Source organism: Phocoena phocoena, chromosome 7 (genome assembly GCF_963924675.1).
Source record: "Phocoena phocoena chromosome 7, mPhoPho1.1, whole genome shotgun sequence".
NCBI classification, from domain to species: domain Eukaryota; kingdom Metazoa; phylum Chordata; class Mammalia; order Artiodactyla; family Phocoenidae; genus Phocoena; species Phocoena phocoena.
In genome coordinates this window covers 93,814,863-93,936,758 of record NC_089225.1, presented here as the reverse complement: position 1 = coordinate 93,936,758, position 121,896 = coordinate 93,814,863, and the positions used below count along the sequence as shown (strand labels likewise).

The following is a 121,896-nucleotide window of genomic DNA, read 5'->3' as shown; positions in this document are numbered from 1 at the left end:
CCAATTTGCGCCCGGGGAATTAAAGCGAGAGAAGAAAAGTCCCAACAAAACCCGCGCCCTAAACAAAACCCAAGTGGAGGAAAGCGCGCGGCCCTGCAGCCCCGGGGCCGTGAAGGCGCCTCCCGCCTTGCCCGCGTCCCCGGCCGCAGCGTGATGCGCACGGACCGGCCCGCGACGCCCCGGCCGCCACTGTCCCCGCACCTGGACGCCGGTCCGGTGGCCGCGCCGCAGCCGCGCTCGCTCGCCGCCGCCGCCGCGGCTTCCTCGGAGTCGTCCGGCGCCAGCGGGGCACCTCGCTCTCCATGGGGCTGAGGGCCTGGCTGAGGACCGTGTGCCGCTGCTGCTGCCCGTGCGGGTGCCTGGAGGAGCCCGCCGTGCCCGAGAAGGAGCCCCTGGTCAGGTGGGTGCGCGCCCCGGCCGCGATCTGGAGCTCCCTGGCCGTTGCCGGGCGCCGCGGAGTGCGGATACTCGTGTGCTCGTCAGAGCTGGGGACGTGCGCTTGCTTTAAGGTCACACTGAGGCGCAGACTAAGCCCCTGGGTTCCTTACAGGAGATCCTGTTCCTTGGGTTTGTTTCTCGGGTAAAATATTTGCCTGAAAGCACAGATCCTCGGAGGCACCTGAGACCCAAGTTGGAAGCCTGTGGAAAACGGCAAGAATTCGGGTGCAGTGACCCCGCAGAGAAGTAGGGGAGAGAAGTTTGCATAGGCGTCCGATTGAATACAACTGTGACTGCCTATTTCTGTTTCAGTGAAATGGGCAACTGTGAATTTCTGTTTCACCCAGGAAAAAAGTTGGATACGTTGTCATTCAATTTTATTACTGAAAGAAGACGATCGCAGTGACTGAGTGCAAGGAAATACTTTTCACATTAAAAAAAAGTACATATTTTTCTCAAGGGACAGCTTATTCACTGGGACGTTGATTCATTACAGATTAAGCTATGAAGTGTGAGAACATTTAATGCACATTAGCGATGTGCTAAGTGGCTTTGTGAAGGCACCATCCAACACAGCTTTGTTCAGGGCGGTGATTGTAAGCAATTATTTTATATCCTGACTCTGATGAAATTAAGGTTTCACTAGGGCATGACTTGGAGGTAGATATGACAGAAACAAAATATTTAAAATGAAATTAGGAAATAGTAGATGAGGCAGAACTCCAGAGTTGGGTAAGCAAACGTGGAAGCCAGTGTTTGTTATGAAGTATGTAGCTAATATGATAAAGCTTTCACAACTTTTTATTGGCTGTGTTGGGTCTTCAGGGCTTTCTTTAGTTGCCACAAGGCTGCTCTTCATTGCGGTGCACAGGCTTCTCATTGCGGTGGCCTCTCTTGTTGCAGAGCACGGGCTCCAGGCACACGGGCTCAGTAGTTGTGGCACACAGGCTTAGTTGCTCCTCGGCATGTGGGATCTTCCTGGACCAGGGCTTGAACCCGTGTCCCCTGCATTGGCAGGTGGATTCTTAATCACTGCGCCACCAGGGAAGTCCCTCACAACTTTTTTAAAAGCATGATTTACCTTTTCTTACTCTATCGAGTCCAAACATTTTACCTTGATTTTTGAGATCTTACATAACCCCTTCCCTCCTGTCCACTATTATTTTCTGGTACATTACACACTGTACACTCCTTGATTTAATCAGACAGGCATCCTTACTGCTCTAGGAACAATCCAACCTTCTTATTCCCTCCAAGCTTGCTTCAAGTAGTGACCTTTATTCTTTCTGCCCCTTCCTAAATGCTAGTTCTCAAGGTCTCCTCAAGCAGTCTTCTTTGATTTTTTTTACCCTTATTCATCTTCCTCTCCAATAACATAGGGTTTAGAACTTGCCATCTGCCCCTCACTGTTTAGTGAGCACACATGTATGTAAACATGTCCTGTTTGTATTCTATGTGTAAAGTCATACACACAATACCCAATGGTTTTGTTTGCTCTTGCAGTGGTGTTCCCACTTAGATTGTTGCGGGCAGGGAGAAACCCAGTAATCTACCATGAGTCTTAAAAGTAGTGGGTAACAATCTGGAATTTCATGCTTGGGTTTTACAGTCAACTTATCAATATTCATAGTAACGTGAAATACAGCTCTCAGCTTGGTCTCATTCTCAGAGCCTTGGGTCTTTCCAATATTCTTTCCAGAATTGCTATTTAAGATGATACTTTTGGTTGTTTTATTTTTAAAAATATTTTTATTTTTATTTTTTTGCGGTATGCGGGCCTCTCACTGTTGTGGCCTCTCCCGTTGCGGAGCACAGGCTCAGGATGCGCAGGCTCAGCGGCCATGGCTCACGGGCCCAGCCGCTCCGCGGCATGTGGGATCTTCCCCGACCGGGGCACGAACCCGTGTCCTCTGCATCGGCAGGCGGAGTCTCAACCACTGCGCCACCAGGGAAACCCAGTTTTGGTTGTATTAAAACCTCAACCCTCCCCTGCCTTGGTCTGCACTGTAAGTCAGTGAATTTTGCAAGTGATTTAAGAAGACAGAGTCAGTTGGGGCAGAATAACATAGTGCTCGTGGATCAGATTGCCTGGGGTTAATTTCCAACTGGGTGACCTGGCACAAGTTATGAAACTTTTTTTGTGCCTTAATTTCCTCATCTGTAAAATGGGCATGGTAATACCTCAAAGGGATGAAGTGAGAAACAAAATGAGCTAATCCATGTGAAGTGCTCAGTATACTGCCTGACACATAGTAAACAGCCAATGAATTTTAGTCATTATTAAGTATCATTGCTATTCTTCTGAGCATGTGCATATGGGTGGACTGGTCTTTTGCAGTTTAGTGTCATTCTGGCATCATTTCAGTATAATATTTGGGAAGAGCAGCCTATTAATGGGTGTGTGGAGCAGTGACGTGTGTGTGTGTGTGTGTGTGTGTGTGTGTACCGGCATGTTCTTTCCTGCCCAAGTCATTGGAAGGTCTAGTTTGAAATTTTTTTTAAGTGTGAAGTTCAGTGCTTTTTAATACATTCACAAAGCTGGGCAGTCGTAACCACTATCTAACTCAGAACGTTTTCATCAGTTCAAAGAGAAGCGCTATATCCATTGGCAGTCACTTGTTGCCCTCCCCCCCCGCCACTCACCCCCACCCCCCAACTCCCCACAGTCAACCACTAACCTACCTTCTGTTTTTAGAGATTTGACTATTCTGGACATTTTGTACAAATGGAATCATTCATTATGTGGCCTTTTGCATCTGACTTCTTTCACTTCGCGTAAGGTTTTCAAGTTTCATCCATGTTGTAGGGTGTATCCGCATTTCATTCTTTTTTTGTCATTGGGTAATATTCCATTGTATGGATATATTACATTGTATTTATCAATTGACGGACATTTGGGTGGTTTCCACTTTTTGGCTTTTATAAATAATGCTGCTACAAACAGTGGTGTACAAGTTTTTGTGTGGATGTATGTTTTCTGTTCTCTTGGGTATATACCTAGAAGTGGAATTGCTGGGTCATATAGTAAATTCTACATTTAACTTTTTTTTTTTTAAATAAATTTATTTATTTATTTTTGGCTGTGTTGGGTCATTGTTTCTGTGCGAGGGCTTTCTCTAGTTGCGGCGAGCGGGGGCCACTCTTCATTGCGGTGCACGGGCCTCTCACTATTGCGGCCTCTCTTGTTGCGGAGCACAGGCTCCAGACGTGCAGACTCGGTAGTTGGGGCTCACGGGCGCAGTTGCTCTGCGGCATGTGGGATCTTCCCAGACCAGGGCTCGAACCCGTGTCCCCTGCATTGGCAGGCGGACTCTCAGCCACTGCACCACCAGGGAAGCCCCTACATTTAACATTTTGAGGAGCTGCCAGGCTATTTTCCATAGTGGCTGGTTTGGAATCTTGATGTGGTGAAATGATATGGTCAGATGGTCTTAACTTTATTTTTTATTAAGAACTTCATTCTTCATGTCATTTTGTTTTTATTTATAAAAAAGGTTTTGTACAGATATCTACTCCCCCCAGCTAAATCCTTTATTCTATGGTAAAACAGTGGTTTTCAAGTTTTATTTCATACCCCAAGGTAATAGTGCCTGGAAGGGGTGTGGTCAGAGGGAAAACGTTTGTCATTTGTGTGCCTCATCACCTGTAGTCCTTTTCCAAAATGGACCAGGGACTCTTCGTTAGTTCAAGAAAACCAATTTTTAATCTCAGCTCATTTGCCAATCTGACATTGCCACTTGTGTTTTTGACCTTTTTCCTTTTGCTTTTTCTGGAACCTTGTATGTGAAAGAGAATGGCGGTCGCTTGTCTGGTTTGCATCTGTATATTTCGATGTCCCACTAGTTCTTTCTTTGCCCTTTCTCTGGAAGTATGCTGGGGCCTCCCTTGACTAAAAATTCATCCTGATATTGCCATTTTCTTTAGCTGCCGTCCTTTGCAGCAGGTGCAAATGTCTCTAAAGCATAGTCAGCTGTACCCCTACCTCCTTCTTCACCTCCCACTCATCCTGAGATTTCGCTCCTTCCCCTGCATGATTACATGAAAACTGTTCTTTTGAAAGTTTCAAGAGAAAGAAATCTGCTCTTGTTTTCTCGCTGTACACGAGTACCCCTGTGCTGACCATCCTGGCCTTATTTCTCATTTCCTCTTTCCCTGGCCTCTGATTTCACATTCTCTAGTCTCTGTGCCCGTGATCTGTGTAATCATTCTGGTTTCCCTTCTGGTGCCTCTGTTAATGGCATAATTGTTAGCTATACATCTTTTTGTTTTCTCTACTGCTGAAGATTCTACTCGGGTTTTAAGGCACATTTCAGTTGCCCCCTGTATGATGAAGTCTTAGAAGGTCTCTCGGGCTTCCCTGGTGGCGCAGTGGTTGAGAGTCCGCCTGCCAATGCAGGGGACACGGGTTCGTGCCCCGGTCCGGGAGGATCCCACATGCCGCGGAGCGGCTGGGCTCGTGAGCCACGGCTGCTGAGCCTGCGCGTCTGGAGCCTGTGCTCCGCAATGGGAGAGGCCACAACAGTGAGAGGCCCGCATACCGCAAAAAAAAAAAAAAAAAAAAAAAAAAAAAATAAATAAATAGAAGGTCTCCCCAAGCAGTTATCGTGTCTCTTTTCTTTCTTTTTACCCCTCAAGTCACTTACTGCATTCTGCCTGGTACTATTACACTTATAAGGTGGGTGCTGCAACCCCTGCCAGACTGGAGGTTCTAATCTAGATTGGGGGGTCATGAATCTTTCCTTAGCATTCGCTATTGTGTTGCACGGTCCCCCACATGGAGTAAGAACTGAATAAATACTTTTGGGTTAATAGAAATTATAATAGCCGTTAATTTATTAATTTCTTCCTATGTGTAAATTTTAAGAAATGTATTTAAAACAAAATGTTATGAAGAATAACAGCATAAGCACCCACATACCCAGCACCACACACCTTAAGAAAACATTGGGCTTCCCTGGTGGCGCAGTGGTTAAGAATCCGCCTGCCAATGCAGGGGACATGGGTTCGAGCCCCGGTCTGGGAAGATCCCACATGCCGCGGAGCAGCTGGGCCCATGAGCCATGGCCGCTGAGCCTGCGTGTCCGGAACCTGTGCTCCGCAAGGGGAGAGGCCACAACAGTGAGAGGCCTGCACACCGCGATGAAGAGTGGCCCCTGCTCGCTGCAACTAGAGAAAGCCCTCGCACAGAAACGAAGACCCAACCCAGCTAAAAATAAATAAATAAATAAATATTTTTAAAAAAAACATTAACAGTAGAGTGGAAGCCCCCCATGTATCCCTTCATGACTGCACGCTCCCCCCACCCCGTCCCCCGCATAGGTGAGCTCTAAATTGAATCTGTGTTTGGCCTTCTTAACTTTATATAAATGGTGCGTACTGTATGTAGTTTTTTTTTTTTTTTACATACAAGCTGTCATTTAATTGTCGTTATGACCAAATGAGATAGGTGTTATTTGTCCCCATTTTATAGATAAGGAACTCAGGGCTTGGTATTCAGATAATTAATTCAGAGTCACAACTGATAAGTCAGAGAGCCAGAATTTGAATCCATGTCTCTGTGACTTTAGAGTCCATGCCTTGCATTGCAGAAAATTCAGAAAACTACCAGTGTCCAACATTAACTGATAATATCTATATATTAGACACTGGTGGATATCACTAGCCTTAGCTCCTGCCCATTGTGGCCCCTTTCTCCTGCCCTTCTTCCATGTCCTTCATTAGTATAATTCTTCTACCTAGTTGTAGGAGCAACCTGGCCCTGAGAGCCAAGCCCAGGGGGAGTTTGGAGACCTGAGTCCTCGTCCCACCTATTAACGGGCTGTGGGATTTTGGGGAGCTCTCTTAACTTCCTGAACTTTAATTTCTTCTTCTGTCCAATGAAGAGATCCAACTTTAAGATACAACCTTGAAGGGCCGTTCCAGGCTTGATGCAGACTCTCATCTTTCTGTGGACTTGTGTCAGCTGAAATTCTATTTGACATGGAATACAGGGGCAGTGAGGCTGTCTGTAGACGTAGGAAGCAGCCTGAAGGCCCAGGACGTGTGAATCGTAACTGTTTGTCAAACTCTTTAGCTGCCGAGGTTTGCTTCACCAGCAAATAGGTGAATAGTCATTTCTAATGCCAGGAAGCTTAGAACAAGTCTGGGCCTGGAGAAATGACCCATGGCCTGACATGGGCTTGATACCATGCTTTGGCCACAAAGAAAGCCAAAGGTTTCATTCAATCTCACCTTCACCCCAGTTTTAGGACTGAGTCCTATAACATTCATCTTGTCCATCATCTATGTAAGGTTTGAGGTTCTGAACGCCATTCTTCCCTGCACTGACTATATTCCTAAAGTAGAGTAAATAGTGATCAAAATGACAACAAAATATCATTATGCTCTGAGGACAGGCTAATAATGCATATGTATTGTTTTGGAATGTCTAGATTATTGTTTATTTGCTTGTAAAATAGTGAATGACCTTTTGGCTCAAGGTTTCATGTTACTAATTAAAAGAAACATTGGGGTATGTGTTATTAAGTTCTAGGGCTGCTGCAACAAATCACCACAAATTTGGTAGCTTAAAAACAACAGAAGTGTATTCTTTCAGTTCTGGAAGCAAGAAATCTGAAATCAAGGGATTGGCAGGGCCATGTTCCCTCCGAAGACTCTCGGGAGAATCCTTTCTTACTGATTCTAGCTTTGGGTGGCTCCTGGTGTCCTTGGCTTGTGGCAGCACAACTCCAGTCCTTACCTCCGTCGTCCTCCATGTTTCTGTCCTCCTCTTGGTCTCAAATCTCCTTTTCTTTTCTCTTGTAAGGATACCAGCCGTTGGATTTAGAGTCCACCCTAAACCCAGGATGATCTTGTATCAAGATGCTTAACTAACTATTGATACATCTGTAAAGCCTCTATTTCCAAATAAGGTCACATTCATAGGAACTGGGGATTAGGACTGAAAGATGTCTTTTGGGGGGACACTAGTCAACCACTGCAGGGTACTTTTGGGAAAATGTTTGAGCTCAAAGCATTGGTTTTTATTTCACTTTTATAGCAGAGCTTTCTTCCATCAGTGATGAAAGCATTCTCTTGCCTTGTAAAAATCCACACCTAAGAATGAGTTGTGCCCCTTGAATTTATGTGATTCTGGAGGCGCAGCTGCAGTCACCTTTAAGCAGAGAGATGCCCAAATCCTCTGTCCACTAGAAAGTCTATCACCAGATGCCATCCAATATGGACATCAGAGGCCTGGAGAAGTCTAAAATGGAAAGAAGTGCAGTGTCAATGTCACTCGCTAAAGCATCTTCCACGAGGCTTACTTGGAACTTTTCAGGGAAGTATAATTCTTGCTCTCTGACTTATTGGCTATTAATAATTGATAAGCATCACGTGTCCAGTTGTTCAAAAGCAGAAGAAGAAAGGGAAAGAATGAGCAAACCATGGTTGAGTTTTTATTCGTGGCTCTCTCTTCAGCTGCCTAAGTGAACCTAGCAATCTTCCAAATCCGTTTTGATCCGTGCTCTTCTCAATGCCCACCTGCAGCTTCCATTCCTAATAACGGAATTTATGCACACATTTGTGGGCAGTGAACGGAGAACAGATGTCAGTGTTTTATTTTTCTACAGTGCCTGGAATTCCCATTAGGGGAAAAGAAAATAAAACCTCAGTTTGCTTTTGATGGTTGTTTTATGCCCATAAAGAGGGGCTGTTCAGAGGAGGAACTGATCGGGGCCTGTGAGTGTCGGCAACAGAATTGAATTTTCTTGATGATAAAGAAATGGTTCAGTCGAGACTTCCCTGGCGGTCCACTGGTTAAGACTCCGCGCTTCCACTGCAGGGGGAGCGGGTTCCATCCCTAGACCCCTGGTCTGGAAACTAAGATCCCACATGCCGTGCCGTGCAGCCAGAAAAAAAAAAAAGAAATGGTTCCGCGTGAGTCATACTGCGCCAGCATGTCGAAGAGGGCGAGAGATTGAAGTTGTGATGTGCGCCTTCCCATCAAGCTCTGCTGATCCTTTTATTTTTTTAACATCTTTATTGGAGTATAATTGCTTTACATTGTTGTGTTAGTTGCTGCTGTATAACAAAGTGAATCAGCTATTCGTATACATATATCTCCATATCCCCTCCCTCTTGCGTCTCCCTCCCACCCTCCCTATCCCACCCCTCTAGGTGGTCACAAAACACCAAGCAGATCTCCTTGTGCTATGCGGCTGCTTCCCATTATCTATTTTACATTTAGTAGTGTATATAAGTCCATGCCACTCTCTCACCTCGTCCCAGCTTACCCTTCCCCCTCCCTGTGCCCTCAAGTCCATTCTCTATGTCTGCATCTTTATTCCTGTCCTGCCCCTAGGTTCTTCAGAAACTTTTTTTTTTTTTAGATTCTATATATATGTGTTAGCATACGGTATTTGTTTTTCTCTTTCTGACTTACTTCACTCTGTATGACAGACTCTAGGTTCATCCACCTCACTACAAATAACTCAATTTCGTTTCTTTTTATGGCTGAGTAATATTCCATTGTATATATGTGCCACATCACCTTTATCCATTCATCTGTCAGTGGACACTTAGGTTGCTTCCATGTCCTGGCTATTGTAAATAGTGCTGCAATGAATATTGTGGTACATGACTCTTTTTGAATTATGGTTTTCTCAGGGTATATGCCCAGTAGCGGGATTGCTGGGTCGTATGGTAGTTCTATTTTTAGTTTTTTAAGGAACCTCCATACTGTTCTCCACAGTGGCTGTATCAATTTACATTCCCACCAACAGTGCAGGAGGGTTCCCTTTTTTCCACACCATGTGTGTGTGTTTATCTCTGGGATTTCTATCCTGTTCCATTCATCTATATTTCTGTTTTTGTGCCAGTACCATACTGTCTTGATTACTGTAGCTTTGTATTATAGTCTGAAGTCAGGGAGCCTGATTCCTCAGGGTCTGTTTTTCTTTCTCAAGATTGCTTTGGCTATTTGGGGTCTTTTGTGTTTCCATACAAATTGTGAAATTTTTTGTTCTAGTTCTGTGAAAAATGCCATTAGTACTTTGATAGGGATTGCATTGAATCTGTATATTGCTTTGTGTAGTGTAGTCATTTTCACAATGTTAATTCTTCCTATCCAAGAACATGGTATTTCTTTCCATCTGTTTCTGTATCATCTTTAATTTCTTTCATCAGTGTCTCATAGTTGTCTGCATACAGGTCTTTTGTCTCCTTAGGTAGGTTTATTCCTAGGTATTTTATACTTTTTGTTACAAAAATGGTAAATGGGAGTGTTTGCTTAATTTCTCTTTCAGATTTTTCATCATTAGTGTATAGGAATGCAAGAGATTTCCGTGCATTAATTTTGTATCCTACTACTTTACCAGATTCATTGATTAACTCTAGTAGTTTTCTGGTAGCATCTTTAGGATTCTTTATGTATAGTATCATGTCATCTGCAAACAATGACAGTTTTACTTTTCCGACTTGGATTCCTTTTATTTCTTTTTCGTCTCTGATTGCTGTGGCTAAAACTACCAAAACTATGTTGAATATTAGTGGTGAGAGTGGGCAACCTTTTCTTGTTCCTGATCTTAGTGGAAATGGTTTCAGTTTTTCACCATTGAGAATGATGTTGGCTGTGGGTTTGTCATATATGGCCTTTATTATGTTGAGGTAAGCTCCCTCTATGCCTACTTTCTGGAGAGTTTTTTATCATAAATCGGTGTTGAATTTTGTCAAAAGCTTTTTCTGCATCTGTTGAGATGATCATATGGTTTTTCTCCTTCAATTTGTTAATATGGTGTATCACATTGATTGCTTTGCATATACTGAAGAATCCTTGCATTCCTGGGATAAACCCCACCTGATCATGGTATATGATCCTTTTAATGGGCTGTTGGATTCTGTTTGCTAGTATTTTGTTGAGGATTTTTGCATCTTCGTTCATCAGTGATATTGGTCTGTAGTTTTCTTTTTTGTGACATCTTTGTCTGGTTTTGGTATCAGGGTGATGGTGGCCTCGTAGAATGAGTTTGGGAGTGTTCCTCCCTCTGCTATATTTTGGAAGAGTTTGAGAAGGATAGGTGTTAGCTCTTCTCTAAATGTTTGATAGAATTCGCCTGTGAAGCCATTGGTCCTGGGCTTTTGTTTGTTGGAAGATTTTTAATCACAGTTTCAATTGCAGTGCTTGTGGTTGGTCTGTTTATATTTTCTATTTCTTCCTAGTTCAGTCTTGGAAGGTTGTGCTTTTCTAAGAATTTGTCCATTTCTTCCAGGTTGTCCATTTTATTGGCATATAGTTGCTTGTAGTAATCTCTCATGATCCCTTGTATTTCTGCAGTGTCAGTTGTTACTTCTCCTTTTTCATTTCTAATTCTATTGATTTGAGTCTTCTCCCTTTTTTTCTTGATGAGTCTGGCTAATGGTTTATCAATTTTGTTTATCTTCTCTAAGAACCAGCTTTTAGTTTTATTGATCTTTGCTATCATTTCCTTCATTTTTTTTCATTTATTTCTGATCTGATCTTTATGATTTCTTTCCTTCTGCTTACTTTGGGGTTTTTTTGTTCTTCTTTCTCTCAGTGCCTTAGGTGTAAGGTTAGGTTGTTTATTTGAGATGTTTCTTGTTTCTTGAGGTAGGATTGTATTGCTGTAAACTTCCCTCTTAGACCTGCTTTTGCTGCATCCCATAGGTTTTGGACCATCATGTTTTCATTGCCATTTGTTTCTAGGTATTTTTTGATTTCCTCTTTGATTTCTTCAGTGATCTCCTGGTTATTTAGTAGTGTATTGTTTAGCCTCCATGTGTTTGTATTTTTTACAGTTTGTTTCCTGTAATTAATATCTAGTCTCATAGCATTGTGGTCAGAAAAGATACTTGATCTGATTTCAATTTTCTTAAATTTCCTTATTTATTTTCATTTTGGTTGATCTGTCCATTGGTGAAAGTGGGGTTTTAAAGTCCCCTAATATTATTGCGTTACTATTGATTTCCCCTTTTATGGCTATTAGCATTTGCCTTATGTATTGAGGTGCTCCTATGTTGGGTACATAAATATTTACAATTGTTATATCTTCCTCTTGGATTGATCCCTTGATCATTATGTAGTGTCCTTCTTTGTCTCTTGTAATAGTCTTTATTTTAAAGTCTATTTGTCTGATATGAGATTTGCTACTTCAGCTTTCTTTTGATTTCCATTTCCATAGAATATCTTTTTCCATTCCCTCACTTTCAGTCTTTATGTGTCCCTAGGTCTGAAGTGGGTCTCTTGTAGACAGCATATATACAGGTCTTCTTTTTGTATCCATTCAGCCAGTCTGTCTCTTTTGGTTGGAGCATTTAATCCATTTACATTTAAGGTAATTATCAATATGTATGTTTCTATTACCATTTTCTTAATTGTTTTGGGGTTTTTTTGGTAGGTTTTTTCCTTTTCTTGTGTTTCCTGCCTAGAGAAGTTCCTTTAGCATTTGTTTTAAAGCTGGTTTGGTTATGATGAATTCTCTTAGCTTTTGCTTGTCTGTAAAGGTTTTAATTTCTATGTCAAATCTGAATGAGATCCTTGCTGGGTAGAGTAATATTGGTTGTAGGTTTTTCCCTTTCATCACTTTAAATAGGTCCTGCCACTCCCTTCTGACTTGCAGAGTTTCTGCTGAAAGATCAGCTTTTAACCTTATCGGGATTCCCTTGTATGTTATTTGTCACTTTTCCTTTGCTGCTTTTAATATTTTTTCTTTGTATTTAATTTTTGATAATTTGATTAACGTGTGTCTTGGTATGTTTCTTCTTGGATTTATCCTGTATGGGACTCTCTGCTCTTCCTGGACTTGATTGACTATTTCCTTTCCTATATTAGGGAAGTTTACAACTATAATCTCTTCAAATATTTTGTCAGAGCCTTTCTATTTCTCTTCTTCTTCTGGGACCCCTATAATTTGAATGTTGGTGCGTTTAATGTTGTCCCAGAGGTCTCTGAGACTGTCCTCAATTCTTTTCATTTCTTTTTCTTTATTCTGCTCTGCAGTAGTTATTTCCACTACTTTATCTTCCAGGTCACTTATCCGTTCTTCTGCCTCAGTTATTCTGCATTGATTCCTTCTAGAGAATTTTTAATTTCATTTATTATGTTGCTCATCATTGTTTGTTTGCTCTTTAGTTTTTCTAGGTCCTTGTTAAATATTTCTTGTATTTTCTCCATTCTGTTTCCAAGATTTGGGATATCTTTACTATCATTACTCTGAATTCTTTTTCAAGTAGACTGCCTATTTCCTCTTCATTTGTTTGGTCTGGTGGGTTTTTACCTTGCTCCTTCATCTGATGTGTATTTCTCTGTCTTCTCATTTTGCTCAACTTACTGTGTTTGGGGTCTCCTTTTAACAGGCTGCAGGTTCGTAGTTCCCGTTGTTTTTGGTGTCTATCCTCAGTGGGTAAGGTTGGTTTAGTGGGTTGTGTAGGCTTCCTGGTGGAGGGGACTGGTGCCTGTGTTCTGGTGGATGAGGCTGGATCTTCTCTTTGTGGTGGGCAGGACCGTGTCTGGTGGTGTGTTTTGGGGTGTCTGTAAACTTGGTATGATTTTCGGCAGCCTCTCTACTAATGGGTGAAGTTGTGTTCCTGTCTTGCTAGTTGTTTGGCTTGGGGTGTCCAGCACTGGACCTTGCTGGTCGTTGAGTGGAGCTGGGTCTTAGCATTGAGATGGAGATTCCTGGGAGAACTCTCGCCGATTGATATTATGTTGGGCCAGTAGGTCTCTGGTCCAATGTCCTGAACTCAGCTCTCCCACTCAGAGGCTCAGTCCTTACACCTGGCCAGAGCACCAAGACCCTTATTAGCTGAAATGTCAAACAGAATGTCTTTATGGAAAAGTCTCTGCCGATCCTTTATAGGTTGTCTGTAGCACCTACACCATACCAGTCATTGTCATAAGTGCTTTATATCTATTAATTAAATCCTCGCCATAACCCTATGAGGTATGGTCAGTTCTTGTGAGTCATAGTAGTTACATTCTATGGTCACTGCGAATGCTGAAATAAAGAATCATGGCTCCAAGGGGAAAATCCAGGGTTAGGTCCCTGAGAGCCAGTTCATCAACTGGTCAGTATATAACCTTGTTTTATGTGTGTTTCCGCTTAAAGACACCTTATTAAATATATATTGTTGATTCATTAACATTGAACTGACAGCCAATAGCTCTATAATTCATGCCTCAATGAAGCTTATCTAACACATGTTGTTTTAGCACTTCAGCACTATGCTTGGGAGCTAAACAGCGAAATCACCAACAAAAAGCACAAAAATGCAAAAAACATGGCACTAATAGACCACAAAAAGGACACTTGTTCCCAGTACAAGAGTGGAAACATGAGAACTTGTGCCTCGGATACTGCAAAAGCACCATGAGTATTGATTTGGGGATCACAGATACATTTTAGTGAGTGGGCCAGTTTGCAAATATGGTATCTGGGAATAGTGAGGCTGGATTGTAATTACATCTGTAATCCCTACTTGACAGCAGAAGAAACTGAGGCCCAAGAACTTCAGTAGCTTGCTCAGGGGCACTCACGGCCGAGTTGGAATTCAAGTCCTATTCTACTTCAGTTCCATAGAAAGAGTAGAGCCCTCCTAGGGTGCAGGGAGGTGTGTATCTAGCTGCTTATGTGGTGTGTTCTAGACATGGTGTTCGAAGTCTGAGACCTGCCCTGAATTGTTATAGTTTGGGGTACAGAGACACTGGCTTATTTTTCTGTCTTAAGGCTGTGAAGCCAGGGGCCAGTGGGAAAGAAGGGTGGTGGCTTGAAGACATTTAAGAGGTGATCAGAATCAACTCCAGGACAATAATCTTTCACATGTCTAGAATCTTTCATTTCACCATGTGGACTCATATGACCTCCAAGCTGATCAAATTGTCTTCTACCTTTGGAAGGCTTTAAAAAATGTTGACTAATGTGCTAGTGTCAGTGGGATCTCTCAGACTGGGGCCCAGATGGCCTGATTCTTTTCCCGTAATCTGCTGTTGGGGTACCTGAGCTGATGCAACTAGCTCACCCAGGTCCTTCTGCACTGCCCGCAGTTCCAAGGCCCGTAGCCCTGGGCCAGGCAGTGACTCTTAGGAAGTGACTGCAGAGGAACCAAGGATTCCTGTTGCAGGAAGGTGCTCCTGGCTAGAAGAATCCACTCCAAGAGTTGTACTTTAACTTTCTTGAAAGACAGAGGAGAGAGGGGGGAGGGTCCTGCATGCTGTTCCCAGAAACTGGGCCTCAGGTCAAGAAGTAGGAGGTACACGCTTTACCAAGCAGTCAGCCGCTCAGAATTCATCTGAGGATGATTTTTTTTTTTTTTTTCTTTTTGGTGCGCGAGCCTCTCACTGTTGTGACCTCTCCCATTGTGGAGCACAGGCTCCGGACGCGCAGGCTCAGTGGCCATGGCTCACAGGCCCAGCCGCTCCGCGGCATGTGGGATCTTCCCGGACTGGGGCATGAACCCGTGTCCCCTGCATCGGCAGGCGGACTCTCAACCACTGCGCTACCAGGAAAGCCCTGAGGATGACTTTTAAAGATTTGCTTCCCAGGCAACCCCCAGCATCCTTCTTCCCTTTTTGTGAGTTGTGTTGTGTTAGTCAGTCTTGGTGACATTGGAAGTTCCTGAGAAGATATTTCTTTCTCGTACATATCCTTTGATCTAGGTTTCCTGGAACTTTTTATTCTCTAGATATCTTGAAGTGATCTTGCCACTACACCTTTGTTTAAAAAGTGAATTCTGCTTAAATGTTGGGTAAAATAGCTTGTTATGTTGGCAGTGGAAGTCCTTTTCAGTCTGGTTAATACATGTTTGTTTTGTACCAATAATATGCTGTACACTCTATTCTTTGGTGTCTTTTTTAGGAAATAATTTTGGTGAGACAGTATGTATCTAAAGAACCCCTGTACTCCCTGGAAAGGAACAAGAGTTTACTGAATTGTCTCTCACTTATTTTTTTCCTTAACTTTTAAAGTTTTGTGTTTGTATATCAGAGACTGAAAACATACAAACATATGTACAGTGTAAAGAACAACTAGCAAGTGGATATTCCTGTAACCACCGCCCAAGGCAAGAGATAGCTATTGGCGGCCCCACGTCTCTCACCCCTGATTGTATCTAGACTTTTGTGATAGTCATCTCCTTGCTTTTCTTGATAGCTTTACCACCTATGTATACACCTTAAAAATGTTCTTTAGTTTTGCCTGCTTTTAAACTTTACATACATAGGATCAAACTGTGTATGTTCTCGCCATCCAAGTTGGCGCATGTCGTTGGTGGTTCTCACTGCTTTATAGTATGTTTCCTTTGGTTCACCCATTCTTCTGTTGGTGGACTTTTGGGTGGTTTCCAGTTTGGGGCTATTATGCATGGTTTCGATTTTAAAGTCAGCACATAAGGGGAAATTGTTCATCCTTTAGCCATACTGGCCTTCTCCTGGGTCTTCAAATACACCAAGCACGCGCTGTCTCAGAGTCCTCCCTGCCGAGAATGTTCTTTCTCCACTTACCTGTCTGGGAAACTCCCTCACTTGATTCAGGTCTCTGCTCAAAGTCATTTTATCAGAAAATTCTTCCCTGACCATCCTCTTTAAAACGGTACTCTTCGCCCTCGCTCTGTCCCTTAGTCACTGTGTATTCCTTCAGAGCCCAGATCACCACCAGACGTAAACATAGGTGCTTACTGTCTGCTTCCTCTGGAAGATTCTTAAGCCCCACCTTCATGAATTTAAGCAGCTCAAACATGTTAAGAACTTGTCTGGAGAGTCGATTCCAGCCTCATTTCTACCATTCAGAGCCCTGTGAAGTTGGGAAATTGCAGTTCATTCATTCAGCAAATTGAGCATCTACTAAGCGCCAGGTCCTATTCTAAGTACTCCAGATGCATCACTGAGCAAAAGAGATACAGATCCTGTCTTCAGGGGGCTTTTATTGTAGTGTGTGTGTGTGTGTGTGTGTGTGTGTGTGTGTGCGCGCGTGGTGGGGGGTGGGGGTGGCACAGTAAGCAGTAAACATAATAAGTAAATTAGAGGATAAATAAGTCCAGTTGTCCCTCAGTATCTGCAGGGGATTCATCCCCCCCACCTCCCCCAACCCAGGGATACAGAACTCATGGAAGTGGAGTTAGAGCAGGGGCAGGGGAGCATGCTTGCTATTTTAAATAGGTTGGTCTGTGTAGGCCTCATCGAGGAGGGGATGTTTAAAAAGCGATTTGAAGGAGGGGAGGGAGTGAGGCATATGGACTTCTGGGGGAAAATATTACAGGTAGAAGAAGCAGCCAGTGCAGGGGTCCCGAAACGGCAGTGTGACTGGTGGGTTCAGGGAACAGCGAAGAGGCCAGAGTGGCTGGTGTGTCATGAGGGGATTACAGACCATTGTATGACCTTGGCTTATATTCTAAGTCAAATGGGAGTCACTGGAGGGTTTTGAGGAAGGGGGTGACGTGATCTGATTTACATATTAAAAGGATCCCTTTGATTGTGTTAAGAACTGCGAATTGGTGGAGGCAATGGTAGAAAGAGGTAGATCAGTGAAAAAAAATTGCAGGAATTCTTTTGCAAGACACAGGTGCCTTGGCTTGGGAAGGGTAGTGGTAGAGGTGGGTATTTGTTTCATGTATTGTTAATAGGATTTTCTGTTGGATCAGATGTTGGGGATGAGAGAACCAAGGATGACTTGAAGGATTTTGGCCTGAGCTATCAGAAGGGTGGATTTCCCATCATCTGGGTGGGGAGGCTGCTGGTGGGGAGGTTTGGAGGGAAGGTCAGGGGCTTGGTCCTTCATGTTGAGCTTGAGCTGTCTACTAGCCATCCATATGGAGACGGGAAGAAGCCAGGAAGATGCAGGAGTCTGGGACTTGGGGGCGAGGTCTGAACTGGGGCTACAGGTATGGGTTTGAGAATCTTCCTCGAGAGGATGGTATTTAAAACCATGAGACTGGTGTGACATGACCGGGAGTGAATATAAACAGGGAAGAGACCGAGGGCTGAGTCTAATCTTCCTGAGCCCCCGGCATTTCCTCAGCTGGGAGACATAAAAATCATGTTTCCGCTTCCTACTTCACAGACTTCTTGTCGGGACCATCTTCAAGGCTTTAAAGCACTTAAAGCAATGAATGAAAGGCGTGATCACACGGTGCTCTGTTTCAGCCTTGGGCTGAGAAGGCGTGAAGGGTGGGAACATGTCAGGGAGAGGGGCCAGAAAAGTACCCAGAGTTTTTCTTCCTGTACTTTGAGAAGGTTGATGCCCCTGGTGTTGAAGGAAGTCATGATGAGCCTTGGTAGTTAAACAATGAGAAAAGCTCCAGAATCTATGGACCGATGTTTAGACTTGGAATTAAATAGTTTAGACATTGAATTAACTTGGTCAGAGTATCTGTCCTGGAAGCAGTGAAGGAAGGAAGGAAAGAACAAGGGAGGGAGGGAGGGAGGAAGGAAGGGAGGAGAAGAAGGAAGGGAGGAAAGGAGGGAGAGAGGAGGCAGAGAATAGAGGAGGGAGGGAGGGAGTAAAAGAAGGAGAGGGTAGGGCTTCCCTGGTGGCGCAGTGGTTGAGAGTCCACCTGCCGATGCAGGGGACACGGGTTCGTGCCCCGGTCCGGGAAGATCCCACATGCCGCGGAGCAGCTGGGCCCATGAGCCATGGCCGCTGAGCCTGTGTGTCCAGAGCCTGTGCTCCGCAACGGGAGAGGCCGCAACAGTGAGAGGCCCGTGTACCGCAAAAAAAAAAAAAAAAAAAGGAGAGGGTAAGGACCTTCGCTTCTCCTGCCCCTTCACCAGGAAGTCACCACAGAAGGAGGAAGGGAAAAGTCTGGAAGCCAGGGGCAAAGAGGCAGGCCAGTTCCTAGTAGGGAATCAGACAGGAGGCCTTAGGTAGTCAAGGGGGTCGCACTAAACAGCCTTTTGGGGTCTGTTTCTTGAGACCTTTGTTTGCTGTTTACTGGAGATGTTCTCTTTTCACTATCAGAGCTTCAGTCTTGGACCAGTGAGGGCTGACGCCCAGCCTGTCTGTGGGGAGAGCAGTAAAGTCACTGGAACCACTGGCCTCAGCAGCCGGCCTGTGAGTGCGTGTTTTGTGGGGCTTTCCAGAAGCTCTCATACACGGTCCTTTGCTGGTAGTGAGGACTCACGGGAAACCCTTGTGAGCAGCTGTAATGCTGAGTGGCACTTAGCATGCAGTCCCCGGGCACGGAGTCCAGTGTTTGTAAGCCTGGAGTCTCCTTTTAGCCCTCGATGGTATTGAAAGAAAAGATTCCCAAGTGATTTGGTCCAGCGCCCTAGGTGGGATTGGGAGTGGAACCTGAGACTTTGCTTATCCCACCTTTTGGGAGTAAAAGCAGCCTCTGCTTTGCTTGTGTGTAACTTCAGAGCCACTTCTCAAATGCCCGAGGTTAATAAAATATTTATCATCAGCAGATGGTGGCCGGGGGCAAAACGGCCACTCTCGCTTTGCTCAGAACCTTTTAGAGGTCATTATATGGGGGAGGGAGGGAAAGTGATGCTCCGATACAGTGCCCTCTTCCCCCGCCTCTGTCCTCCCGGGGCTTCGGGCTCAGACCCCAGGGCCTTTGCATGGAGCTTTCTTTACACAGGTCCCACAGTCCTTCACAGTTTCAGGAGCACAGAGGTTCCCAAGCTGCTTCGTTAGTTGTTTACTTTAGGCCTTTCTTTGCTCTTGTCTCTTCTTCATCCTAAAGGTTCAAAATAGAGACACACATGTAGAGAACAAACGTATGGACACCAAGGGGGGAAAGCGGGGTGGGGGGGGCAGTGGTGGTAGTGGGATGAATTGGGAGATTGGGATTGACATATATACACCAATATGTATAAAATAGGTAACTAGTAAGAACCTGCTGTATAAAAATAAATAAATAAAATCAAATTAAAAAAAAAAGAAAAAAAAACCCAACAAAGTGGATGCTGCCTTGACTGGATGGTGGAGCAGGACGAAAGGAATGGGGACCAGGGATCCCAGGAGCCAGGCTGGTCTGACAGGTCCTTCCCTCATTCACTTTCACCTTGACCAGTGTTTTGGTGAAATTATTAATGATTTATTTAGCAGTGAACCCCACCATGTCTGTGCCCCCAAAGAAACCTGACTTGTTACTCTAACGGATGAGAAGAAGGTGGTGGGAGCGAGGTCCAGGTGAGGTAGGCAGCCAAGCGGAGTCGGGGCTGCACTGCAGAGGACAGCAGCCTAGACCCCAAGCTTGAGAGCATCACCCTGGGTGAGAGTCATTGCTCACCCAGGGGCAGAAGCCCTTGGTTCTCTTCCCTGTTTTATATCGTCCCTGGGGGTGGGCGGATTAGTGACTAGGCAGAGTCTGAGGCTCACGGGACTTCAGGGGAGCACTGCCCCTAATTAGGGGGAGCTGGGGAGGCACTACCTGTCTGGAGACATCCACACAGGCCCGACGCTGACCTGCCTACAGCAATTGTAAGTTAAGGATGAGAGGCTACTGTTTGACACTGGCTGGAGTCACACGTGTATGGGAGTGGTGGGGGGAGAAGAGAGAAAAAGAGAAGACAGAGAGATTGATTGATTGATTGATTGGTTGGTTTGTTGTGAGACGGTAGGAGCAACTGACTAGGGAGGCGGCTGTCTTCTCAAAGCATGAAAAGAAACTGTGGGTTATCAAGCAGATAGGGACCAAGATAGCTTATTCTTGGTCAAATGTTGTCTATGGCTGATTATTCAGGTGGGTACCGGCCAACGTCTAAACCTCCTGGTCTAGGGAAGTTTTACTGAGCTATGTCTGGGGTTTCCTTTAGCACGTTGGGATCACAGCTCAGTTTGTTCCATTTAAGTATTGGATACTTAATACTTTTAAAGCAGCTACTCTGTGCCCACCCCCGCCAGGTGATGTGAGATGTGAAAGAAATACTGGGTGCAATCCTTGCCCTAGAGGAACGTATCAACTTGATGAAGAGACAAGACTCATACAAATGAAACAAACTTAGGGAAAAATAAAATACCGGTTTGGGAACGCACTCGAGGTTTAGGACCCAGGAGGGATGTGTGCTGTGGTCTCAGAGCCAGTGGCTGCAGCTCCTGGTGAAAGCTGTGTCCCCGGGGTCTGGATGCCTTGAGGAGAAGCCCCAGGGGAATTCACCGAGCCCATGCGTTTGTGGGTGTGTCCCCGTCACAGCACTTGGATTCAGTCTCATGACCGTGGCTGCTTGGAGACGCCCCATCGAAGACCTCGTGCTGCGGGGGCGGGGGCTGTCCACTGGCTGCCTGCCTCGGGAGAAGTCAAACGACTCGTTAGGCTTGTCCCTGCCTGCAAAGCGGGGTAGCATTATCCATCCGTCTGACCTCAGATGGTTGTACAACAGGAGGGATGGAGCGTGGAGGCCCGTGGGTAGCGCACCATGTGGTTTATCACTGGCTGCAAAATCTATTTAGGCAAAAAGAAGTTGGAGTTAATACTCTTCACGCTCTGACACTGCAGTGCTGCCTGCTCTTGGGAATTCCTCTTTGTCCCAGTGTTCTCTCTCTCTCTGGGCTCCCCTGGTCTCTCCAGTCTGCTTTCCACCCCTGCTCCTTTCGTCACTCCCTGCTTGTTCCCAGACGCTTCCTCTGATCCCCTGGCTTCTGCAGTGATGGAGATGCACAAGCATTTCTCCCAAGTCTCCATCCTGATCGCGGTCTGCGCGTCCTGCAGGCGTGCAGGTCGGCCTTGGCTTCCTCCGAGCCGTCTCAGGTAAAGGCATCGCCCTCACACGGTCAGCAGTGACTCCTCTCCTTCCACCTCTGTGCCGCCCGTCACCAGTCACCAGGGCGGCCACGTCTGAGAGTCTCTGATGCTGCTGGAACCCATCCTCTCACAGCTATTCCCCCCTCTCGTTCTCGAGCCCACACCCTCCTTCACTCTCACCCCAACCAGTATTTCGAAACGTTTAGAATTAAACCTGTACTTATTTATCAATAGAACTCCACCTTTCCTATGCCCCAAATAAATCTTCCTTGTAACTCTAACAAATGAGGTTTAAACAGAGCGGCTTCCTTCTCTCTCTGCCCGGGCAGCCCTGCCCATCTCCTGTCCCACTCCTCCCCAGCAGTGGTCCTGAGGCCCCCTGACACTAGGAACTCAAAGAACATGGCAGGAAAGCCACACCTACCCTCTTGTGACAGTTGATTGTGATAGCCTCCTAAGCTATCTCTCTGTTCCTTCTCTGTCCAGGGTTGTTTCTGTAAAACCCAGACCCGACAAGGCCCAAAACCACCTTGATAACTGGTCACCATTCACAGAACAAAGGCTGAACTCCAGCAGATCCTCAGTCTGACCCCAAATCACCTTTTCTTCCCTCCCTCTGGGCCTGTGTGGTTGGGCCTGCGTGAACACTTGGAATTCCCCAGCCCTGCAGGCACCTTAGGCCTCCATACACTGCTGGTGGTGTTCCCTCTGCCAGGAACACCTTTCCCCATGCTTCTCTTCCTGAGGAAAGACTGTGTACTCCTTAGGTCTGGGTTAGATGTCGTTGCCTCCACGAAACCTTTCTCGAACTTCCTTCTCATCAAACCTAATGTGTCACTCCTTCCCTGTTCCTACAATTTCCTGTTTGCACTTAAAAAGAAAAAAATACTTACCTCCTTGCATTATAGTCACACCAGCAGCAGGGACAATGTGCTCTTTATTTTCGAGTCCGCAGAGCACCCAGCCCGGCACCAGTATACACTTGTTGAATAAACAAACAACTGAATGAATGAGTTTGACAAGCTCGTTAAAGCCCATGTGGGCACCAAGGCCTCATTCACCTCCTCTTTCACTGGCTTAACATTCTTAAGAGGAGCAGGTCTCTCTGTACTTCAGCCTTTGTGGTGCCAGGTGGCTAAGGGAAAAGCCGGCAGTTCTGAGAACACGGTGGCTGAGCTGTGTCTGGTTCCCTGTAAGTCACTCTTTCTCCATAACTCTGATCACTGCCCAGTCTCAGACCCTCCACTTCTGAACCTCAGCTAGAGGGATTTAAAAAGCGCTTTCCAGCATCCATTTAGGTAGCTGGCCTCCTGCCGGCCTTGGTTCCAAGATCCCATCCCCTCTTTTCCCCAGTTTTCACAAGTGGGCCGTGGTTGGCTCTCTCAAGCCTGACCTGTACCCCATCACTCAAGCGCTGGAGCCCTTCCCTTGATGGGAGGGTTCCTGTGCTGAGCCCCAATTTCGTGACCAGGACTTTGCTTTCCGTGGCAAGATCTCCTTAGTGCCAACTTCTGAGTATTTCATGTTTGTTTAAACCTCAACATTTACCTTCAGTCCAGCTGTCAGTTACTCTCATCTCTCCTTCCCAGGTGCTGTCTGCTTATCTGGTGTCCACTGTCTGTCCTCATTTGCTCTTCACTCATGTCACACCTGCAGATGTGTTTGCCACCCCTTGGCCGTGGGGCATCCTAGCTCTGCCTCAGACGAGGGCATCACTCACCACACAGGTGAAAAGCCAGAGGGTTTCTACCCTCTCCTGCTCCCAGATAATGCACTTTTCTGCAGCTGGATGCTGTCATTCTGATCTTGATACCGATCCTATCTCACCCGAGTTACCTCAGCTGCATCTTAATGAATCCCCCAAGTCCACTCTTCACCCCTCTGTAGCATTCTCCACACTTAAGCCAGAAAGATCTTTCAAGATGTAATACTGTTCATGTCACATCACAGTCCTGCTTAAAACCCTTCCGCATCTTACCTCGTTCTTAGGAATAGAGACCACATTTCTGAAGAACGTTAGAAAACACGGCCTACAAAGCCAGGGCTATCTGGCCCCAATGGCCTCCTCAGCTTCTTTTTCACTCACTAGCCAACATCCTCCTTCTCATGCATACATCCTGCTTCCTCCCACCCCAGGGCCTTTGAACATGCCATTTCCTTTGTTTGGAACTCTGTTCTTGTCTTTCAGCTTAAAGCTCAAGCACCCCTTTTCCACAATGCCTACCTGTTGCTACCCTCGCTAGCTCTCACAGCTCCCTGAACTCCTCCTTTATAGAACTTATCACAGTTTTTAATTATATAGTCACGTGATCATTCATTACTGTGTTTCCCTCTAGTGAGGTCCAAGGATAGGGACCATGTCCGTGTTGCTCACAATTTTATTGAGCCCTGTGATTAACATGGGGTCAGTGCCTCATGCATATTATTAGATGACGGGGATAACACCTGCATGATCCTACCTGACCAGTCCCACGAAGTTTACCAGGTCTGCGTATAAGCATGTCCTAGCGATGATATTCTGCCACTCAGCTCCTCATAAGCCCGAGCATGGATACTGCCTCATAGAGGGTAAACCGTGAGACAAATATACAACATGGGGCTCCTGAAATCCTTACGCAACATCCCATATTGTTTATTGAAAGTATTTGGATGTGCATATTTATTACTTAGTTTTCTTGTTGTAGGGAATTTGACAGATACTCCATACCATTGCACTCTACATTAACTGCATTTCCTTGAATTCAGAGCCAGTAAAAAGTTCATCTCTTCATGTTAATTGTTTTCTTCTTTTAATCATGAGAATTCTATTCCCCATTGGATTTCTTTTTTTTTTTTTTTTTTTTCTTAGCTGCTGGGGTACTCTGTGCTAAATTTCATGCTTAACATAGTAAAATTACCTCTGCCCAGGTATCCTGTTGTATCTGTCCTCTGTTGTTTTTATTATTTATTTATTTATTTTTGGCTGCTTTGGGTCTTCATTGCTGTGCGTGGGCTTTCTCTAGTTGCGGCGAGCGGGGGCTACTCTTCATTGCGGTACATGGGCTTCTCACTGCGGTGGCTTCTCTTGTTGCGGAGCACGAGCTCTAGGCGCGTAGGCTTCAGGAGTTGTGGCGCACGGGCTTAGTTACTCCACGGCATGTGGGATCTTCCTGGACCAGGGCTTGAACCTGTGTCCCCTGCATTGGCAGGCGGATTCTCAACCACTACGCCACCAGGGAAGTCCCTCTGTTGTTTTTAAAGTGATTTCTTTGTTGTTCTATTGTGTTATACTTAATTATTAAAGACAATTCAGATTCTTTTGTTAGGAATATATATATGTTATGTTATATACATTTTTATTTATATTATATATTAGCTACATATGATGTATATATCATATTTAATATATATTACAAAGCCCTTATACCCCCTCTTTTATCCCATAGCGATAATCCATATTCTTCCTTTGGAGCCACGCTGGCGAGAGATGATGAAAAGAATCTGTGGAGTGTGCCTCACGATGTGTCCCACACAGAGGCAGACGATGACAGGATCCTCTACAATTTGATCGTTGTTCGTAATCAACAGGCCAAAGATTCAGAGGTAAGCACCTTTTGAGATCTTGCTGTGTACAGGTGATAATGTCCAGTGAAAAACAGCAGTAACGGAGAAGACCAGCTTAGAATAGAGAAAAGAATGAAGGATGAGATGTGTGAAATGTAGGGCAGGTCTTTTAGCAGCATCTAGTTGCTAATTTTAGCTGGTCTTGGTACACCTGTTTAATACACAGATAAGACTGATTTCTAATTGTTACTTTAATGATACAAATTACAGCAGTAGGGAAACAGCAAGGCAGTGCTGTTCAGATCATGAAAATACTTTATGGTCTTAATGGATTAACCAGTCCATCTCTAATCTTTCCAACTGTTTAGCAAGCCACCATTAAAGATTCAGACTGAAGGTTGAGAGGTACTTTGCATCATCACTACTTCTGAATTAATGGGGCCTGAATTGTTTTTTTTTCTGTTTGTATCTTCTTAAATTGTGCTTATGGATCAAACAGTGTATCTGCCATATTTCAGGTGATTTTTGTGATAAGGCTTGAAACCACTCTCAATGGACTTTTAATCAGTCATTGATATGAGAACACCAGAATACTGAAAAGGAGACAACTTCATAAATGAAGAGAAAACAGCAAAAGGGATGATATGTTATTTCCTGCTTTATTCCAAACGTAGTATTATAGTACTGTCATAATACAATATAATATTATGTGTATCGTTTTCCAAGTAATACAACCTAAGTTTTCTAACTTCTGTGTTCATCTGTTAGTTCTGAGTAGATGCCTATATTAGATATGACTTTATGTTTTCCTTTGTATCATATAGTAATTGAAAAGAACAGAGACATTTAAAATCTCAGGCTTAGGCTATGAAGAAAAGCACCAGAGTGTGTATGTATGGGAGCAGGGTTATTGCGGGGGAATTGTTAACTGTTTTTCCCCCGAAAACATGCGTTAGCAGGAGCTGATAACTTTAGAAGAGTCATGTGTCCCGGTCCTTTTATTCTGGTGTGACTTGGGATGCCTTTGGGGGGTTGGAGGTGGGCTGAGAGGCGGGAATGACAGTTGCCTCTGATTTTTGAGGCCTGTGGGAAGAGTAGGCTGGAGAGTCCCACAGTGGCTTTGATGAGCATCCTTTCTTGGGTGTGGAGTGCTAGTAGGGACAACTCCTGCTAGATATCCATCACAGCGCTTAACTCAGAAGCATAGCATATTAGTGGCCATGCACTGCGCTACCCCTGGCTTCCCCCCTGCTATCCCCTCCTCCACTGGTAACATTTAAAGGACATCATAAAGGCTGCTCAAGCCAGGAATAGCCATCCTGGCTGCCCTTCCTGAGCATATGGACAGGAATTCTTGCATGACCTTGTTTTCCCTTTAATGGGAAGCGCTAATCCTTACCCTGCTGTATTGGGCTGACCAGTTAGGGTTTCTGCTGGTGAGAATGGAACTAGTTCTTCTCTTTTCTTCCTTTTCTTTCTCCACTCTGTGCAAAGCTGTGACAGCAATAGGGAAGTGATATACATATATATAGCACACGTTTCTCTGTCTCCGCAGGGCCTCAGGCCAGATGTGAAAGGGGCTTGAAGGGTGTTTGCCCTGAGCCTGGCAGCTGTCTCTGGAGGAGCTCCTGTCTCTCTGCCCTGTTTGGCTTTACTTTTGAAAACGCAGTAGAGGAGGAGGCAACGTGAGCTGCAAAGCGCTCTAAATAAGCATGGCTTCCAAAGCAGCCACCGTGTCATTTCTGTGCTCCTCTTGGACCTGTGTGAAGGGCCTTCCAGAAGGTTTTTTCTTTTTCTTTTTTTTTTCTTATTAGCTGAAATTCAATCCTCTATTATTCTGGTACAGAAGAAATGTCTTTTCTCCTATATTTTCCTCAATATGTTGGAAAAAAACCTCTCCTTGATTTGAATACAAGTACACCACTACTTTGTCATCTAGGCCATTTAATGTTGTGTAACATGTATATATACAGCACCTCACATTCATATTTAATGGAGTAGTGTACAATGAGTGAGATCCAGATGTAGAAATGTTCTGTACGTAGTTTGACTGGCAAACTTCTCAGCGGCACGGATCATGTCTCTGTCTTACACTTTACCTCTACTTTAAATGGCTACAGGTCCCATTTTGGGGAACTTTTTATAACAGTGATTCTCAAACTTGAGCGTATATAAGAATTACTTTGAAAATAAGTTTCCTGGACCCCATCCCCAGAGATTTTTTTTTTGGAATTTTATTTTATTTTTTTGTACAGCAGGTTCTTATTAGCTATCTATTTTATACATATTAGTGTATATATGTCAATCCCAATCTCCCAATTCATCCCGCCCCGAAGGCTTTTTCTTCTCCTTGCCTAAGAAATGAAGTCAAGTTGAACTCTAGAGGAACTCTGCAACCAGGACAGGCCGTCAGGTCAATAACATGAAGATGTGATGATGATGATATTACATGAAGTGATGTGAAATGTCACTGTTCATGGTGCTTCCTTTTTTTTTCAGGTGTAAAAAAAAAAAACATATACATACACAAGGTATATATAAAATATATTTTTTAAGGTATGTTTGTATACATACATACATAATATATATACATGGTTAAAAAATGTTTCTTATATTTTCTTCCAAAAATTTGAAATGCATATAAAAGCATATATTAATATATCTATTCATTTTCCCACAGATTGGATCATACATTACATATCATTCTGTACCCTGCTCTTTTTCCACTTAATAATATATTTTGGACATATTTTCACTTCAACATGTGTAGATTTACCTTAGTGGTTTTGGGGGCTCTGTTGTATTCTCTTGCATGAATTCACTATCATTTATTCAGCCAGTCCCTATTCATATTTAGGTTGATTCAGGTTTTTTGCTAGGAGCAGAAGCAATGCTACAGTGGGTATCCATATATACTTGTATGCCCTGCCATTATTTTTTCAGGAGTAGAATTGCTGGATCAAAGAGTATGTGTGGGGCTTCTCTGGTGGCGCAGTGGTTGGGGGTCCTTCTGCCGATGCAGGGGACGCGGGTTCGTGCCCCAGTCTGGGAGGATCCCACATGCCGCAGAGCGGCTGGGCCCGTGAGCCATGGCCGCTGAGCCTGCGCGTCCGGAGCCTGTGCCCCGCAACGGGAGAGGCCACAACAGTGAGAGGACCGCGTACTGGAAAAAAAAAAAAAAAAAAAGAGTATGTGTGTATTTAAAATGTTGGAATTGTCACAGTGCTTCGTTCTTGGGGGAACCTAGGAAAAACACTTCAGGGTGCAAAACTCACTAGCATTGGGAGTTCATCCAGTGTTTAAGAGAAGCAGCTGCTAAGCTCCAGATAGCTGTTTGCCACGCTGAGGATGGAATTGCCAGAACTTTGGATTTTTAAGAGAAGCTAAAAATCCAAACTTACATATAAAATGTCCAGATTTTTAAATGATAGCTCACATTAAAAAAGTGTGTCAGCTGAACAAAATACGTTTATGGGCTACTGATATATAAGGAACATTTACAGTAAGGACTACTACTACTTAATATTATTGTTATTTTGTTCAGTATGATTGAAAAATGAACTCATCATTGATTTAAAAGGTAGAAGGGGGAAGCTGGGGTTGTTTTAAGTTTGAACATTCATATTGCTTATTTTCTTTTTCATGCAGGGTAAAATTGGTACAAATTTTAATAAAACGGAGGAATTTAGTTTTGAGGGAAAAACAAATTCCACCTACTAAGGAACAAGAAACCCTAGATATTTTTGCATGATACAATTTAGAAGCTCAAGCAAGGCGTTAAGGAAAACTGAACATTATGTTTTTTCTTGAGTAGCAATAGCATGAAAGACCCAGGAACGTCCATATTTGGAATTCTATGAAAAATGAAGAGTAATTTCAAAACGGTGTGTGCACCGCCTACATTCCCTTTCTGAATCTGGAGCTGGTGGAGGAAGGGCTGCAAATATAGTTAAAGCTACATTCGCTGTGTTGTCCCAAATTGGAAAAAAAATCAGAAAAGAAGACATATAGGAGAGCAAATAATGAAGCAAAGGCATGAACTTAAAATTACTTGCAGTGTCAGAAAATAAAACAATAACATTATTTAATTCTAATATAATCCACTTTTATTTACACAAGCCTTCAAAAGCTTGAAGACTGTCAGCAGAATAACTGATGCATTTACAGATCTCCAAGTAGTGAAAAAATTTTGCTCTCGTCTTTGACTTTGTAAAATACTTTATGTTTAAGAAATAGTAAACATTGGGCTTCCCTGGTGGCGCAGTGGTTGAGAGTCCGTCCGCCTGCCGATGCAGGGGACGCGGGTATGTGCCCCGGTCCGGGAAGATCCCACATGCCGCGGAGCGGCTGGGCCCGTGAGCCATGGCCGCTGAGCCTGCGTGTCCGGAGCCTGTGCTCCGCAACGGGAGAGGCCACAACAGTGAGAGGCCTGCGTACCGAAGAAATAGTAAACAACCTCAAAATCATGTCACTACATCATTATCCTTATGTTCATTTTCATCAATGTAGCTGTACTTCATATAACACTCTGTTCTAGGGAGCTTAATAATGGTTAATGAAATATCACTGTACCTTATTTACTTATTTTGTATAAATAATTCTAATCACACTGAACGATCTTGTCCTCCAAGATAATAGTGAAAACAGTGACAAGCACTGTTCAACCACTTGACATAGATTAATTAAGTCCTCTACAGAACAACTGTGAGGTGGGTGCCGTTATTATTTCTATTTGAAGCAACTTGTCCAAGGCCACACAGTTGAAGGTATGGAGTCAGGATTTGAATCTGGACTTTATGAATCCAGAGACAAAATATATAATAAGCACCACGATTGAAATTGTTAGAGGGGACTAGATATTGTCTGTGATCCCATGTAGCTTTCAAAATGCACGAACAGAATCTGTCCAAAGCCTATTTCTGTGACTTTTTGAAACCAATGATATGAAAGGAACTCTCACATCAGTGGAATAAGAACTATGTTTGGTTTGGGGATCGTGATTGCAGTTCAGGAAGTGGTCCCAGTCATAATACACTTTTCCCAAATTATGCATTTACACAGTGAGTACAGCTGGTTAAGACTGCAACCCAGGGTTTCAGTTTTTTTTTTTTTTTAGCTGTACGTGGGCCTCTCACTGTTGTGGCCTCTCCCGTTGTGGAGCACAGGCTCTGGACGCGCAGGCTCAGCGGCCATGGCTCACGGGCCCAGCCGCTCCGCGGCATGTGGGATCTTCCCGGACCAGGGCACGAACCCACGTCCCCTGCATCGATAGGCGGACTCCCAACCACTGCGCCACCAGGGAAGCCCCATCCCTTCGTCTCTTTGTTCAGTGTTCTCTGACGTGTTATTTGGTGCCCCTTCTGAAGGTTCAGTAATAGTTCTTTTGGGAGTTCGTGCATGGCTTCAAGATTTTTACTCTGTTAAAGAAGGCTTTTACATTTTTGATTAAGAATGTAAGTACTGGGCTTCCCTGGTGGCACAGTGGTGAAGAATCCACCTGCCAATGCAGGGGACACGGGTTCGAGCCCTGGTCCAGGGCGATCCCACTTGCCGCGGAGCAACTAAGCCTGTGAGCCACAACTACTGAACCAGTGCTCTAGAGCCCACGAGCCACAAATCCTGAAGCCCGCGTGCCTAGAGCCCGTGCTCTGCAACAGGAGAGGCCACAGCGATGAGAAGCCTGCGCACCACAGCGAAGAGTAGCCCCCCGCTGGCTGCAACTAGAGAAAGCCCGCCCGCAGAAACGAAGACCCAACGCAGCCAAAAGTAAAAAGTAAATAAAATTAAGAATGTAAGCGCTGAAAATCAAATCGTTTTCATAAACACTTTTAAGGATCATGCTGGTTCAAAATAGGTGATGTTTGTCTGACATAATCGGTGATAGAAATTCTAGGCTTATTTTTAAAGCTATTAAGTAATTGCGTGCTCGGAAATGTTTGTCATTCTGATGATGAGTGCCTGTCACTGAGCAAAGCAGTATTTATACACTGGCAGGAACCACGTGAACACCAGATGCTTGTGTGGCTCAAGCCATCCTGTGAAAACCTGAAAACCTCCCTCTGCTGGACCCCTGGGAACAGCTACATGTTATTATTTTTTAAAACTATAGAGGCAAAAACATAAAATGTCCCTGGTTTACAATTTGTTTGCTCTTCCTGTGTGTCAGGACTCCCTGCTGGCGTAGTGTTGCCAGGCATTGTAAACAGTTCCTATACAATGTTTAAGATAGCAGCCGAAGTTCCCAGGGGTTTGTTTGCAATGTCTGGATTATAGGCTTAGCCTGTCATATCCCTGGTACTAAAAGAAAGGGTAAAACAGAGTTAACTGGAATGTTTGCTTGGAGGATGTGAGGCGGCGGGAGAGAGGGTGAGTACCAGCCACATCGCTCTGCAGCGCTTGGAGGTGGGATGTTCCGGTTGGGCTCTGCACGGCTCCGTCTTAGCAAGTCTCCACTCGCTGGACAAGGCTCACTCTGGTCAGGCCATCTGACTTCTCTGTAAGTGGGTGAACGCTGGCCATAGTTGGCGATAGAACTGCAAGTTTTACGCCAAGCGTGAAGGAGCAAAATAACAGTGGAAAATTGAAGCAATTCTCTAGATCATTCTGGGCTTCTCAGAAGGCCTTTTTGTTTGGGGTCCAGATGATCCGGATTGTTGAATGCAACCATTCTTTATTTGACTTCGCTAGTGACTGTTTGGGTTAGAGGGGGAGAGAATGAAAACACTCATTAGGATCTGAGAGTCAAGCCGTCTTACCCTCTGTTCTAGGTAATAATACTTATAGAGGATTATGTTGGGTTCTAAGCAGTAACCTGCTGCTTAGTGCGTGTGTTCCAGGCAAGAACTGAAACCTCACAGTACCCCTGTGAAAGAGGGAGTTTGACACATAAGATCAGAGGCTTTTGGTCATCTGTCCAGGGTGTTGGAGTGGGGGAATTGGGATCGTAGTTCAGTCTGTATGACCTGGAAGCCTGTATGATGGGAAACGCTGCCCCCGTGTCTCTATTGAGCTTAGAAAGAGTTTCAGTGGAATCTTTTTGGTCAAAGACAAAGTTACCAAATGGGTGTTAACTTCCTGCCGAGCAGCCGATCTGGTCTGTGTATCTGTCAACCATTACTCACCCTGCACCAACTGAATCACCGAGTGGACGACTTTAGTATCTATTTAGTATCAACCTGTATTGGGCAGTGCATGTAACATCCTCCAGGTGACGCTGCTTGGGAATTTTTAACGCCTTGGGCACCATTCTGGGTACAAAAATCTATTGGACTCCACCGGAAGACATTGTTTGTCTGTCTGTGAAGTTCTTTTCTATTCTTTGCCCACCCCCAACTTTAAAAAAATATCTGAGTATTTTTGGATATTAACATTAAGGTAATCCACGTTTCTTACCGAGTAGGTAGCACATCAAAGCTCTGTGTAAGCCAACAGAGTTGAGACAACAAATACTAGAAAATGATGCAGGCAAGGGGAAAATCATTAGATATTCAGTAGCATGTGAGGTGCTGAAAAACATGCCTTTTGGAATTAGACAGTTGGAGGTGAGAGTCATACCTCTGCCGTGTCCTAAGATGACACTGAATAGTCATTTAAACTCGGGGAGATCATACTATTTATTGTCCAGTTTGGGACACAGTCACAAGGTCTTAACTAAGAAGAAAGGGGGGTGCTAATATGGAGTATGCCAGACCAAAGATATAAATTGGGGCTGCCCTAGACAAGCTGGGATATATGATCACCTTTTTTAAAAATCGTGGTAAAATATAAATAACAAAATTTGGCATTTTAACCATGTTGTGGTGTCAGTTCAGTGGCATTAAGTACATTCACGTTGTCGGGCAGTCATCACCACCATCCATCTCCAGGACTTTTCATCTTCCCAAACTAAAACTCCATACCCATTAAACAGTAACTCCCTATAACCCCTTCCCCCAGTCCCTGGAAACCACCCTTCTACTTTCTGTCTGTGAATTAGACTACTTTAGGTACTGCATATTAATGGAATCACACGATATTTGTCTTTTTTTTTTTTTTTTTTTTGCGGTATGCGGGCCTCCCACTGCTGCGGCCTCTCCCGTTGCGGAGCACAGGCTCCGGACGCGCAGCCTCAGCGGCCATGGCTCACGGGCCCAGCCGCTCCGTGTCATGTGGGATCTTCCCGGACCGGGGCACGAACCCGCGTCCCCTGCGTCGGCAGGCGGACTCTCAACCACTGCGCCACCAGGGAAGCCCGATATTTGTCTTTTTGTGACTGGCTCACTTCACTTAGCAAAATGTCCTCAAGCTTCATCCATGTTGTAGCATGTGTTAGAATTTCCTTCCTTTTTAAAGCTGAATGATATTCTATTGTATGTGTAAACCACATTTTGTTTATTCATTCTTCTGTCACCAGGCACTTGGGTTGCTTCCAACTTTTGGCCTGTGTGAGCCATGCTGCTATGAACGTGGGTGTACAGATATTTGTTTGAGTCCCTGATTTAAATTCTTTCGGGTATATATCCAGAAGTGGCATTGCTGGATCATATGGTAATTCTATGTTTAATTTTTTGAGGAACCACCATACTGTTTCCCACAGTGTCTGCACTATTTTACATTCCCAGCATCAAGGCATGAGAGTTCTAATTTATCCACATCCTCACCAGCACTTGTTATTAAGATCACCTTTCTTAACCTCTAAACTGATCAATAAAACAGCTGATGACTTCATATCGATCAGTTCTCACATCTACGTAGAGTAGAGACAGTTGAAATTGTGGGCTAGTCACCACCACTGAATATCAGCATTAGGGATTGAAACCCGGAAGAGGCTGATATCTCGACAGAGCCTCCCTCTGAGCTGCCTGTCCATGGAAGGGAAATAGGTCAGAAGACTGGGGGAGCTCTTTGTACCTGAATTCTATTCTGTTTTTTCCAAGCATCCATATACTAAAATGTAATGGCCAAGCCCTGGTTCTTTCACTGCTTTTTAGGTTCTGTCCTCATTGGCCCTCTTCCCCTGGAGCCCCAGAAAGATGGTAGATAGTACACCTTGGGAGTACTGACAGGTCAGTGACAGAGAGGGTGTACAACGCATTGGGGACCTCCAGGAAGCTGCCGTGCCTGTAGGAGAAGGGCAGGGAGCTGGCCATCTCTTTCCATTACTAGAACTTCACTGTTGCAGTAACAGGTTGCTGAACCTCTGGGTTTTCTGAGTTATTGTGCTTGTGATGGTGGATTTCCGGAAGGCAGACCACGTGTTTATTGGCGCGCATATGCAGGATAATTCACTGATAAGGAATTCTATCTCTCCATTAGTTTTTTTTTTGCAACTTGCATAAACCATTTGGGCCTGAGAAGAAGCAGAAACCATAAAGCTGCCTCAAGAGTTGTATTTTTTTTAAGTTACGGTTGACTAGTTGTAAATTTGAAACACAGGGATTAATACCAAGTTAAGCCTCCAGTGACCTACCTCAGTGATGGCTTTGGCTTTTTCTAGAACAAGTGAGATCATCAGAAATGCCTGCCTGTCATAGAGTCAGGGTGCCTCCTCCATGCATTGCCTGGATTTCCACAGCAGTCTTTTGATGTCGATGAGTTATTTATTAAAAAGACAGTGAGAGAGAGACCCGAAGAGGTTTCTTCTTCTTGATAGTGTCCAGAAATGGGCTTCTGATTCAGGGTTCAATGCCTTGCCTTTGGGGTGGAGAAGGAAAGCTAGAAGGATCTGAGGATTTAGGGCAGATAGCTGAATGATTTTCTTTGTCCTTTATTTTAAATGTGAGCAGGAATAATCATGTGGTAAAAGAACTCTATAGGAAAAAAAAAGGCACTTTCCAACTTATTTCCTTCTTTAGAAAACAACAGTGTGTGATTGATTTTTCAAATGTGTCTGTGCTATTTTATATACAGGATTTGTTTCAACAAAAGTTCAGATTCTGCCTGATGTGTCTATTTATTGGTTAATTTTATTAAAAACAATGTGTCTAATGTTCAATTAGGCAGGCTTGGTTTGAAATGAGTGTTTTCAGTTCTCTGTATCCCTGAGAGTCTAATATTTTTTAGTCTTGATGTTAATTTAGGGTCAACAATGTAGAAAACTCTTTTCTGTTCTTCCTACATCCCCTGCCTCTCAACTCAATAGGAGGACGAACTGATTTCTATTGCCATTAAGTTAGAATTTCTGGTTTCATCAAAGTAAGGACCCACTTTCAGTTTCACAACTATCTTAGGTCAACACAATGGGCATGTGCGTGAGGGAGCCTGGTTGGTTGTTCATGCAAAGCTCACAGGCTTGTGATACTATGGGTGTGTCACTTCTGTCCCAGATCTAGTAATCGGCTTTACAGGTCTCTGAACTTGATTTTCTCAGGGCACATAGAGCTACTTGAACTTAGGGAGTGTATTAGAGAAACAGATCCAACAGGCTGGGCTGTGTGTGTGTATCTATCTCTATAGCTCTTTATCTCTATACTTATACCTATATCTATCTCTCTCTATTTCTCTATCTTATCTATCTCTATCATTCTGCCATCCCTATCTATCTATCTGTCATCTGTCTATTTACATTTTTTTAAAGGAATTGGCTTACACAATTGTGGAGGCTTGGTGAATTCAGAATCTGATGGGGGAGGCCAGCAGGGTGGAGACTTAGGGAATAGTTGCAATTCAAGTCCAAAGGCAGAATTCCTTCCTGCAGAGAGGAGGCCAATCTTTGTTTTATTAGAGCCTTCGAGTGATTAGGTAGGGCCCACCCGCATTATAGAGAGTAATCTGCTTTACTTGGAGTGTACTCATTTAAATATTAATCTCATCCACAAAACACCTTCACAGAAACATCCAGAATAATGACTGACCAAATATCTGGGCACTGTGGCCCAGCCAAGTTGGAACATAAAATGAACCATCATAGTGGATTTTACTAATGCTAATCAAATTTGCAAGAGACTGCCGTATAAACCCAAATGCACATAACCATTTGATGGGCCATAAACTTGACCGGTCCGTCCAGCCTCTCCCCTATAATGAAATATGTAAAGGAAACTAGTGACCACACTAGAAGGTGACTGGGAAAGAGGGATCAGAGATCAATGGCGACTGCCATCTATGGAACACTTACTGTGTACCCAGTGCTGCTCCAAGTATGTTACATATACAGTGTTAACTGCTATTGGCCTCCAGATGTGATAACCTGGTGCTTTCATCTCCAGTGTAAAGCTATTCCTGTGATTTGGTTAGGACACCCTGCCCCTTGATGGTGGTAGATAGAGGTTTCTGAACATCACCCCCAGGTGAACTGTAGCTTCAGGAACTGGACACAGGCAGGGATTCGGGAGGGCAGGCAGCAGAATTATGGAATCAAGGGAAATCCAGAACCGTGTAATATTAGAGGAATCTGCGACTGAGACCAAGGGAGATATTTCGAATAAAGGCTCAAATGGAAGGGGCTAGGCAGTTACCCGCACAGAGCCAGCAGATTAGCAGTGGAAGATAGGGATCTCTAGACATTTCAGTCCGAGTGAAATAATCTGTGTAGATTACTGCAGTAGAATTTAATGCATTGCCAAGGCCCGGCAAGTCCTACTATCCCATTTTCTCCCTTGGAATCTCTTGACTATTTCCCCAGTCCAATAATGACATCATCTCTGTTGCCCATGGACAGCTACACCTCTCCAGTTGAAGGCACATTCATTTTCTTGATTTAGTATTTAATATATAAAGCTGGACTGAAGGCATAGAAGCTGACGAGGCTATTGAGCTTTGAGGAATCTCTGCCCAGACTGTGGCAGCATTCACTACAGTTCTGCATTTTCCTCTTGGCTGAGACCCAAGAGAGCCCAGGGGAAGTGGTGGCCTCAGAGTGGTATCCCTTGTGATCAAAATAGCTCCTTTGCTTTCGCAACAGTTGTTTTGGCCCCATTCACTGGTTTGAAATTCTTTGAAGGTTGAGCAGCCCAACTATATATATTTAAAATATTTATTTATTTGGCTGTGCCGCGTGTTAGTTGTGGCATGTGGCCTCTAGTTCCCTGATCAGGGATCAAACCCGGGCTCCCTGCATTGGGAGCGCGGAGTCTTAGCCACTGGACCACCAGGGAAGTCCCTGGAGTAGCTTAAATATTGAGTCTAAGTTATATCAACTCATCCGGCAGTTCCAGTGTTTGCAGTCCATCCTATGGATATTCTCACACAGTTAAGCAAAGATATGCCTTCTCTGCAGTAGTGTTTTGAAAAGTAAAAATCTGGAAATAAAAATATTTGATGAAGGTACTGGTTAAAAAGTAACAGGGTAGGATTTATAGATGCTGGCTTGGAAAGATAGTTATGATCTATTGCTAAGTGGGCATGTATAATATTATCCCATTTGTGTAGAAAGAGATCCCATTTGTATAAAAGCATAGGTATGCTAATATACAGCAATAAGATTTCTTCATAGGAAGGTTACCTATGAACTTTTTTTAGCCTTGGTGACCACTGGGGAGTAGAAGTGGATGGAGAAAGGGATACTTTCACTTTCTTTTAACTTTATGGTCTTCTGTACTGTTTGAAAGCAATTTTAGACTATATGTGTGCATTGCTTCTGTATACATATACTTCGTATAAAATAATTATTTCATAGCACACTTTGTGGTGGCAGTTTCCTTAGGTCTTTCTAATCTGTCTTGTTTTAGTGTGGGTATGTTGGAGAAAGGGGAAGGGCTGGGAAGAAGGAGGGAGGGAGGAAGAGAGAGAAAAAGAGATTAAGAGAGAGAAAATGAGAGTTAGTTTAGGAGGACTGGAGCACACTTTGAGGAATCCTGCCAAATGGACTGAACGGCAGAATGTGCATGAAGCAGTCAGTTGGTGTTTATCTTTTGAGCATTATAAGATTCATCTAGTAGATCAGGCTCTTTCTCTGAAGCTCGCCTTCCCTCCAGCTGCCTGTGAATTCACATGGTAATTAACAGAGACGTATTTGTTCGATTCTTCCCCACCCTCCCCACCACCCTGCCCCCGCCTCTTCCTTTGATTGGTCTTTTGCTCATCTTAGAATAACTGAAAATGGCTCTTAATTATACAGAGCCCGCTAGAGCCCTGGATACTGGAGCGCTGGGTCTCCACGGTGTGCATGTGCTCGGCTGGGGAATCTCTGAAGGCTTACGAGGAGTCCTCCATAAGTACAGCTTTTTGGTTTTGAGTGGATGCTGAGGGGGAATGGCAGCACCTGCCCGGTTCTGATGGGAGCCCAGATCTGTGGCTTTTCAGTCCTTAAATCGCCGAAGTGTTCTGGAAGGAGACCGTATTTTTCTTGATATGAAACCACCCTTCCATTTAGGTACCCAGTTCCTGGGTACCTGTTGTCACATGCTGTTTACTGCCCTGGAAGGAGATGCGCCCTTCGATGGTTTTGCAGTAGGAGAGACAGGTCAGGTGGCTTATGAATACAAACTGAGTCTACCCTCTTGATATAATCGTCCTGTTTAATTAGAAAAGAGGTGAGGTAAAGTCACATCCAAGCTTGTTTACCACGTTGCTGTTGTCATTGTTATTATTAAGTAATTTGGAGCCTGGACCCAGCGATTATCATACTAAGTGAAGTAAGTCAGGCAGAGAAAGACAAGTTATCTTATGATATCACTCATGTGTGGAATCTAATTTAAAAAAAGATACAAATGAACTTATTTATAAAGCAGAAGCAGACTTATGGATATCGAAAACAAACTTATGGGTACCAAAGGGGAAATGTGGGGTGCGGGGAATAAATCAGGAGCTCGGGAGGAACACACACACACTGCTATATATAAGATAGATGACTGACGGGGACCTGTGTATAGCACAGGGAACTCTACCCAATATTCTGTGATAACCTATACGCGAAAAGAATCTAAAAACGAATGAATATATGTATATGTATAACTGAATCACTTTGATGTACACCTGAAACTAACACAACATTGTAAATCAATTATACTCCAATAAAATTAAAATATTAATAAAAGCAAAGTAAGCACAGACAAAGCTTAAAAACATAAACAACTTGGAGCCAGGTTCAGTGGACCTGAGTCACCGTTCACCTCATTCCTTCTACACGGATGCAGTTTGCGCTAGGAGGCCACACACAGGCGGGCAGTGTGTGTTTGCACCCCATGTTGTCACTCCTGGCTGTGGCTCCAAGAACCGGAAGATCCACGAGCTCGTGCTGCTTCCCCAGGCCCAGGGAGGGGCAAGCAGGAGGAAGTCCTCAGAGATACGTTTTGTTTCATTATGCAGCCGAGTGTACTTGTCTCTTGGCGCTGATTTTTTTTTTTTTTTTTTTTTTTGCGGTACACGGGCCTCTCACTGTTGTGGCCTCTCCCGTTGCGGAGCACAGGCTCCGGACGCGCAGGCCCAGCGGCCATGGCTCACGGGCCCAGCCACTCCGCGGCATGTGGGATCTTCCCGGACCGGGGCATGAACCCGTGTCCCCTGCATCGGCAGGCGGACTCTCAACCACTGCGCCACCAGGGAAGCCCCTTGGCACTGATTTTTATTCTTACTTTTTTTGCCAGCCTTGGCGAATTTACCAGGAAGCTTTGAAACCAGGTACAAGGGGTGGAGATAAACCCCCCCTGCCGTTGAGTTTGTTGTTAAACACAGGACATGCTCAGGGACGTGAGCTTTTACCCGTTGGTCCCTGTCTCTTCGCCAGCACAGAAGGACTCCGAGGAAAGCTATGAGCGGGAATGGCAACAGCTCGTAAGAAGAGAGACCTTCTGACCAAGGACTGGTCAGGGTGCCTGCTCTTCCAGCCTGGCTTTGACAATCGGCGAAAATACTTTTAAAAATGCCCTCTGTCGTCTTGTACTGCGTAGACTGTCATCTGTCTATCTGAAGTCAGCGAGGTTTCCGTATCTTTTTTACTGGGAAATGACTGTAGGCCATGCTTTTAAGCCATCATCCATTTGCTTCTCTAGACAGACGTCTGGAGGGAAGGGGTGATGTGTCAGGATGCGGTGGACTGTCTGGTGTAGGACTGAGCTACCCAAGGATGTACTGTCACCCGCAAGATGGGCAGAAGGCTGCAGAACCCTCTCCCTGCCTTTCTGGGGCCCCCATTGACTTCTGGAGGGCCCCCCTCCCAGGGTTCTTCTCATGTTACCCTACGGCTGTGTCCCCTTTGTTGGCGGCTCATCAGCCTGCCCCAGCCCTCTCCAAGTATCCCATCACTAACACTTTCTCTCCCATCTTTCCACCCAATTCAATGTCCATTTACTCTGTGTAGGCTCAGCTTAACTGGAACTTAGAAAGAAGCAGGTGTTAGTTCAAAACCAGAGGAATTCGGTGAAGAGTATGAATGATTTAAGGAGGCACTTGGGACCCCAAACTCATCATCATTGGTGAAATCTGAGGAAGCGGAGAGGTTTTCTGAGCAGAGAGGGCAGCTCAGCTCAGTGGTTTCCTGTGGGGCTTCCAGATGTATTCATGCCTGTCGTCACTGTGATTTTCGGTCTTTCCTGAATTGGGATTGGAGCAGCCTCATCACATTGCAAACACTGCCAGAAACTTGCCGTGTGAGATTTCCTGGGATAGGGACAGGGTCCTGCATGAGGGCCCTGAGGGTGGAGGCCAAGGCACTGGATGAGCCAGACTGCTTCTGGTCCCAAAGGATTTTGCGGGGCCCAAGGCCTGAATTGTTGAAAGGGGTGGACCTTGACATGAGCTGGCAGTCAGCATCAAGCACAAGAAGAACACCCTTGAGTTGCACACGAATGTGGACAACTAGCCGGGGGTGCCTGGATGGCTTAGCAATCTGAGGGCGGGTAAGGGGTGGCATTTGAGAAACAATCCCCCTTCGAGCTGGCAGAGCCTCTGCTGATGTTGAAACACTGGCTGCCGTTCTTACCACTCACTCTGCCTGTTCCTCTGCCCTAGTTTGGAAAGGTCTTTTCTTCCTCTCCTGTTTTGCCTGCTCCTGACTCGTCTTCCGGCCGAGGGCCGGGCTTTGTAAAGCACCCAGGTGGGGAAACAAGCCGAACCTGCTTTTTCATCCATCCTTTTCTCCACTTTGCTTGCTCTTATTTTCACCTCTGTCTGTGCTTGTCTTTATTTTTTTATTTTTATTTTTTGACATAAATCGTAGCAATTATTTTTTTAACATCTTTATCGGAGTATAATTGCTTTACAATGGTGTGTTAGTTTCTGCTTTATAACAAAGTGAATCAGTTATACATAGACATATGTTCCCGTATCTCTTCCCTCTTGCGTCTCCCTCCCTCCCACTCTCCCTATCCCACCCCTCTAGGTGGTCACAAAGCACCGAGCTAGCTAGTGCTTGTCTTTAAAGGGAACGTCTCAGCCAATGCTGGGTAAGATTTAGTCATTGAGAGGAACTCACTCAGGTCCAAACGTATCTAGGCTTTTGATTGCTGAATGTTCAAAAACACAGCGTTTCATTGATGCTTCAGTCCTCACCTTCATATTTTAATCCATGACATGGTATGTATCTTTTGCCTGCTTTAAAGTGATGTTTGGGGGATAGAAAGCACCTTTGACTATATAGCAAAAGGCACGTACTGAAATGTTTCAGAGTGATGGTTTTCTATTGTGTGGACTGCAGTTGGCACTATTGCTTTTTTAACCAATCATGGCAGCTGACACTGTGCTTCTGGCAAACATCCTCTTCTTAAAAGGTCACCAGTCATATTGGATTAGGGCTCACCCTAGTGATCATTACTAATGATTTTGGTTACTTCTTTAAAGACGCTGTCTCCCAATAAGGTCCCATCCTGACGCACGGGACATCAGCATATACACTTTGGGGGGACACAAGTCAACCCGTTAATTGTAGGCACGCCATTGATAGGATTAAAAATACTTACTTGGTTTGGTGGTCAGATGTAGACCCTGTGGGTGTAGAGTGTTGAAAGAGTCTCCCCTCAGGGAGCTTACATTCTATTGAAGGGAGACGGACAACAAATAACTATAATGTAGGTCGTGTAGGGGCAGAAAAATTTTCCCTTCCTTCTAGGTTCTTTGGCTGGTCTAATAATTAAATTGATATAAGACAGATTAACAGGAGAAAAACAAACTTAATTATGTATATACAGGATTCCCATAAAGATGTGAAGACATAATTGAGGCTTCTGTAACGTCCTGAGCTAAGAAGAGGGGTAGGCGTCCAGGGGTACCAAGGGGAGGAAAGCCATTCATGGGAAGGCAGAGGAGATGTTTGAAAAACAAAAGTTTCCCTGTTATGCAGATAAGTTTCCCAGATAAAAAATGGTTATGGATACAGGCCCCCTTTCCAATATAAATTTAGGCTGGGTTTTGATTGCCTTTAGCTCAAAATAGTCCTTATGCTGAAGATACGTATTTTGGGGTAACAAAACCTGCTCCCTTTTGGCTGTGATAAGCACTTTGAAGAAAAATAAGATAATATGAAGGGACAGAAAGTGACTTTGGGCTGGGGAGCAGAGACCTGAATGAGGTGGGAAATAAGCCTTATGAAGGGCATCCCAAGCAGAGGAAACAGCAAGTGTGGAGGCTCTGAGGCAGGAATGAGCGTGGTATGTGCCAGGGGCAGCAAGGAGGCCAGCATGGCTGCCTCAGAGAGAGCAACGGAAGGAGCTGTGCTGTGTGACCCTGAGCAAACTGGCAAGGACCAGACCACGAAGGCCCGGTAGGCACAGTGAGGGTTTTGGAGTTTGTTCTAAGAGGGGTGGGGAGTTCTTTTGAACTAATCAAGTAGAAAATGCTTATTTGTCCCTTTGCAAGATCTGTTCTTCTCCTCTGGCCCGGTTACTTCTAATCTGGGCAGCTCACATTCCCTGGGAGTCCTGAGCAGGCCTGGCCTTATACCATGCCTCCCCCTCCCTGCTGGGAGATCCATCTCCAGGGGTCTCTTGATCTCTGCATACATTGTGAGCAGAGGCACTGTCTGCCCTTTGTCTGGACTGTCTTTTCAAGGGTGTTTTTATAGTGAGCAGCCTTGGGACGAGTAGCTAGTTCTCCCTCTGGAGCAAAGGGCGGGCAGGCCTATCCCATTTTAAAAGGTCAGGTCCCCTGAGTTTAGGGTTCCACGTGCAAACGATGCATGTGCAGGCATCATTTGGCCCTCTTCCCGTTCCCGTGTGGGATCTGGCATGAAGAATGCTGATCTGGGGACTTCCCTGGTGGCACAGTGGTTAAGAGTCCGTCTGCCAATGCAAGGGACACGGGTTCGAGCCCTGGTCTGGGAAGATCCCACATGCCGTGGAGCAACTAAGTCCATGCATCACAACTACCGAGTCTGTGCCCTAGAGCCCAGAGCCACAACTACTGAGCCTGTGCGCCACAACTAGTGAAGCCTGCGCGCCTAGAGCCCGTGCTCCGGAACAAGAGAAGCCACTGCAATGAGAAGCCTGCACACCACAACGAAGAGTAGCCCCTGCTTGCCACAGCTAGAGAAAGCCTGCACGCAGCAACGAAGACCCAACGCAGTCAAAATGTAAATTAAAAAAAAAAAAAAAAAAAAGAATGCTGATCTGCTATTGCCGAGTCCTTTGTCTCTGACCCTGGAGTCTCATGTCTTTTGCCAGCACCCATGAAACTGTGACAGGAGACCAGACCGTATTAGCTTGTTAGTCAAATCTTGTATGCTTCACAATTCTTGACACCCTTAAAATAGCTTTCATGTTGGCATCATGACTGAGAGCTTGACCTGGGTCCGTGCTTTGGTGTATGTGTGTGCTTTTTAAACTTTTTTCTGTTATTTTTGGAACTCTGACCCCACCCCGAATGAAATCTACCAGAAAACTGATCAAATTAAAGCTGCTTTCCTCTAAGTAAAGGCAAGAGCCTAGATTCCCCATCTCAGGACGTCCCCCAGGCATCTTTGGAAAAGCCACCCAACATAATTTCAAAAACACTGTGTTGACCTACTAAAGGCCCCTTTGAAACTCAAATTTGATATCTGGTAGCAATAATACATTAATTCTTATCAGAGACAGATCAGTTATGTCTTAGCAAAAAATTAATTTCCCAAAAATTAATTTCCCAGTCATAAATAGGTCAGCACAAATTCGTTTTTTTGAGGAATGAGTTCCAGGTATAATACGTTTCAGTTACAGGCTATGGAGGGGGAGGTTGGGAGAGGGGGGCACTGCAGTGGTGGGCCCTGGGCGTTTGGGCAGGGCTGTAAGGGAGAACGCTATAAACCAGAGGTGCTGAGAAGTTGGTAGATGTTAAATCACATCACATTTGAACTACTTGGTTTCCTTGATCCTTATCCCTTCGAGTTGCCTCAGAAGCTTTGAGTGGGGTCTGGCAGAGAGAGAGGGGCACCGTTCCTTTTCACATATCTTTTATGGTGGGATTCTGTGTGAGGTATCATTTGGAAAAATGACTCTCCCACAGAAACAAGTTTGAAAGCTCATCTTTACTCTTGTTACCTGGAGCTGTGGCAGTGGGTATTCAACACGAAAGCAGATACTTATTTCATAGAGTCCAAGGAGGAATGGGGCACAGCAGAAAGGATTCCTGGGGTTCAGGCCCAGCTCTACTACTGTCTCCTAACTTTCCCGCTAATGTGCTGTGTGACCTTCGGCAGACCACACAACTTCTCTGGGCCTGTTTTCTCATCTGACAGAGGGAGATGTGGAGGACATGGTCTTAAAAGTCTCTGTGCTTAAAGGCTTGTGAACTATGGAGCAGTAATGTGGTTTTTAACCCAAGAAACATTGTGCTGTAGTCCTGGGTGTCTGCATTTTAAGGATCCAGACCTCATTCACGCCCTTTGAGTGAGATGCACTCAATATGGGAATGGGGATGGGGACATTTCTGAGAGTAAATCAGGTGGCTTTGATTCCTCCACACCACATTTTCCTCCACAGTGTAGACAAGCTGTGGCCCAGGGGCCAAATCCAGGTTTATTGGAACACAGACACGCCCCCCTTGTTTATGTGTATTTTCTGGATGCTTTGGTACTACAAGTGACAAAGTTGAGTAGTTGTGACAGAGACCTTATGTCTTGTAAACCCTAAAATATTTAGTATCTGGCTTGAGGCCATGCTTTGCCTTTGGTTTGGCACGCAGTAGACTTGGCTCAAATGCTTGTGTGAATTTAATTTTTCATACAACAAGGACACACAACCAACCCCCTTAAGGGGGGCATCCCATAGCCACTGCTTTGTGATACTCTGGAAGAAGACATCCTCTTTGGAAACTGAGAGACTCTTCTAGCCTTTTCATTTACGGGTGCAAAACATCTTTCAATTACTGATGATTTTTTTCTTTTGGAAAATGCCTATACAATTGTGTATCATGTGAGATTAGTCAGAATTTTAAAAAATAGCTGCAGTTTCTAAGCTTATTAACTGTGGACTGGTGCCACAGCACTGTTTTCCCTTCACGTTCGGGGATTTTAAATGCAGAGGACTTGTTTTAGGGCCTTTGTTTGAATTAATTAAAGCCTGCCATGTTGATAAGGATAAAGGCAGATGACTGACAGGGTAACGGTCTTGAAAACTGGAAATGGCTGCTGAATTTAGGATTCATGAGGCAGCTTCCTAATTGGCTTGGCAAAGGGTCATCCGTGTGTCTATAATAGCCAGTAAAGACTGGGGTAATTATAACCCATGTGTTAACCGGTGAGTTTCCAGGCAATTACAGGACTGCTTCCACTTAAGCAATTATTTTGCCTTGAGGCCACGGCATTACATCATGCTTGAGGCTTTGTCAGCGTAACCTCCAAACACTTGAGTGGGGGAGGCGGAATCTGGGGGCTCCACTGAAGATTGTAGGGGATTAAAACGTGGACAGCAAATGAGATGCTGAAATTGTAAGGAAAATGTTTTACAAGGCTTGAATCTAAATAATAACTTCCAACTATTACAGGAACCCTATTGTCATTGACAGGTGACAGAAAGAGTAAGCATTTTGTGCCTTTTAATTTTTGGCTGTGCTGGGTCTTTGTTGCTGCTCACAGGCTTTCTTTAGTTGTGGCGAGCGGGGGCTACCCTTTGTTGTGGAGCACGGGCTCTAGGCGCGCGGGCTTCAGGAGTTGCAGCACGTGGGCTCAGTAGTTGTGGCTCGCGGGCTCTAGAGCGCAGGCTCAGTAGTTGTGGCACACAGGCTTAGTTGCTCCGTGGCATGTGGGATCTTCTCGGACCAGAGCTCAAACCTGTGTCCCCTGCAGTGGCAGGCGGATTCTTAACCACTGCGCCACCAGGGAAGTCCCTTGTGCCTCTTTTGAAAGGGTCAGTGTGACTCTGGGTTGTGTTCGCAGGGGTATAATATGCTGGAGATGTGCTTGGAGTGATTAGGGAAGTGGTTTAGTTTCCAGGTACATGTCTTAAAAAGGATAGAGATAGTTTAGAGAAGGTCTGGAGTAGACAATGAAAATATCGAAAAATTAGAAAGTAGGAATCAAGTGATGGGGGAGAGGTGGAGTGAGCAGAACACAGACTGTCAAATCGGATGCACATGGGTCACAGATTATACCCAGTATCAAGCTTTACTAATACTTTCAAAGGCACAGATGACCAAGAGGCTCAGGAGAAGCAGAGAGAGGTCTGGGACCTGAGAATGTCTCCCTAGGGCCCCTGTCCCCACAGGGCCTGCACCTCTGACTCAGAACACTAGATGAGTCTCAATCAGGTCCGCTGGGTTACCTCACACAGTGCAAAGCATTCAAATTATGAAAGAGCTCTGTTGTATACTTCTCATTGTTTTGTCGAATATGTGGCATTCTCCAGGGGCCCTGCCCCAAAGATGCTGGGTGTCTTGAGTCCCAAAGTCTCCTTTGGGCAGAGACATCCTGCTAAGGGCATTCTGTAGTCAAGACTTCTTCCTAACAAATATCGTTAGTCTAGTTACCTGGAGGTTCACTTGATACAGAAATTAGATAGGGTCACCTGCCTTCTTTCCTTTTTTTTTTGGTGGGGGGGCTTATCTACCCCTACCAAACACACACACACCCCCGCACAGAGTCAGTAAATGGACCACAGGCCAGCTGTTTAAGTCCTTCCTACTAGGGGGGTGAAGGTGAAAAGGACCGGTCGGGGTCAGGCAGAAATAAACAGCTTGACAGCTTTCGAATAAAGGAAGAACAACTATAATTTGTTTCCCTGGTGATAAAGTAGGGAGGAAGGGTAATTACAAAAAGCGTTATCGCTATAATGAGAAGCATTTTGGTTAAAAAATTAGGAAACTTTCAGATTTGGGGGGTTGTTAGTTTTAAAAGCAAATGATAACTTCCTACTTTCTTTCCTTCCTTCCTCTCTCCTGTGTCTCTGCTGAATATCGAGGGCATCGCACCCCCTTCCTGGTCATCGTCTTGTCCTTGCTCTGTCTCCCGGGTCCTCCTCCTCTTTGAAGCTGGCAGAGCTCCTGAATACAGAGTAAATGCCTCACAGAAGCAACAGTGTTTGCAGCTAAATATTGCGACATACACAGGAACTTGGCAGATTTATTGACAGCCTTTTCAGTTTAACAGAATTCATTGAAATCAGATGAGCTAAGGTCTGTGCATTGCCATCCAGAACACAGTAAATACTTTTAAAAATAAATTCAATTTACAGTAATAGCCATAACTAGAGTTTTCTGTTATTGAGGTAATTAGATAGTCAGGTTAACAAAGGAAGCCCTTAAAAATAATCCTTCTTGGAGATTTTAAAGTTTCTATTCTGATGAAAGAAGTATATGACCATTGTGGAAAATTTGGAAAGTATAGGAGAAAAAAAAACACTATTATACTGGTTTTTTTTTTTTTTCTTTTTTTTTTTTGGCGGTATGTGAGGCTCTCACTGCTGTGGCCTCTCCCATTGTGGAGCACAGGCTCCGGACGCGCAGGCTCAGCGGCCATGGCTCACGGGCCCAGCCGCTCCGCGGCATGTGGGATCTTCCCGGACCGGGGCACGAACCTGCGCCCCCTGCATCGGCAGGCAGACTCTCAACCACTGCGCCACCAGGGAAGCCCTTATTATACTGTTTCATTGAATTTTTCTTCTGCTTTTTTTGAGATGAAATATATATACATATGTATACTATACATATATTATGTATATACACTATTATATATATTATGTGTATGTATATGTGTATATTATGTATATATATATCATTGTGAATATACACACTATTTCAAAAAAATATGCTGTAATAAATATATATAGTCTGCTTTAATACTGATCACTAATATATCATTTAAGTCTTTTTTCATCACCTTTTTGTGTTTATAATCAATGCTTTAAAGCACGTTATTTGCATTCACTGTTTTGCACTTGAGATTATTTCCTTAGGATAGATTCTTAGAACTGGAATTCATGGATTAAAGATTTTACCCATTTTTATATATTCTGATACATACCGCCAAATAGTTTTCACTATCTTTGAGGAAAAAAAGTAACACCAATTTTGTAACTCTCAGTCTTAATACAAAAGAGCCCCTTTCACCACACCCTTCCCAGCACTGGACGTTCTCATTTTCTTTTATTTTTAATAGATAATTTGGCTGGACAACAAGAAAATATTCATTGTTTCACTGAGAATTTTTTTTTTAACATCTTTATTGGAGTATAATTGCTTTACAATGGTGTGTTAGTTTCTGCTTTATAACAAAGTGAATCAGTTATACATATACATATGTCCCCATATCTCTTCCCTCTTGCATCTCCCTCCCTCCCACCCTCCCTATCCCACCCCTCTAGGTGGTCACAGAGCACTGAGCTGATCTCCCTGTGCTAGGCGGCTGCTTCCCACTAGCTATCTACCTTACGTTTGGTAGTATATATATGTCCATGCCACTCTCTCACTTTGTCCCAGCTTACCCTTCCCCCTCCCTGTATCCTCAAGTCCATTCTCTAGTAGGTCTGCGTCTTTATTCCCGTCTTGCCCCTAGGTTCTATATGACTTTTTTTTTTTTTTTTAGATTCCATATATATGTGATAGTGTACGGTATTTGTTTTTCTCTTTCTGACTTCACTCTGTATGACAGTCTCTAGGTCCATCCACCTCACTACAGATAACTCAGTTTTGTTCCTTTTTATGGCTGAGTGATATTCACTGAGAATTCTTGAAGGGTGGGTATTATTTCTTAACTGATCCTTTTGTGAATTATCTCTTGATGGGTTCTGTTCTTTAATATGATTTTTCTTTCTGTATTCACCCCTTGCTGTATTTGTATCAAATATTTTTTCCAGTATTTTGCTTGCCTTTTTATTATTATTTTTTCTTCATGACTAAAAGTTTCAGGTTTTTATTTTGTCAAATTATATATTTTTCTGTTGTCTTGGAGGTCTTTTAAAAGTAATACATTTATCTTGGTGTAGCTATCAGTTCAACGAGATTATGAGTACGAAAGCATTTTAGACAGTGAAAGACACACTACCCATAATAAGAGCAGTGACTCCTCCCTGCTCCACTGTCGCCTGGAAAGAACCTGTAGTCCTTAAGGACACACGCAAGAGTGTTTTCTGGTAGGTCTGGGTAAAGAGGCATCCGTTTGCAAACTTTGCCACAGTGTGTATTGACATTTGTACAGCACTTTTCGGTTTGGACGAGCCACACTTGAGCTGCTGACTTGCCACGTGTGGCCAGCGGCTGCCGTTTGGCACAGCCCAGGGCTGGATGCTGAGAGGTGGACAGACCTTTGAGATGTCCTCTAGACTCTGCATTCAGACAGTCCATTGTTACGTCCAAACTTGCCCTCTGTACTTTGAAGAAGCAGCCTTCCTTGACGGTACACGCTTAAAATAATTGGCTGTTTCTATCTTGCCAGAAATTCAAGTCCCCCTTTCCTCTCCATGAACAGGAATTTAATCTTATTATCCTTTGCCTTTGGTGACAGCAACTAATTGTCTCTCTTGCCTGCAGTGGCCTGAGCAGCAGAACCGGGAATGGGTTCCAGCGAGTTGATTAGGAATAACGATATCACAGGAAAACATCAAGGCCCAGTTCTTCCCACTGGCGGCGTTAGCCAAATCACATCCTGAGTTTGGCCCTTCTCCCATCGCTAAAGCCGTATGTGGGCTGGAACCCCCCAAATTCAGCAAAACTGACTTGAAATCTCTTTGCTTAACAGCCCCATTCCGTGGCTTTGCTGGCACAGTTCCCCAGCCGGAGCTGCGAGCTATCCCTTGGCTTTAATCTGGTTAAAACCAGATAAGAATTAGGTCAGGGGCCTCTGGCTGCAAAACAGGCTGTTTCCAGAACTCCAGCGGAGCTGTGGAATAAAAATAAGCAGGGAGAGTCGGAAAAGCATTACTTGGTATTTACATTTGAGTTGTTCTAGGTCAGACTTCTAGCTCTGGTTCTAGGTCATAACACAGGAGCTCACAAAAAGCAGTGGGACTGCAGTAGCAACCAGGGGAGGATGTGCCTTTCCAAGGTGCCTCAAGCAGGAACTGCAGGATGATATTTGGGGTTTGAGGCTCTGCATGGTATGTTGAGTCAAACTGCCCAAACCGCTAGACTTCAGTCAAGTTTCACTTTATTATCTTTTAAGTATTAGAGCATCTGGGGTGGGGTTCTCAGAGCCTAGTGGTCAGTGAAGCAGGCTCACCCCACTAAGGCCCAGCTTTCCCTGGGATTCAGAGAAAAGGCAAGTAAATAGCTCTGGAAGGTCAGTAAGGAGGAGACCCAGATGCAAACATGTAAGGCAGAGGCTTGTTCTTCTCTCACTGGATTGGTGGGTCTGAGAAGGCTGGGAGAGAGAACCACAGCAGAGTTTGACCTTCCCAACTGAAAATGCTGCTTTCCGTAGGCCCTAGTTACCAACAGACGGGCCTTGGTCTGTGCGAGTGTTCCAGAGTAGTGAGATGTTCAGGCAGAAGCAATAATGAAACTACACACCTCAGACTGGGACTCGAGCCCAATTACATCTCAGTTGGGACTCAAACCCACAATCTTCTAACCGCACTCCTTTGTATGGGACTTGAACCCACAATCTCTGGTTTAGGCGGGGACTCGAACCCACAATCTCCCAGCTGAAACCACACACCTGATCACAGGACTTAATGGGGCTCAGGCTGTTTATGTCTCAGCAGAGAAGGAATTCAGCAAGAGGCAGAGTGACAGGCAAGAAGTAGATTTATTGATAGAGGACGCTCGTGATAGAGGACGCTCGTGAAGGATACACGCGGGCAGGCAAGAGAGCTCTGCCCCGAGAACTAAGTGGGAAAGCAGATTTATTTAGGGAGATACACTCTCCATAGACAGAGTGTGAGCCGTCTCAGAAGGCTAGAGGCCCCGGGGTGTCGGGGGGTGGTTAGTTTTTATGGGCTGGGTGATTTCACAGGCTAACAAGTGGGTGGATTATTCCAACTATTTTGGAAAAGAGGTGGAGATTTCCAGGAATTGGGCCACCACCCGCTCTTTGGCCTTTTATGGTCCACCTCAGAACTATCATGGCGCCGGTGGGTGTGTCACTTAGCATATGCCGACGTATTACAATGAGCACGTGATGAGGCTCCAGGTCTACTGGAAGTGGAATCTTCCACCATCTTGGGCCTAGTAGGTGCTAACCAGTTTGTGTTGTCTCCTCAACAGCTATGTCATTCTTTTAAAGGTCGTGCCCTGTCCCCTAACCTCCTGTCTCAATAGGGCCAAGCCATGTTGAGAGCAGTTGGAGGGTCCTCCAAATTCTGAAGCCCCCGAGGACCAAGTTGCAGACCCCCGGGCACTGGCTTCTCCTTGGCCTCCAGTCCCTACCACTTCCTCCTGCAAGGTTCATCTGGTCTGTGATTTATCCTCTAATATGCCGAGTTTCTCTTTCTGTCATCTGATCTGTGCCATTTGGGCCGAGGTGAGAGCAGAAGGCGAATGAGTGGGGGCGGCTGGGTAGGAACAGTGAGATACCATCCCACCTTCCCTGCTCATACACCATGCGTGGAGGGTGGAGAGAATGGGCTTTTCTAGTCCAGACAGAGGATGCCTCTCCGGGGTGGGTGGCCTTGACACAGTCCAGACCAGCTCTGAGCTTCCTCTGCACGATCTCCTCTCTCCTCCCTTCCCCGCCGGCCCCTCGCACTGGGATCTGGTTGCTGGGCAGTGACTGGTGTGTGGCCAGGGGCAGCTGGAGAGCAGGGCGGGCCTGTCCGTCCTTTGGACCCAAGTGGCTGTGCCAGAGCTGCTTTTGGAATGAAAGTCCCTGCACGTTGTGTTCCATTTCTTTCTTTGTGTCCCAGTTTCCACGTTGGTGACAGGGAAGGACAATGGAATGGGCTAAATTTGGGCCTAATTGGTGCAGCTTGGGGTGCTGGGAGGAGCACAGGTTATGGAGTCAGACAGACTTGAGTTTAAATTTTAGGTTCCCCACTTAATAGCTGTGAGGTTGCAGCTGAGTTGTTTAGCCTCCTGGGGTCTCACTTAACACGTCTCTAGAAAGGGATCCATAAACCCATCTCGTCGGATTTTCTAATGAAAGGAAGGACACGTGTAGAGGGCCCGGGATGGTGCCTGCCTCACAGCGCAGCCTCCATATCTATTATTATTTAAAGAGACCTGTGAAAAGTACTTTTCAAATACCAGATGCTTGACCAGCACAGAGCAGGAGAGGTGAATGGATGATTTTGTTTTATTTCATCGTTCTTGAATTTATTCTGTTTCCCAAAAATATGGGGATCAAAATATCTTGATTATATAAACCTGCCTTGTTCAGAATACACATGGATTAGAAGCCACGTGGCTTTTCCTGATAAAATTTAGTGCTGCTTTCTAGATTCAAAGCAGGCACTCAGTCACCAGCAGAAGGTGGCCTTTCTGTGAATTGTCATATTCATTTGCATTTCAGCCAACCCATTGGGACGCCGGCTGTGTACAGAGGACTGTATACGACATGGAGGAATCCAGGTTCTTGTATCCATGGAGCCCACAGTCTAGCAGTAAAAGAGACATTACAATGCCTATATAACTATCTCAACAGTAAATAACTCCACAGCAGTTCCCATAAAGGGGCCGAGGAATTTCAAAAGAAGCGACAGTTATTTTCAACTGGTAAGAAAGGCGAAGGCTTCTCAAGGTGGTGGCATTTGAGCTGAGCCTGGAAGAGTGAGTAAGAGACGGCAGTGAAACGCGGGCGGGAGTGAACGTGGTCAGAGGCACACAGGGTCAAGATGGAGGGGCCTGTCCAGGATTGAAATTTTCAGTAAGTGGTGGGGCACCACTGGAGTTCTCTGGGAGGGAAATGACCCAGTCTGACCTTTGGGAAGATAGCTGGTTGGGAGGAGACTGGAGGAGTTAGCTTCTGGAAGCAGAGGGACCTTTATTGGAGCCGTTCAGTCCAATGAAGGCTGCGGCAGTGGGGAGAGAAAAGACGGGAATCTTGTGACAGAGGCCGAAGCAGCAGGATGCAGTGACTGATTTGCATGTGGAAGGTGGGATGGAAGGGGAGTGAGTAGCAGATGACCACGTCGGGAGTGTCAGAGGGCGGGGACTGGCTTGGTGGAGGCCAGTGGGGAGTCAGATTGGGCTCTGTCGAGTGGCCTGGTCAGCCTCCCATCCACATGTGGGGGTGTCCGGCAGAAGGGGTGCATTGGAGACCTGGAGCTGAGGCTTGGGGTCAGGGCAACAGAAGGAGACTTGGGAGTCACCGGCAGGGAAGTAGTGACAACAGAAGCTAGGGAGTTAGGGGAAATTATCCAGGCAGGTGGAGATGAGAAGGTCCAAGACAGAGCCTTGGGAAAGGACTGCATGAAAAGAAGAGGCAGAGGAAGAAGAGGATCCTGCAAAGGGTAGAAGAAGGGTGAGGGAGATAAGCTGAAAGAGGCGTCTTAGAGGCAACGGTCCGAATCTCAGACCTCCTGCTGGCTGACTCCAGGGAAGCACCAGACCTTTCCTCCCAAGTATGGTGGGATTAACGTCCACCCCACTAAGTGTCCTGAGGGGTACTTAGTAGACGCTCATTCCTTTTCACCTCTCCCGCAGAAACCTGGGGAGGCACGGGAAGAAGGGGAGGCCATCAGCATTCAGTGCTTTAGGAAAGGGCGTCCCTGTTCAGTCACTACTGAGCTGAGAAGGTGGGGACAGTACTTTGGCACTTGCCATGGGTTGCAGATCTGAAAGGCCGATTGCCAGGGACTGGTGAGTAAGGAGCTGAGGAGGAAGTGAGAACAGCTATGGAAGCTCCCTTCAAAGCCACGTGGCAAAGAAGGGAGGGTGGAGAACGACGTGGCATTTGAGGAAGCCTCGGGGTAAAGGGAAGGGCATCCTGGCTAGTGCGTCAGTGAAACCAGCTGTCCTCTCAGGAAGAGGGAGCTAGTTTCTTGCAGAATTCTTTTTCTTGGCTTCGGCATCTGAGGTTCGAGCTTTCGGGTGTTTGTTCAAAGGTGCCAGCTGCTTACCTCTGGAAGGTGGAAGCCCGTCACGTGAGCCAGGGAAACTGCAGCTGGTCGCCTGAGCCCATCGGCCGTCGGGACCTTGGCTGGGTTTCTGAATTAGGCGTCTTGTGACCCTGTCATCTTGTAAGCCTGGGAGGAGAGGGCCGCCAGCTCTCCGGGGACTTTTCCAGGGGTCTCCTTCTGAAATGAGCGATGGGGCATCAAGGGAGGGAGCAGAGGAAACACCCAGTAGGTAGGTGAGTCTAAGAAGCCCAGGGTTTTCCCCAGTCCTGAAACCTGAAGCTTAGTTTCAGAAAAGCATGAGCAGTCTCACAGCTCCCTGTGTTGCAGACAAGCACAGCCTGGTTCCAAACATTCACCTTTTCAACTTTGTCTTCATAATCTCAGACCTTGGCAGTGAGCTGCCCACCCTGTCCGCATCTCGAAGGGAGTGGTTTTGCCTTTGTCTCACTCGGAGATGACTTGGAGCCAGGTGGACGGGAGGGCCTGTGGAGGGGGGGTGGGGAAAGTGGGAGGTGGCTGAGGTCCTTCCACCCGTTCCGAGGAGGGGAAGCAGAACCGAAGTCCCCAAAGGAAGGACCGGAGCACAACGTCCCAGGGAGTCAGCCGTGGGGAAGGACGTTCCTGGACCTGGCTGCAGTCTTGGCTAGAGCCTGGGAATACTTTGCTTCTAGAAAAGTTTGTTTTGCTTCAAGGATTTCAATGGTGTTTTCTTAGTTCCTCCTTCAGGTCGGTCTCTGTTCTAAGTATCTGCTCTTTCGTCCTTCCCTCGCTTCCTACCTTGCGCACACACCCCCTCCCTTCCAGTTTGAAGGGACAGTGTGGACAGTGTTGGCCCTACAACCAGACTGCCTGGGTCTGAAATCCCAGCTCCTCACTTACTGGAGTGCACACCTGAGCAAGCACTTCACCTCCCCGAGCCTCAGTTCCCTTGTTCTTCAGATGTTATAATCATATTCATCTCATGGAGTAACGTCATATTATGAGAATTAACTAAGTAAATACATATAAAGAGCTTAGAGCAGTATCTGGGAAGTAGTAAGTCCTCTGTAAATATCATCTATCTGTCTGTCTGTCTGCTGTGCTCTCTGTCTCTCTCTCTCTCTCTCTTTTGTTGTAAATTCCTTCAGATGCTTTTTAGATTTTTCCAGGTGACACAGAAAGAATACATTATGTTGAAAGAGCCTATAGAAATTATATTTCTAGAAGTTATAAGTTATATAGTATAAAATACAAATTTCTAGAAGTTATGAAATATAAATTATACATTTCTACCAAAGTATAGAAATTATAGATTACAGCCCCAGTGATGGAGAGCTCATCATCTTGCAAAACCTTCATTCTGGATAGAGCGTTCCTTCCAACATCGATCTTCTTTCTGTGGCTCTACTAACACTAAGAAGGCTTAGCAGAGTAAGGAATAAGTAAGGTTATTAGTTCTTGTTATTAGGAGCAAATAAAATACATCCGATTCTTAGGTTGAAAAATGTCAACATAGCCAAAGGACCAGATGTAAAGGATGTGTCTTCCACATGAGCTGCTGCTAATATATTTCGACCTACAGTTTTTAATGTCCTAGGCCTTATTTGTTATATGTTTCACACCTTGATTCTCACATTCCGTGTTAGTTATCTCTGCTACTTTTGTGACCTTTGACCTCATGAAGTCAGTGATAAAAATGACTAGGCCCTGAAACGGAAACCGAGCCCTTTCCTGCATTATTAAAAACCTTCCTCCAGGCTGACATCAACAGTTTTGAGTACTCTTCAGTAGCTGCAAAACTACCCGAGCCTGCGTTATCCATTTCACATTTCTCTGTGAAAAGCAAACATGAGAGAACCTGTTAGGGGCCTGTTAAAATCCAGATATACCTCCCACCCCCCCATGTAGTACATGTCTTTCTCTTACTTATCTGAAATTTCCCACTACCTACAAAATGAAAGAAAGCTGTAGGCAGAATGAAAAGCAGAAAGCAAAATGGGAGAAGAAGTCAATATGATTTTTCTACCTTTTGGAGACTCTCTCTTCATTTTAAATAGAAAGTAGCATAAGACGATACGAATTAGTGAAAGTTGAAAGGGAAGAGATAACAGTTACAATGTTCAAAGAATTCATTTTACCAAAAAGCTATCACTTTCAAGTAAAAGTATTTGGTTACTCTTCATTTTGCAGTTCCCTGATTTCGATGTTTAATTTTTGCAATACAGTGTTATTATAGCCACAATTGTATGGAGTCTTCTTTTAATGTCAGTGTTGAGTTGAAGTGGGACTTCCCAAAGGGATGTATACAGTGTATGATACATGTGGGTACTTGGTACTTTTTTTTTTTTTTGGCTGTGCCACATGGCATGCAGGATCTTAGTTCCCCAACCAGGGATCGAACGCGTGCCCCCTGCAGTGGAAGTACAGAGTCTTAACCACCGGGCTGCCAAGGAAGTCCCTACTTGGTACTTTTTGATAGTGATGTTAGAAAGAATCACTAGGAAGTAAAATGTCTTAAGGCATTTTCTACTTTTGAGGCACATTTAGGAAAATATTGTAATTTTTTTAGGAGACCATTTTCTATAAAACAAGTATATATGTTTATTGTAATTTTGTTTCTGTCTATACCAGATGGTCAAAAAGTCAAGTTAAAGAAGTATCTGGAACCTTATATTCTGGTACAGAATGATTGCTAAAATATATTATTAAGTGAAAAGTACAGGGTATAGTTTGCTACCATTTATGAGAAAAAATGGAAGGGTACCGGAGAAATTGGTAACATTTATTACTTGTGGAGAGGACACTGGTGGCTGAGGGACAGTCTGTAGTGCATTTTGAATTGTGAATCATATGACTGTATTACCTAACTTAAATAAACAAACAATAAATGCATAAGGAAAAAGAAGCTGGGTCAGGGAAGCAACAATAAGTAGTTACTCTTTTATTTCCTTTTATTAAGGGTGTATGGGTCTTGGAATTAGATGTACTTAGATTTGAATTCTGACTTGGCTGCTACTGGCAGTTGAACGTAGGGAAAGTTACCTCACTTCATGTAAAATCTGGGAAGGACCTTCTTGGCTGGGTTTTTATGCAGATCAAATATAATAAGGACCATTCCTTAAACTTAAGTTTGTGATGATCTGATTTGAGGGTATGAAATAAAGGAGATGAAGCAGATTTAAGCCTGGATATGAGCATCTTCCTCTGAAGATGGCTTTTCACTATCCAAGCAAGACAAAAGACATGATCATCTTAATGCTTGGGTTCCAGGTGGTGGATAGATTTTGGCTGAAAGTTATTATGAATCAAAAGTTAACTTTGAATAGATCATTATATCCAGCCAAAAGTGTTCAACATATCTTTGCAATTAAGGAAATTGAGTGGTTAAGCAAATGATAATTAGACCCTTCTCCTCCAGATTTTTGGAAGAAATTAGCCAATGAGGTATAAGCCATCTCCTTTCCCCTGTTATAGCAACAGTCTTGTGAGAGTTGAGAAGCTCTGCTCTGGCGGACAGAATTCAGGGGAGGGACCATAAAGCAATCCCTGGATGCAGAAAAGGACTGCTGTTATATCTGTGTCATTGCCTAAGTCACTCCTGGGACGGAATGGTTGAACCCTAGGTAGAGCCATTAATACTGCATTCTCTGTAAGCCATATCCATTCCCAGCTAAACAGCTCGATATGCTGAACATTTTTCCCCAGGGGTTAGAGGTGGGAAAATGTGAGATTAATATTTTATGCTATATTTATAATTACCTTTTTGTGTATGTACTCAATGAGTGGGCTTTATAACGTGAATCTTTCAGATGTAAGGACCAGAAAGAGAACTCCAGTTGTCTAAACCAGAATGGCATTAGCTTAGGTAACAGAGTTCCAGAAACAGGACTGACTTCAGATGAAGTTTGATCCTGAGGCCCAGGATGGCCTTAGGCTCTACCTCTATGTGATACTTTCGTCTTTGTCCTCTTCCGAATGTTGATTTTTCTTTAAGCTGGCTCTTCTCAGTGTAGTAAAAGTGATGGGACCATTTCTCGGTCCCCATCCTCCAGGGGAAGAGAGAACACCACTCCCAATCATCCCAGAAGCCCCATGGATTTTGTTGCATCTCCTTGGCTTGAATTGGGTGCTGTGCCCATACCTGAGCCAATGGGATATGCTGATTGCCTTAAGTTATTGGATTTCAAGCCTGGCACCCCTTCAAAGGATTCTGATTTCATTGCTCTGGGAGGTGGATCCCATGCATTGGTATTTTAAAATATTTCCTGTTGGTTCTAATATGTTGCAGGGTTGAGTTGATTAGCTTAAGCCAATCAGTGTCCAGTCTTAGAGCTGAGAATATAACTGCTCTCTAAAGGAAAATTGGGGTAAACTTGACAGACTGATGAGAGAAGGGGAAAATATATCTTGGAGAAGCAAACGTCAAATGTCTGCTCATGGCAGACAGATCAGTTGCCCCAGTGTCTGTATCACATCTTTCCTTTTTGCTACTAGAACCCAGATTTTGTTTGGGGCCACAGTGTGCCAGCCCCAGGGGATAGATCGTGATTTGTCCAAATACTAATGAGAATCTGTGTCCCCACTTGTCCTGTCTCCCTTGCAATGAGAGAGAGAGAGAGAGAGAGAGAGAGAGAGAGAGAGAGAGAGGGAAGAGCTAAATAGCGCTCTTTGTCCATAGCAGAGAGCACAAAGAAATTTTAAAGTCAATGCATATGAGATTGGAAGTGTAAACCTAATATTTGGAGGAGTTATGGAAGTAGCTATCAGAGAAGAAGAAAAAGAGAAAGGAGAAGGAGGAAGAAGAGAGAGGGAGGGGAGGAGGAAGAAAAAAAAGGTTCAGAAGTAGCTACTTCTGAGGAATAAGGCAAAAAAAGAGAGTGAGAAAGTAAACTTTTAGTTTTCATTTTGTACCCTCTGTTCTCTTTGAATTTTTATTTCTATGTGATTATTTTATTTTATTTTATTTTATTTATTTTTGCGGTACGCGGGCCTCTCACTGTTGTGGCCTCTCCCGTTGTGGAGCACACGCTCCGGATGCGCAGGCTCAGCGGCCATGGCTCACGGGCCCAGCCGCTCCGCGGCATGTGGGATCTTCCGGGACCGGGTCACGAACCCATATCCCCTGCATCGGCAGGCGGACTCTCAACCACTGCGCCACCAGGGAAGCCCTATATTATTTTTATAATTAAAAATAAATTAATCTCTTTTGAAGTTGTTCCTAAGAGTATAAGATGATTTTAAAATATATGTCACCTATTGTTACACATCATTGCTAGGAAAACTAAGTACTGTCTATATGACTCCATGGGAGAGACAACTGGAAGCCTGTGCCTGGGTCTCTCCTGGACTCCACTCTATGTGCCTTTTGGCTTTACTGAATTTAATCTGTATGCTTTCACTGTAATAAACCATAAATATGAATATAACAAAATATATATATATGTCACCTATTGTTAGCATACATTTCTTTAAATGTATAAATCACCTTTTTAACCAGAAGTAAGAGTACTTTTTGATTGTGCTATGTTTCCACAACCTCACACTAACACAGTGTAGGTATGAATAAAATGTTTTAATTTTATGCGTGAGAAAATGATCCCAACTCAAGGTCAAGGCAAGCTCATGGGATGGAAAGCTGCAGGAGACCGAGCTCCTGATGGTGGCAGGAGGTTGAGCTTTGTTCTCCTTTCATGTTTGGCCTCATCCTTCTTATCTAGCAACCCTGATCTGATTTGGCCAACAACTAGGGAGGAGAAAAACCTCAAAAATTAAGCTAAGCGTCTTCAGTTACTTGTTTTCAATCACATTTTTTCAGTTTGACTTGGTTCTCAGGTACCTTATGAAATTAAATCTGCATGATTTCTTTTATTACACCTCTGCTAATGTAGTCATTGTTAAAAGTTTCGGGCCACAGCATCACAAAGACCATAATGTATTACTTCAGAAATAATGAGCAAACAAAGATTTTTTTAAAATAAGAGTTTAACTCTTGATGTATAATAGATTTGAGCATCAAGTCACTTGTGAAGAATATTTAACTTGTTATTTTCAAATTGTTTGTCTAAAGAAAATTGGTACAATTTTTAAAATGTAGAAGGACATCATAAGACTTGCTTTTCTCTAATACCAGGGAATAAATGAGTTTCTTTAGTTGTGGGTAAGATTTTGTTCATCACCGTTTCTCATTTGCTACATTTAGATTCTGTCCTTTGGGATCGTATGTTAAAGAGGAGTTCAAATCCCCCTCTTATTTCTTTTTTCAAAAGCCAGTACTTAGTTAAAACTCTGCCCAAGCTTCTTCTGGTTTTAGAGCTTTAAATTTTGCACAGAACTTTCAAATACTTTCATATATGATTATCCATGACTATTCTGTCAAAAGAAGACAGTTATAATATGGATTTATGAAATGCAGTGTTTCATTCTGTTAATCCTAACAGGTACTTATCACGTGCATCGTGTGTGGCTCCATCCTTAGCGGATTTTAAAATGTTCCATCGTTGCTTCACCATCTAACAGTTTATCCGAGGAACAGACACTGAAACGGAATGGATTTGTATAACATTCCGTGTTAGTGTTTAGGAATAGCAAAATAACTGATAGATGGACAGCAAGAAAAGAAAGATTAAAAAAAAAAGTCTGAAGCCTGGATTACCCAGTGATGAATGGGTCTCTGAAAAATAGAGATTTGGCTACACTTCCTTCAGGACAGAAGTTCTGAGGCATCAGCCTAAGGAGCTAGAAGAAAAATTAGCAGAGACCTTTAATCGCAAGTTAATGAAGCCACCTAGTGGTTTGTTACATCATTTAAGGTTGTGTGAATATGTAAAGCATCTCATCTGTGGATTGACTGTGTGGGTCTCTAATCAAGTGTGAGTCGAAGCCTGGTCACTTTTCATTTAGTCCAGCCAGGAGGGTCAATTTCATTGAGAATAAGCACAGTGCTGCTCTGTGTAATCATTTGTTTATTTATAGTCTTTTTTTTTTTTTTTTTTTTCTGCGGTACGCGGGCCTCTCTCACTGTTGTGGCCTCTCCCATTGCGGAACACAGGCTGCGGACGCACAGGCTCAGCGGCCATGGCTCACGGGCCCAGCCGCTCCGCGGCATGCGGGATCTTCCCGGATCGGGGCACGAACCCGCATCCCCTGCATCGGCAGGTGGACTCTCAACCACTGCGCCACCAGGGAAGCCCTATAGTCTTTTTTTTTTAATCAAAAAGGACTTAAGGTAACATACATGAAAATACAATGAGGGCACAAACTAGAAGAAGATGAGAAAAGAGAAAAAACATAAAGATATAAAAAGTAGTAAAAATTTTGATAATTCAAAAATGCTTTCAAAATCCTATATGTTTTCCATGAAAGGACTCGACATTTTCAGGTAAGCGTGGAAAACTGATCAGTTATAAAATTCACAATGTTCAGAACAGGGAAACATTTTTTAGGAAAAGTGAAATCCTACCTAATGTCAAGAGCAGAGAAAATTTTCTTCTGGAGGTCCTCACAAATGAGGTACTGCCTAATGTCATGTATAGTGTCCTCAATCCTCATAATAGAAATCATCCTGAGTCTTGGAAGACTGTTTCTTAACTGTGCCTACACTGCTTTGGAGGAGAATGTGCGCCAAACTCCATTTTCAGGGCTTGCATTAAAGCATTTGGTCCTCACGATAAGCCTGAGAGGTAGGTAGTATTACTATCTCCATATTACAGATGAGGCCACTGACACACAGTGAGGTTATGAACTTGCCCGAAGTTAGGCTGTTAATAAATAATGGAGCTGGGATTCAAACCTGGGAAGTCTGGCTCTAACACCCGTGCTCTTTTCCAAAATGCTGTATATACTGAACGACCCATCCAATGAAAATGGCAATACTGTATTGAATACTTACACAGTCTGTGGGGCATTAGGTAGGAGTGCTTTAACATGGTGCTGAAGATGAGGTCAGGATTGCATTATTTCCGAGATGACGCAGTCAGCGTTGCCTTCCAGTGTCACAGGCTTCATCCCTGACCCCAGCCACTGCACACTTATGCAAACACATGTGTATACACACCTTTGGTCAAAAACAGGACCAGGAGAGAGTACTCAGATTCACCACTTCCTGATTTCTAGAAAATTGCTGAAATCCATGACCTTTTTATAAAAAATTCATTTTATTGAGGTATAGTTGATTTACAATGTTGTGTTAATTTCTGCTGTACAGCAAAGTGATTCATTTATACATATATATACATTCTTTTTCATATTCTTTACCATTTTGGTTTATCACAGGGTATTGAATATAGTTCCCTGTGCTCTACAGTAGGACCTTGTTGTTTATCCATTCTATATGCAATAGTTTGCATTTGCTAATCCCAAACTCCCAATCCTTCCCTCCCGCTTCTCCCCTCCCCCTTGGTAATAACAAGTCTGTTCTCTGTCTGTGAGTCTGTTTCTGTTTCATAGATAGGTTCATTTGTGTCATATTTTAGATTCCACATATAAGTGATATCATATGGTATTTGTCTTTCTGACTTACTTCACTTAGTGTGATAATCTCTAGGTTCATCCATGTTGCTGCAAATGGCATTATTTCATTCTTTTTATGGCTGAGGAGTATTCCATTGTATATATGTACCACATCTGCTTTATCCAGTCATCTGCTGATGGATGTTTATGTTGTTTCCACGTCTTGGCTATTGTGTATAGTGCTGCTATGAACATAGGGGTGCATGTATCTTTTTGAATTATAGTCTTGTGAAATCCATGACTTTTTGATGCCTTTGTATCTTCAGATCCAAGATCTAAAATGCAATCATAACAAAACGCGCTTTATTTTGCTAGCTTTTCTTTCTCAAAGTGGTATCTATAAATGTTTGGGAATGGCAGCTAAATTGATTTCTCTTAACCAGTCATGACAGTTGATAAGGGATGAGCGAGGCAAGCCTTGAAAGGAACTTGGTAGGGAAATAATGGCATCATTGAAACATTTCCGGTTAGTGGAGTCAGAATGTCGTATAACTTGAGTCTTAAACTGAGCATTTAGAATGATGTTCTTTTAAGCTGTGCATTAGGATACTTGTGTGGTTAATGCTCTTGCCAAGAAGAAAAGGTATACTCTATAAAATGACCCTTCTCGATAGAGAAGTCTCCTTGAAAACAAATTTCCATGGCATTTAAAACAAATGCCCAGCTCAGTAAAGATTCTAATGCTCCTGAAAGGTTCAAGTTCTGTTTGGGGACCTACTACTCATAAGATTGAAGTTTTCAGAATGATAATCTTTTAATAGTTCTGCTGAATGCTTGAAAGATTCATCCTATGATGGGAACATAAATGAATGAGAGCAATGCTGAGATACGGTGAAAGAAACTGGCTGGAAGTCAAGAAACTTGGGATCTACTTCAGGTCTGCTTTATTCTGATAACAAAGAAAGACACAAATTCTTTGTGTGTCATTTTTCTTTTTTTTTTTAAAGATTTTTTTTTTTTTTGATGTGGACCATTTTTAAACTACCGGACCGCCAGGGAAATCTCTGTGTGTCATTTTTCTCATGAACTTTGGAGTGAGATCTGAATTCAAACACCAATTCTGATACCCGTTAGCTGGATGATACTGGATTAACCAGTTAACCTTTCCTGGCTTCAGTTTCATTATCTATAAAATGGCTTCAGTAATACATAGATTTTATTAGGTGCTCACTGTGTGCAGGTATTTTATATATAAAGGTTTTTTTATACCTTTTATCTTTATAACTGTCTTAAATGGAATGTTCACTCTTGTTATCCCTACTTTACAGGTGTTATCACTGAAGTTGAAAGAATAGGTAACGTGAAGAGTTTAATTAGGATAATTTATGTAATGTGTCATATCACCTGGTATACAACAGATTCTCCAGACATGGAGCTGATGTATTCCTGTTGACGTCATCTTCCCATCTCCTTCTGTTCTTTTGGGATTTGTTTTGAAGATTAGTGAAGAGGAGAACCACAGGCTTAAACAGCTTAACTTTGGGAATTAGGGATTTAGGCCAAAATGTAAAAATAAAACTGAATTTTTATTTTCCTACAGGAGTGGCAAAAACTCAACTACGATATCTACACCCTGCGACAGATTCGAAGGGAAGTGAGAAATAGATGGAAACGCATTTTAGAAGATTTAGGTGAGTCTGAAAGTGATTAAGAAATGGTAAAAATATCCAGTTGTGATCATTCCTCTTCACTTTCTCCAGCATGGTTTTTATGGAAGGAATGTCAGTAACTGACTGATTAAGGCTACTGTGTACTAATTATTTTCCCAATCCCGTCGTCAGATAAACATCTGATGTTTCTGTTATCAACAGACCCTCTCTTGAGGACATATTTTGCCATGTGTTACTCCATCTGTCCTCAGTATCGAGTAGCACAGGGCAGTGGAATCATATGGGCACCACCATTGACTTTTTGGGCATTGTACATTGATTGCATTATGTGGGAGCGATTGGCCAGTTAATCATAGCTTTATAAGGTAAGGCAGATTGGGAGAAATATTATTTGTAAGAGAGACAGCAAAATACCTGTGGTATTAGAGTAGATATTGGGTATTGATTTTTCTTAAATCTGCCAGGGTTGTGATACAATAAACATGGTCCTCACATTACAAAGTAAGCTTGTTTTCATGTTTTAGAATAATGAATTTATCAATTTTGAAGTCCTCAGTCGTTCTGCTTTGAAAGAGAACATGACACCTTGGCATCATAACCTTTCAAAAGTGGGGTACCAAGTTGCTAGCCGCTGTTGCTTTAGTTGGGATATGATGGGGTGGGGTGGAACTCTCCCTCTTTACTCACCCAGTATTGTTCTGACTTCATAGTCTCCTCTTTATGATGTAAGTTATCCCAGGAAGGGTAAATCTATGAGTCTTTTAGACCTTTGCAGTAAGTAATTTAACCAGTCAGCCATATTGCCCCGGGGAAGGGAATCTGGGCTTGGAGAAGTAGGGCCTGAAGGTGACCATTGTGCAGGTATCAGGGGAACTAGGAATTCAGGAAACAGGGGAGGAGGTGAAGAGTGGGGAGTGGGAGAAGGGTTTCCAAACCGAGAAAAGGGGCAGCATGCAGTCAGTGGATGAGTATCCGAGTCTTAACTCGGAGGAAAAAGTTAACAAAGAAAATCTGGTAAGAAGAAATCGCAAGGGAATTTTCATTAAGGACCCCACCAACCTCACTGTGCTGGGAAGCAGCACAGGCAGTGGTGCCTTGGGCTTCAGTTTTCTCATATTTCTAATCCACTGTTGGGTCCCTAAATCTCCTGCAGGACCATCATTTCCTTATGACTAATTAACGTGAGGGTTCAATCTCTTTACCTTAGGTTTTCAGAAGGAAGTAGACTCTTTGTTGTCAGTGACAAAACTCAGCACCATCAGTGATTCTAGAAACACAAGGGAAGCTCGGGAGATATTGTTGAGACTGGCTGAAGAGACCAATATTTTCCCAACCAGTTGGGAGCTTTCGGAGAGATATCTCTTTGTTGTGGTAAGTGGATGTCTTTCTCCACCTGCTCTGATTTCGCTCTAAAGTTTTGCTTCTCTATTAGTCCGTATTCTCAGCATTCTGACACCACCAGCTCCACCATGGTATGAGGTATGGCAGACGATTCTGGCATCTTATGCATTGGTACCCCGTGGCCAGCACATCATAATCACTTGGAGGGCTTTAAAAATTCAGGTTTCTGGATTGCACTTAGACCGGCTGAGACTTGCATTGTGGCTCAAGAATCTATCTGTATTTTTCAGCCAATTTAGCTGTGCAGTCAGCTTTTTGAACCATTTCTAGGTCAAAGAGATGTGAGAAATATTGTGTGTATAACCTAAGATTGAAAAATGATTTGAAAGGACGTTAAGAGCAGTGGAATGTTTCTTGGATAATGTAAGTAAGGGCTAAGGAGTGTCTCTCAATTTGTTGGGAAAAATTTAATAAATGTTTTACTCACTCATCATTATTTCTAGGATGGATATTGTAGTTTTTAGATTGGTTTTCCCACGAACACGGCTTGGTTCCCATCTTGACAACAATTGTATTTTTAATTTTTTTGGCAGGACCGTCTCATTGCACTCGATGCTGCGGAAGAATTTTTTAAAGTTGCCAGTCAGACGTACCCCAAGAAGCCTGGGGTCCCATGCCAGGCAGATGGCCAGAAAGGACTGCACTACCTTCCCTTTCCAAGTCCCTAAGGGAGAGGCTACGAGGCAGAATGGGATTTCTCTTACTGGAACTCAACAGCCTACCAAAGTTGGACAGATGCGTGTAAAAGAAAATGGGCAAGAAGAGGCTAGCTAAGAGAAAAAGGATTCTGAGTCCTACAAAAGTCTAAGCGTTTGGATGTCTGCTCACCACGAGGACTTGACTCTATGAAAGTTGAGGCTGTGTTGAAACGCCCTGGTGATCTTGCATCAGAGAATTGGTCAGTGGGCTATTTCATCATGGGTGATTAGATTCCAAGAACCCATTGCCCCCATTTTGGTTTTGGTTGTACAATAAGCTCTAGCCACTAATCCTGTTGGGAGAATAGGATGTTCTAGTTAATAAAATAAGATTAATAGAGCTATCATTGAGCCCAAATATGGATTACCAATTTTTAAATAATTGTTATATAATATAGGCTAACACCAAAATAATACCAGGCGTGACAAGACCTTTCTTTGATTTGGAAGCACCTACAGAACCTTGGAGGTGTTGGAAGCATCATTTTGAGATTATTCAGAAGTTTAGCTGTACCAAATAAGAGGACTATCTAGGAGTGCCGCTCAGAAGTGAATCCTAAATAGAATGCTCCCAAGCAGAACTTCCGGCAGCTACATGTGAAAAGCTGTGTCTTCAGCTGTGGTACAAGCATCTTGAATTCTCAACGTTATTGATATCTGGTTACCTCATTTTTACGTATTGTCCAGCTCTAGTCCACAAGCCCTTGATATTTTATCTGGGATAGCATCTATTTGACCTTTACTGTCTTCTCTTCTCTTTAACCTGTTTCCAGCTTGTTGACTGAGAGTTGCACCTGCCCAGGGACCTCTCATGCAGCGTGGCCTCAGCTCCAGGACCCAGAGTGGGCACGGAGAGCCTGTGGTCACAGTGCACTGGGGTCAGTGCTCACCCTGCCAGCCTGGGGCTTAGCCCCGCGAGGCACCAGCAGCAGCAGTAGCAACTCTTCAGGCAGTGTTGCATTGAAGAAGGTCATTGCTGGACTTTCTTCCATCCTGAAGATGATTTTCAAAGTGGAGCAATTCTGTCAATACAGTTTGCGTCTATCCACAGATTGAGCAGCCCAGTTTCAAAAGTTAATTGCCGGGCTTCCCTGGTGGCGCAGTGGTTGAGAGTCCGCCTGCCGATGCAGGGGACACGGGTTCGTGCCCCAGTCCGCGAAGATCCCACATACCGCGGAGCGGCTGGGCCCGTGAGCCATGGCCGCTGAGCCTGCGCGTCCGGAGCCTGTGCTCCACAACGGGAGAGGCCACGGCAGTGAGAGGCCCGCGTACCACAAAAAAAAAAAAAAAAAAGGTAATTACCACCTAAGCAAGGAGCTCGCCATGAAATCAGGGTTCATTTTATTGAAAAGACTTTGAGAGCTTGTCGTATTTGTCAGTAGACTGCTGAGAACAATGGCAATATTTTTACTTTTACAGGTTTTACTTTTCTGACTTCAAGTTAAAAAGTAACTTGTATTTAGTCTGTGCGGGGGGGATTGTGACAATTTCCCTACCCTGATTAGCTCTTTTGGTAGTGAACACAATGTTTAAAATATTTGTTAGAGGAGATACATGTTCTCCATTTATGAATGCTTTGCAGACCGATTTAACTCACATGTTTCAGGAATATTCTTCCTAGTTTAATAAGTAAACTAAAAGTTTTATTTTTTAAAATAAAGACATTTTTTATTTTGTTTTATTTAGTACTTAGTACCTCTCTCATGTTGTTTAAAATTAGCCTGCAGATATGTTCCCTCACATCTATAGGCTCTTGCAAGATAAACATACAAACAGTGAGACAAACAAACAAAAACAAACAATAAATTAAACCAAAACAAATAAAAAACTTTGAAAATCATATTGTTTTCATCCTTGTCCTTGGAATTTGTATTTTGTCTTTCTGCCTTTTTTTGGTGTCAAAATAGATGAGATTGTTTGCATCTATGGAGAATACATTATAACCATAGTCTTTATTTTTGGTAATGAATAAGTAAGGATAAAATTGTCTCTATGATTATAAAAACTCATGGAATTATCCAGGAAATTTGCCTTGCAAAGGATTAAAAGGTTTCTGTGTTTACTTTTCAGCTGGATGTGTGTCATATTTCTGAGAATTAAGAAGGAACAGATATTCTTTCCATAATTCCTTTAAATTAAAGAGTAAAGAGGCTGAGAGATAGATGGGCTTAAGGACCTCCCATCATTCTAAAGCTAGTCAAGGGGCAGATCTGTGCTCAAATCCATTGAGGAGTACATGAGAGAGGCTTGAGGGTGACTGACATGACCACTTCAGGTCACAAGTTGCTCAGCACAACTGGGATCCAAAGGTTCATGTGTGTCTGCAGGGCAGTTTCAGGTGGTAGATGGATGGAAGATTTTATATTAATAGTTACTTATTTTAGTGTGCACCAGGGGGAAAACCCTGTAATTAGCAGACAGAACACCTGATTTCCTATTCCACGAATGTTATTGCAACAAATAATAAAGTATTTATGTTTTCTTAAAGGAGGCCCCAGTAAGGTACAGTGGACACACTGGCCAAAGTGATAAAGAATGCTTCGGTGAGGAGTCACCAGCATCACTGAAAACTCAGTAGTATCCCTGTAGGCCAGAGGGTGTTCCAGAAGTGGGCTCACTGGTAGCAATGGGGATGGCAGAATAGGGGCCCAGTGGCAATGCTTCACTGTCAGGAGACAAGTGGACACAATTATCATAAGAAATGACCAGATCTGAGGGTTACCTGCAGAGAGATTTGGAGATGGTTGATGGATCGTGGCATCCCTAGGGGCAAAATAGATAGGTAGCCAATAAGAGTATTGCTCAAGCTGTACCATCGAAAGATCTCAAGGATGGAGGATCAGGAGATAGGTAGGACACAACCACAGCCACATAATAAGTAGTTATGATCTCTTGCCAAGTTTCCAGACCTTGGCTATTTTCTAGACCCAGAAACTACTGACTAAAGGAAAGACTAGATCCCCAAGAAGGAAGACTTTGAAACACCACTGCAAGTGTATATGGCACTGCTTCCCCTAGTCCTGCCTCTAAAGGACCTATGGTCATTTGCTGAGATAACTGTACACTGGGGAAAGGAGTACACACAAACACTCTGAGGACATGGGACACAAGATCCAAGCTGACATTGATACCCAAGGACAGAGTATCATTACAGTGCCATCTAGAAGGAGGGTACATGGAACTCAAATAATAAATGGAGTCCTACCCCAGTTCTAACTCACAGTAGGTCCATTGAGTTCATGGATCTACCCGGTGGTCACCTTCCCAGTTCCAGAAAAAATTATTGGGCTGAGCATACTTGGGACTCGGCAGAACCAACAGTCATTTTTTGGCCTGTGGGTTAAAAACCGTCTTAATGAGAAAACTAAGTGAAAGGCTCTGAAATTGCTTCACCCCCTGGCCAAGACAGTAAACCAAAATCAATATTGCACTCCAGAAAGATGACAGAGATCAGTACCCTTAAAGACCTAAAGGATGCAGGAGTGTTGGTCCTGATTATAATTCCATTTAATTCACCACTCTGGCCCTAAAACTAGATGGACACTGGAGAATGAAAGTGAATTATTGAAAATTCAACCAAGCAGTAGCCCTAATTGCAGCTGCTGAGCTAGAGATGGGATCTTTGTGAGAATAAAGTAACAAGCCTCAGCTACAATGTGACTATTAATGTGGCAAATGCGTTCTTTCCATACCCATCAGAAAGTCGGTCAGAAAGTGTTTGCATTCACTTGAGATGGACAACAGTATACATTTACGGTATTGCTCCAGAGCTATCTAAACTCTCCTGCCGTCTGTTATAGCCCCAAAGGATCTGGAGCACGTGGACTCTGCAGAATATCCCATCGGTTACTGCTATATCGGTAACCTTAGATCCGATTAGTACCAAGTGGCAAATGCATTGGAGACCTTAAGGAAAGACATGCACTTCAAAGGATGAGAGAAATTCTACAGAGTCTCAGGGGCCTGTCATTTCGGTGAAGTTTTCAGGGGTCCATTGGTCTGTGGCATGCTGAAACATCCCCTCAAAGGAAAGGTTGAGTTATTTCATCTTACACCTCCCACCTCTACGGAGCCAGCAGAATGCTTGGTAGGCTTCTTTATGTTGTCACCTAGAAATAACTGCTCCATCCTATTTAACTGGGTGACATGGAAAGCTGCCAGCTCTGAATGAGGTCCAGGGCAAGAAAGGGCTCCAAAGCAGGTCCAGGCTATGGCCAAGTGGCTTGACACTTGTATCATAGGACCCTGCAGACTCCTTAGTATTAAAAGTCAGTGATAAGAAAAGCTGCTATGTGGAATTTATGGAAAACTCAATAGGAGAATGACAACACAGACTCCTCGGGTTCTGGAGGAAGGCCATGCCATTTGCAAGGGATAATTACACATTACTTGAAAAACTGCTTATCACGAGTTGGGTTTTTGTCAGACTCACGAAGGCATGAGTGCAAAGTCTAGCAACAATCTACTTTTTCCCTGTTATTTTTAATATAAACTCTTAATTTTAGAATAGTCTTAGATTTACAGAAAAGTTCCAAAGGTTGTACAGAGCATTCCCATATGCCTCATATCAAGTTTCTATTATTAACATCAAACCGTAGAATGGTACATTTGTCACATCTAATGAACCACTATTGATGCATTATTATTAACTAAAGTCCATAGTTTATTCCAATACCTTAGTTTTTACCTAATGTCTTTTTCTGTTGCAGGATCCTGTCCGGGTCACTGTATTGGATATAGTCATGTTCTCTTAGGCTCCTCTTGGCTGTGATAGTTTCTCAGACTTTCCTTGCTTTTGATGACCTTGACAGTTTCGAGGAGTACTGTTAGGGAATCTGGAAGAGAGATGATAAGTATTACTGTGGCCTTGAGACCAGCTGTAGCAGTGGGGCTGTAAGTTGTTCAATTAGCCTTTCTTCAGGAAAAGAAATGCCCCAGACTCCCAGAGGATCCTCTCCCAGGATGTGCCATAAAAAGCAAGTGGGGGCTTCCCTGGTGGTGCAGCGGTTGGGAGTCCGCCTGCCGGTGCAGGGGACACGGGTTCGTGCCCCAGGCCGGGAAGATCCCACATGCCGCGGAGCGGCTGGGCCCGTGAGCCGTGGCCGCTGAGCCTGCGCGTTCGTGAGCCTGTGCTCCGCAACGGGAAAGGCCGCAACAGTGAGAGGCCCGCATACCGCAAAAAAAAAAAAAAAAAAAGCAAGTGGATCCAAGCAACACAGGGATGCACTGTAGCAGATGATGTGGAGTACTGCTCGGGTCTGCCCGCTTTGGGACGGAACTATTCATTCCTCAGCTTCTGGCAGTGTTGGTGTCTGAGATCTCAGCCGGGTCTCTCTGTAGGAATTGACCTCAACCAGTGAGAGCTGCCTTGTCCAAGGCCACTCCCCTGTTAGGGGCATCCTGCCTCTACTGACTAGTTAGTTGTTGCAGGGCTAGAAAGAGTTATCCTAGCTCTAGAGTTCCCCATTAGATTGACTGAGGCCTTTATTGTGACATCTCAGTACAATTGTCCCAACCCTGCCTTTCCTCTCTCCTCCGTAGGTATTTGCTTATAAACTTCTTGCACGCCAATCTCCATTTCAGAGTCTTTTCTTCAGGAAACCCCATCGTGACAGTATCTTGAGTCAACAATGAAATACACAAGTCTGCAATTGTAGCTAACACATTCATAGTGATTCTCCATTAGTGCTGGAGCATTAATGTATTGAAATATGTATTATTTCATTATAAGTCATTATATTAAATACGTATTTATCTTTGGTATTTGGGCGTTATTTTAAAAATTGTTAATTAGGTAGTCGTTGTTATTTGTAAATTCGTTTAACATAAGTGGTTAAATCATTTTTAAAGATCATCATGAAATTAACTTTCCTTTAGCTGAGAAATTAAAGTCAGTAACTTCTGGAAGAGGACCGCATTGACAACAGCAGAATCTAGTTTATGTGATTACTCTCCAATGATCAAAGAGGGATCGTGGCACAAAGATGGCTTGTTTTCTGTTGGATTAATGCATTTATCCATTCTCTCATGTCACTTTCTAATACTAACATCACAAGAAATCTGTTTGAATTTGAGTAAGTTGCATTGAAAGGAATATACTCATAATTTCCAAATCACTACTGTGTACAGAGTGAAGACGGCCAGCCACTTTGAACTTTCGTTTACAATGTTTCAAAGAATTATTATTAGCTTCCAGAGTATTATTCTATATTTTGCTTTGACAGACTACAAATGGACATACGGCATTTCAATTTTCATCTCTCTTAGCTTATGGGCTTAGAAACCTGGGCTGTGGAGAACTGAGTCAGGGAACCAAGTCTTAACTGATTCTCATCCTTTAATCATTTAGTAACTAAATGGGATATATCTGATTTTGCTACTCATCTATATTCTAAGTATTTAGTGAGATTAAATTTAGAAAGAAGAGTATTTTGTATACATGTATATATATATATTACATATTATAAAAGGAACAAAAGTAAAATTATGAGATTTATAAGAGCTAAATAAAGCACAGACCAATCAATCAGTACTCTTTCAAAAACCAACAGCTGTAGTGTTTTTTTTTTTGCGGTACGCGGACCTCTCACTGTTGTGGCCTCGCCCGTTGCGGAGCACAGGCTCCGGACGCGCAGGCTCAGCGGCCATGGCTCACGGGCCCAGCCGCTCCGCGGCATGTGGGATCTTCCCGGACCGGGGCACAAACCCGTGTCCCCTGCATCGGCAGGCGGACTCTCAACCACTGCGCCACCAGGGAAGCCCCAACAGCTGCAGTTTTTAGGTAGCAATTTACTTTAAAAATTCTTCCGCATTAGTAGTGTGAAATGTGTAAGTAAATTTGATCAAATATCCTAGAGACGTGTATTTAGCATTTGAAGTATCCTAATCAGGAACCTACTTTCCAAGATGGTTGTTTAATCATTTCAATCATCTTTATCAAAATTTATACCAGAAAATTCATTAAGTTGCGTAAAGTGTGTTAGGAATGATTTTCCATTTATGAAATGAGTAGTAGGGTAAGTGGTTAGCTAGTGGTTAGCTAGAAAGACTGACTGGCCTCCATCATCTTTGCAGGATGAAGGTGTTAAGAATCTCTTTTTTTTTTTAACATCTTTATTGGGGTATAATTGCTTTACAAGGGTGTGTTAGTTTCTGCTTTATAACAAAGTGAATCAGTTATACATATACATATGTTCCCATATCTCTTCCCTCTTGCGTCTCCCTCCCTCCCACCCTCCCTATCCCACCCCTCCAGGCGGTCACAGAGCACTGAGCTGATCTCCCTGTGCTAGGCGGCTGCTTCCCACTAGCTATCTACCTTACGTTTGGTAGTGTATATATGTCCATGCCTCTCTCTCGCTTTGTCACAGCTCACCCTTCCCCTTCCCCGTATCCTCAAGTCCGTTCTCCAGTAGGTCTGTGTCTTTATTCCTGTCTTACCCCTAGGTTCTTCATGACATTTTTTTTTTCTTAAATTCCATATATATGTGTTAGCATCCGGTATTTGTCTTTCTCTTTCTGACTTACTTCACTCTGTATGACAGACTCTAGGTCTATCCACCTCATTACAAATAGCTCAATTTCGTTTCCAGATGTGCTGAAGGGCTAGAGCACCTTTGTCTGCCTACTTCAAAGGCCTGACACCAAGCTGTCTGATTTGGTTATCAGAACACTGTTGTGTCTGCCTAAGAATGAAACTTTGACTCAAGTTTCTTTCAAACATTTATTTCAATATTATGGGTCCTGAGAAAAGAAAGAAGGGGACTTCTTTGGGATTACAGGAAGCAGATGCATAATTCCTGGTTAATGAGTGTTGTATGTTTAGAAGAATTTGGGCTAAGATTTGCTTTCACTTGGTTGCAAGATTATGGGAGATGAGACCTACCGCCTTCACCTTCTTCTTGTAATTGCTGGAGATCACTGATATTTACTAAAAGCCTGGGCATCTGCTGAAAGGTCACAGTGACTTAGGTCAACTACTATCCTCTTTTAAAAATATAAAAGTAATGCAGAAAATTTTAAAATAGTAAAAAACCAACCATAATACTAGAATTCTATTATAATCATTTATAACATTTTGGGAGGGTTCACTTTTTATGTGCATCTTTGCAATTTGTATGTACAATTTTCTATCCTGATTATTAAATTTAGGTGAGGGTTCATGAGCTCAAATGCCTCCAAGGGTAACTGGGTAGGGACTGTGGACCAAAGAGAGTTGTGTTCCTTACCCTAAAGGGAACAGTTACAGCCTCTCACCTTCTGAGATGGCCCACACTCTGTGGAGTGTGTTTCTCTCTAAATAAATCCACTTCTTACCTTAAAAAAAAAAAAAAAGGGAACGATTATTACTTAGCTCCAAATGATTGTTGTCATGCAAAAGGGCTCAGTTCTGCCAGTTATTCTGATTTTTTGGCAAGAGCCAAACAAGCATGATTTTTATGTAAATTTTATCCATTTAAATATACTGGTTACTAAATTTAAAAATATTGTGTTAGCCAAAGATACATATACATATATGAAAGGACAGTGTACCACATTTCACAGATCATAAACATTTTCTGTTACTAAGTACCCTCTGGAAGCATCATTTTTACAAAGCTGCATATTAAATTGAGTAGATGTAACAAATTTTACAATCTTTCATCTATTTTTGGGCATTTAGGGGTTGTTTCCAATTTTTCTCCGCAATGAACATCTTCATGCACATTGCTTTGTCCTGTGTTCTTAGTGGAATTACAGAATCAAAACATGAATATCTAAATCATACTTTATGTACATCATGAAATATTTCCAAAAGGTTTGTACCAATTTATGCTCTTTCTAGCAACGATGTATGAGAATATAGTTTCACCATATGTTTGTCATCATTCAGGGGTATACCGGGAAAAAATTGGCGAAGAAAGAAAAATGGTACCTCCTTGTTGACTTAATTTGCATGTCTGTTTATTAGTTAGGGTGAACATTATTCCGTATGCTTGTTTACCACTTTTATTTCTTTTGTGACTGGTCTGTTTGTTTCCTTTGTCCTTTGTCTATGGGGACAACTCCTACTTTGAAATTGTAACAATGTCAATCTATAAAGCAACCAGGTATAAATAAACATCAACACCTGCTTCATGTTTAAAACATCTGTTTTATGGGGCTTTTCTTTTCTCTACTTGTCAGCTTTCATTCCGGGGGCTTTCACTGTCTCACATGGCAGCATCCACGATAGTGGCAAAATGAATTGAAGGGCATCGTTAAATAGGCTTTGATACTGGCTGTGTCTCTTTAATTCATTGTGTGGGATATAATTCTCAAGGATTAAGACTGCCGAAGTTTTACACTTATGTTTTGTGATTGGTTTCTGAATTATTAGTTATGAATTATTTTGAGTTTATAAATACAATCTTAATGTTGTGTTATTAGGTGTAAGACTAACTCCTGGCTTTGAGATTCCATACTCACAATTCCAGAGCTCAGAGGGGTCTTACAAGTCATCCATTCCAAACTGCTCATTTTGCTAAGGTGAAATTGAGTCCAGATTACTTCTCCAAAGCCACACAGCTAGCAAGTAACTGCACCACCGTCTACCACCTGGGCCTCTGATCTCTGGTTTAATTTTCTTTCCGTGTCACCATGCTGCCTTCCTCTCCTGCTGCGTGTATTGCTACATTTTGCACTATAATTTGATCCTGATATATCTGAATTCAACTAATGAATGACTGCACTTCTGTATACTCACATCAGAAATCCATTACAGAAAATATTTTGCTCTTTCAAGCCTGATGAAAAGTTTTCAGAGAGCCATGGAAAACCTTTATAAATATTGGTTTTGTTACTTATTTACTCCAAGAGATTATGGTGGTAACAGTGGGAGCCAAGAAGTAAGAAAAATTATTTCTTTTCCTTTTTTTTTTATTGGAATAAAATTGCTTTATAAAAGAAGACATACAGAAGGCCAAAGGCACATGAAAAGATGCTCAACATCACCAATTATTAGAGAAATGCAAATCAAAACTACAATGAAGTATCACCTCACACTGGTCAGAATGGCCATCATCAAAACATCTACAATCTCTACAAATGTTGGAGACGGTGTGGAAAAAAGGGAACCCTCTTGCACTGTTGGTGGGAATGTAAATTGATACAGCCACTGTGGAAAACAGTATGGAGGTTCCTTCAAAAACTAAACATAGAACTATCATATGATCCAGCAATCCCACTACTGGGCATATCCTGAGAAAACCATAATTCGAAAGGACACATGTACCACAATGTTCATTGCAGCACTATTTACAGTAGCTAGGACATGGAAGCAAGCTAAATGTCCAGTGATAGATGAATGGATAAAGATGTGGTACATATATACAATGGAATATTACTCAGCCATGAAAAGGAATGAAATTGGGTCATTTGTAAAAAAGTAAGACAAATTAAGTCACCAAATGTTTTCCTTTATTAATGATAGAAGCACAAAAATGCAGTCCAGATATTTTATTAGAGGTAACTCTATTAGCATCATTATTGCAGAGGTTCAGATTCAATTTGGGGGCAAAACACTGAACTAGTGATTTCCATCCAAAGGCATTTGGTGTTAATAAAATACACACAACAAAGGAATTACCTGCTTTGTTCTAGAAGCTGAACATTTACTCTTGGATATCCTGAATACCCCTGTCTGTTGAAGAGTCTGCATCTTTCCTTATGGCAGCCAAGAAGGTGGCCTAAAGGGTCTTGCCTTTCAAATGTAGCAGGGATCTTAGATTAGGCCTATACTAGTAGTTCTCACACTTGAGGGTACGAAGGTACCTGAGTTCCACTCATGATAGTATGATTCTGTAGGATTAGCATGGAGGCTGGGAATATTCATTTTAATAGACTTAATTTTAGAATTGTTTCAGGTTTATAGAAAAATTGTAAAGATAGTGCAGAACGTTTCCATATACCCCACTTCCAGTTTCCTATTTTATTAACATTGGACATGAGTATGGTACATTTGTCACATCTAGTGAATCAATACTGATACATTATTATCAACTAAAGTCCATACTTTATTCACACTTCCTTTATTTTTACCTAATGCTCCAGCTGTGAGTCATAGAGAACCCCACACATAAGATCTTATTTGTCTTACTCAACAAGAAGTCTGGGGCTTCTCTGGTGGCGCAGTGGTTGAGAGTCCGCCTGCTGATGCAGGGGACACGGGTTCGTGCCCCGGTCCGGGAAGATCTCACATGCCGCGGAGCAGCTGGGCCCGTGAGCTGTGGCCGCTGAGCCTGCGCATCCGGAGCCTGTGCTCCGCAACGGGAGAGGCCACAGCAGTGAGAGGCCCGTGTACTGCAAAAAAAAAAAAGTAGAATCCTGTGAGTTAGCAAGAAGGGGAGTACAGCTATTAAGTGGGCGATCAGCAGTATCTGTTTCAGGAAAGCTGCCACCAAAAATGTGTTTATATTCTGCAAATAGTTCATGCCCTTTCTTCATCCTTCCTTTCTATTCTTTCATAGCAGAGTGATCTTCTAAAAATGCAAATAGGTTCATGTCCTCTCCTGCTTAAAGCAATATCCTTTGGAAAAAGTTCAAAATCCTAAACATGTTTGCCTCTGCAACTTCACTGTGCAAGCCGGCTCCAGTGGCCTCCTTCTAGTAGTGTAAACCGTAAAGCATTTTGCTCGCTCTTCCCACTTCTCAGCCTGCGCGCGTGGTGTTCTTTATTTCGAACATTCTCCAGCTCCCTGCACTCCATCTCCCTCTTAGCTTGTCTGCTCCTACCTTCCATTCATTCTTCAGATCTTCATGTTTCAGTTCAATACAACTTCATCAACGAAGCCTTCCCCAAGCCCACAGATTAGCTTAGATCCACTGTAAAATACATCATATTAGAGCAGCATGCACTTTTCTTCCATAGGTTTTGTTGGGGTTTTTAAAAGATATTTTTGATGTGGACCGTTTTTAAAGTCTTTATTGAATTTGTTACAATATTGCTTCTGTTTTATGTTTTTGGTTTTTTGACCATGAGGCATGTGAGATCTTAGCTCCACCACCAGGGATCGAATCAGCACCCCCTGCATTGGAAGGCAAAGTCTTAACCACTGGACCGCCAGGGAAGTCCCTCTTCCATGGTTCTTAACAGAGCCATCATCTTGAAGTTGGCTATGTGATTATTAGATTAATGGTTGCCTACTCCATAAACTGCTAACTCCATGAAGATGGTAGGCACCACATCTACCTTTGCTCATTGATCTATTCCCTGTGCCTGGTAGAGTGGCTGGTGTATGGAAGATATTAAGTAATATTGGTTGAGAGAATGAATGAAGGAAGGCTGTATCCTGAGGGAGGAGAGTCAAGAGGCAGACTTTATTTCAAGGACAAAGGACCAGTGATGGAGGGGAGGCATTCTGAGCTTTGCTCTGTTTGCCACTGACATTTCCCTTCTTCTTTCCCACTCTGGGATCATACTTGAATTTTAAAGTGAGGAGATTCAAAAAGAAGAGGAAAAGACTAAACAAGCTATCTTCTGTGTCTCCCGTGAGACACTGGGAGATGCTTGCAGTGTTGGCACCAGTGGCATTGACAGCTCATAAGAACGAGCTCTCTATGCAAGGTTGGTGCCTTCTACAACAATGGCCATAGTCTTAGCCTGTTGGTTGTGGCTTCTGCGGAGGCGGAGGGGGGTGGGGAGAGCTGCAATTTCACCACAAAGATTGGTGACACCATAGGTGGGTGGCCAAGGGGACAAGCACATCTTAAGGGTTAAAAGCACAGGCTTTAATTTTCAGACCTCAGCTCTGTCACTAACAAGGTACATGACCTTGGACAAGTTACTGAACTGCTTTAATCCTCAATTTTCTCTACAGAAAATGGGTAAAATGCTTGTTATGAAGTTTCAGTGAGCTCATGCAGGGAAAGTGATCAACACAGGCAGCATCTACTAAGATCCCACTTATGGTGGCTCCAGCTGTGGATGGGGAACCGGAAGATTCTGGAAGGCATTTAAAGGTGATGGTGGAATTCCACAGTGCGTTGAAATGAAGGTAGAGAGATTTTGTTTTGTGACTGCTCTTGTAACTTTATAGTAACCTCTAAGCTGACAAGGCCTGAGGAGTATAGTTTCACACATTACGGCAAACCTGAAAGTGATCAAATTTAAATTTTGTCTTTCTTTTCACTGCACAAGTCTCTAGAAGGGCCAGCAAGTCTTCACAAGATTGCAGCAGGAGCAGGGAAATTGCCAACTCTCCTAAGGTTTTTGTTGATCCTGGGCAGGAAGCAGACTAGGAATTTTGAGGAGGCTATTGCAGAGTAGATGAGAGCACGCACTCTGGAGTTGGATTCTTGGGCTCTAAACTGAGTCCAGTTGTGTAAAGCTGGGGAAGTTATGCAAATTTTGGTTTCCTCACCTGTTAAATAGGAGAAGTAAAACTATCTAATTCATAGGGATTTTTGCAAGAATTGTACGATTAATTCATACAAGGCAGTGATTCTCAATGGGGAGAGTGGAAATTTTGTCCCCCAGGGAATATCTGGCTATGTCTGGAGACATATTTTGTTGTCCTAACTAGAGAATGTGCATCTGACATCTAATGGATAAGACGCCAGGGATGTTGCTAAACATCCTGCAATGCACAGGACAGCCTGCACAGCAAAGAACTGTCCAAAATGGCAATTGTGCTGAGGTTGAGAAATCCTAAGATAAGGTATTGAGAAGAAATCCTGTCTTGTAGAAATTACTCAGTGTCAATGCTCATTAATAAACTTTGAGTAGAAATGACAATGCATTTGTCACATAGAGCTTACCAAGTGCTCATGCTTGTTTTGACCAAGTGAAAAGGGCCAAGAGGAACTTTTCTAATTTTATTTTCTGATGAACCCATACACATGACATTTCAGTGGTAAGATATGGCTGTAGTTTCTTGTTTAGAAGATGTTTTTAATTTCATTTTCAAGAAAAATAAATGACTCCCAACCATAAAAATGCTGATCTTTTGATTTGGGTGGTTTGGAAGACGCTCCAGTGTACCTTCTTAGTGAATGAAGAAGTGAATGAATTGATAATTATAGAGAAACTATGTACTCCAAGGTACAAAGTTTTAGGAATATGTCGCAGACAGGCCTGGAGCGTGGGTCTGTTAGGGGGATGTTACTCCTGGGAAATTGACCTTGGGACGCTGACCATAGGCTCTCCTTCCAGTAAACTTTCAGAATTTTTCTTGTGTTGTCACTAATTACTGGCTCCAAGGTTGGCAAAGGAGAATTTCTCGATGGATCTGATGGCATCCTCATCCAAAGATGTAGTGCCATCAGCAAAAGCATGAGGATGAGGGTAGAGCACCTTCATGGATATAGAAAGAAAGGGAAGCTTATCTTTCCAACTGATAAAAAAGCTGCCCAGCCTCCTTCATAGTTTTCTGTGTTAAGTAAATTCCATCTTTACCTGTATTAAAGTACATTGTAGCCTTTGTGTAGGTCTGCAGGTAACTTTCTGTCAATTGTCACCTAGGGAAAATAGATCCAAGTTTAAAGGGCTTGTGTTGGGAGGATCTAGGGATCCACAGAAAAGCCCCAGAAGCTGGGGTCGGGGTAGGCATGGAGTAAGGGGATGTGGAGGGAGTGGCAGAGAGAAGGGTAGGGTTCAGGAAGCCTGAAAACTGGGGATCCTGTTCTTCTACCTAGCCTTGCTTTAAATGGAGCAGCTATATCTTACCTAGTTTTATTTAAATTTATCTATGCTTTGTAAATTGTCATTCCAAACAATATTTCACTTTTTCCCCTAAAGGTTTCCACTGCTAGTAAAAAAAGAAAAAAATGTTGAAAATCACTGGCCTCATCACAAGGAAAAGAAATATTTTTTTTCTATTTCTTTAACATTGTACCTATATGAGATGATAGATGTTTACTAAGCCTATCCTGGTAATCATGTCATGATGTATGTAAATCAAATCATTATGCTGTACACCTTAAACTTATATGGTGCTGGATGTCAATTATATCTCAATAAACCTGGAAAAGCAAAGAAAACCACTGGCATGTATAGATGAAAAAGTAGCCCCTTATTTATAGAATGCAATAGGTTAAATCGTTCTCCCAGAATTTGCTATTCATTGAGGAGTTCAGGATGTCAAGATAAAGTTAATGCAAATCCAGGATTATTTCCCAAAGTTGACAAGATCTGTTCAATTTACTCCAAGAGAAGGCTGTTAAACAATCACCCTGGGCTCTCACCTCTGGGACTCTCAGAGTTACCATCCGGTCTTTGAACGTGGGATAGAGGGGAGGCTGAGGCAGAAGGGATGGACCAATTCCTGAGCTTGAGGTGTGCTCCAAGGCTTTGACATGTTGGGTGTCTCTGGAATTAGGACGACCTGCGTCCTTTCCCTGTGAACATTTGTAGAAACAGCACTGTAAATGCTCAGGTCTCAATGATCTCAGTTTGTTAAAAGTAACAGATTTGCATCTTAAATGAACGCATGGATTCTCCTATCTCTGTCCAGAGGCTTTGCAGAAAGAATATGGTTGAACACTAGATGCCACTGTTGACTCACTCTGCTGTCTGTTAGCATCAAGATTTCCCCTGGCCTGTGTGAGGAGAGGCAATTAAATAAAAAATAAGAAAAAAAAAATGTCTTTTTCTAGAGAACATTTGACAATTGGCAGAAAATGGAAAGATGAAGAGGTATGAATGTCAACTAACTCACATGGGGTGTGTAAATAAGATCATTTTTGTATCTAACAGTTTCTGCTGGAAAAGAGACTCCATTTTCCCTCAAACCTATTTGTTTCTTATTCTAGTTCTGTGACATCCCAGATTGTTTCCAACTTTGGCATTTATTTGAATATCATAATCAGATATATGCCTAATGGTTGCCTTTATTACTCAGTAGGTCAGGTTGTGGGTGGCATTATGGACTTTTTTCTCTTCATAGACTTTATTTTTTAGAGCAGTTTTAGGTTCACCAGCAAAATAGAGCAGAGTGTAGAGAGAGTTCCCGTACACTCCCTCCCCCGCCACCACACACACCCTCCCCCATTATCAGTAGCTCCCACCAGAGTGGTACCTTCGTTACCACTGATGAACCTACACTGACATGTCATTATCACCCAAAGTCCATAGTTTACATGAGGGTTCACTCTCGGTGTTGTACAGTTTATGCATTTGGACAAATTTACAATGACACAGATCCACCACTGTAGTACCATACAGAGTACTTTCGCTGCCCTAAAAATCCTCTGTGCTATTCATCCCTCTCTCCTCCCTAAGGACTGGTGACCGCTGATCTTTTTTTTTTTCTTTTAATTTTTTCTCTCTTTCTTTCTTTTTGGCTGCATTGGGTCTTTGTGGCTGCACGCGGGCTTTCTCTAGTTGTGGCAAGTGGGAGCCACTCTTCATTGAGGTGTGTTGGCTTCTCATTGTGGTGGCTTATTTTGTTGCAGAGCATGGGCTCTAGGTGTGTGGGCTTCAGTAGTTGTGGCACACGGGCTCAGGAGTTGTGGTTCTTGGGCTCTAGAGCACAGGCTCAGTAATTGTGGCGCCCCGGCTTAGTTTTTCCACGGCATGTGGGATCTTCCCGGACCAGGGCTCGAACCCATGTTCCCTGCAATGGCAGGTGGATTCTTAACCACTGCGCCACCAGGGAAGCCCCTTTTGTTTTTTGTAAGCATGTTCATGTGCTGAATTTACTGAGGCCCATCGGTCAATGGGAGGCTTCATGGATGGTGGGGGCTGAAGGCTGATGGAAGGATTAAGTTTTCTAGGCCTTTTTTATTTCTTTTTTGCCACCCTTCAAGGCATGCAGGATCTTAATTCCCCAACCAGGGATCGAACTTGTGCCGCCTGCAGTGGAAGCCAGGACTCTTAACTACTGAACCACCGGGGAAGTCCCGCCACTGATCTTTTTACTGCCTCCATGGTTTTGTCTCCATTACTTGTTTTTCACTTAAAAAACCCAAAACTCTTCACTTTAAAAAAAGTTTTACCACAAAAGTAGAAAGACTAGTAAACCACACCCTGTGAGCTATCTCATCACTTTAAAAACTACCAAACTTTACATAATTATCACCTTAATCTTCCTCTTAGGCAGGTTTTACTATCTCCATTTTATAGATAGTGAAATTGAGGATCAGAGAGGCTAGGGAACTGCCCAGATTGATGCGGCTAATTGATGGTACAGTCTGGTTCAAACCCAATTCTATTTCCAAAAAGTATTTGTATGACAGTACTCTTCAACTTGATTTCTGCTTGCATGTCTGAATAGCTAATTCTCTTCTGAAGAGCAGCCCTGCATATACATTTTCAAAAGCTTTTTACTGTTAAATTTAGTTAAAGATAGATTTATAATAGCTGTGTGTATTGTAAATGTGTATATATTTTTAAGCATTTTATTCTATAAAAAAATTCAAAACAACCAGGATATACTTGCGATCCCTGGGAAGCTATAAACTGGCACACAACTGGAGGCACGCAATCCAATGTCAAGGATAGTACAAGGTCCTCTCCAGCTAGCATTTCTGACCTGAAAATACCCCTGTAAGTATTTCCCTAGAGATCTCACTACATTCACAGAAGCCAAATATTTTTAAATGAAAGCTGTGCTAATTCTTATTGTCTCCTATCTTCAAAACTACTTATCACTCCTTACTTTTATTAAAGTCCCTGATCCCTCCTGTAGCAACGCAAGGCAACCCCACACGCCAACCATGGCAAGTTGGTTTCCCTTCACATAGTGTACAGTCTGGGATGCCATTTAACAAAACTTGCCAGGTCCTTTTAGCTTCCTTTCATTATTATTATAATTTTAGCAAACTGAGCACTAAAGGTACATGGGCCAGTTAAGACCAGTTTCAAACTCTCTATGATCTGTTGACGGGTGGTAAAGAGGGTTCTCTCTTAAAAGACAGATCACTAAATTTATTTGGAAACATAGAAAATTGCAAACAACAATGGAGAGCTCTTGCTCTACATTAGTCCTCAGAATTCCCTCATTCTTCAGAACAAGTATGACTCAGACTTGGAGACAGCTCTCCCTCTGTACTTTCATAGCAACGTGCTCGCAATGTTTATCATATTGCATTGAAATACTTGTTTACAAAACTATTGCCCCCAGAAGGGAATTCCTCTAGGACGGCACCAAATCCTGGTCATCTTTTTACTTCTGTGACTCGATTTTTTTTCACAGTGCCTGGCTTACAAAGGTTTTCTCCAACCTTGACTTCATGTCAGAATGTTTCTGGAGTTACAAATGTACAGATCTCTAAAGCTCCCTGTAGACCTCCTGAGTCAGAATCTTGAGACAGTATTGTTCCGCATGGTTAGGCACGATGAAGGGATAAAAAACAGGTACTTGGGCAGTTGTAGATCTAAATCTTCCAGGACATCTGCCCGACTACTTCCTTTCCTCCATCGTTCATTCCTTGCCTCTCATTTAATTGAAGTATGGACAACCTTCCTCATTGCTATCCTCAAACAACTGAGGCTACAATACTCTATTCTTTTTGTTTCAACAGTAAGAATTTTGGAAGAATATACGTGAATTGTTAGCCTCTGTGGGTCATAACTTGGGGAAAGTGACTCAATGACTCTGAGATAGTCAATATTAGAAAACCATCCAACCTTTGGATGGAAAACCACACGAAAAGTGCTTCTTTGATTCATATTACCTTCACACCAGACAGAACAAATTTATAAGCATCTCTTTAGAATTATGTGAGGGAAATCCCCAAATGTTGAATTCAAACTAGAATAACAAGCGGGGAAATTAATTATGTCATACCCAATATTACGAATTTCAGTTCTACAAAATGTTATTGATAATCTCTTTGCTTTGCGTGCTATTGTTACTGTTTTCGTTCAGTAAAATATAAAAAATCATTGTCAGGTTTTTCACAGCTTCACTGGCATCCTATAATCCTATTGTCCCCATTAATTTTTTTTTCTGGAGATGTTTTCAGGAATATAGCTCAGTCTCCTTTGCTAGATCCCTTCCTAACTAGTCTCAAAATGTTGGGATTTCTGTGGGCTTTCATTCACTCTTTCATTACAAACAAATGTTCAATTAATTGTAAGTATATTATAAAGAAAACATTAAACCTAGTCTCTAAGATGGAAGACAAGAGTAGACAAATAAACAAGGTAACTACAAATTACAATAAAAATTTGTAATTTTTATTGTAAAAATGAACTGTAAAAATGACTGTAAAAATGAACAGGGATGAGATAGAGCAGAACTAGACCCCTCTACATAAGGCAGTCAGGGATGTCTTCTCTCAGAGAGGACATCTGAGATCTAAGGATGAGTGACAGCGAGTCATGCAAAGATTTGAAGGACGACTAGTTCCGTCAGAGGGAACAGCAAGTGCAGAGTCTCTTTGAGCTGTTGTTAGGAGTAAATAAGATAATGCTGAGCACCGTCCCGGCACAAAGTAACTACTCATAACTGATTTTATTATTATGATGGAGTCATCTCTCAGTGGGCCACCGGTAATATAATATGAATATTCCCCCTGTTTGGTCTGGCTATTACCAAGTCTGCTTAATATCACTTCGTGCGTCAGTAATGCAGGGAGCGTAATATATATCTCATAGGTTATTACAAAGACGAAATGAGATAAGAATGGTAAAGGACTTGGCATAAAATATATGATCAATAAATGACAGCTATGACCATTTCTTTGTTCTAGTTGTGGGAATATAGCAGTGAGTGGAATCAAGCCTGTGCCTTTGTGGAATCTACCTCATCACTATCATTACTATTACTGCAAATCTGGTCTGGGTTGCTGTGTACAAAGGTGAAAGGAGAGCTAGGCGTGTCTCAGGTGATGGACTATATTTCTACTTTACCTGGAAAAGTGGGTTCACGGCTCTTGATCTTTTCTCCTCCATGGGAGCAGATAAAAAACAGAAAACCTCTAAAGACTTCAAGCTGTTACGATCAGAGCCTGTGGACTCTCCCTCGGCCTTTCCTGCAGTCCTTGTGAGGGTCCCTCCCAAGTCCCGCCGCTCCAAGCTCCCAGACCACGCAGTTGAATTCTGCTGTTTGTACGGTTTTAAGTCAGACTGCCTGCAAACCTGGAAATTATTATCGATGGTCTCGACTGTTTACTAATGTGGCAGCAACTGTGATTTGTGCTTTAATATCGTTTTCAAAGCCCATTTACTCTGCAAGTGCAAAGTGCTCAGGCAGATTCCCGAGTAGCAGCTGCTAATGGACGCCTGTACTGGACGTGTCATCAGTAGGTGGCAGCAGAGACGCATTGTGCAGGTCCCTACGAAGGGAGCCGGACCTCTTCGGCAGGGTTCCTCAGACTGGTCCAGTATCAAAAACTGAATTTGTTGTTGCTCTCATGTTTTTTTTTTTAATTAAACGTAAGAATTGCAGATAATCTCACAAACAGGACATTTTAAAGGATCCATTTGGAAAAGTGAACAAGATTATTTGTGGACAGGATCTTCCATCCCCTTCACAGCTGCTCAGTAATTTGCTGCTGATGGACATAAGGGAGTAGATTAAAGGTGATTAATAAGAAGCAAAGTGATGGTTCTTATCTCACTGAGGTTTTTAATAGGGCATTTTAAGCATATTCAAAGGTTGGTTAGAAATGGAGAACATTATATGTTATATGACTCACAAGAAGAAGATAGATGTGAAAGCTGATTTTGATTACAGGTAGTGAGATGCTTGCCCTGGATTGTTTTTGTCCTCTCTCCAAGGGTTATTGGAGCAGAGCCCTACTGCCCTTGCAGGAAAGAACACCCTCTCTAGTCCCTACAGCTTCTTTTCCTTGAGAAAATGTCTATTTATGTCACACAATTCACTGCTTGCCCCTTGGTGCCTTGTATGGATTTCCTGGACAGTTTGATGGGAAAGAGGGGAATCTGCAGGCATTTTGAAATCCATGACGTGGGTATATTTTCAAGCTTCAGCTCTGCCATATGCCAAACAGGGTTTTTTTAAAAAAAAAACAGAACAATAACGTGCACTGCTATGTTGAAGTGGAATGTTGGGGGTGAAAAGGGGGTGCTGTGGAGAACATATGGTTCTGCTGCAGAGAAGGACTGACTCTCCTAGGTGACGTGCAGCTCCACCAGGACTAGCTGCAGAGTTTGTAGATTCAGGGTAAAATGAAAATGCAGGGACTCGTTCAAAATTATTAATAATTTCAAGATGGCAACAGCAGAGGATTCTATCAAGTGCGGGGACTCTTCTGAGCATGAGGGTCTGAGAATCTGCACGTGTTGCACATGCGTGACGCCAGGCACGTGTGTGTGTGTGCGCGCGCGTGCGTGCACACACACAGAGGGAGAAGCTTTTTAAAAATTCTGTTTTCACTGCTTAGTCTCTTTAAGGCAGAGTTTCTCAACCTCAGCACTACTGACGCACGGATGAGATCATTCCTGCTTGCGGGGGGCAGCCATGTGCATTAAAGTGTGTTTAGCTGCATCCTCTCTGTTGTCTACCCTCTAGAAGCCAGTAGCACCTCCCACCCCCAGTTTTGACAATCAAAAATATCTTGAGACATTGCCAAATGTTTCCTTGTGGGGCAAAATCACCTCAGTTGAGAATTACTGCTTTAAGATAAGGTTTTACAACGCACCCAAAGAGAGTTATCTCTCTTTGGCTTATCTAGCTTTTTTCTTGTTTTTCCTTTCTTCTTATCCAAGCATGAAGGAAAATATGAACTGTGCTTTTTGGCCTGTTCCTGGTGGGTGCAGAATACCAAACTTTCACGCCAGGCTAATGCAACGTGGAGACCCCTGCAGAGCTGAAGACACGCCCTGGTTCTGCAGATGAGTAATTTGTCCGGGTTGCCTCGGGTGATTATACATTTCACGGAGTCTATTCTCTGAGCCCTGAAAATGTATCCTTTAATCTTCAACTCAGAAAACCCCTTGACTCTGGGAGGAGACACCAAAGGCCTTCTCAGTGACAGGCAGGGAGAGGGCTGTTTGGGTTGCTAATTTGTTTTCAGTCCTTAGTCTGTTTTCCTTTCATGCGGGTGTTCCTCTTTAGACCTTGGGTATGAATAATTCCGCATAGCCTGAGGGGAGAAGCGGGAAGCTGGCTGGTGGAGTTGTTTGTACTGTAATGAAACAGAAAGTTCAAAAGCCTAGTGAAGCCTGAGTGACTGGAAAGGAAGAGAGGTCTAGAATGTACTTTAAAAATGACTCATAAAGCATGACGAACTCTGGAAGCTTCTTGGAGTTCGGAGGAATAAATTGCCCACTCACTTTAGAAAGGCATCTCCAACCAGAACTGCCCCCCCAAATGTGAAGTCTCAATGCAGTGTCCCAATCATTCACGTGCTCTGCAAGATAGCTTTCTTAATCCTGTATCTCATGAATTGTCATCTTGAAAGGCAAACTAAGCAGTGACATTTTCTGTTTTTTTAAAATTAATTAATTAATTAGTGTCATCTTAGTTGCGGCTTGCGGGATCTTTGTTGAGGCATGCGGGATCTTGTGTTGCAGCATGCAGGCTTCCCTCTAGTTGTGGTGTGCAGGTTTTTCTCTCTCTAGTTGTGGTGCGTGGGCTCCAGGACACATGGGCACTGTAGTTTGTGGCACATGGGCTCTCTCGTTGAGGTGTGTGAGCTCAGTAGTTGTGGCACGTGGACTTAGCTGCCCTGCGGCATGTGGGATCTTAGTTCCCTGACCAGGGATCAAACCCATGTCCCCTGCATTTGTAGGTGGATTCTTAACCACTGGACCACCAAGGAAGTCCCAGCAGTGGCATTTTCTGGATTGTGAGTAGTAACTTGATAGTTAGCCATCTGAAGTACCTGATCTCTGTGTTCAGATAGGTTCTGGTCTGAGATGGTTGGGTTTATTCAAATTTATGCCAAAGAAATCAAGGATCTTAGGCTTAAAAGAATCTAAAAAGAATAGATATATGTATATGTATAACTGAATCACTTTGCTGTATACCTGAAGCTAACACAACATGTAAATCAAGTATACTTCAATATAAAGTAAAAATTAAAAAAAAAATACAGGGCTTCCCTGGTGGCGCAGTGGTTGAGAGTCCGCCGGCCGATGCAGGGGCCACGGGTTCGTGCCCCGGTCCGGGAAGATCGCACATGCCGCGGAGCGGCTGGGCCCGTGAGCCATGGCCGCTGAGCCTGGGCGTCCGGAGCCTGTGCTCCGCAACGGGAGAGGCCACAGCAGTGAGAGGCCCGCGTACCGCAAAAAAAAAAAAAAAAAACAAGGACCTTAGGCTTGAGCGCTGCACTCAGCCTTTAGTTGTGTGAATTTGCTACAGGCTGGTCATTTTCTTCATGACAGACACCCTAAAGGGGACAGGTTTATTAAATGCCACACTGCTGTCTTGTTTTATGACTCTTCATTCACGTGGAGGTGATTCTCTCAAAACTGTGAGCCCTTTGAAGTCTGTGAATGTCCAGCAAATAGAATGATGCCTGCCGTGGAGCAATTACTGTTTCACAGAACTGGTTGAGAGCCATGAAAGAAACAGGATGAAAGAGCAGAGTGGATGCACAGAAACCATCTTCATTAGTGGAAAGGTAAATTAGCAACATCTCTTTATTTTCCCATTTTTATTGCCGTATAGCTGATTTACAATGTTGTGTGAGTTTCAGGTGTACAGCAAAGTGGTTCAGCTAAATATATATATTCTTTTTCAGATTCTTTGCCCTTATAAGTTATTACAGCAGCATGCCTTTTTAACAGGAAAAGAAACGTAATACAGAGTGGCAGAACAGAGTTTTAGGCCCTTCCTTCCCACCCTCTTTCTTAGAGGTAATTTTTGAAAATTGAAGTTAGTGTAACACACTGAAGTTTGGGTCTCATTGACACTAGCAATAGAAAAGTTAATTGTTTCTGGAGCTGTTATATGCTGAGGAAACAAGAATCAGAACATTGTTCTCTCCTCCCTTTAGATGGAACTGGCTGGCTGGGAGCCCATTGCGGGCTGTAAATGACTAAAAATAATGAGGAGACTTTAGGGGTAAGTGTGGCAGAGAACAAGGATAGAGACCGGAGAAGGAGGGGCTCGTTGATGCCCACCTGAGAGGACTCTGTGGATTCCTCAGTGAGGAAAGTGACGAGCAGTTTTGTACTGTCTTCTGGATTACTTGTGTTAATGGATAATTTTCAAAATAGAATATCACCATGAATCTCAGACACAAACTGAACATGGGTTAGTGATGCTATTTAAATAATGAATGAGGGCACCAGTAAGATGTTATAACTGCTTCAAAGGAGAATTCAAAAAACGGGCAATAATGCAGCAATGAATTTACGAGTAGATGCAAAACCGGCTCATTCCACAGTAGGAGAGAATTGTATTTTCAGGGAATAAAATTCGTTTGCATGTCTATGGACAAGAATCGTTTGCATTACCATCAGTTATCCACAACTTACAGAGTTATAAAAATAGCTCAGTCAGTGAAAGGCACAGAGGCCTAGTGAAGTCAGACAACCTGGAAGTGTACACTTCCACAATGCCAAGTTTTCCATTGAAGGCAACCTGTAGTGGTTTGGGACCATTTCAAAGCCTTTTACAGTTTTTTTCTCCACTCATATATGTTTGATTATCTAATAATAACATTTTGTTTTGGGAAACAGACTGTACTTTGAGGAAAAGAAGCTGATCGGTAACTTCCTCTTCAAGCTACTGCAAAAAGCCAGGGTGAAACATCTGTGGGTAGCCTTTAGGATAAGCTGGAAAGGGTGTTTAACCACAGGGTGTGAGTGGACATACCTCCTCAGAAAAGAGTTACAGCTAAGCTTTAGACCAGGTGTTTTTTTGTTTGTTTGTTTTGTTTTTAATACTTTTATTTATTTATTTATTTATGGCTGTGTTGGGGCTTTGTTGCCGTGCACAGGCTTTTCTCTAGTTGCGGCGAGCAGGGGATTACCCTTTTTGTGGTGCACAGGCATCTCATCGCAGTGGCTTCAGAACGTTGTGGAGCAGGGCTCTAGTCGTGCAGGCTTCAGTAGTTGTGGCTCGCGGGCTCCAGAGCACAGGCTCAGTAGTTGTGGCGCATGGGCTTAGTTGCTCCGTGGCATGTGGGGTCTTCCAGGGCCAGGGCTCGAACCCGTGTCCCCTGCAATGGCAGGTGGCTTCTTAACCACTGCGCCACCAAGGAAGTCCTAGACCAAATGTTATTAACTTAAGTGTCATCTTTTTTAACCTCTGCCTTACCTTGAGCTGCATCCTGTGGATACATGAAAGCCTCGAAAGCTTATGACTTGCAGCTCCCTCAAGACCAGAAAAGCATGGCATCACCCTTCCACAGTCCTCTGAGTGCTCATGTGGGGCTGGCTCTTTGCTGGGTCTTAGGGCAAGAAGTGTCATTAGAACAGTCCTTAATGTGATTTGGAGGGTGGGAAGGACTTGGACACGTTTAGGGGGGCGAGGAGGACCGTCTTTGTGAAAGGAGCACTCTGAGAGTGGTGCATTGAAAACCCTACACAGGAATGGTTTTCTGAGGCCACATGTTCTTTACTTTCACCAGAGCATTCTCACAAAGATAGAAAAAAAAATACAACGTCTGAAAAGTCAGTTCTGACTAGTTTTTGTTGATCTCATAGCTCAGACCAGACGAGGCCATTGGAGGTTGAGTGGTAAAAATAGGAAAGAAATTCGTGCTTTTTAAAGATGGAGACATAGATATTGGTGGGGGAAGCAATGTGCCCGAAACGGGCTGGTATTTCTGAGTCATGGAATCATGAATCCTATGAGTAGTCCTACACAAGATCAACCTCTAGTCTTGGGGTTGAAAAGTGACCCTTGAGAATTTACCTGTTTATGAAGGATTTACCATAAGCCATTGCTTTGAATCGTAAAGCTCTGTCTGCTTACTCATTTTTCTCCTCTTCCTTCAACAGGCAGACATTGGTGGAGAGCTTTTTATTCTCTCTTGCACTTGAATTTTTGAAAATCCATTATGAATAACAGTAGTTCACTTAACTCGAGGTCTTAGCACCATGGAACTTGAACACATCAGTCTGAAGAAAAGGGAGGAAGAAGAAACAAACCTTCTTTTAAAAACCATTAAAACTCTTTTGGCACAAAGTGTGGCTAAATTAAATCTGTGCATTAGAGATTGTTTAAAAGCCAGATGTAATTTGTGGTTATAACTAGTTTTTATAATTTTAGTTGAGTTTTGATGGCACATAACAAGACTGAGGAGGGCAAATGATTCCGTCCTCTCCCATTGCGGAGCACAGGCTCCGGACGCGCAGGCTCAGCGGCCATGGCTCACGGGTCCAGCTGCTCCGTGGCATGTGGGATCCTCCCGGACCGGGGCACGAACCCGGGTCCCCTGCATCGGCAGGCGGACTCTCAACCACTGCGCCACCAGGGAAGCCCAGTCTCCTCTTCTTGATCGACGTCAAAAGCTCAAGTTGAGAAGGAAGAGTGGGCTGTTAAAAGCATCTTAACATTTTAAGATTGCTTGGCACCCAGAGAAAGTGTGAGTTATAGCTTCTGAGAACCATGCATATGGATTTACCACACCTACAAGAAACTTGTAAAGAAAGACTAGTCTTTGCTGTAAAGAAAGACTAGTTGTAAAGAAAGACTGTGACAGAGACACAGAGAAGGTTCTCAATCACTCAGTGGTCACTCACTCACAGGCTACCTGGCAATGGCCAGGTCCTCACCTGCCACTTGTTCTCACGTCCACTTCTGCTTGTAAGAGAAGAAGGGCTGAAGTGTTCCCCGGTGGGGTGGAAACATCAATTTTGGCTTGAACTGATAAAACTTTAAGGCTGGAATATCCCTGGATGGCTGTTCCAGAAGAACCAAAGTATCAATCCACTGCTGTATTCTTATTATTAAAGATTTATTTCCACTCAACAACAGTGGCTACTGTAAAATCACCTTTCCAATAATAGCTGTTAAGAGGATCTCAGAACTGCCTGAGGTCCCAGGATGTCTGCTGATGGCTGTCTTCTGGTGCCTCCTAGATGGCTCAGGACATTGGTTCCCAACATTTTTGGCACAAGGGACCAGTTTCATGGAAGACAATTTTTCCACAGACCGGGCGGCAGGGGGAGGGATGGTTTAGGCGGTAACGTGAGCGATGGGGAGCCATGGGGAGCGGCAGATGAAGCTTCGCTCGCTTGCCCACCACTCACCTCCAGCTATGCAGCCCGGTTCCTAACAGGCATGGACGGGTTGGGGGCTGGGGACCCCTGGCTCAGGCGATCCTGTCTCCAGAATTTCCCCTTCTCTCCTGGGGTGTGAGGTTGACTGCTGAGAAGATGTCAGATTAGGGGGACTCCTGAGGGAAGATAGCCGTTATTCTGAGCCAGAAATGGAAGGTCTGGACTCGTCTTGGTGCCATAAACCAGCAACTGAGTGTTGGGAATAGAGAGCTTGAGGGGATAGCTGAAATGATGGAGTAATATTGACTTAAGTGTTATTGACCTTAAGATGCCTCCTTCTACCTGCTATATAAAGACAGACTGGACTGTGGCTGGTGAGAGAGACCCAGAACCTGGAAGACGGAAACGTATTTCACGGAGCAATGAGATTGTCCCTAGAAACATCTCCTGCGTATAGCTGATGACCATTGTATGACCAAGGAGAACCGAATATGCACTAATGAGACTCTGGCTCTTTGTCTGGATTAAGTAATTTGTGCCTTCTTTATAGCATCACTTCATTTAAAAGTTCTGAAGACAGTGAAACTCAAAACCAGTGGAAGGCAACAGAAAATTCTCTTTCATCCTAGATTGTAGCTGATACACCTCAGTTCAGAGTCGGCCCACACATGCCTTTCAAATCTTACAGCAACTCTTCACACTTAACTGAAAATGTTTAAATTAAATTTTTTTTTAATTATTTTTTATTTAGTTTGGCTGCACCAGGTCTTAGTTGTGGCACGTGGCATCTTCGTTGTGGTACGCGAGATCTTTTTTAGTTGCCGCCTTAGGACTCTAAGTTGCGGCATGCATGCGGGACGTAATTCCCTGACCAGGGATCGAACCCAGGCCCCCTGCATTGGGAGCGCGTAGTCTTACTCACCGGACCACCAAGGAAGTCCACTAAATTACATTTTAAAATGTTTAAATTACAGTCATTCTTAACACTTAATTGGGAAAAAAGATGTTTAAATTAACCCAAGCTTTAAAACTTTTCTTTTTGTTTAAAAATTAAAAAAAAAAAAAGCTTAATGCTTGCTTTAATGCTTGTACAAACAAAAATTTTAAGTCAGCACATAAAAATCTAGAGGGAAAGAAAGTTTTCTTCCCACCCCAGGTCTACAGTCCCCTCCCCAAAACAAGCGCTAAGAGAATATTCTGGTACAAGCAGCCAGAGACAGTCTTTTCAAGTCCAAATGTGTGTCTGTTTATAGGTCTATAGTCTTTTCAAATGCAAGGTTGTGTGTGTGTGTGTGTGTGTGTGTCCTACCTTCACAAACATTAGCACTTTATACACGTTGTTCTGCATATTCCTTATTTTGCATATTATATCTTGGAGATCATTTCATATGATATTAAGCTGCCTCATTTTTTAAATGCTACAATGTTTCAACACACCTTTCTTTGTGCAGAGATATGAGTAAACCTGTGGAATTAGTTCTAAAAGAGTAGAATTGCTGGCTCAAAGAGTATATGCATTTTTAATTTTGATATATATTAATACATTTTCCTCCCAAAATGTGTTACCAATTGACACTCACACCAGCAATGCAGCAGAGTGCTTCGCCGCCCCCCATTCGTGGTAACACAATTAACTCAAGATTTTTGTTTGTTTTTAAATTAATTAATTTATTTTTGGGTGTGTCGGGTCTTCGTTTCTGTGCGAGGGCTTTCTCTAGTTGCGGCAAGCGGGGGCCACTCTTCATCGTGGTGTGCGGGCCTCTCACTATCGCGGCCTCTCTTGTTGCGGAGCACAGGCTCCAGACGCGCAGGCTCAGTAGTTGGGGCTCACGGACCTAGTTGCTCTGCGGCATGTGGGATCTTCCCAGACCAGGGCTCGAACTCGTGTCCCCTGCATTGGTAGGCAGATTCTCAACCACTGCGCCACCAGGGAAGCCCTAACTCAAGTTTTTAACAGAGCTAACAATTTCTTCTTTCCATCCCTCCTCCATCTATGGAAAATGGAACTTCCATGTAATCTTAGCTAGCTTGCAAAAAATTGTTGTTTCCTAAATAACATCACTTTTCTTACTCTTGTTCTCCGAAGTTATGGAAGCTTTGGTATTTGAAGAACAAGTGCAGTTGATTTTGTTTTGTAGAAGTGGTTTGAATTCTATTTGATTCTAATTTGATTGCATTCATGTCCTGAGGCCCACTACTGGAAACAAGAGGACATAGTCCTTTCTTCTAGGTAGCTTGAATTATTTAACAATTAAAAGGAAAAAAATAAAAGACCGAGAAAAAGATTTAGTAAGTTGCTTTAAATACTCTGTGGATAAGGATCTGAGTGTATCTCCTCTTGGCCTACGAATCAGCGTATGCTTGTTTGGCTGAGGTCTGGATGGAATCAGAACGTAGTAAAAATAAAGGAAGAGACCAACAGTGAAACGAAGCTGTCTTTTTGGTGGGCAATTTCAAGGGAGTGAACAGCAGATGGGAATTGAGCAGTGGGAAGAGTGTGGCTGGCTTTTCAGGAATCTGGCTGTGATAGGAAAGGAGACAGAGGGAGGAGCTCAGGGAGGCTGGACTTCTAAGCGTGGACAGAACGGAGAGAGGACACTTCCTGCAGAGAGGAAAGTAAGTCAACTCATGATGTTGGCTGAGATAGCTCAGAGCAGAGGGGAGAGGAGCTGAAGTTCTCTATTTAACAGAGAGCATGCGAGACTTGGAGAAGACCTGGTTGTAAGCCCTGGGTCAACCGCCACAAGTTCAGTTACCCCCACTGCCTGAGTTTTGCTGCTTGTGAAATGGGGGCATTCTGCTTATCATAAAGCTTTGGGGATCAAATGAAGGAGTGGGTGGGAAGGTGTTGGACACAATGCCTGAAGCAGCAACTCTAGTAAAGAAAGGTGGATAGGGCTTCCCTGGTGGCACAGTGGTTGAGAATCTGCCTGCTAATGCAAGGGACACGGGTTCGAGCCCTGGTCTGGGAAGATCCCACATGCCACAGAGCAACTAGGCCCGTGAGCCACAACTACTGAGCCTGCGCGTCTGGAGCCTGTGCTCGGCAACAAGGGAGGCCGCGATAGTGAGAGGACCGCGTACTGCGATGAAGAGTGGCCCCTTGCCACAACTAGAGATAGCCCTCGCACAGAAACTAAGACCCAACAAGCAAAAATAAATTAATTAATTAATAAACTCTTACCCCCAACATCTTAAAAAAAAAATTGGTGCTTCTCTTCCAGCTACAATTGAAAAAAAAAAAAAAGAAAAAAGAAAGGTGGATAGAATCTAAAGGCTGAAGGTTTGAGGGACAGGATGCTCTCTGGGCCCATAGCCTGGAACATAAAATACAGTAGTGAAAAGGGTGCTTGGGGGTGGGTTGATAAAGTGAGTGATATTGGGAGATGTGGGAAGGACAGGTCACACTTTTTTGTTTTAGGTATTTTTTACTGAAGTATAGTTGATTTACAATGTTGTGTTCATTTCTGCTGTACAGCAAAGTGACTCAGTTATACACATATATACATTCTTTTCTTGGTATTCTTTTCCATTAAGGTTTATCCCAGGAGATTGGATATAGTTCCCTGTGCTATAGAGTAGGACCTTGTGGTTTATCCAATCTATATGTAATAGTTTGCATCTACTAACCCCAAACTCCCAGTCCATCACTCTCCCACCTCCTCCTCCTTGGTAACCACAAATCTGTTCTCTATGTCTGTGAGTCTGTTTCTGTTTCGTAGATAGGTTCATTTGTGTCATATTTTAGATTCCACATATAAGTGATTTCATATGGTATTTGTCTTTCTCTTTCTGGTTTACTTCACTTAGTATGGTAATTTCTAGTTACATCCATGTTGCTGCAAATGGCTGAGTAGTATTTCATTGTATACATGTAAGGACAGGTCACATTTTGAAGCCAATATTAAAAATACATTTTTAATATATTCCTGCAATAAAGGGGCGATTGAAGAGAAAATCCCAAGCAATTAAATGAATACAGTTATTTACAGTCAACCTGGACCATTAAAAAAAAAAAGGTGATCTGTTCTAGTGGCAATGGAGGTGGTGAGGACAATTCCCAGCGGGATCTGACTGTAAGCAGGGAACTGCGTCAGACAGAGGGCGCCCTGTGTGCAAACCCCTTTCAGGAGAGAATGTAAGCTTGTGCTCTTGGTTCATTTTCCATTTGTACCACCATCCTTTGAGGTGTTATCAAACCGTGAGGTTCCCCATGTTATTAAGTACAAACGCTGTGAAGGGCAGTGCCTGGGATATCAGTGTATTGGTGTAGCTGCAACATGTTTTGAATCATTTCTTTAATAAGCTCTGGCCTTCAAAAGACAATCCAGATTGTTTCAATAAGAGAGTTGCTTTCTTTCCATGTTAGGAGGCTCTGATTTGGCTGACGGAGGCACAGGGACAAGCCAGGCAGGATTTAGGAGACGTTTCCTCTGTGTGTATCTTGCCTCTCCTTTCATGGTGATCAGTTATCAGGTGAAGTTCTCTCATACTGAGATGTGTTCCCCACAGTGAAAATGGACACAGGACTCAAAAGAAGTCCTTTGATACCTAAGGGTTGTTGGAATCAGGTAGGAGATCCCCCCAAAGGGCATCTGTGATATTGGGGTTTTACTGATTCATCACAGATAACGGTCCCTACCAGGATATCAAAATACTCCATGAGTGTTGCCTTCTTTATTCTCAATTCATATGGATAATGAAGTGGAGCAAAAAGGAACAGTGATCAGACCCTTGTCCACATTCACAGGCTCTGTCTAAAAAACACATTCCTCCCAGGGTGAGGACCCAAGGAATTTTTCAGTTGCGGGAGCTCCCAAAGAAGGAAAAATAAAAGTTCCCTCATTGAGATTTATACTCATATCCGTCTCTCCAGATGGCCACAGCTTCAACCTGGCTGAAAATGTGAGAATGCAACCTTCTTCGGCCCTGCCTGCTACCTTCAAAAAAAATGTTATGGCCGTTGATTGAGGGTAATGACGCCCAGCTGCAGTGTTTCCCTCCCCCTCCAGCTCTTGTGGGGGAAATGGGGCTATAAACCAGACCCCTCTTGAGGCAATGAGGGGAGAAAATGTCTGGGCCCTCGCCTGACACCTGGACCTCACCGTGGTGCAAAGTGAAACTCATCAGCTCAGGTGGCCAAGAAAAGCAGATGTTTAGCACGGTGAGGTGTGAAGTGTGAGGGAAAATGGCTTTATGGGCCTTTGGCTGAGATGCTCACATTTGAATGTTATACACAGGAAGTTATCAGGTAGTGGAATAACATAAACAGACCTTACTTCATGAAGTAATTTATTTTGGACTGACAGCAGAAGCAACAACCTCTACAACACAAAGGAACATAAGGATCTACTTTTTATTTGAAAGATTTTCCAACCAGCGAGGGCTGCTTGTAGTGAAAAAGTAGGGGCACCATTTCCTTAATTTTAAATATTTCTTCATCATCAGAGGGGATGATGTTGACTTGTGGCCATAATGTTTCCCAAAGCACTTGCAATGGTATGATTTCTTTAGTCTCTACAACCACTGGTGAGAGAGGTAGGGATTCTTGTCTATAGTCACCATGTGTGGAAACTGAGGCTTACACTGGTCAGAAAATTTGCTCAAGGCCACACAGCAACTAAGTAGTGAAGAAGGAATTGAAGTTAAGTCTTCCCTGAGTCCAGCGTTCTTTTCCACTCAACTGATGCTTCTCCAAGTGTGGTATATAACACTGGGTGGTCCATGAGATGATTTTAGGCAGTGTATGGATCAAAATGAAAACTTTTTAATAGTTTTAAAAATAGATATAGCCAAATAGCATAGAGGTTAACTTAGTTTAACTCAGGTGAAACTCAAGTTCTAGAGCTCTCCTACCGGGTGAACAATCCCAGTTCTACTAATTACTGTGTGATTCCCTCCTCATCAATCTAAGCCTCAATTTCCTCATCTGTAAAATGGGAATAATAGCAGCCCTTACCTCATAGGGTTGTTGTGAGGATTCAATGGGCTGATATTTATAAAGCACTTAGAATGGGAGCTGTGGTACTGTAAGAACTCTCTAAGTGTTTGTTAAGGAAATAATACAAATAGCACATTAAACTTGTGATTGCATGACCCTTTTGAGTTTGGAGAGGGTGAGTAGGAATTCATGTTTGAAATAATGTTGAAATAAAATAGGTAACTAACAGAACAGGTAGCAATCTGTATCCGGGGCTTCTGTACCCACAGATTCAACCAACTTCAGATCAAAAGTATCCGGGAAAAAAATTCCAGAAGGTTCCCAAAAGCAAAACTTGAATTTGCTATGCGCTTGCAACTATTTACATAGCATTTAGGCTGTACTTACAACTATTTAAATAACATTTATAATGTATTAGGTATTATAAGTAATCCAGAGATGATTTAAAGTATAGAGGAGGATGTGTGTGGGTTATATGCAAATACTATGCCATTCTATATAAGAGACTTGAGCATCCATGGATTTTGGTACCTGCCTGGGGGTCCCGGAGCCAATCCCCCGGGGATACCGAAGGACAACTGTACAAAGAAAATGATTGGCACTCGTGAAGCACTCATCTATACCAGGAAGGACAGTGGCACAAAGAAATTTGAGCTCAGTGGGTGGGCTGCACTGGTGGGCTTCACCTGGTTGACTTTTTTCTGAAGGGAAAGATGGCAGTGGAGTCTCAGCTTGTATCTAGACACGTGCTAGTTTTCTGTATCCTTTTCTCCTCTCACCTTTTCTAAATAAGTCATCTTCTCAGGCAATGTTCCTTAGACCCAGAGAGCAGGCATGAAAACTTGCTTTAATAAGAAATAGTTACTGTCCCCCAACCAGACCCAGGACAGGAAAGCCGCATTGGTTTCTCACTCTACTTGTTTGAGTTGGAGTGTCAGAAGCAGGAAGATGGAAGCCAGACCTGACACAGGATGTTGGAGGTAAGGGACTTGGGGAAACTGGGACCAGGGGAGGAATTATCAATTCAAAACCCAGACACCATGACCATGAAAAGGAGGCAGGAGGAGAAATGCCTTCAAGTGAGTCATCCTGCGTCTGCACCAGTTACCTCAGTGAAATGGAGGGACACAGATCTGCTGATGCCTTCATTCCTGTGCACTGAATGGCAGGAGAAACGAACATGGCATTTGTGGTGCGTCTCCTTTATGGACAGATTTACTGTAACTGACTTCTCCCTGGACTGAGGTCTGTGCTTGGCCGAGGGTCACGCAGGGGAAGCATCGTGGTCTTGTTTACCTGAGTTTTCACTTCCTGCTTCCTAATGAGCTGCTCCAACAACTCACCGTCCCTGAGCAGCTCTCTCCTGAGACCTGTGCTCTCTGACAACATTCTGCCTTCAAGTCACTAGTAGACACAGTGACCTGAAATCTCAGAGGGAGGGAAGCCCAGTAACACACTTCTTCCTTTTTCATCCTTGACGACAAAAGCACCTTAGGCTCTGGTCACCCTGGGCCAGAAGGACATTGGATGTTTCAGGCTCTCATGGGGTCATTTTAGAAATCTGGCACTTAGGAGAGGGTGTGAGAGCCAGGTCGTGTTAGACCACCTGGGTCAGACAGGCTCCTTTTTGTCTGGGGTAACCAGAGTTGATCACTCACAGTAGAAAGGCACTCTGGTTAACTGAAGCAAAAGTTCAACTTACTGAAAGGATTACTGATGGCTAAGAGAAGAAAAATAAAATAAAAAACTGGAATCGTGTTTTGGAAAGGAGGGAAACCCAGGCAGCTCTTGAAATCTACATTACTGTAGCACTTATGGAGGGCTTACTATATGCTCCAGCCCTTGTTCTAAGCCCTGGACAGGTGATAATTCATCTGACCCTCACAACAATGCTATGAGGTGGGTACCGTTATTATCCTGTGGGTGAAAGTGTTCACAAAACTCAATTCTCCTGCAGCATATGGAAATCCGACCTTAGGTTAACTGCTTAACTGCTACTCTGGAGACAAGGTATAATGATTTTTGTCAACCCTAATGCCAGGCAACATTCATTATGGTAAAAATGACCCCTGATTGGTAACTGACTCCGACACAGGGAGATCTACACATACCGTTTTGGGTTTCTATGTCTCTTGCAACTGGCATGTTTTTACGTAGAGACTTGCAAACTATGCCTAAGGAATTGTTATAGGAACTACTAGCTCCCGGAGGGGAGGTCGTAATTTTTTTAAGCCAGAGCTGTCCCTGTTTGGTGTGGATCCTGGCTCCTTGTACTTGAAATGTACTGTGTAGACTATTGCAAGGGCTCTTGAGCTGAAGAGGAACATCTGATATGCTTCTGAAGAAACTGATGCTAAGTGCAGAGCCTGTTGCTGTCTTGTGAGTCTGAATCTTTATCTGAACCTAAGAAGACCAGTATGGGCATTGTGTATTGTTTTTATACAGAAAAGGAAACTGAGGCAGCGAGGAGTTAAGTAACTCTAATCCAAAGACACATGGATAATAAATGGTAGATCCCTGTTTGGTCCAGGGCACATGGTGCCACCCTGCCTCTTAAACGATTGGCCGGTCTCTGCAAGACATAGCCTTCTGGAGGAATTTGCTCCAATTATTTCAATTCTTGGGTCATTCAATGCAAGAGGCAAATCCCTGGAGGGGAGATGCTTGCACAGCCTCATCAGACCATCAGCTCATCTCTTTGTCACGGGTGCCTTGATATCCCATCCCCAAGGAAAATCAGAAGAAAGGGAATGGATGCCGATTGGATAGAAATAATGAATGTCCATAGATCCTGGAGTCAGATAGGGCTTCAAGGACAGCTACATAAAGGGCATTAACTTCATAAGATATTTTCCATTGTTGTTACTGTTGAACACTTGTGTCACTCAAGGGAACCTCTATTTGGTGGTTTTCACAACATCCCCTGCCAGATCTTATAAAGCATTCAATGATTCATTCATTTATTCATTCACTCATTTATCCTCATTATTTTTTCTCATTTACTCATAATTCATTTACTTACTCACTCACTGAACACATTTAGAGGGCCCTGGGAGTGAAAGGATTCAGCAGTGGGGTTTTGTGATGTTAGGCAGAGAAAGGATCCCTGGGTAAACTGTTCAGCAACTAAAGTTCATCAGAGTCAGGGGACACGAGGTCTAGCTATGAGGGGCAAATAGAGACACGTGGGAGACGACTAGGTCTGGTGGAGGGGAGAGGCTCTGGAGAGCCAGAGTTTATCGTGTTCTGGGCACAGTCTGGGCTGGGTCAGGGCAAGGCCCTGGAGCCCACCAGGGGGTGAGAGGTGCAGCAGGTGGGAACAGAGACAGAGCAGGGATAACAGGATGGGGGTGGTGTTTGGAACCAGGTGAGGAAGCTGGCAGGTGGGGTTGTTAGAGAAGAGAGAAGAGTTAGTGAGTTAGCTGAAGCACTTGTTGAGGACGTGTCTTCGCTCCAAAAGTACACCTGGTGCAGCCACTGTGTGAAACAAGATGGGGGTTTCTCAAAAAACTACAAAAAGAACTACCATATGACCCAGCAATTCCACTCTTGGGTATATACCTGAAGGAAACAAAAACATTAATTAAAAAAGATACATGCACCCCAATGTTCATAGCAGCATGATTTACGTTTACCAAGACATGGAAGCAACCTAAGTGTCCATCAACAGATGAATGGATAAAGAAGATGTGGTATATATACACAATGGAATATTACTCAGCCATAAAAAAGAGTGAAATATTGCCATTTGCATCAACATGGATGGACTTGGAGGGCATTATGCTAAGTGAAATTAGTCAGACAAAGACAAATACTGTATGATACCACTTATATATGGAGTCTAAAAAAATACAACAAACTAGTGAATATAACAAAAAAGAAGCAGACTCACAGATAGAGAGAGAGCTTACTGGTGGTTACCAGTGGCGGGGGAGAGGGGGAGTAGAAGGGCCAAACTACTGAGTGTAAAATAGGCTCAAGGAGGTATTGGACAATATGAGGAATATAGATAATAGTTTATAATAACTGTAAATAGAAAATAGCCTTTAAAATCGTATAAAAAATTTAAAAATTAAAACAAAAAGTACGCCGTGTCTGGTGGGTCAGGGCCTGTTACTCTGGGGGCTGGGGCTCAGGCCCGTCTCTGGACCTGTCCTTTCCCACTGCTTCATTTCCTCCTCTACCTTGCTGTGTGTTCTCTCTGGGCCTTGCCTCTTGGTCACCTCGTGCTTTGGGAGCTTCTTCTTCGTGCCTCATAGAACGCCTCAAGGTATGGCTGCTTGCCTGACCGGCTAATTTGAGAATTGAGTTCAAAGAATGAGGTTGGTGTCAGTGACTGAAGGGTTTACCTGTTTTAGGGGATATATTTATATGTAACCAGTCTTTGGGAAGTCAGTGTGAGAACTTTAGACTTGAGACATTTCTGCTGGTTGATGGAGAGAAATATTTTCAAGCAGAGGACCTTTGGCCAGACCACAAGCCCCACCAAAAATCTGGCTAAGGAAGACCTTTCATAAATAAAAACTGGCCCCACATTATGCATATTGCTTTGTGAAGTAATAAACTTGTTGCTGAACGTATAGAGGCAAGATGATTACCAGTTAGAGTTTTCACAGAGGCTCCATTTAGAATGGACTGGATCAGTGGCATCCTTTTAAAAATGAAGTTTTCTGCAGGATCTCGAAACAATAAAGAAAAAAACAACCCACTCTATTAGAATTCATAGTCTGTCTCCATTTTCCCTGCCTTGTAAGGAAGAAGGATTCATACTCCCTGCACTAACGTCTGGGCTTTCCGGTATGGGGCAAGGGGGGAAAACCCCCAAACCCCAGCCAGTGGAGCCAGAGCAACTACGCTGAGGTACAGAATGGAGAAGACAAGGGAGGGGGAGGGGGGGTGAACCACGCAGGCTTCATGTCATGGAAAGTTTTCGGTCTGGCTTTGGGAGTAGGAAGGAGAGTAAGATTTCAGGAAGCAGCTGCCCTCTGTGTAGAGGATACTGAGAACAGCAGAGATGGGGAGTGATAGATTTTAAAGATAGCTTGGCGCTCATTAGGAATGCATTTTACCCCTTTGGCTTTTTCTTTAGAGGCTGAGTAGAGATTTGTATTGCTTTGGATTATATAGTTTTGATGGACAGCTGTTTCTCTGAACATGACTCCATGCTGAGGGCGGACCACAAGGCTGCCTGGCATTCACAGGGCAGAAGTCAGATAGAAAACAGGTAAATACGGAACCACTCGAAGAAGGCAGAACGGGCAGCTCAGATACCCCCTTGGCCTCACCCTTGTCCCCTGAGACTCTGTGAAGCCCAGTTTTAAATCACCCTTTGAATCTACCCCATAGTCATTTCCAACTCTGGAAGTCATTGTGCAATGCCAGTCTCACCTCCTTCTCAGTCACATACACCACGGGGAAATGCAGACTCTTTCCGGTTACACGTCTGAGTTGCCACATTTTGGAAAAGGTGCCCTCAGCACGGAGCCTCTGGGCCACGGGGTGTGGCTTTTTGAATGGGGGCCACTGTGGTTCTGTGGAGCCCAGGTAGCACAGCCCAGCTCCCCGCCTGGTCTTGGGGCAGACGTCTAGCTCCACACCACAGGCAGCCTCTGGGGGAGGCTGCTTCTATTACCCACATTTTCCTCTTGCCTCCAGACGCTACTTCTCATAAATATCTTTGCTATATCCCGTTGGAACGAGGCTTGAGGGTTTAAACCAGTTTGTTCAGCAGAACTCTGGGTGTCCTGCAAACAAAGGATCATTTGAGATAGACTGGGAGTAGCCCTAGTCCCGGGCAGGCCGAGTTGCAGAGGACACAGCAGGCTGCCTTCTGGGGTAGAACTGTTTGAAAAGTGAATATGAATGTGGCTCGTAGAGGCTAAAGACACACAGGAGAATACCAGGTGTGGAGCCCCATCTGAGAGGTGAGACTCTGGTTTCCGGGATGACGTGGCTCTGGGGTCCCCAAGCGGATGAAGTATGTGTTTTCCAGGCTTCCCACCGGAGCAGGCTGGAGCTGTCTCTCCCTGAGAATTTACATACGTCACGGCACGTCTGTCTACTTTCATCCTCCAATATAGAACTCCTAAAACAAGAGACCCATGATAGATTATTTTTAATTACAAAAGCAATACAAACTTGGCCCATTTATCCTCATCCTCACAACCTCCACCCTAATACATGCTTGTTTTGACACATTTATAAAATTCAGAAGTGCATGAGTTTGAAAGCAGCCCCTCCGCTTCTCCTATGAGCCCTTGTCTCAGAGGTGACTGTTGTTAACGATTGAGTGTATGCCCTTCTGGATTTTTTCCAGGAGAGACTGCCTTCCATCTCAGAAGGCGGGAGGATCCTAAGTGCTGAGGCTACTGTTTTAGATTTTAGGAGACAAGTAGGATTTGAGTGATTGGGGATGACTAAGGCCTGGTGAGATGCAGGGGCCAAACCCAGTCCCTTGCTCTGAGCCGATGATTTTTCCAGCAACCCTGCTTTTGTCTCATGGGCTCCATTTGCTCATGTATATTGTTTTTAATGCAGTTTTAATGGCCCAGACCATGTTGGATTTATCTACTTTATGGCAGGTGGTGATGGACTCATGAGCTGCGTCCAGGCCTGCTGCAGGGCCCTTGGTGAACAGATGGCAACTCCCTAGGGCTTTCCGATCAAGAGCTACTTGGAGTTTCTGAACACCTTGAAGGTTTTCTTAATGAACCAAGGATGGAAAGGTGGAGGGGGCACATAGGGTGTAAGTCCAGTGGGGCAGCATTTCTTTATCCCTGTGGGAACTTCCAGGAGTCTTAGGGAGGAGGTATCAATACGTTTTAGCTCTCCTGTTTGCTGCCACCCAGGCCAAGCTTTAGGACTGACTGTCAGGTTGGGTCTTGTCAGTTAAAAGTCTTTGTTCTAGAAATTCTGTGGGGATGAGGATCTCTGTATTAATAAACATGGATGCCTGTTCAGTGTCCAGCACAGGGTGGGTCCCCCCTGCCCCTTCACCTCTCCAGTTAACAGCTGTGCTTTTAAAATATACTGATTAGCCATCAATAACTCACAAACATTATTATTGTTATTATAAGAATTTAAATTATATCATTACAATTGACCCTTGAACAATGTGGTGGTTGGGGCACTGTCCCTCCACGCAGCCAAAAATCCGTGTGTAATTTAGAGTCACCCCTCCATATCCAAGGCTCCACACCCATGGATTCATCCAACCATGGATGGTGTAGTACTATAGCATTCACTATGGAAGAAAATCTGTGTATACATAGACCCACACAGTACAAACCTGTGTTATTTTAGGGTCAACTGTAATTCAATCTGCTTATTGTAATTATATTATGTCTATTATATTAGTAGTATTAATAGCAACTATTTATTGAGCACCTACTATGTGTCAGGCACACTTGCTTGCCATATACATTGATGAAGAAAATAAATATTCCTGCCCTCATGAAGCTTACAACCCATGGAAGAAGAAAGACGTAAACAATAGACAATATAAGCACATAGATTTTACTGTATCTTGAATGTTGATAAATGTTATGGCAGAAAGAAAAAAAAAATTGGGAGCGTGGGCAAGGGGTGAGGAACAGGTGTGGTTCTCAACAGGATTGCTCTGGGAAGACCCCATGAGAAGATGAGATTTGAACCAAGTCTTGAAAGAGGTGTGGGAATTAGGGGAATTCCCAGGGGGGTAAGAAAGTTTCACCATTGTCCCTGGGTAACAACTTATGTTCTCAGTGTTTCCCTTTCCCAGTGCCAGGCCCAATGTGTTTATGTCATTCTTAATGATTTTAGGAAGCCAAAAGTAGTTCTTCATCAGGCAGAGGTGGGAGGGCTCCAGGGAAGATGGCAAGTTTTGGCTTTTCCTGAAGGAAGAAATGACCGAGGGTCAACAACGACAGTCATGCCTGGCTACGTAGCACCTCAGGGAGACTAAGTACCATGCATGGCCAGGGCGTGAGACTCGAGCAACTTGGCACTGAGTTCCGGAGGTGTGAGCATAGTGACTCACCCTTGTGATTGGGGATCATCTCTCTCCCACCGCCACCCCAGAAATTCCCTCCTGAAATTCCATTGTGAGGAATACAGATGGTCTCTGACTTAGGATGGTTTGACTTTTTCTATTTTATGGCGTTGTGAAAGCACAACTCATTCAGTAGAGACCATACTTCAAATTTTGAATTATGATCTTTTCCAGGGTTAGCCATATGTGGTACCATCTCGCGATGCTGGGCAGGGCAGCTGTCACAGCCCTCAGTCAGCCATGTGATCAGCACGGTAAACAAGCAATACACTTAAACCATTCTGTACCTGTGCAACCATGCTGTTTTCCACTTTAAGTACTGTACAGTATTCAATAAATTACATGAGATATTCAACCCTCTATTATAAATAAAATAGGCTTTGTGTTAGATGATTCTGTCCAACTGTAGGTTTATGTAATTGTTCTGAGCACGTTTAAGCTAGGCTAGGCTATGATGTATGGTAGGCTAGGTGTATTGAAAGCACTTTCAATTTACAATTTTTTCAATTTATGATGGGTTTATCGTAAGTCGCGGCAGATCTGTACATTCCTTTGGCTTCCTCTTTTAAATCACACACAGCACTATGAAAAGTAACACAGTAAACTAAACCAAAATCATGTTAGTGATTTATCAGTTTTCTCCCTCTGCTAGGACAGATTCAGGATACAGGGCTTTGAGAAAAGGGAGAAGGAGGGATGGCAAAGGATATGGAAAGGGGAGGTCTGGGCACTGCGGCGAACTGAGCAGACCTCCCTGAGCCCACCTTGCTCGGTTATATCCACTTTCCAGTGGAGAAGAGGAAAGTCACATCACCAACACAGACTGGTTCCTGATAAATAGAAACACAGTTGACCTTTGAAGAGCAAGGGTTTGAATTGTGTGGGTTCACTTATACATGGACTTTTCTCAATAAATATGTACCGTAGTACTACACAATCCATGGCTTGTTTGAATCCACTGATGCAGAACCAGGGATGCGGAGGAACCAAGTGTAGGGAGGGCTGACTATAAGTTCAGATTTTTGACTCTGAATTTTTGGGGTGCAAGAGAGTAGCACCCCAACCCCTGTGTTATTTAAGGGTCAATTGTACAAGACGGTTTTTGAAAAGTCAAGAAAAACTGCCCATTGAGAACTGATGAGGAAAGAGTGCCTTCTTTTAAATCCCTAGATCAGGGAAGGAAGTATACTCTCTTCTTCTAGTCACTTGCTGATTTAAAAGCTGGATCCCTACAAGTTTCCACAAGTAGAGATCTTGACCCAGAATCTGCCATAGGATTCTGCGTCCTAAGGATAAATGATTTTGGGGGACAGATTGTGCTGTATTGACTGTCCTCCCCATGGGATGGACAGAGCAAACATAACATTCAGTGTGCCCCTCTGCCAGCTCAACAATTCTCTCTATTGTCCTTTTCAAAAACCCCTTCTGGATGGAGGACCCCGCCCTGTCTGTCGTAGTCATGTAAGTACTACGTTTGATTTATTTGAATGGCAAGAGCCCAGTGCCTACCAGCACAGAGTCTGCACGCAGTAGATGCTTGGCATTAATTACATGACTGAATGCTATCTGACAGATGAGTAATTGTAACCATTTATGCTCAATTGGTATTTGGCAGATTTCAAAAGCCTTTTCCATAAGTGCTTCACTTACTCCTCACAACATCCTGGTAGATATTTTCATTGTTCTCAATTTAAACATGGAGAACGTGCTCAGAAAGTTGAGGTGACCCATCTAAAGCCATACAGCTGAGGAGTGGCTCTTGAGTCCTGCTCTAGATTCTTGCTAGCCCTCACTGATCTGGGTGAGGGTTTGAATCTCTCCATAGCAGGCAACGAGAACGCACCCTTGAAGGGCTTCCCTGGTGGCGCAGTGGTTGAGAGTCCGCCTGCCGTTGCGGGGGACACGGGTTCGTGCCCCGGTCTGGGAATATCCCACATGCCACGGAGCGTCTAGGCCCGTGAGCCATGGCCCCTGAGCCCGCGCGTCCGGAGCCTGTGCTCCGCAACAGGAGAGACCACAGTAGTGAGAGGCCCGCGTACCACAAAAAAAAGAAAAAAAAAGAATGCGCCCTTGAATATTTAAATATTGGTTTGAATATACTCTATACCATATTTAATCAATAAAAATGATGCGTCAGAATGTCCTTCTATGAACACGAACTCTTAACCTGGATGACTCAAGGAGTAGAACGACAAGATATCTATCTAGAAGACAGGGAGTTGGGAGAGTCTCTGACCCTGAATAACTCCCAAACCTAACTCCCATCCTCCCACCAAATCTTATAGATCTGAGATATGTGATTAAAAATGATTTTACACATACTGCACATAAAGGAAAAATGATAAGCCTTTGCTTCTGCTGTTGTACATTTTGCTACCTGTAACAACAGTTACTGTTCAAGCCTGGTCTAATATAATGGTTCTCAAATGTTAATGGTCATGAAAAGTCACTCAGGGGGCTTATTAAAAGTGCAGGTTCCTTAGTCATGCTTGCCATTCTGATTTAGACGGTCTGTATTTAACATTACCTCAAAGTGGTTCTGATGCCGGTGACCCAGTAGACATATCTGCAGGGACATTGGTTTGAAGTCACTCAGAAAGCTGTTCTCCTTGAATGACTTGAGGCTTTCAAAATACCAACTAGGAGCTCCAAAAGTCAACACCTTGTGGATTCTCACCTGAAGTCTGTCTTCAGGACATTTTGACGGTTTACTTGAGTTACTTTACCTTGGCTGTGGCCAAGGTTTCTCACCACCAACTTACTATGGTGTGTGGATTTTGTATTTGGTTTTAACTCTGGGGCCAGGGCCAGGGTTGGATCTCCTCTTAAAATGCCTTCTACTTTTTATAATCATCAAAAGCACTACCTGTGTCTGAAGGTCATTGACCTAAATGTCCCACCGCTGACTCAAAAAGGTGCGAGGAGTCCTTACCGATGGCCCAAATTCTGCACCTGCTTCTCTTGTTTCCTTGTTAAATATTTGCTGTCTGTCTGAATTGGGAAAGGATATTTCACACCAAAAGCAAATGGGGATGGTTTTGGCTGGTGCCTCTTTGTACTTCTATGTGATTTCATTTTCTTGAGAAATGCACAGTGGGTAGAAGTGTTGTCTATGCCTCTTCCTAAAGGGCTATTCATAAAAGTGCCCCTCAGGTCAGTCACCTTGTTTTGTCTATTCTGTGGCTTTATGGAGGCTCTGTTTGCTCACCTGTAGCAGATGTTCTTGGATCCCAGATGTTTTTAAGAATCTTTCTGTGTGGGCCTATGTAGTGTTATATAGCAGCAATCACCCTGTTAAAGGCATGTGACTTTGTAAGAAGTTTTGATGGCTGATTGTTTGGAAAGTGTTTGTGGTTCTTAATTAAGCATTTCGTTAATAGCTGCCAAGGCCTTTTGGTCTATAAATCGACTCTATTGAGTTAAATTGCTTTTCCTAACTAATTCAATATGGTTTTACGTCTGTGTTTGGTGATAAGTGAATTTTGTTAAATTGAGACGCACACATGAGGCACTTAGTAAAGAATTTTTAGTAGATGATAACAGTAAAAACATACCCAGAAACTTATCTCAATAAAAGTATGTTTATATTTTTAAAGAAACTTGGGAAAGGCAAAATCTAGGAGACATAGGAGTGTAGGAATCTTAATCTTTAAAAAAGCATTTGAAGAAAAATTCCTAACAAATACAAAAGTAAACAATTAATATGTTAACCGCCTATGTATCTATCACTAAACTTTAACAAGTGTCAGTTTATGATCAATCTTATTTTTCTATAGCTCCTCCTATTATTCCTACCCCTGATTATTTTGAAGCAAATCCTAGGCATATCAATAATATAATTTCATATGTAAATATTTTAGAATGTATTTCTAAAAGAAAAGGACTACACTATTAAAACATAATCACAATACACAAAATAATACACAATAATAACAGAATAGACATTCCTTAATAACATCTGACTTTCAGTCAATATCTATTTCCTTAATTGTCCTAGGAATGCATTCTCTTCTCTTTCTTTCCTTTTTTTTTTTTTTTGGTATGAATCAAGATCTAAAAGAGTTCAAACAGTGAGATTAGTTAAATATCTTTTACGTCTCTTTTAATCAATAGATACCCTCTTCCATTTCTTTTTATTTGTCTTGTGATTTTGTTGTTATTATTTTTGTTGAAGAAATTGTGGTTTGCCCTAGAGTTTCCACAGTTTGGATTTTGCTGATTCCACTCCCATGATTATATTAGATACAAATAAAATGATGTGTTCACATAGATATTTCCAATTGAAACTTAGTACTAAGGGTTTTTAACTTAATCTCTTCTTATATTTGTATCTTCTTTCTCCCCCTCTCCAAAATCCCAGCTCTTAACAGTAGCAACATAATTACTCATTTGTTTATCCTGTACTACACAAAAGACAATCTCAGAATAACAATACCGACACTATTACAAACACCATGATTACTGAAACTATTTTGCGGTGATTTTGTTTTGAATTATTTTTGTCTCTAAGTAGGTACCATTAAATTCAGTGGTATGCTGGTAAATATTCAATAGTCATATTCTGAAAACAAAGGGACAACAACAAAACCAGAATAAGCAAAAGCCTGATTAGTAACATTTGCTGATTTCCACGGTGCAACTATATCCACTGTGTCTGCTTTGATGCCACTGAATGCAGATCTGGGGAGAGGTGCACACAGCTTGTGGGAACCAGCGCTGGCTGGCTTCCACTCACCCTCGGGGGATTCCTCTGCTTTGAAGTCACTCAGAAAGGCTCCTCACCGTATGGTTGTGCCACCAAATGGACACAGTTAGGCTCACTTGTCCCATTTCATGTTAAGGTTTTAGGAATTACATTTTAAATTTAAATTTTGTTTTATAATTATGCAAAATTTTATGGTTTTAAAGTCAAATCTACAAACATTCAAATAACTCTAACTTCCATTCCTCTCACCTTCACCCTATGTCTTCCCTCCTCTATAGATAACCAATTATTTTAAAGTATTATTATACATGTTTATATATATAAATATATATTCACCTTCTTAATATATATTTAAATATAATACATATATACATCTATGTATATGTATATATGCATATTATATATAATATTATACATATGTGTGTATATTTATATACACACACACACACACACACACACATATATTCCCCTTCCTAGATACTTTTATCTAAGCACACTTTTCTACACCTTGCTGTTTTTCACTTCACAAAATATCCTGGATGTCATTTCATAGCAGTGTATAGAGATAAACCTTGTTCCTTTTCCAACTAAATAGGACATCTTTTCTGAATGGACCATGGTTTATTTAACCAGTTTCCTATTGATGAATAGTTGAGTTCCTTTCAATAATTTTAAAAAATTTAATTTCTTTTGATGTGGACTAGATAGTACATTGAATAATTTAAAATTTGGGTGGTATAAAAGAGTATGCAGTGAAAATAATCTTTTTACTTCTTTCCCCCAGTTGACTATTTCCCATTTCTAGAGGCATCCTGGTGTTTCATTATGTGTTTAGCTTATAGATACTCCAATTTGTGCTTGCAAGATGAGGACTGTTATTATCAATTTTATTTAGTAAGGGGGATAAATAAGAAGGAGAGAGCTCAAATATTTCAATCAATTTCAGTCAATGACATGTCATTGGATATGGGACTAAGCATTAGGTTTCCAGTTGCAGTTGGCTTTTCTATTATGTTCATTTACATTCCTCTTTCCAACTTCCACATCGAAATAGCAGAGTTACACATTTATTAAATTACCTTTCTCTGGATTGGAATAAGGAGTAATGAACTGAGAGGAGTAACCACTCCCATCATTATCAAATGATGAATTGTCTCTAATTATTATGTTCTAATATGGACAGAGATGATGGCATGCTGAGAATTAGCCATTTTCTAAACTAAACGAAATTGATTCAGACACATCTTTGAAAATATACAAAAGACAACACAGTTTGCTTTACCAGAGGCAGTGTAACAAGAGCGTAGCACTAAAAAGAAAAAATCCAGTCATATCACAATTAGCAAGTGCCAATATTACACAGTACACATAGTGGTGAGAGTCCATGGGCATCTTGTAGGGAGAAAAATTAAAGTTCCAGAGTTTCTTCAATGCCCCAAATGGTCCATGCCTCTCAGTACTCTGGCCCCAGTGTGCTCTCCTCTCACACTGAATCAGGGCTGACTGCGTGCGACCAATAGAATATGGTGGGAGTGACAGTGTGTGACTTCCGAGGCTGGATCATAAAAGGCACTGCAACTTCTGTTTTGTTCTCTTAGATTCCTTGCCTTGGGGGAAGCCAGCCATCAGCCTGGGAGTACAGTCAAGTAGTTCTGTGGAAAGATCCAGAAGAGGAGGAAATGACCAATAGCCAACATCCATTTGCCAGCCATGCGAGTGAGCCACCGTGGAAGTGCATCCTCCAGCCCCAGTCGGATGACTGAACACGATGCAGTCCTGGCTGTATTTGACTGCAACCCCATGAGAGACCTGAGCCAGAACTGCCCAGCTGCGCCCCCTCCTGAATCCCAGAACCACAAAGAGATCAGCAATACTGCTGCTGTTTTATGTCACTAAGTTTTGGGAGGTAGTTTGTTACTCAGCACTAGACAATTAATATACTATCTGAGTCATAAGTTAGTGGAAAACAATAGTTTTCACAGTATCTTTGCAAAATAGTCATTTTCTAAAATAATACTGTTCTTCTCTGGTTAAAAAAATTGAAACGTACAATAAAATTGTAAGAAAAGATACAAATCACCTTCAACCTACTATGAAACAGAATATATCATCCCAATTATACAGTTTAAAAACCCAAGATGCAGAGAGGGAAGAAACTTCCCAAGTTATACAGCTATTAAGTGGAACGAGCAGTATTTGAACACAAGACCTGTTTAACTCAACTGTATATTTCTCTATATTCTGTAATCTTAAAAAAAGGAAAGAATCTAAAAAAGAATGAATGCGTGTATATGTTTAACTGAATCACTTTGCTGTACACCTGAAACTAACACAACGCTGTAAATCAACTACACTCCAATAAAATCAAAATTTTAGAAAGTTAAAAAAGGAAATAAATACTAGGACCTTTTAAATGAAAACTCTCTGAATAGCAAAAATATCACTAAAACTTGGTCTTCATCTACACATTGAACACCTTGAGCACCTGTTATGTATAAGGGTCAGTGCAGGGAAACAGAGGTGAACCAGAGTGACATACCTGGTTCCTGCTCTCATGGAGATTACAGTATAATGGGAGACATTGTCATTAAAAAGGTAAACACACAATGAATATGGTAGATTCAAATTGCTGTGAATGCTAAGAATTATGTACGTGCCTTGAGAAAGAATACCATAATTTAAAATAATTTAGGTTGATGGGTCAGGAAAAACTGTACATTTTACTTGAGACCTGTAAGAGGTAGGAATTAGCCAGATGAAGACCAGGTACCAGAGCATTTCAGGCAAAGGGAACAGCATGTGCTAAAACCTTGAGGTGGGAAATTGATTGGTATTTTGATGGAATCAAAGATAATGCCTCTGGAGAGTAATTCATGCAGTGGAGAAAGGTGTGGGGTGAAGCTGGAGAGGGGGCTGGGGCCAGATCACATGTGTGACTTAACCTAGGACATGTTACGAGGTGTGGGTTTCATTTTAGGAGCAAAGGGAAAGCTCAGAGGGACTTGTAATTTCTGATTTGCATTTAAAGATCATTCCAGCTGCTATGTTGGAGAAAGATAGAGAAGGTAAGAGTAGAGATGGGGGTACTAGCAGGGAGACTCTTGCAGCTCTGCAGTTGGTATGATGACATGGTGTAGTGAACTAGGGTGATTCAAGTGGTTTGCGATTACGAGAGAGATTATTTGAGGATTGGAGCCCTGGTAATGGATTGAATGCGAAGATGAAGGAATGTTTGCATGAGCAGCAGGGTGCTCGAAGTGACATTTATGAAAGCGGGAAAGGCTAGAGGAAGAACAGATTTGGCTGGGGTATTGAGAATTCAGTTTTGTATATTATGGCTTTTAATTTCACAGTGCTTGGGCAAGATAAAAGAATGTGGCCATTCCTTGGGAAATAACTTGTCTTATATCCATTGCTAGCTTTGACAGCAACCAGCTGCTTCCAGATACCATTTATCAACCATTATCTAGGTACCTTCCCATGCTTTTCTTCTGCTAATGAGCTTATGTTTGAGGATCTCAAACTGCAGATAAGGAAAGCTGTAGCTGGACAACCCTGTAGGATTAAATGAGCCGTGCTAACCATATTTGAGCAGTCACCTGAAGGTCTCCTTTGAAGAAAATACCCCTACACTTTTCCTTTTTGGTCACTGCCAAGGGAGCAGGGGATTTTGTCCTTAAAGGTCATGTGTTTGAGATAAAATCTTTACTGTTGACTCCTCTTTGGCACGCTGTCTCTGGATGTTTTCTGAGTAAAACACTCAGTTAACTGGTGAAACAGAGAACTATTTCATTACAGTACATGCACGTTTAAGGTAGATGTACCACTTATTTATTTAGCTATTTTAATATTGCTTGTTCTAAAGAGATATAGTTATGGAGTTTTCCCCTTTCAGAATTTGAGAGGGTAATTCAACTTTTATGTATCTACTAGATGTTCTTGGGGCAGTACGATATACATATAATTCCCAAATCACATCTTGGGTAAAAATAGGGCTTAGCTATTGAAATATAGAAAAAAAAAATATGAGATACTGTAATATTAAAAAAATTGAAAAACCCTCAAAGCAAAAACGTCTCATGTAATTCTTTGGTTATTTAACTGCTCTAAAAATTGCTCTCAGAGCGGTAGTGTTTTCTGAACAACAGAAAGAACTGTTTTTTTTTTTTTCCTTGAGAATTTCTCTTCCTTAACTTGGTCTCCTTGCCAGTGGGATTTCTCTCAAATCACATGTATTTTCTCGGAGTACAGTCAGCCTCTGTGAAGACATAAGCTCACTGGTTGCAGGCATTAAGGTACAGAGGAGAGAGGCCTGGCCTGATTACGTGGCGTCTCCCTAGGAGGCAACTTCCTACCTGAGTTCGCCACCTGGAGCCCATTTCTTTTTAGAGAAGTAAAACTCTTATCAGCCATCCTTGCCTGGCTGAGTTTGTTTGAGGATAAATGGGCTGGGCGTGAGTTCAGAAACCATAGAGGACTACACCAAGGTAAGATATTGTTCTAGTTCCTTCTGCTTGGAGGAAGTTTTCAGCAGCCTCTCTTCTCACCCCTGCGGTCTCTGCCTTGGCAAAGACCACTTTCCTCTCTGCCCTGGATGGCTGAACAGACTCCAGCCTCAGCCTCCTCCACAAAGTTCCCATTGCAGTCTTTCCCAAACGCACATCTCGAGAGGCTAGTCGCTACTTAAACCTCGTGGTGCCTCCCTGAGTTTTACAGAAAAGCCCACCTTTTATGAAATGACTTTCAGGGCTCCTCCAGCCGTTCTGCCATCACTGCTCCAACTATGCTGACCCACCTTCCATTCTCCAAACTCACCCGTGGTTGCGTTCCTCTGGGCCTTTGCAGAAGCTGCTTTCTCTCCCTGGAATCCCCTTGCCCTAGTCGGCCTGATGAGCTACTCTTACTTACCTTTCTTGCCTTAGTTAAGTCTTACCATCTCTTCCCTGAGTCCCCAAACCCCTGTTTTCCTCACCTCATATATTTATTCTATTGCTTGTTTGTTGGGGCCATATCCCAATTATAGCCCCTAAACTGTTTTGTAGTTCCACATTTTGTGGAACCCAGGTGTTCCAGGCTTCAGCACTCTGAGGAAAGCTCAGTGCCCCATCCAAAGGGCTCTTCTCTCTTCTCTGTTCATAGGCTTCTCTTCTCCAAGAATTTCTGGGAGTTCCAGGGTTGCGGGGGGCGGTCATAGCCAGGTCCTTGAATCCTTGCTCCCTTTTGCTATGTGGCCTGTGAGGCAGCTCGTGATTGACTGACTCCCTCTCCCTCTGAAGCTTCAGTTCGAACCACCCTGGACGTTGGCCGCCATCACGTCCGTGGGGAGGAGGGATGTGGGAGGCCTCAGGTGAGCTGTGCTGCTCTCCCTGCCCCTGCCAGCTGAGGTACAGATTCCTGCCTGGTTTCCCTCGGTGACTTTTTGAGTCAGAAGAATGTTCATCCAGGGCTAGAAGCCTCCAAGAGTGACAGAGGGGATGATGACTATACTGTCAGTTCCCGCTACACTCTGTTCTCTCCCCAGACACACCAGTGCTGTGGATTTGGGCTGGGGAATTGTCCATTGTCCAGTGGAAAGCTGTATTGATGGTCCCCACAAGCAGGGTGATGGGAAATGGTTAATATGAATACAGGGATCCTGGCTTGTCTTATATTACCGGGAGCAGGGGATGTGTGTGGAGACTGTTAAGTGTCATTTTTACATTTATACTTATTTTTAAATCCCAGGGACTGTGAGAGCAGGCATCCTACAATTTCCTGAAGTCACAGTCTAGACTAGAGATAAGATGCTCTGGTCTCTCTGGCCAGTGTTCTTCCCTTCCACCCCCCACCCCCCATCAGGCGAGGGACTCTTTTTACAGTTCTGAGGTCTCTGGGGACATTATTCTGCCTGATGGAAAAGAATTCCTTAGATAAAAGAAAAAAAGAAAAAGAGAGAGAGATGAATATTTCAGATGAAGAATTAGGGATGTGTCTGAAAATTCTGACATAGATGGGGAAGAAGTACCAATATGTTTTTGTGGTTATACAACCCAAAATTATGTTCACTACATGAGTGATGTGACTTGACTGGGAAAAGGCAACCTGAGAGTATTTTAGGATTCCTTGGTTATGTAATTATATATCCAGAAGGCACCATATCTAGCAGAGCGATAGATTAAAAATTATAATGGGTGTTCTTAAGCATATAATTGACATACTGAACAGCGACAGTTCAGACCCTAATTAAGTACGCAGTCTGCTAACAGAGGGCATTCTGATTTTTATAGTGACATAGGAGCCTTACTCCCCAGTGAAGGAAAATTTTATCTAATCATGTATCGTTTCTCTTCCATACCTCTTGGAGCAAGAAATCAAAACTGCCCTTTTTCCTCTTAGATCTGAGTAAGAGAGTGAGCACAGGGAGTGTAGTAGGGAATTTTGTTGCTCTGTCATAAGGTAAATTGAATATTTAACATCACAATTTCCTTCTGTATCTGAAATAATTGCATATGTGACTCTTTGGAGCATTATGGGTAACCTTTAAAATACTTAGTGCTTTTTCTTATACCACTGAAATAAGAAATCAACCTTTCTTCCCTCCCTCCCTCCCTCTCTCTCTCCCTTCCTTCCTTCCTTCCTTCCTTTCTTTCTCTTTCTCTCTCTCTTTCTCTCTCTTGTCTTTCTTTCTTTCTTTCCTTCCTTCCTTCTTTCCTTTCTTCCTTCCTTCCTTTCTTTCTCTCTCTCTTTCTTTCTTCTTTCTTTCTTTCTTTCTTTCTTTCTTTCTTTCTTTCTTTCTTTTCTTCCTTCCTTCCTTCCTTCCTTCCTTCCTTCCTTCTCTCTCTCTTTCCTTCCTTCCTTCCTTCCTTCCTTCCTTCCTTCCTTCCTTTCTTTCTTTCCCAGATCTATTTAGAAGTACATTTGCCTTATAGCCAAGGGTAATCTCATCACTGAGCAATGCTCCTATTTATATGTCTGTCTCTCAGAGTCTGTCTGTATCTTAAAGAAATCCCCAATGCAGGAGGCAAGCTATAAAATTGAACACCATCATGTAGTATCCCAAGGGGACTTGTTTAGTGTTTTCTTATCCAGTTACCCATGGCTACAGGGAAAGATTTTTCAAAATCCAATACAAATTGTGTTAGCTTGGTTTTCTTCTTGACACCCTTAAGTCTTCTTTGATCACAGTAGATTTTAGAGGAAAGGGAAAAAAATTCCTTTAGATTTCTCAATGTCAAGGGGCACCCAGATTGTTACTCCACTGCCCTTGCACAGAACTGTTAATTGTATAGAAGGACAAAGATATCTCAGAGTAAGCCTTTTGAGATCTCAATAAAAGCTGTTTGCTCTGCTCAGTGTCAGAAGGGCCTTGGGCACTAGCCAAAGGGAATTAATTATTGAAGGACTCTATTAGGAGATAGTTATCGCTGAGAGACAATTCCATTTGTCATATCACTGATCAAGCATCAAGTAATCAACAGGTATTTAATTACTGAGAAGCTATTATGTTTTGTGTACTTTAATTAATTAATTAATTAATTTTTGGCTGAGCTGGGTCTTCGTTTCTGTGCGAGGGCTTTCTCTAGTTGCGGCAAGCGGGGGCCACTCTTCATCGCGGTGCGCGGGCCTCTCACTATCGCGGCCTCTCTTGCTGCGGAGCACAGGATCCAGACGCGCAGGCTCAGGGTGTACTTTAAACTATTATGAAAGAAGTGGATAAAATACTATCAAACAGCATTGCACACTACAGAGAAATTGTTCGTGAAAGGAAGAGTCAATCCACGCAGCAAACTTCACATGGCATCTTATAACAAAGTGCCTCAGCCACGCCCACCTTCAGCAGCCACCATCCTGATTGGTGAGCAGCCATCAGCAAGGCAACAGTGTTGGCCAAACGCTTGGCCTTCTTTGGGTTCATAAACTATAGTCACTCCACAGGAGCCAGAGACTCCAGAATTTGAAGGGAAGGGTAGAAAACAGCCTCATGGTTCATTATGTGCAAGAATTCCTCAGATCTCACTGAAGACAGTATAATGCAGTTAATATAAAAGACTGGGTGCTCTAATTCATTTTGACTTCACTGAAGTAATTTTATAATGGAAAGGGTCAGTCTCCATACAGTTTAGAAAGAGAAGGTCTAAAAAGTGAGGCATGTTTGTGTCTGTCCTCCTGAGAGAAGAGCTCATGGTTTTCAGCATACTGAGAAAGGTAGCCATTCAGTGAAGTAGACATAGTCAGCACCACCCCCTCCTAGTCTGAGGGAAATCTGTCATGGAGCCATCCAATTCCCTTTGCTGTGATTCTATGTCCAGCACATGACCTTGCACACTTTTTTTCCCCCAGAGGTAGGAGGATCACGCTGGGTGAGTCAGGATCTGTCAAAATTAGGGACCCTTCCCCTGCCTGCCCTAGAGCATACAGGCATATCATGAAGATATTCCAGGTTAGATTCCAGACCACCACAATAAATTGAGTATTGCAAATAAAACAATTCATGCAAATTTTTTGGTTTCCCAGTGCATAGGTTTACACTATACTGTAGAATATTCAGTGTGCAATAGCATTATGTCTAAAAAAATATATGTACCTTAATTTAAAAAGACTTTATTGCTAAAAGAAATGATAACCATCTGAGCCGTCAATGAGTCATAATCTTGTTGGTGGAGAGTCTTGCCTTGATGTTGATGGCTGCTCACCAATCAGGATGGTGGTTGCTAAAGGTGGGAGTGGCTGTAGCATTTTGTTAAAATAAGATACCATGTGAAGTTTGCTGTGTGGATTGACTCTTCCTTTCATGAACAATTTCTCTGTAGCGTGCAATGCTGTTTGATAGTATTTTATCCACTTCTTTCAAAGAACTTCTTTAAAAATTGGAGTCAGTCCTCTCAAACCCTGCTGCTGCTTTATCAACTAAGTGTATGTAATATTCTAAATCACTTGTTATCATTTCAACAATCGTTACAGCATCTTCACCAGGAGTAGATTCCATCTCAAGAAACCACTTTCTCTGCTCATCCATAAGAAGCAATTCCTCATTCATTAAAGTTTTATCATGAGATTGCAGCAATTCAGTCACATCTTCAGGCTCCACTTCTAATTCTAGTTCTCTTGCTATTTCCTCTATATCTGCAGTTACTTCCTCCACTGAAGTCTTTTTTTTTTTAAAGTGAAGTATCATTGACTTATAATATTATATTAGTGTCAGGTGTACAACATAGTGGTTCGATATTTTTATACCTTACAAAACTAGACCACCATAAGTCTAGTTACCACTGTCACCAAAGTTGTTACAATATTATTGACTATATTCCCTATGCTGTGCATTACATCCCTGTGACTTATTTATTTTATAGCTGGAAGTTTGTACCTCTTAATCTCCCTCACCTATTTCACTCATCCCCCTGCTCCCATTTCCTCTGGCAACCACAGTTTATTTTCTGTATCTAGGCTCTGTTTCTGTTTTGTTATGTTTGTTCATTTGCTTTTTTAGATTCCACATAAGTGAAATCATATGGTATTTGTCTTTCTCTGTTTGATGTATGTCACTTAGTTTAATGCCTTCTAGGTCCATCCACGTTGTTGCAAACAGCAAGATTTAATTATTTTTCATGGCTGAGTAATATTCCATTGTATAAATTGATATATGTATGCCACGTCTTTATCCATTCATCTATCAATGGATACTTAGGTTGCTTCCATATCTTGTCTATTGTAAATAATGCTGCAATAAACATAGGATGGGATGCATATATCTTTTCAAATTAGTGGAGAGTTTTTGTTTGGGAAAAGATGCAGAAGCGGAATTGCTGGATTATATGGTAGTAGTATTTTTAATTTTTTGAAGAACCTCCATACTGTTTTCTGTAGTGGCCATATCAATCTACATTCTTACCAACAGTGCACAAGTGTTTCCTTTTCTCTACATCCTTGGCAACACTTGTTATTTGTTGTCCTTTTGATAATAGCCATTCTGACAGATGTGAGGTGATATCTTATTGTGGCTTTGATTTGCATGTCCCTGATGATTAGTGGTGTTGAGCATATTTTCATGTGTTTATTTGTCATCTGTTATGTCGTCTTTGGAAAAATGTCTA

At 43.1% G+C, this 121,896-nt stretch overlaps 1 protein-coding gene across 2 annotated transcripts; it reads left to right on the top strand.

The window, feature by feature from the left end:
- Window positions 1–302: 302 nt before the first annotated feature.
- MREG (melanoregulin) lies at window positions 303–66,075 on the top strand. Of its 2 annotated transcripts, XM_065881025.1 has the most exons (6): window positions 303–400; window positions 2,010–2,012; window positions 24,540–24,696; window positions 63,937–64,027; window positions 65,214–65,377; window positions 65,941–66,075. In XM_065881025.1, the coding sequence occupies exons 1-6, from the start codon at window positions 303–305 to the stop codon at window positions 66,073–66,075; spliced, it is 648 nt and encodes a 215-aa protein (XP_065737097.1). The 2 variants fall into 2 exon arrangements, with proteins under 2 accessions (XP_065737097.1, XP_065737098.1); XM_065881026.1 differs by lacking the exon at window positions 2,010–2,012.
- The last annotated feature ends 55,821 nt before the right edge of the window (window positions 66,076–121,896 follow it).

Coding starts and splice junctions, on each gene's coding strand:
- MREG (XM_065881025.1), top strand. CDS start 303: ATGGGGCTGAGGGCCTGGCTGAGGACCGTGTGCCGCTGCTGCTGCCCG. Junction 64,028..65,213: donor ACGCATTTTAGAAGATTTAG/GTGAGTCTGAAA, acceptor TCTTTACCTTAG/GTTTTCAGAAGGAAGTAGAC. Junction 65,378..65,940: donor AGAGATATCTCTTTGTTGTG/GTAAGTGGATGT, acceptor TTTTTTTGGCAG/GACCGTCTCATTGCACTCGA.